At 40.7% G+C, this 144,179-nt stretch overlaps 3 protein-coding genes across 17 annotated transcripts in view; all 3 read left to right on the top strand.

The window, feature by feature from the left end:
• Positions 1-6,771, top strand: part of hivep3b (HIVEP zinc finger 3b) — a 131,615-nt gene extending 124,844 nt beyond the window's left edge. For all 5 annotated transcript variants that reach the window (XM_061951869.1, XM_061951862.1, XM_061951855.1 and 2 more), the window contains one exon: positions 5,519-6,771. In XM_061951869.1, coding sequence (XP_061807853.1) covers positions 5,519-6,010 — 492 coding nt within the window. In that variant the 3' untranslated portion in view covers positions 6,011-6,771. The remainder of the gene's footprint in view (positions 1-5,518) is intronic.
• A 29,087-nt stretch (positions 6,772-35,858) lies between these two features.
• On the top strand, positions 35,859-102,800 carry phactr4b (phosphatase and actin regulator 4b). 10 transcript variants are annotated; one of them, XM_072912989.1, is made up of 16 exons: positions 35,859-35,878; positions 53,976-54,081; positions 54,294-54,338; positions 69,304-69,477; positions 70,373-70,453; positions 76,002-76,508; positions 85,320-85,658; positions 86,368-86,499; positions 87,392-87,920; positions 88,043-88,356; positions 90,041-90,233; positions 90,404-90,459; positions 94,033-94,094; positions 94,178-94,315; positions 101,131-101,207; positions 101,279-102,800. In XM_072912989.1, exons 3-16 carry the CDS (start codon positions 54,326-54,328, stop codon positions 101,292-101,294), a joined length of 2,631 nt encoding a protein of 876 aa, XP_072769090.1. In that variant the 5' UTR covers positions 35,859-35,878; positions 53,976-54,081; positions 54,294-54,325; the 3' UTR covers positions 101,295-102,800. The 10 variants fall into 10 exon arrangements, with proteins under 10 accessions (XP_072769090.1, XP_072769088.1, XP_072769089.1 ...); XM_072912987.1 differs by having other exon boundaries at positions 35,873-36,004; XM_072912988.1 differs by lacking the exon at positions 35,859-35,878 and adding an exon at positions 36,059-36,280.
• Positions 102,801-104,387: 1,587 nt separating this feature from the next.
• On the top strand, positions 104,388-113,561 carry rcc1 (regulator of chromosome condensation 1). Of its 2 annotated transcripts, none has more exons than XM_061951804.1 (10): positions 104,388-104,527; positions 105,121-105,217; positions 105,330-105,517; positions 108,778-108,957; positions 110,071-110,167; positions 110,250-110,372; positions 110,454-110,594; positions 112,474-112,593; positions 112,674-112,826; positions 112,929-113,561. In XM_061951804.1, the coding sequence occupies exons 1-10, from the start codon at positions 104,486-104,488 to the stop codon at positions 113,102-113,104; spliced, it is 1,317 nt and encodes a 438-aa protein (XP_061807788.1). In that variant the 5' UTR covers positions 104,388-104,485; the 3' UTR covers positions 113,105-113,561. The 2 variants fall into 2 exon arrangements, with proteins under 2 accessions (XP_061807788.1, XP_061807796.1); XM_061951812.2 differs by lacking the exon at positions 104,388-104,527 and adding an exon at positions 104,571-104,772.
• Positions 113,562-144,179: the final 30,618 nt, after the last annotated feature.

The raw sequence follows: 144,179 nt of genomic DNA, 5'->3' as shown, positions 1-144,179 counted from the left end.
TCTGCCTATAAAGCACTTAAGAAAACATCCAAACACCTCCATTAAAGTTGTATATACATGATGTAAGTATATATGTAATGTAGTGACGGGCACATTGTAATAACATTCAATATTTACGTATTTTGATCATTTTCAGCAAACGCGGTGCATTAATTTCATCACGTTTGTTTTTTCCTTCATCACTGATTATTACTCACTGCAGACATAATAAAACATCACTTATTGTACAATGTCTGCTGTCACTAGGATGCCGACTGCTAGGATGTTCATATATTCCCATTTAGATGAAGAATGACTCATAATCCTCGCGGAAAAAGGGGAGTGGACCCAAGCGTCTTTTCGTGTTGTTCTTGCCGTTTCTGTGTCTAAATTAGCTGTCAAAATGTCCCAACTTGTGGGAATACCTACTCAGACTTTTTCTGTCCAGGTGATTTATTCTCTACAATAAACTTCCACAAGCAAGACCGCAAGGAAGCAGCAGACAACTGGATGATGTAAACATAGGGACACACGGAAGTGATTACGTCGCCGCTATAAATAGTTTGTCTGCGTTAGCGCTTATAATAACAAAATCACTAATACTTAGTTAATATTCAAGTCATGACATGCAAATGGAGGATTGTTGGCGCTTTTTGAATGGTTATTTATTGGATTTTATGAGCGAAATAGTGGAGCTCCCATTTGAGCCGCTGTAAGTGGACTTTTATTTACATTTATTTAATATTTAGAACGCATTTAAAAAAAAATCCGTCGTCATGTCTTTCTTAATGATTATGAACGATAGGCAAAATTCCCAAAAAGTGCAGTTCCCCTTTAAGCCTTCAGCAAGACAAAAAAAGGTGGAATAAAGTATTATTGTTATCTAATTGTGGCGTTGTGCATCATGTACAACATGCAGTGACAGGGACAGCTTTTTTTATGCAGAGTCTCAATCGATCAGCGAGTGTGCAGGTGTACCTAATGTTGAGACCAGGTGAAACTATATATTTTGTTCATGAACTTGATTTCCGACTGTGTCTTGAAGAAAAATAGCAGTGACGTTTTCAAGATTTATATTTACACAAAGTACATTTAAAATAAATTAATTCAGATATATTTGGAGAGGGTGGGGTGTGGTTTCATTTGCAATCTGGGAAAGCATTCACAAATGAACATCTTGCAGACAGATTAAAAAACGGATTATAAAAGCAACTGTGGAGCAAAACCTGTACCACAGCATATGCAATACATAGGTTTCTATGTTGAGTTTAGTGGCAAGCTACTTGTTCTGCAGCTACAACATCATACTATTTATGGAATTCATGCAGCACAGCCACACTGTAAATGCTAACCAAATTAGGGTGCGGTGCACACAACCAAACTGTCAGAAAGGCATTTGTTTGTTTGAATGACTGCTGCACAAATCAATTCATGGATAAACAGCTCCAAAGTGACTCTCACTGTTTAAGGATGTGCAGTATTTACTGTTTTGTGAACAGTAAACGACCACTATTGCTTTTTTTCCCCTTTTTTTTTTAACAAAAAATAAACATTGCAAACGTCAGCATAAGAAAGTAAATCAGAATGATGTCCTCCGCAGTGTAAAGTAAGATAAGATAATCATTTTCAGTACCACTGAATCTACTGTACCAACTACCTGAGTCCGTGTCAAAACTTATTGATTTCACTTCCGATCCTATACAGATTTTGGAGCCCTGAGTATTGGCCAATACTGGTACTAATCCGTTACGAGTTCAGCAGGAATCATAGAACATACTTTTATTATTTTGTAATGTGGAATGTTAGAAAAAGGTTTGATCAATGGAAATTTTTCAGAACAATGGTGGGTATATCAACACTAACCTTATTACTTTGTGTTTTGGTGACATCTAGTGGTCACGATAATTTATTCAATTAAAGTCAGGCAGTAGTTTGAATGATGCGGACCCTTTTGTTACTGGATACTTTCTAATAGGCTTGAGCCTTGGATGTGTAACTAATATGTAACTGTAATTATTTGATACTTGTTTATATTGACAAATGCTGCATTGTTGTCCAATTAAAAACACTTATTATGTATGTCTAGCTTGTGTGCTTAGCTAGCTCCTAGTAGCCTATCAATGGTGGCTGCTAGTGTTTCAAGTAGAGGAAGCTTATTTTCAGCTACTCTCCAAACACGAGTACAAGATATAAAGATGCTAGATTTAACAAAGAAAACATCACTTAGGGGATTATAAAATTATCCATATTAATACGGAACAACAGAATGAAACTTGAAAAATGCTCTGGCAGTGGTTTATATTTCAAGATCGCTGATTCGCTCATTTTGCTGTCAATCAAGAAGGGATTCAGCCTCAGACAGATCATCCAATCATCATGCAGAAGCTCAGCGTCCAAGCCAGACAAGGCCACGCCCACTTCTCGTTCACTTCCAGAGACGCTCCCCGTCCGTGGGCGGGACATAGCCCAGCATTTATCCAATGATTGTCTAGTTTGGCTGCAGAGGAACAACACACTCTATGCTCCCCCGTTGAAATCAATGGACGCTCCGCTTCAACACAGTTCAATGCACTGTGGCGCTACCACAATGAACGAGGAAAGTTGGAGAAAGTAGCTGATTCTGATTTTTTTATATTTTAGGGGAAGCTGAGCTTCCCTTGCAGTCAAATTGCCACTGTAGCCTATGGCCCTCCCATGATTACCTTTTGTAAATAACTTGACTAAAATACGAGAAAAGACCAAATTTGTGTGCTTATTGGAGGACATTTAGATGTTAACTGGCTGTCCAGCTTCGCACAAGTAAACACGCAGCAGGACTGCTTGTATCGGACATCTTACTTGCAAGCCGATACTTGCATTGTTTTTGCTGATATCAGACTGTTGTCAATATCGGATTGGGACACCCGTTGATTTTAGGCAGTTCTTCCATAACCGTGACGGCGTGGCGAAGTTGGTAAAGTGGCCGTGCCAGCAATCGGAGGGTTGCTGGTTACTGGGGTTCAATCCCCACCTTCTACCATCCTAGCCACGTCCGTTGTGTCCTTGGGCAAGACACTTCACCCCTTGCTCCTGATGGCTGCTGGTTAGCCCCTTGCATGGCAGCTCCCACCATCAGTGTGTGAATGTGTGTGTGAATGGGTGAATGTGGAAATAGCGTCAAAGCGCTTTGAGTACTTTGAAGGTAGAAAAGCGCTATACAAGTATAACCCATTTATCATTTATTTATTTATAACTTATTGTGGTTTGATTTGTGTACAGGCCTTGCCCTGACAAATATGACTGAAAATTAATAAATACATTTATCACAAAATAAGGGATTATCACGGGTTTGACGCATCACAGCATATCATAGCAATTTAGCAGATGCCATACAAATATGACGCCCTTAGGTAGTCTAAGAGATGACGTCAGATAAATCTTGATTGGAGGATTTGGACTGTTGCAGCCGAAAATGCTTCAATTTGCTGCATCTTTTTCAGGAAATTCTTTGTAATGCTTACCACAAAAATCACAGGATTTCAACAAACATTTTAAAACAAATACTGTATTGATGTTTTACTGCTTTTATACCACTCAGACTTACAAGTAGACACTAGATGGCAGTAAACAAAAAATACATACATAGAACTCATTGTCAAATTATTGTACTGCTTTCATTTTTCATCACTACAAATAGTAATTTGTATTCACAGAAAGAAACGCCACCAAAGGCTTCCTTATTGTCTGCCCTGTCGTTCACAGGTTGTAGACTGGAGATCGACCCATATTGTTTTGTTCAGGGCCGATACCAATACCGATTATTAGTAGTCAAATAGGCTGATAACCGATATTTGGAGTTGACATTAATTTGCAGTAAAAGTTATTTAAACATGAATAATATATGTCAGTGAACAGATGGACAAGGTTTTACGGTGGTTTTTTTCAACATTACTTTTCAGGAAATGTTGGGCCAGTCGGGATATAATGTTTCATGAGGCGATAATGTTGTGGTTCATTTAGCAGCAAACAACATCTTTCATTACATGTATCTAAGAGGAGCATCAACGTTTGCATTTCAAAATATGAGAAATCTCCTGAAAATTGGTAAAAATATGGGATTTCTCTACACCACAATAACTTGCAAGCTAATCAACGTTATAGCAGGTTGTGGATGTAATAATACTTTGTAAGGTTTCATTGTGAGAAACCCTGGTTGAAGTTTATGTGGAACATGTATACAGTTTCAATATGACATCCCAAATTATGAAATGAGCACTACTTATTACTACTTACTCTGTTTATCACTATTTTTAATGCTAAATACTGGTATCATGTGTGTACATGTTTGTATCTCCTGTTGTAGTTATAATAAAAAATATCGTCCGATAGACATACAGTAGTAAGTTTGGACACACCTCCTCATTCAATGTGTTTTCTTTATTTTCAGGACTACTTACATTGTAGATTGTCACTGAAGGCATCAACACTATGAATGAACACATGTGGAGTAAAAAAAGGTGAAATAACTGAAAACATGTTTTATGTTCTATTTTCTTCAAAATAGCCACCCTTTGCTCTGACTACTGCTTTGCACACTCTTGGCATTCTCTCGATGAGCTTCAAGCACACCTGTGAAGTGAAAACCATTTCAGGTGGCTACCTCTTGAAGCTCATCGAGAGAATGCCAAGAGTGTTCGAAAAAGTAATCAGCGCAAAGGGTGGCTATTTTGAAGAAACTAGAATATGAAACATGTTTTCAGTTATTTCACCGTTTTTTTGTTAAGTACATAACGCCACGTGTTCATTTATAGTTTTGATGCCTTCAGTGACAATCTACAATGTAAATAGTCATAAAAATAAAGAAAATGCATTGAATGAGAAGGTGTGTCCAAACCTTTGGCCTGTGCTGTATATCAAAATGGCAAATATCGGCGCTGATAATCGTTCCCTCCCTATTGTAGACGTGTGTGTTTTACGCTTGAAAGTATTAATCCATCTTAAACATTATATATTGAGAGCATGTGTGAACTCTTAAAAGCGATCTATAGCAGTCATTTTTGTTGGCATATGAGAGCCCATGAGAGATCATCATCACACTTCAACATTTCTACCATGTAAACGCTCGGTCAGCATTGCTAATGAAAAAGTCTTCTCAAATGCTTTGGAGTGGTTTGAATGAGCATCGCAACAATCCGTGTTTACAAACTTGTACGAAAGAACTCTTGTCTGCTCAGAGGCCTAGTGGTTAGAGTGTCCGCCCTGAGATCGGTAGGTCGTGAGTTCAAACCCCGGCCGAGTCATGCCAAAGACTATAAAAATGGGACCCATTACCTCCCTGCTTGGCACTCAGCATCAAGGGTTGGAATTGGGGGTTAAATCACCAAAAATGATTGCCGGGCGCGGCCACTGCTGCTGCTCACTGCTCCCCTCACCTCCCAGGGACTGATCAAGGGTGATGGGTCAAATGCAGGGAATAATTTGTGTGTGACTGTCATTTGTACTTTAACTTGAACTTTGTCTGGCATCAGTCACAATAATGAACGATGCGCTCCCCCCGCAGGACAAAGGCGGTACTGCAGGAACAGGACAACCCCTCCTGTTTCCGCCTGCCTTCCGCCTCTCCACATGCGAGGCCTACGTCGGCCACCCAGCGGCTGCAGTGGACAACATCTTCAGCCATCTTCCAATGCACTCCCAGCAGGCCAAGGTCCCTTATCTGATGATTCCTATCGGGGGGATCCAAATGGTACAAGCCAGGCCACGCTCCAACCCTTCCACCCCCTCGTCCCCCATGTCTCCTTCCACGGAGGGGCCCTCACCTGCCAGGTTTGACTCATACTGGGGCGGGACCCCAGGACCTCAAGGGAGTCGGGCTCCGGGAGGCGAGCGCTCAGAAAGCAGCCAATCAGGACAGCGCGGCGCAAACGTGCCGACTTCGAAACTGGAACGGACGGACTCAAAGCAATATGGCAGCTCGCGAAGCTCCGCCCACGAGGGGGAGGAGCCACCTTGCGGAAGTGAGCAGGTGGCTCGAAGAGACCAGAGCACCTAATAACGTCTTATTTGCTTTCTTTTTTTATACCGTTTTCAATACAATTGTTAACTTAAATGTTTGGCAATATTCAGGTTTGTCATAAAAAAATGCACTTTTTTTTCTTTGTGAACATTTCTGTAAATGTATATATGAAAATGATATATGAATATAAAGTTCCTGTATCTGTATCGATACTGGTAATCTTACTGTCTGTTGGAATATGTGTAAAGGTAATATAAACATTTGTAAATGACCAAAATATTACATCTTTAAAAAAAAATCTTTTTTTTCCCAGTATTATACTCCAATTGTAGTTGTGCCTTTTCTGTCCAGGTTTGTGTTTTGAGCTGTACAGTACAGATAGAACATGAGAAGGCTGTGAAATTTTATATTTGTGTCGATTTATATTCGGTGTTTTCGTTCTTAATACTGTCGCTTTAATTCCAGGGTAACCAAGAGTCAGATGGATGATTTATTGAAGGAGCAGCAGAAAGCCGTCACAGGGAATGCACTGAAGTTCTATTTTTTAATCGTATGAGACTCTGGATGAGGTTTCTCTCCACAAGGACGAGCGCTCCTTATTTATTGTTGACAACCTTTCATTTTTTTACTCTTTGTTTCTTTTCTTACATTTTTCATGATGTTCTTGCGATTTGAATCGGTGGATAAAGATGAGGGATCGACCGGTGCCAATGGATCAAGTGCCCTGCAAATTTCACACACAGCCAAATTTGCAGTCATTGGGAAAAATTAAAAAAATATCTATATATTGCACCAAACGGTCCTGAGGTTGTGATTTTCCATGCAGTGTGTTTAAAATAGATATACACAGTAGGGCTGTGCAGTATGTACGATATGAATGATATCGATTTGGTCGACGATAGAGCTTTTGATATCGTTATATGCATGTTGGTGACACATGTCCTCGACAAAATGTAGCGTCCTCGCTAGCGGCTCGTTCCACTACAGTGCGAGTCCTTAATCCTCACTTTTATGGTGGCATATAAACTGTTTCCTACAAGTATCATTATCACTGGAGGACTAGCACATTCTACACTACGAACTGCAGGAGGATATAAGATGCCGAATCGATGCCAATATTGACAGTATAGTATCAGTATAAGGTCGATACTACAGTGCTGAGTGATATTTTTATGATCACAGCATATTTTTGTTATTGTTTATAAAAACCCAGAAAATAAGTCATTGGACACTTTAAGGAATAAAAAGAGAGTCAATAGTAGATTTTAATTGACGTTATTTTGCTCAATATATTGTTTGTAAAGAAAGAAAATACATTAATTTAAATATTTAATTGATTCAGTTGCAAAGCTATCCTTTATTTTGTTTAATTATAATTGTGATCAAAAATGTAATCATTTAATGATCCTTAAAAAATTGAAGAATCAGTATTGGCATGGCCGATAATGCCCCTGTAACTACTTGGTATCGGATCAATACCCAAATTTGTAGTATCGCCCAAAAACTAATGTAAAGTATCCAAACAACAGAATAATAAATGCTTGTTATATTTTAGTTCAAACCCCGGCCGAGTCATACCAAAGACTATAAAAATGGGACCCATTACCTCCCTGCTTGGCACTCAGCATCAAGGGTTGGAATTGGGGGTTAAATCACCAAAAATGATTCCCGGGCGTGGCACCGCTGCTGCTCACTGCTCCCCTCACCTCCCAGGGGGTGAACAAGGGGATGGGTCAAATGCAGAGGACAAATTTCACCACACCTAGTGTATGTGTGACAATCATTGGTACTTTAACTTTAACTTAACAGAACTGTATATAGAACCATGCTGCAACAATATTAACAGTAAATTAGCAAGTTGATTAATAATATCCATCCATTTACTACCGCTTATTCCCTTTGGGGTCGCGGGGGGCGCTTTGACAAAATAATACAACTGAAAATGACGCAATATGTTACTGCATACGTCAGCAGCGAAATTGGGAGCCTTTGTAACCTGTTTTGAAATGTTATCTTCCAATATAAAAGCCCCTGATGTAATAATAATGACATAACTAATCGTCACCCTTTATCATACTGTAGTTAGTTTTTCTGGAAAGTATCGATGTTTTAATTGTGTTCTATTTTTCAATGTTTGTATTCTGTATACAATATTTACAGATGTTGATTTTCATTAATTGATTGAATATTTTTTCAAGGTTTTCATTTTTGCAAATATAGTTCCGTATTTCTTGGGTTGATGACTGCATTAGAATTAAGATGATAATGTTTCACTAAATGAAATAATAAACGTGTTTCTAGTGTATAATCACACTGTAAAACCGAGCGCGACCACTAGATGTCGTCGTTCAGTCACGTACTTGATGCGGCTGGTGGTGGGGGGGTCGTCCTCTAGAAAGGAACACAAAAGGTTGTCATAAATTAAGGTTACAGGAACATGGTTTCATACGTCCGAAGGAATTCGTTTATTTATATTTTAAGTCCGAAACATTTCGTTACGCTCGCATGTTTTGTACGAACGGCGTTTGGAAGATCTGGAAAACGCTGACTTTACTTCCGTCTTTCGACGACAATGGCGGAAAGCAAGGTTGTGTTTTCGGACACCAAGGCACGCAATATTAAATCACCTCTCCAGGTAAGTGTACATTTACTGTAGCCAGAGGAGAATATTTACTAAACTACCTTCAAATAATTCAAAATGAAATGTACACCGGGAAGACTAAAATTACACTTTTGGATAAGGCGAGTAGCTGTTGCGCATGCGCGTGGTTTTATCCTCTGAGAATCAGAAAAATTAAAAATGCTGCTATATTATTAATTAATTATTATAATAATTAATAATTTGCACGTTAAGTAATTTTTTTCTCGTGTAAAAAAAAATCACAATTATTTCAATTATTAGATGTATTAATATAATATATAATACCAATATCCAATATTAATAATATATGTAAGCATATCCTAATCTGCAATAAACCAGTCCAAAGTAGAAAAAGAAAAATTACAAATCAAGAAAGAAACATTGTGTGTGTCCAAAAAGGAGCAAAAACTTATACTGTCCCGTGTCATCACTCAGATACATCAATACAAACATAATCAACTGATACTTTACAGTATTAAGTATATTAATATTATTGTTGCTATTAATTTTATCCAGATATTCTCACAATAATAAACCCACTCATCATTTCATCAAATGTAAGTTGTATAAATACCCTTAAGATATTTTACTTTTCCTCCTCTTTGTTGTACCAATTATTTTTTATTTTGTTTTACATTGAATTATGTTATTTGTTTGATTTCCTCATCTAATTCATTCCATTGAGCCACTCCACAAACCAATATGCACATAATTTCTTTTTTGTTGTTTTGACGGGAAGAACAATACAAAAACAATGTACAAGAGTTTATAGCTCTTCTTACCAATTTTGTAATGTTTGATAGTTACTTTTAACAACATTGGACATGAAAAAACATACACAACCATCACTTGAACTTTTCTTAGTTTTGACCTTTTCACTCATAATATGAATCATGTGCAAAAAGCAAATTCTCTTCTTGATTACACGTGTGCAAGAAATACAGTAAGTATTTTATAGTTCAATGGATAAAACCCAACAAATCGCGTATGACTGGAAAGCTCAGGATGTCCTCTCCACGAGGGATGTGCGGATCGATCGGCCACCGATCAGTATCGGACGGCTTTCGTGAAAAAGTACGTGATCACCATTGCACACTAATGCATTTTATTGCCCACCACAAACACCAATTCCCTTTGGCGGATATTGTATTTATTTTAAGTCTCCCAGCTGACAAGTGGCAAGCAGCTAATTATACGTCTCCATACACAGTGTGGAGCCGCTCCTCTAAGCTAGTAATGATCACCTCTATCACTTTAAACAAACTACATTTATTTGTATCTTAGTAACAATTTACTGGAGGACAAGGCTGAACATATTACACAGAGAGGAAGAGAATAAGGAATGAGTTTACTAATATTGTGTTGACATTCCATAAATGCATTGAAACATGTACAGTTAATATTTGTGATTGGTATCAGCCAATCTCACTCATGGACAATCAGTATCGGAATCAGCAGCAACAACCCTGATTGTAACATTCCTCCTCTCCACAGAAACATATTTTAGTAGTTTTGCATTTGAAATAAGGCTGTGAAAAAACGTCTCCCTTCCAGAAGACAAATGAGGATATTAGTTTGTGCTTCTTAAAGCAACTAAAACAAGTGTTTACCATACATTCAATATTTGAGGCACTCTTTTTGAAGCAAACTACATTTTTTGTCTCATTGGACACTTTGAGACTCTACCATGAAAGAAGCAAGAAAAAAAACCACATTTATTTTGCTTTTGTCTCTCCCACAGTGTCCGTAAACATAATAACATGACCAATTACGCAAATTAGAATGTGGTTGTATCTACTAATGTCCACCACCACAAATACATTACAATGTTGTGGCAAACATAATTAAACATTGCATATGCAAATAATTGAGTTCCAGCCAACCCACTGTCACTGTTTACGTGTCCACAGGAACTTCAAGGAGAGAGTTACGTAATGAAACTGCGGCCCAGTTGCTTGACTCCTGCTGTGACTTGACCCTCCATAGCGGGCTTTACGAAACCACAAGGTAACATTCCTTACTTCTTTTTTTATCCATACTGTTGCATATCCAAAGAGCTGGCGAATTGAAGGGATGCATGTGGAGAGCAGCACATCTGCGCTCCTGAGGGAACTGAACTTGTGACCTCTGAGGCAAGAATGTGTTGTCAAATGTGTGCAGTCATGATGCTATGTGGCCATGTCACACATTCTTTTTTAAGAGGAAAATGTTCTCCTCTGTCCAACAAAAGTCAGATTAGTTACATCCAGCACATATAGTTACATTCAAAAGAAGTATTTGGACAGTGACAGAGCGGTCAGTGTACAGTATTTTATAGTCAATATTATTTTGTTTCATGAATGGGAATTGAAACAAACAAAAAAAGATGGGTTTAACTGAATATGGATTGAAAATGATTTGCAAATCATTGTATTCCGTTTATATTTACATCTAACACAATTTCCCAACTCATATGGAAACGGGGTTTGTATATCGCATTTTCAACCCATATTCAGTTGAATATGCTACAAAGACAACACATTTGATGTTCAAACTGATAAACTTTTTTTTTTTTTGCAAATAATCATTAACTTTAGCATTTGATGCCAGCAACACGTGACAAAGAAGTTGGGAAAGGTGGCAATAAATACTGATAAAGTTGAGGAATGCTCATCAAACACTTATTTGGAACATCCCACAGGTGAACAGGCAAATTGGGAACAGGTGGGTGCCATGATTGGGTATAAAAGTAGATTCCATGAAATGCTCAGTCATTCACAAACAAGGATGGGGCGAGGGTCACCACTTTGTCAACAAAAGCGTGAGCAAATTGTTGAACAGTTTAAGAAAAACCTTTCTCAACCAGCTATTGCAAGGAATTTAGGGATTTCACCATCTACGGTCCATAATATCATCAAAGGGTTCAGAGAATCTGGAGAAATCACTGCATGTAAGCAGCTAAGCCCGTGACCTTCGATCCCTCAGGCTATACTGCATCAACAAGCGACAGTGTGTAAAGGATATCACCACATGGTCTCAGGAACACTTCAGAAACCCACTATCAGTAACTACAGTTGGTCGCTACATCTGTAAGTGCAAGTTAAAACTCTCCTATGCAAGGCGAAAACCGTTTATCAACAACACCCAGAAACGCCGTCGGCTTCGCTGGGCCTGAGCTCATCTAAGATGGACTGATACAAAGTGGAAAAGTGTTCTGTGGTCTGACGAGTCCACATTTCAAATTGTTTTTGGAAACTGTGGACGTCGTGTCCTCCGGACCAAAGAGGAAAAGAACCATCCGGATTGTTATAGGCGCAAAGTTGAAAAGCCAGCATCTGTGATGGTATGGGGGTGTATTAGTGCCCAAGACATGGGTAACTTACACATCTGTGAAGCGCCATTAATGCTGAAAGGTACATAGAGGTTTTGGAGCAACATATGTTGCCATCCAAGCAACGTTACCATGGACGCCCCTGCTTATTTCAGCAAGACAATGCCAAGCCACGTGTTACATCAACGTGGCTTCATAGTAAAAGAGTGCGGGTACTAGACTGGCCTGCCTGTAGTCCAGACCTGTCTCCCATTGAAAATGTGTGGCGCATTATGAAGCCTAAAATACCACAACGGAGACCCCCGGACTGTTGAACAACTTAAGCTGTACATCAAGCAAGAATGGGAAAGAATTCCACTTGAGAAGCTTAAAAAATGTGTCTCCTCAGTTCCCAAACGTTTACTGAGTGTTGTTAAAAGGAAAGGCCATGTAACACAGTGGTGAACATGCCCTTTCCCAACTACTCTGGCACGTGTTGCAGCCATGAAATTCTAAGTTAATGATTATTTGCAAAAAAAAAAAAACATCAAATATCTTGTCTTTGTAGTGCATTCAATTGATTATGGGTTAAAAAGGATTTGCAAATCATTGTATTCCGTTTATATTTATTACATCTAACACAATTTCCCAACTCATATGGAAACGGGGTTTGTATATATATATATATATATATATATATATATATATATATATATATATAAAATAAATACTTAAATTTCAGTGAATTCTAGCTATAAATATACTCCTCCCCCCTTTACCCCGCCCCCCATCCCACCCCGACGGCCCCCCTAAAATCTCTCGAATTTGGAAGTCTCAAGGTTGGCAAGTATGGGTGCGAGTGGTAATACGAGAGAAAGAAGGTGCAAATCTGGTAACAAATGAAGGAAGAATTACTTCCCAAGAAAAACAGCAGGGGGTCCATCGTCTGGCGGTGGTTTGGCTTCAAGCAGGAATATTTTGAACAGACAACCGTAATATGTCAAGTGTGGGGCAAAAGCATTGCTACGAAAAGTAGCATTACTGCTAATATGTAGCATCATTTGAAAAGTCACCTGCTAGAGAATGAAGAGTGCTTGAAACACCGCATGTCAACATTTCCGTTCGGTGCCACACCAACAAAATGCCGAGGCAACCATTTCCACATCAACACCGTATGAAAAAAATAGTCAACAACAGAAGGAGATAACGTCCGCAGGAACCTGCCACATAGCGAAGGACATACACTATTTGATTTCCAATTATGCAGCTAATTTTTATTTGAAAGTTATTTAAATATCTTGTGTTACATCATGCACAAAAGTGCACTTTATTTGTTTTAAACTATTGTAGTGGCGTTCTGTACAAAAAGTGCTCTTTAATTTAGTGTTGTTTTGATAAGTCATCTTAGTGACATCATGCACTAAAGTGCACTAATAGCTTGTTTTAAAATGTCTTTGACAATCTTGCACTTTCTGTTTTGAAATGACATGAATGTTTGTGCCACTGCTTAATAACTGTTTAATAAATACAGTTTTGGTAAATTGACTTATTTGTGATTTCCCTCTTGGCATGAAAGTTTGAAATGAGCATATATTAATGCAGTATGAACAAGAATGTTTTAATGTAGACACATAAAATCATCATACTGGTGTGATTATATGCTTCAAGTGTTCATGCAAGGCTAAGGCAAAATATCGAGATATATATCGTGTATCGTGACATGGCCTAAAAATATCGAGATATTAAAAAAAGGCCATATCGCCCAGCCTTACATGTATGCACTTTGTGTGTGCGTTTTGACACACTCAACATCATGCGCCTCAGCTCTCTAGTCATCGCCACACAGCGGCACTTAGATGAAAGAACGGTACCGGTACTTTTCAAATACAGTATAGTACCGATTTCAATCAATTAGTATGAGATAGGCTCCAGCACCCCACCCGCGACCCCACCCCCGAAAGGCACAAGTGGTAGAAAATGGATGGATGGATGACTACTGCTCTTTTACCCCAATGATACTAAACTGATGGTGAAGAGGAGAAATGTGTCACTCATGCTCATGATACTCATATGTATCAGGACAAAGCATCAAATGTGTAATGAATCACCGCCAGTTTACACACATTTTGGTAGCCCATTAATGGCTCCATGGAAGGGAACTGTGGGCGGAGCCTTTATTGTGACATCACACGGAGAGGTATAAGACAGTGCCACAAACAAAACAGCAGCATAGTGACAACAATGACCACACAGCTCAGTGCAGCTCTGGACAATATGTCGTCTCACGTCACTATTTTACTTCTCGTCACAATTTTGGCTTCTCTGCAAGGTGGTGAGTGCACTTTTATAATCTTATTTAATTGCTCTATTCAGGCTATGGGGGATGTACAGTACATGTACACGAGCGGTTCACCTGGCCTGCATACACCTCACAAGTGGGTCACTTACTGTGTCATAGGCATAGGTCAGAGATATACTTTTATTTGTGTTTTATATGTGCTGGTTACTAAGCATTACCTGGAACTCACAAACGGCATGTACAGTAAGGTGCGTCTTCTTGCTATACTGCTGTATACACACTGTGTGCATACAATATAAGCATGTTTTGGCAGGTTCAGGTACACAGGGACCATTTATCAAACAAGTATCTTTGTCACTTACTTTGAACAAGTTTTGCAAAAATGTGCATTATTTCCTTGGTAATAGCAGATGGAATGTTTGCAATATGATGGACAAGTTGAAGGGTTACCCTCGGGGGGAAAGAAAGCTGACTTTTTCTGTACTTATAGTACCGGTACATCTTTGCTCGATTATTTGCCATCATTTTAGTGGTGTTATTCCACTATATATACATGATTTTTCCTAAAAGGGATTTTTTTTTATGTTAAATTTTAAATGTCAATGTTCAAGTCTTTCTCAGGTGTACAGTATACTGGCAATACACATATTCCACAATACCCTAAAGCCGAACAGGACATGAAAAGTCCTTCATTTTTCAAAGGGCACAAAAACATTTGATTTATGTATTTTTTTGCTCAAATCTCTTAGTCAATTTCAGTCGTAAAGAAAAATACCAAACATGTACAGGTTTTTTTTTCATCAAAGATGTCAAAATTGTCAATTTGCGTACATTTGCATAACATGAGTTATTGTACTTTTTTAAAAGGGTCAAAAAATACATAAGTGATATTTTTTTTCAGGACTGAATTATTTATTTTTGTAGAAATTGTAGAAAACAAATTGTAAAAAAAAAAAAAAGAATCAAAATATTTGTAGGTCCTTCAAAAAATAGAGGACTTTTATGCCCTGTTTGATTTTAAATCAAAATAAATATCCCCAGATGGTTGATTACTTTTATGACCTGTGGGAGCATATCATGGAATCAACCTGCATAAATTATTGTTGTACATTTTTTTTTCCTTTTGTAACTTTTTTTTTATTACATTATCATTACTTTTATTTTTATTTTCTCATTATGATCCTAACAAATACCAAAACATGAATGCTTCCAAACATTCTACATTTTGTTGTCTGTCAAGTGTGCAATAACAGTATATTTTGCACATCATAGTCATATTTTCCTACAAATTTTTACATTCTATAAATTCCGTAGTTTCTTAATTTAGCATCAATGTAGTAAAAATGGTGCGTTCATGAGCATGAATATCAATATTTGATATATTTCCTGTATGTATGTACAGTATATGTGACTTTCGTAGGTGACCAATAATCACCCTGTAAAGAAAGGCCCCAGTTTTGCATTGGATTTTTTATAAATGTGTAGCTTCCTGCCACTAACAGGCTCGGGGGTCCCGCTTATGAAGAACCAGGAAGTGCATGCTAGCAATGACGTCCCACTACTGAGGATGAGGAGCAAACGCTGTGCATGCAGCAGCATGCTGGACTCTGAGTGCCATTACTTCTGCCACCTGGACATCATCTGGGTCAACACAGCCAGGTGAATATTTCAATAATTTCATATTCAACATTATTACTGTATATGAAACTGACTTATTATTATCTGTATTTTTGCAGTAAGACAACCCTTTATGGCCTCGGTGGTGCTTTATCACGACGACGAAGATCTGCAGGCAGGTGCGCTTGTGAATACCTAATGGATCTAACCTGTGCCAGCTTCTGCCATCACAGGTGAGTACGTGCCTTATCGGACCAATCAGATGATATCCAACATGAATTAATGGCCTCTGTGCGGTTTAGGAGCTCGCTTTTGGGGATGTTTGCAAAAGTAAACACACTTTACTATGTAAAAGACAAGGAGTGGTGCTTTCAATTATCATCCTTTGTTGCTATATTAATAGCCAGTGTTATTTTGCACGCTACTCGCCCTCCAGGCAGAGATCATCAACATAAAACCGCTGAGGTCACACAGGTTTCTACCGAAGTTGACTCAGCGAGTAGGAAGCGTGTCAAGTAAACACGGGTTTGGAGCAAATGTGTCAAGCCATGTTAGAGAAATAACATCACAGACTTGAAATGATAGTATGCGAGTACCTTGAAGGTAGAAAAGCGCTATACAAGTATAACCCATGTACCATTTACTTTTACCATTATTGAAAACTCTTGACCGTGATGAGTGGAGGGTTTTGGGGGGCACGAACACCGCCATACTTTTTCACATTCTTCAAAGGGCTGGCCCCTTTGTTATATCTGAGAACAGACATTGGCCGTGTCGTCACCCGACTTTGTTTCCATCAACTGATACTTTTCTCTCTACAAAACTACTAAGGACAGCCTGTAAGCACCACATTACCCTTGATTGTTTGCCTTACAGTAGCACTGTGGTGCGTTCAATGACACATGGACTCGAAGGCTCTCGTTGACCTTGATTGTACTATTACCGTATGCTGCAACTTTATTTGGCTCTACAGTTGCTTATTTAGCTGCCGTACCAAAAAAATAATCTAAAACCGAGACAGTGTATGAAAACTAAGATATATTTTTGGTGAATATTTTTGTCTAAAACTAAATTATATAAGGAAAACTAAGGTATCACTGTATAGGAATAGTCAACCCTTGTCTAATAAGACTAAATAAAACTACCATCACGATTACATGTGCCTGTGTTGAGTCTTTTCACAATAAAATTCTGAACAAAGCTGTTGTTAATACAAACAATCTTTTTTCAATAACAATGTCTGCGTATTGTTGCTGTGGTATTGTGCTGAGTAACTAGGACCAAGACTTGAACGCCACTGTCGCAATATGTTGTATTTCTGTTTCTATGGTTATCATCCCACTTTTCGCCTTTGTCATCATTGGTAGCATTATGTGACGAAAAAAACATAGCAAAGCAAAAACACTTGAGGCCCTGAACGTTTTTAGGAGGGAAGGGTAAACTATTGTATGGTTTCAGCCTTTCATCCACACAGCAACAGCGTTTTAGGTGGCCTGAAATGATCGTTTTTTAAAAACGTGCATTCTGAACATGAAGTCTGATAATGCAGCGTTGTCGTTATTGTGTGGATAAACAAACTACTACTTTTTGATAACGATGACGTCGCCGTGCCGTCATGTGACCAGGAAAAAAAGAGAAGGCATGCAGCTCTGCTAACAACGATGAACAACAAAGCTGTTTGCACTGTAATTATTGCAACAAAACCTCAGTATCTCTGAGCAAGACATGCAGCACAGATGCATACACAATTATTAATACACACGTCATTATTTTAAATACTACCACCATGTCAAGCTTTTTCGTTCTTATCCCTGGTGGTGTATTGGTACATGATTCTGCCTTTCATGGCAGAGAGCATGGGTTGCGTGAGGAAGGGAATCCTGTGTAAGAAATTTAGCAAAGGTCATTCATTCTCCTAAGGAGACAATTTAACCTATTCGGCATCTTAAGGTGAGCTTTCCTGTAGTAGCATAACTAATTCCCAAGTAAATTGCTAGTTTAAAATAAAAGCCTTATTTTGTTTACCCCCACACACAGATCCGGGTAGCAGTTCCAAAACGGACTGAGAAGGAAACTTAAGGCTCATCAGAGAGAAGACGTGCCAAACATCCACCACACAGCTCAAAGAAAAAACAACGCTCCTTAGATGGCGAGGCAGAAAACAAGCTGGCAGATACGTCCATGCAGGAAGGCGGATGGATCACGTTCTGGAAACGTGTGAAAGGTGCAAAAAGACCGAGGTCTGCGGACACACCGCGCAAAGAAAACGCTTTGCCTCCAGTGTCAAAGTGTCGCCGCAATCCTTCCGCTGGTGTAAAGAGAATGGACAGAATTTAATAATTGGGAAAAGCAGAGAACAGAAATTCCTTTCCTGTTCAGGGGACTGGTAAAATGATGAAATATGTTGTAACAACACCGCAGAAACAAAAGACACAGCTAGTCATTATATCGCCACAGTTTGAGGAAGGCCCTTTTAATATTTATGTTCTTTTCTAGACACACTCCAAAATCTTGTCCAAAGTTTTCTCAGAAAAGTGGAAGTTGCTATAGCTGCAAAAGAGGGACACTCATCCTGTTATGTCCTGAAAAGGCCTCCCAATACATCTGTCCATATAATGTATGAGTATGCAGCATATATGACACAAACCTCGTAGCATGCTCCATCTATTTTGTTGACCCAAATAAACTGACACCCTAAAACATTTTGTGGTTGCTTGTTTGTTTTCAACTTTGACCTATCCTGTTTGCTTTAGGAAAATGTACTGCGTCAATGAGCAAAAATCACCAACAGGGTCCCATAGGACTTCACGGGGGAGTAGCAAACACATCTGTGACTTCAAAAGGAGGCCCGGGATGGATGAATGATCCAGGAATGCACGAATGAATCAATAATACGTTGACTTGCTATTCAGAGCCGGTGTTGTCACAAGGATCCCTGGAAAGAATGCAGTGTTTTTTGACATCGCTTAAGGGCTTGAAAGGGAGGTACAAAACCGCCTGTCCCCCCCGCGTTTCCCTGCAATGGCTTACCGTACGTGCACGCGTGAACGTGCAAGCGGAGGAGCCGCAGGAAAATGAACGGTGATTCACGTAATTAGGCCAACGAGAATTAACCTGCTTTTGCCGTTACTGAAGGTGTTGGCTAATGGCCCACACAAAAGCTGTTGCGGCTTCTTTGCACAACTTTCTGACATGTCTTTGACTTTTAAGTTGGACTGACAACCCATCTTGCTCTTTTCTATAAACATTCCCTAGAATGCGTCCGCAGGACAAACGATGCAACTGCGAAGAACGGTTGGGAGATACTGTATTTTAGGTAGCGCTTTTATTAGCATTACTACTTTACCTTGCACATTCTTCAGGTTTATCCTGTTCACGGTACCGGGCAGCTGGAGCCTATCCGAGCTGACTTCAGACAAAAGTTGGACGACATCCTGGACAGGTTGCCTGGACACATTTAGAGAGAGACAACTTTGTGGGGACCTGGTCAGAAGTCAGGTGACTCAATATTTACAGTGCAGCCACTAGAGTCTAGTGGCTGCACTGTAAATCTAGTGACTAGACTGTCCCTCTTTGTAATGTCATCTTTTAATGTTATGCCATTAATTACAAAACATTACTGCAATAATAAGGCTTATTTATTTATTAGTATTTATTTTGACGAGGGCTGCAACGATCAATCAATTTGGAAAAAAACATGGATTTGACTGTCCATCCATCCATTTTCTACCGCTTATCCCTTTTGGGGTCGCGGGGGGTGCTGGATCCCGGAACTTTAAATATGGGTTCCACACGGTCGTGGCAATAGAGCGCACATAAGAGCGGGTGTGTGTATGTGCTGTGGTCTGTGTGGTGGGGAACAGCAGAGAGATTAAAAAAAAAAAAAAAGGAATGATAGCGAGCAGAAAAATAGTTCTTTAACTATTTTCCTTAAAATACTTATTGAGGCTATAAAGCAAGGGTCTTCCACATTTTGGATAGAAGGAGCAGGGATGCCCTACTTGTACGTATATCTTATCTGAAATTATGATTGTATTTTACATTAAATTGGTACATTACATTCTTATTGTGCAATACTAACGATATTTACATAATAACAGTATTGTGACAATACTAGCTAGCTGGCAACTAGTACATAGGCCTACATTGCCAGCTGGTAACTAGCCTGGTAATCGCAAACTGGCTACTAGAGTGCTAACTGCTAGCCAGCCACTAGTGCGTTAATCTCTAGCTGGCGACTAATGCACCAATTGCTAGCTGACAACTAAAGTGATAATCCCAAATTGGCAACTAGAGTGCTAATCACTATCTAACAACTAATCACCAGCAACAACTAGCGCGCCAATCGCTAGCTGCCAACTAACTTGCCGATCGCTAGCTGACAACTACAGCGCTAGTCGCTAGCTGAGAACTTTAGTACTAATTGCTAGCTATCTTAAATGCTAACATGAATACAATACTAAAATAATGTATTCACGCTATATGGTATTATGTATTAACATTCAACTACATGACAGTGTGTTGGCTCAATGTTCATGTCTATTTAAAAACATTTGTTGGGGTAAATATTAAAAAAATATTCCCAAATTAGACTACCTCTGTAGATCCCCTGGGGGTCACGGACCCCCTTTTAAAGGCCTCTGCTAAAAAGTTGTTGTTTTTTACTTGAAACAAAGTTCTAAGTGTTACTGATACATTACTTGATTACTAAAATAATCTATAGCTGCAGCCCTAATTTTGACTGCACAGGCTCCTTTACCGTAATTGTGGGTGTTTACCTGAGAAGCGTAGCAGGTTGTTTTACGGTCAGTGATCAGATCATTATATATGTCAGTGGAAAGATAGGTGAGGAGACTCAGACTGTTGTGCCTCATGGTAATTTCAAAATAAAGTTTTAAACAATTAAGTGGTGTACATCAGAATGCCCCCAAACGCCACCCTGGGGAGGTGTTTGGGGCACGTCCGACCGGTAGGATACCAGGACATGGTGGGGAGACTATGTCGTCCAGGTGGCCTGGGAACGCCTCGGGATACCCTGGGAAGAGCTGCACTAAGCAACTGGGGAGAGGGAAGTCTGGGCTTCTCTGCGTAGGTTGCTGCCCCCGCGACCCGACTTCGAATAAGCGGAAGAAGATGGATGGATGGATAAATGATGTACATTCAAGTAAAACATTTAAAAATGTTCATGAATAACATTTTGACAAAATAACAGCAATCGTGTCAGAATAATGGGGTCTTCATTTAAAATTGGGTTTAAATCAAGTAATTTATTGTGATTATTCAACATGTAAAAGTGCGATTAATTTGATTAGAAATGAAATTGTTTGATAGCACTAGTTTTAATGTAATGTTTAAATAAACAAGGCTTGGAATGATATACAATGTTATACTGTTATACTTCATAGTCTCCATTTCCTGCAACCGTCTCCTGATGGATTCAGCTCATTTCTTCATAATTATGCAACTACGTGGCTTAGCATGTCTCGTTACGACCACAGTGCTCAATGTTTTTTTTTGGTTTGTTTGATTTTTTACATTTTTTGCAGCACCTTACTCTTTTATCTGCCTCAAACACAAATAAATAGAGCTAAATAACAGCAGTAGGAAAGCTGCAATGTCACAAAAACTTATTATCCCCCCAAATCACCTATATCCAGATTCTCACCAAAATATAATAGTTCCTTCTTTTACCCATGCACCAGGTTTTGGTGTAATTTTGTATCTGTAAAAAGTAAACACACTTTTTCACAGTGATGTATATTGCTTCACCTTGCCTTGCAGCATAGCCACTGAATTACAAAGGAAGGTTCTATCGATCTATGTTAAAAACTTGCTTATAAACAAAACTTCCTGTCATGATCTGTTGTTTACGTTCCAGGTTGTTCCGTGCTTGTCTGTGTCATGATCAGCACCTGTGTCTTGTTCTGACCTTTGTGTTTACTCCAATCAGCTCTCTCCTTACTCGCGTGTCTTTGTCCAATTGTGTTGTCTCATTAGTATTTATGTCTTAAAGTCTCATTTGTTATTTCTAGTGAGTCATGCGCCAATTGGCGCCGGACATTGTTTTCATGCTGATAGCTTTTCGCCTGTTTTTGTGTGTCTTCAACAACATTTTGGACTTTATATTTTGTACTTTTGCATCTTGGGGTGGCAGGGGTTTTCGGCAGCACTCCACACCTCCACTCGCCCATGACACTTACCCTCCTTAGATGAGATAATAAAATAATACAAGGAGGTGATAAACTGTCTTCTCACATATATTAGTCATAATAACCTGATGATTAAAATCTTAACTGGTGTGACACAGTTGCGACAAAAAGTTGGATAAACTTGTCAGAAAACAACAACGGCTTTATTTGAAGAACTCTGTCCATGGTGCTGCAGCAGGACAAATGACTGCCAAAAAACATGTTTTTGACATTTGTGTACATTATATATTTGTGTATTCTTTAAAATGGTATATTGTTACCAGTGACAACAAAGGGAATGTGTAATACAACCCATATAAGCAGGAATTAACTGTAAAACAGTACAACTTAATTTGACATATGGCTACTCAATACTAAACAATACTAACTACACAAATAGGGCTGGGCGATAGAACGATGTCAATATATATCACGGTAGACACGTAAGAAGAAGAAACCAGGAGTTGCGAAGCACAGTTGGTTGCCTGAACAAAGGTACTCGATCTCTGGTAACCTAGGAACGCAGGAAGTGATCACGGATCAGTGGGAGTGACACGCTAACAGCCAATCAGGTAACAGTATCAACTATCAAGTTTAGTTGGGCCATCTTGTTGTCTCGCAGTTGATTCTCTGCATGGAGTGAGAAGAAAAACTAAACCTGACTGCTGCAGAGAGTGAAGAAATTGTCGATAAAACAGGAAAAGTCACCTCATCAATAAGGCAGTTTTTTGGATTTTTTAAAACGGACCATAGTCAGACTAATGTGGTCTGTAAATTATGCAAGGCGCTTGTCCCCACTAAGACCGGTAATACCACACCACATTAGCTGTGCTCACCATTTAGAGAAAAGATAAAAGCTGTAACTTCCTGGCAGTAAATGCAGAAAATAGTTATTCTCCGGTTTCTTTATGTTTACATTTTTACACTTTGCACTATTTTGTTACACTTTATGAAGCATTGCTTACATATTCCTTATTTTTGCAACTCAGAAGTTATTGTTCGGTGTTTAATTTTGTTTACAGTGATTGAGCGTTTTCCATGGTTGTGTTGATATTTCCTTTCCTTTCTGCCCTGATAGCTGGGGGGATTATAATCAGAGGACGGTTGTCAGGCTTGGACGGAGGAAGGGACTCAGATGCAGAGAGGTGATTCCAAATAAAGCTTTTATTTTGAAATACTCTTTAAGCCTCCAGAGCCGAGTAAATTCAATTACTATGAATTACAAAAATACTATAGACAAAATGTTCCAAAAGGGAAAAACCGAAAATCACTCCAAAAAAAAGGAGGAATACAAAAATAAGGACGATATAATTAGCACCGTATCTGTTATCAAAAACTTTAACAAAAAACGCTCCAAACAGGAGGAAGAAAATAAAGACTATAAAACTTAACTACTCTAATCAATGTAAACAAAAAATCACTCAACAAACTTTGAGGAAAAAATCTTTAAGGAAAAATAATAACTCACCACTGCGGTAGAAAAAGGTAGGATAACAAAAGTCGCTCTGAGGGAGGAAAAAAGTCAATTCAAAATTACAGCGTGGGATATTCTGGGAGCAAGGACGTAGACGTGAGACAAGGCAAGGCATGGACATGAACAGGGACATGGAACGCAAGACAGGCACGAAAGCTCGAGACAATCTGGCACAGAACAAGGGGAGGCTTGGGCTTATAAAGAACATGAGGGTAATGGGAAACAGGTGGAAACAATCAAGGGTCAGGAATGACGTCAGACTGGTGACACAAGAGGAAGGACCCGTGATCTGAAACAAGAGGAGTTGCTTTTCAAGATAAAACATGTAAATCACAAGACAGAAAAAACCAAGACAAGACTTCCCTCACCGCGGTGTGACAGTACCCCTCCCTTTAGGGCCGACACCTGACGGCCCAGATTGTCCGGGATGGTTTCTATTGAAATCCTTAATGAGGGTGGAGTCCACGATATGCCGAGAAGGCACCCACTGTCTCTCCTCTGGTCCGTACCCTTCCCAGTCCACCAGGTACTGTCTTCCCCGGCCCCTGCTGCGAACTGCTAACAACTTCTTTACTTTGTAAACAGGACCGCCCTCAATCATCTCGGGTGGTGGAGGGGGCGTGGTGGCTGGAACCAGCGGGCTTACTTTGACGGGTTTCACTCGGCTGACGTGGAAGGTTGGGTATACACGCAGGGATCGGGGCAGACGGAGTCGTACAGCGGAGGGTCCGATGACTTTGGTGATAGAGTATGGACCTATGAATCGTGGTGCAAGTTTCTTGGATGGTACTTTGAGTCGCATGTCTTTGGTCGAGAGCCATACTCTATGCCCTGGCTGATATGCAGGAGCGGGTTTCCTTTTACGATCCGCTGTCTTCTTCATCCGGTCTCTTTGTCGGATCAGCACCTGACGAGCTGCTGCCCAGATGCGTCGGCAGCGTCGGACCAGGGCATGCGCCGAGGGGACCGATACTTCCGGCTCATTGTCTGGAAAGACTGGAGGTTGGAAACCATAAGCGGTTTTAAACGGAGAGAACCCTGTGGCAGATGTAGGTAGTGCATTGTGAGCATACTCAACCCAGACCAGGTGTTTACTCCATGTAGAGGGATTCTGGGACACCAGGCACCGGAGGTTGGTTTCCAGTATCTGGTTGAGGCGTTCGGTCTGGCCGTTGGACTCCGGGTGATAGCCTGAGGTCAGGCTGGCCTTAGCTCCGATGAGTCTGCAGAAATCCCTCCAAAACCGTGATACAAACTGGGGCCCCCGGTCAGAGACAATGTCTTTCGGGAAGCCGTGAATCTTGAAAACATTGTCCATCATGATTTCTGCCGTCTCCTTGGCGGAGGGCAACTTAGGCAAAGCAATGAATCTCACCATTTTGGTGAAACGGTCCATCACAGTTAAGATAGTGGTGTTACCTTGAGAGACCGGGAGCCCCGTGACGAAGCCCATGGAGTGGAGATGTCGGACCACGGTCTGGAGGGAATAGGTAGGGGCTGCAACAAACCCATACGGGACCCGGATGATGTCTTGTTCCGAGCGCAGACCGAACATGCCTCCACATACTCCCGAACCTCCGGTTCCATGGATGGCCACCAAAATCGCCGAGAGATGGCGAACATCGTTCTCCGCACTCCCGGGTGGCATGAAAGCGGGGAGGTGTGAGCCCAATGGATCACCTGTGAGCGCAACCCAGTCGGAACAAACAAGCGATTACCTGGGCACCCACTAGGTGACAGGGTTCCACCATTTGCCTGCTTCACCTCATCTTCTATTTGCCAAGGAACCACTCCAACCACACGGGACAGTGGAAGGATAGTTTCTGGTTCCTTGGCAACAAGCTCGGGGTCGAAGCGTCGAGACAGGATGTCTGGCTTGACGTTTTGAGACCCCGGCCTGTAAGAGAGAGAGAAAGAGAAACGGTTAAAAAAAAGTGCCCACCTGGCCTGGCGAGAGTTGAGTCTTTTAGCCTTCTTTATGTATTCTAGATTTTTATGGTCTGTCCAGACAATGAACGGAAGATCGGCCCCCTCAAGCCAGTGTCTCCATTCTTCAAGGGCGAGTTTGACCGCCAACAACTCACGGTTGCCGACATCATAGTTCTTCTCTGCCTTGGACAGACGTTTAGATAGGAAGGCACAGGGATGCATCTTGCCATCCTTCTCAGATCGTTGTGATAAGACGGCTCCGACTCCTTCGTTGGAGGCGTCCACCTCCACCACAAATTGGCGTTGCGGGTCTGGCATGGTGAGAATAGGAGCCGAAGTGAAACGCTGTTTTAGGTTCTGGAATGCCTTTTCAGCTTCTGGAGTCCATTGGAATTGTACCTGAGTGGAAGTGAGAGCATGGAGAGGGGCCGCTATAGTGCTAAAACCTCTAATAAACCTCCTGTATAAATGAGCAAATCCTAGGAACTGCTGAACCCTTTTGCGGCTATCAGGAGTGGGCCAGTCGGTAACTGCGCTAATCTTAGCCGGATCCATCTGGACCTTTCCCGGAGCTACTATAAAACCCAAGAAGGAGATAGTATTAACATGAAATTCACTCTTTTCAGCTTTGACATATAGTTGATTTTCTAGTAGTCTTTTAAGGACCCTAGTCACGTGCACTTGGTGGGTATCAATGTCTGGTGAATAAATTAAAATGTCATCTAGGTATACATACACAAATTGATCAAGGAAGTCTCTGAGTACATCATTTATCATAGTTTGAAAAACAGCGGGTGCATTGGTGAGTCCGAATGGCATGACCAGATATTCATAATGTCCACTGGGAGTATTAAATCCAGTTTTCCACTCATCCCCCTCCCTTATACGAATCAGGTGATAGGCATTACGTAGATCAAGTTTGGTGAATACCTTAGCTTGTTGGATTTGGTCAAATACTGATGTCATGAGAGGAAGAGGGTACCGGTTTTTTATGGTGATGTCGTTGAGTGGACTGTAATCGATGCACGGTCTCAAGGATCCATCCTTTTTGCCCACAAAGAAGAAACCGGCACCCGCTGGTGATGAGGAAGGACGGATCAGCCCCGCTTTTAATGAGGGTGTGAGGTATTCCTTCATGGCCGTCCTCTCTGGACCGGAAACAGAATACAGACGACCTTTGGGTATGTTGGATCCTGAGATCAAGTCAATGGCGCAGTCGTATGGACGGTGTGGAGGAAGAGACATGGCTTTGGTTTTGCTGAAGACTTCTTGTAGCTGGTGGTAGCATGGGGGTACGGATTTCAAGTCCGGGTACTCCGATTCTGTGGTGGGGTTTGCAGAGAACAGGTTGAGTTGCGCTACACTTTTTTTGTGTGTAGCGCCTAAAAAACAGTCATTAATACAGTCCTTTCCCCATGCTTTAATTTCACCTGTCCTCCAGTCTATCTGGGGGTTGTGTTGAAAAAGCCAAGGTAGTCCCAAAATCAAAGTGTGTGAGGCGGCTTTGAATAGATATAAGCGAATCTTTTCTTCATGGTCTTTAATATTTATGCGGCTGAGTTCTGTGGCATGAGTAATTACAAACAGTTCCTTCCCATCAAGAGCTTTAGCTCTAATTGGTCGAGCTAATGGTTCAGCTTTGATCCCTAATTTTGCAGCCAAAAACCAGTCCATCAAACTCTCGTCTGCCCCTGAGTCAATGAGCGCCCCAATGTTTGTGACTGTGTGATGTTTTACCTGAATCCTGGTGAGGGTACGCTTATTAGGAGTAGAAGTAGTTGGTAGACTCACTCCTATGGGTCGTTTAATTGGACAGGTGGCGACGAGGTGACCCGGTTCCCCGCAGTAGAAACACCTTCCTTCTAGCTGTCGTCTTTGGCGTTCCTCCTGTGTCAGCCGCGCTCTCCCCAGCTGCATGGGATCCTCACCTTCCATCAGGGGGCTGGAACGACTCGACCCAGGTGGAGTGGTGTAGAAATCCGGTCCGTGTTGCGTCTGGTAATGTGCCGCTCCTCCCGTGGTGGAGGTTCGTGCGCTCCGATGTCGTCTGAGCTGCGTGAGTCTGTTGTCGGTACGGACGGCGAGCGCAATAAGCTCGTCCAACCCAGCAGGTAAGTCTAGTGGGACAAGTAGATCTTGAATAGAACGGCCAGTCCTTTCAAAAAAGTGTCATAAAGAGCAGCGGAGTTCCACCCGCTCTCTGCCGATAGCGTGCGGAATCGGATGGCATAATCACAAACCGAGTCTCGACCTTGCTTCAGTCTGCTCAGCTCCTGTGCCTTCTCTCGGTTGTCGGTGACAGGATCAAATGTCATTCGTAGTGCAGTCTGGAAATCCGTGAGTGAGTTGCATACCGCTGAACCTCGGCCCCATTCGGCGGAAGCCCAGGCCTTGGCTCTACCCGTCAAGTGAGACATCATAAAAGCAATCTTCGCTCTCTCAGTGGGGAAGGCGTGAGGATTAAATTCGAAATGAATTGAACAGTCTATCATAAATGATTTGCTTTGTCCTGTTTCACCAGAATATGATGCTGGAGGTGCCAATTTACTTCCGGCTCCGGCGAATGACGTAGGCGGTGGTTGGACAGGTACGGGTGCCGATGCGGCGGATTGCGGAATCCGCATGGCCATCTCCTGCAGATGGGTGGTTAGTCGGGCCATATGCTCGGCCATAGCCGTCTGGAAACCCTCTTGGCGTGAGAGGCGTGTTTCCTGATCCTGTATGGCGGCGGAAAAATGTCCTTTCTCTGCTGAGTCCATACTGGCCAGATTGTAATGTCAGGCTTGGACGGAGGAAGGGACTCAGATGCAGAGAGGTGATTCCAAATAAAGCTTTTATTTTGAAATACTCTTTAAGCCTCCAGAGCCGAGTAAATTCAATTACTATGAATTACAAAAATACTATAGACAAAATGTTCCAAAAGGGAAAAACCGAAAATCACTCCAAAAAAAAGGAGGAATACAAAAATAAGGACGATATAATTAGCACCCTCCTCTCTAAGCTGCCACCTTAACATGGTATATATTTTGTTTGTATTGCGCTAAATAAACTAAATCAGCTTTAGTTTAAATGTTGTGGGGGAAAAAAACGACATTATTGTTATGTTATATTACATTAAAATTCATAAAAGTGAGAACAAATATAAAATAACATTAAGGATGCAGATATGGATTATTTTAGCAATAGAGTATTCTATCAATTAGTGTGCTTAAACAAACGGATAAAACACACTTTTTAAATGTAATTTTTCTCCTCTCTGAGCTGCCACCTTACCGTGGTAGAGGAGTTTGCGTGTCCCAATGATCCTAGGAGCTATGTTGTCCGGGGGCTTTATGCCCCCTGGTAGGGTCTCCCAAGACAAACTGGTCCTAGGTGAGGGATCAGACAAAGAGCAGCTCGAAGACCTCCATGAATAATAAAAAACAAGGACCCAGATTTCCCTCGCCCGGACGCGGGTCACCGGGGCCCCCCTCTGGAGCCAGGCCCAGAGGTGGGGCACGATGGCGAGCGCCTGGTGGCCGGGCCTGTCCCCATGGGGCCCGGCCGGGCACAGCCCGAAGAGGCAACGTGGGTCCCCCCTCCAATGGGCTCACCACCCATAGCAGGGGTCATAGAGGTCGGGTGCGATGTGAGCTGGGCGGCAGCCGAAGGCAGGGCACTTGGCGGTCCGATCCTCGGCTACAGAAGCTAGCTCTTGGGACGTGGAACGTCACCTCGCTGGGGGGGAAGGAGCCTGAGCTAGTGCGCGAAGTGGAGAAGTTCCGGCTAGATATAGTCGGACTCACTTCGACGCACAGCAAGGGCTCTGGAACCAGTTCTCTCGAGAGGGGCTGGACTCTCTTCCACTCTGGCGTTGCCGGCAGTGAGAGGCGACGGGCTGGGGTGGCAATTCTTGTTTCCCCCCGGCTCAGAGCCTGTACGTTGGAGTTCAACCCGGTGGACGAGAGGGTAGCTTCCCTCCGCCTTCGGGTGGGGGAACGGGTCCTGACTGTGGTTTGCGCTTACGCGCCAAACCGCAGTTCAGAGTACCCACCCTTTTTGGATTCACTCGAGGGAGTACTTGAGAGTGCTCCCCCGGGTGATTCCCTCGTGCTACTGGGGGACTTCAATACTCATGTTGGCAACGACAGTGAAACCTGGAGAGGCGTGATTGGGAAGAATGGCTGCCCGGATCTGAACCCGAGCGGTGTTTTGTTATTGGACTTTTGTGCCCGACACAGATTGTCCATAACGAACACCATGTTCAAACATAAGGGTGTCCGTATGTGCACTTGGCACCAGGACACCCTAGGTCGCAGTTCCATGATCGACTTTGTAGTTGTGTCATCGGATTTGCGGCCTCATGTTTTGGACACTCGGGTGAAGAGAGGGGCGGAGCTTTCTACCGATCACCACCTGGTGGTGAGTTGGCTGCGATGGTGGGGGAGGATGCCGGACAGACCTGGCAGGCCCAAACGCATTGTGAGGGTTTGCTGGGAACGTCTGGCAGAGTCTCCTGTCAGAGAGAGTTTCAATTCCCACCTCCGGAACGACTTTGAACATGTCACGAGGGAGGTGCTGGACATTGAGTCCGAATGGACCATGTTCCGCGCCTCTATTGTCGAGGCGGTTGATTGGAGCTGTGGCCGCAAGGTAGTTGGTGCTTGTCGTGGCGGTAATCCTAGAACCCGTTGGTGGACACCAGCGGTGAGGGATGCCGTCAAGCTGAAGAAGGAGTCCTATCGGGTTCTTTTGGCTCATAGGACTCCTGAGGCAGCGGACAGGTACCGACAGGCCTAGCAGTCTGCGACTTCAGCGGTCGCAGAGGCAAAAACTCGGACATGGGAGGAGTTCGGGGAAGCCATGGAAAACGACTTCCGGACGGCTTCGAAGCAATTCTGGACCACCATCCGCCGCCTCAGGAAGGGGAAGCAGTGCAGTGTCAACACCGTGTATGGTGGGGATGGTGCTCTGCTGACCTCGACTGCGGATGTTGTGGATCGGTGGAGAGAATACTTCGAAGACCTCCTCAATCCTACCAGCACGTCTTCCTATGAGGAAGCAGGGCCTGTGGAATCTGAGGTGGGCTCTCCTATTTCTGGGGCTGAGGTTGCCGAGGTAGTTAAAAAGCTCCTCGGTGGCAAGGCCCCGGGGGTGGATGAGATCCGCCCGGAGTTCCTTAAGGCTCTGGATGTTGTGGGGCTGTCTTGGTTGACAAGACTCTGCAACATCGCGTGGACATCGGGGGCGGTACCTCTGGATTGGCAGACCGGGGTGGTGATTCCTCTCTTTAAGAAGGAGAACCGGAGGGTGTGTTCCAACTATCGTGGGATCACACTCCTCAGCCTTCCCGGTAAAGTCTATTCAGGTGTACTGGAGAGGAGGCTACGCCGGATAATCGAACCTCGGATTCAGGAGGAACAGTGTGGTTTTCGTCCTGGTCGTGGAACTGTGGACCAGCTCTATACTCTCGGCAGGGTCCTTGAGGGTGCATGGGAGTTTGCCCAATCAGTCTACATGTGCTTTGTGGACTTGGAGAAGGCATTCGACCGTGTACCCCGGGAAGTCCTGTGGGGAGTGCTCAGAGAGTATGGGGTAACGGACTGTCTTATTGTGGCAGTTCGCTCCCTGTATAATCAGTGTCAGAGCTTGGTCCGCATTGCCGGCAGTAAGTCGGACACGTTTCCAGTGAGGGTTGGACTCCACCAAGGCTGCCCTTTGTCACCGATTCTGTTCATAACCTTTATGGACAGAATTTCTAGGCGCAGTCAGGGCGTTGAGGGTATCTGGTTTGGTGGCTGCAGGATTAGGTCTCTGCTATTTGCAGATGATGTGGTCCTGATGGCTTCCTCCGGCCAAGATCTTCAGCTCTCACTGGATCGGTTCGCAGCCGAGTGTGAAGCGACTGGGATGGGAATCAGCACCTCCAAGTCCGAGTCCATGGTTCTCGCCCGGAAAAGGGTGGAGTGCCATCTCCGGGTTGGGGAGGAGATCTTGCCCCAAGTGGAGGAGTTCAAGTACCTCGGAGTCTTGTTCACGAGTGGGGGAAGAGTGGATCGTGAGATCGACAGGCGGATCTGTGCGGCGTCTTCAGTAATGCGGACACTGTATCGATCCGTTGTAGTGAAGAAGGAGCTGAGCCGGAAGGCAAAGCTCTCGATTTACCGGTCGATCTACGTTCCCATCCTCACCTATGGTCATGAGCTTTGGGTCATGACCGAAAGGACAAGATCACGGGTACAAGCGGCCGAAATGAGTTTCCTCCGCCGAGTGGCGGGGCTCTCCCTTAGAGATAGGGTGAGAAGCTCTGTCATTCGGGGGGAGCTCAAAGTAAAGCCGCTGCTCCTCCACATCGAGAGGAGCCAGATGAGGTGGTTCGGGCATCTGGTCAGGATGCCACCCGAACGCCTCCCTAGGAAGGTGTTTCGGGCACGTCCGACCGGTAGGAGGCCGCGGGGAAGACCCAGGACACGCTGGGAAGACTATCTCTCCCGGCTGGCCTGGGAACGCCTCGGGATCCCCCGGGAGGAGCTGGACGAAGTGGCTGGGGAGAGGGAAGTCTGGGCTTCCCTGCTTAAGGTGCTGCCCCCGCGACCCGACCTCGGATAAGCGGAAGAAGATGGATAGATGGATGGATGGATAATTAGCACCGTATCTGTTATCAAAAACTTTAACAAAAAACGCTCCAAACAGGAGGAAGAAAATAAAGACTATAAAACTTAACTACTCTAATCAATGTAAACAAAAAATCACTCAACAAACTTTGAGGAAAAAATCTTTAAGGAAAAATAATAACTCACCACTGCGGTAGAAAAAGGTAGGATAACAAAAGTCGCTCTGAGGGAGGAAAAAAGTCAATTCAAAATTACAGCGTGGGATATTCTGGGAGCAAGGACGTAGACGTGAGACAAGGCAAGGCATGGACATGAACAGGGACATGGAACGCAAGACAGGCACGAAAGCTCGAGACAATCTGGCACAGAACAAGGGGAGGCTTGGGCTTATAAAGAACATGAGGGTAATGGGAAACAGGTGGAAACAATCAAGGGTCAGGAATGACGTCAGACTGGTGACACAAGAGGAAGGACCCGTGATCTGAAACAAGAGGAGTTGCTTTTCAAAATAAAACATGTAAATCACAAGACAGAAAAAACCAAGACAAGACTTCCCTCACCGCGGTGTGACAACGGTTACATTTGAAATAAATGTTTTTATATTTATTATGTTTTTCTTCTGGTACTAATTTTTGATAGGTCATAAAAATATAAATAATCGATAATGACAGATATAAAAAAACTTATATTGCAATCCAGTTTCGGCCATTTCGCCCAGCCTAATATACAAATAGTTTATGATCAATCCATTTTCTATACCACTCGACCTCATTAGGGTCACGGGCGGTACAATCAGAGGGCACATATAGACAAATAAACACTACTTGTTTGATATCACTTACACAATGACATTTATTAGGGGTTAATTTAGGAATGGCACACTTTTAACACATACAGATATAATCAAAATCAGCCGAGTTGTACTTTAGTGGCTTCAAACTAATACACATAGCGCAAGCATGTCCATCTGTCTGCTTTACTTGCGCCATACGGAATTTTGATATCATTATGCAATGGCTAAAACTGTCACTTTCACACGTAATGAAAATCGAATAGTTGACTAGTGGTAACTGCAATGTCTAGTACATTAGGTACAGTGTGTACCAAGTCAAAGTATGTACTGTTTGAATGATGCCTGCAATAATATCAGTCAGGCTGGGTTTAACCCTGGGAAAATGTATCACCTTGGACAGTGTTACTTTTACTAAGCACTTATTTTACATTACAGTGCCTCAACTCTTAACTCAAAACGCTTGTAAAAGGAACATGTTCCCTCCTTTTGGCAGAATACGAACACCTTAGAAATCACTAGCTTTGGCGTTGGGTCCGTTTGAAGGAGATAAACTCATTGAATACACCCTATGTTTTTATCCATGCACTCTAACACATACTGTATATGTCATTATTATTAATTGTGTCATAAGGTACAGAAATAAATAGAGAGCGTGGAGGAGTGTGTGCTAAGCTCACACATTAAGTTAAGTTTCACTTTCAATTCCTAGGTTTCAGATACAATTCATTGTCGGACAAAAAGCCTAGGAAGACGGGCAGGTTGGACAGACTGCTTCAACCTCTTGTTAGCTTGACACTCTCTCTCTAGGCCTTGCGCTTAGTCCTATTTTGTTGAAAAAATTGTTAAACTTCAGTTCTAGTCACCTCTCATCATTAAAGACAGTCTTAAAACTAAAGAATCTGGGAAGGCTCTACCCTCCTTAAAGGGAGAATCCTAATACTTGTATCTCAAATCAATGTCACCCATTAAAATGAACTGAAATCAATTGAATTGGTGCTTGCCCACCCAAAACAGCACACTTGTAACATGTAGCATGCCTTTTAAAAAGAAAAACTAAATTTTAGACCAGAAATATTGTATAAAAACAGTACAATATGTATTACTAACAACTACAGTAGTTTTATTAAGTACTGTAATAATAATGTACAACATTTACCTTGAAAAGTGGACTTCTACTTAGTCTTCTTTAAGCTGATTCTTTCGTCAACGACACCATCAGCAGCTTCTTCATATTTTCATCGATAAATGTCTGCCATTTAGATATTATTTTAACATTCTTGGCTGGCTTTAGACTCATTCTACTTCAGTGCGGTGCAGGATAGCAGGGATACCGTCGAATTGCTTTGCTAAGTTAGCAACATGCTCAGTCATGTTTTTGATGATTTCTTTCTTTAATTCAATGAATATCATCCACTTCTTCTCAGCACTGCCCTTTACATTTTTCTTCATGCCCATGTTTGAAAACAAAGTTATGTCAATCTCTAGATATTAGCTAATGCTGGCAATAAGACCAGATGTATTTGGTTACATCTTACGGGGTTCACTACGACATTTGCTGCGCCAACTAACGGTTGGGATGCTTGTAACTCAAATTTTTGTTTGTGACTTAAAGCCTAATAATGAGCCAAGAGACAGCTCATATCTAAAAACAGTCTTAAGTTGAGGCCCTACTGTACATGCAAATAAAAATACATTATCTATCTATGACAGTGGTTCTTAACCTGGGTTCGATCGAACCCTAGGGGTTCGGTGAGTCGGGCTCAGGGGTTCGACGGAGGTCAAGACACACTCGACTCATCGTGTAAATAAAAACTTCTCCCTATCGGCGTATTAAGGATACGGCAACAGCAGAAGTCACACTGATTTGCAGGTGTTCAATTTGTTGTGAGTGTATGCACTGTGTTGGTTTTGTTCTTTGAACAAGGTGATGTTCATGCACGGTTCATTCTGTGCACCGGTATAAAAACATGGTAACACTTTAGTATGGGAAACATATTCACCATTAATTAGTTGCTTATTAACATGCAAATTAGTAACATATTGGCTCTTAACTAGTCATTATTAAGTAGTTATTAATGCCTTATTCGGCATGGCCTCATTATAACCCTAACCCTCTAACCCTGGCCCTAACCCTCTAACCCTAACCAAATAACTCTAAATTGAGTCGTTGTTACTTAGAATATGTTCCCCTAGTGTCCAAAAAACTCAATATTAAGTCTTTGTTACTTATGTTCCCCATACTAAAGTGTTACCAAAAACATATAACTTTGTCTTGAATTTGAAAAAAAACATTTTATTTTTCACTAAAGGGTTCGGTGAATGCGCATATGAAACTGGTGGGGTTCGGTACCTCCAACAAGGTTAAGAACCACTGATCTATGATGATACATGTGTTAATATTTAACATATATATTAACAAATAAGTAGTGGCATGATGCGGGGACGACTTGTCCAGGGAGTTTATTTGTTACAATAATGGTTTATCAAAACTACACTACATGGGATATAATAATAAATAACTGAACAACTGTAAGTAATACAGTAATGGAGAAAGAATGGTTAAAATGTGCATATTTGCTATGACGGCAGTTGCCCAATAGATGGCAAACTCAAGCCAGAAGAGCTCTGATGTTTAGGCAAAACCTCAACATTTATTTTTATCTTAAGCGGAATGTACTCTAGAAATGTCAAATACTTTTAAAATGCACATCTAGCAGGTCACATAAGCTATAGCGAGCAATACTTTCAAGCATTATAATACGACGCGGGGTCGTTATATAGCTTCTCTGAAACAATTGCTAACTATAAACATTATTACGTGTTAGTCCTGTGTCGGAATAGATTTACTTATTGACGGCGTTTTGTCGAGAAAAAAGTCGACATTTGGAGGAAGTTTCTTAGCTAGGTAGCTGGCTAATAATCCCCCGCCTTCTTTCCTACCCTGATCGCCGCACCGCAATGCTTTGTGGGTAATGAAGTCTTAAGTATGCGCAGGAGCTCGTTCCACAACGTCCACAGAGGAGGCACAGGCCTCCATCGAGGACTACCGGTACCACCATGCCCAGCTCGGGATGACTTCCGGTAATTGCGCAAAAAGCTTGGACTTTGAGGTTTCCACTGTTGGAAGTGGGTGAAAGTGTTCGTGGGAGATATTTTCACGTTGGATGAGTGTTTTTTTTTTTTTTATATAGTCAAGGGCGGAGAACGGTGAGTCAGAAAGGAGGAATGTGAGTGAATTGTGCTATGCGGAGTTTGTTTGTTTGGAGCGAGGAGAATAAACGAAGTTGGCTGATCCGCAATGAGACAACATTGACATGATCAGTGCTGTATTGTGCGTGCATGTGCAAAAACGTCCCTCCACTTGTCGTGAGAAGCACTTAAATATGTTTTATGGATTACCTGCCTGTAGGAATTAGGATCCATTTTGCACCTATTCCTTGCACACGACCTCCTCACACAACAAAGGATACGCGGAGACCTGTGGTATGTAGATGATTCTCTCTGGATGTACCTTAAACACGCCTTATAACTGGATACCTTAGATTTGAAGCTGTTTCGACTGATCGATATTGCATATTGATGACATGTTTTAGCCGTAGGGCCTGTGAACGGGTATGCTACACTACGTCAGACCAGGTCGATTTTTTTTAAAATATGGAATTATGCGCCAAATTACTGATTCGGAATAACAGAGTGTGTGTTTAAAACACACTTGACAGTTGAAGTACACAAGACGAGTCATGTAGCCTTCTGGCGTGTAAGGTGTTGGGGGGAAATCATTTTATTGTGAAAAGAAATGGGCGGATGTTGTCGTTCTTTCCCCTTGAGACCGGGTGACTATTATCTATAGTCCCTCCTGGCGCGAGGACACCTTCGAGGCTGAAAGACTGGATACCGGAAGTATTACTACGAACATTATTCCTCCTATACACCCGGAATTTAGCCTGCTGCCGCCCCCGAGTCTCGACTCGCTTTACGCCGCGTCATCCATCCAGGTAATGTGTACCTTGAAACAGGACTAAAACGCTTAAGTGATCGACAGGGGATCATATCGTTACAGTTGTAAAGTAGCACGCCATGTAGCGCTGATTCGCTGTTGGAGGACCTGATTAAGGAATGGCTGTTGTGGGTGCCATGTGGAATATTAGTCATTTCACAACATAGTTACTGACAAAATAAGCATTTTAAGTTGTTTCTGTGTGTACAAGTTGTATCGATTGTCTCTGGTTTGTGAACCTTTATGTTAGCCACTCCCAGGGACGTCACTTGGATTAAAAGGAACGGGGGGCATGGTCCCGAGGGGTGCGTACACTATTTTTTTGTTCAGGTTTAAACGGACTTAAGTACATTTTTTTTTGCTTGTAGAGTTCGTTTGGTCAAGTGTGAAAGCAGTCCAAGACTTTTAAGGTCTGGGCTAAACCGGGGGGACTGAAACCCGCCTGAGAGATGGGTCTCGATCTGCCTGCCAGCAGACTGTATTCTGTAGTGAGGCATGTGTGTACGCCAACATTCCGAAACACTGTATATGATGTCATTAAATGCCAGCGTTGCATAGCAACACCCAACGTAAGGCTGAGCGAAAATCAGAAGATATGATATCCATCCATCCATTTCCTACCGCTTGTCCCTTTCCGGTTGTCCCTTTTCGGGGTCGTGAGTGGTGTTAAATAGAAGTCCAGTCCTGTGCATTATAGGGATGTAACAATTTACAGTGTTAGTGATAAACCCTAGTAAAACTCCCAATGTCACTATTTACCGATAGTTATGATGTGCAATCGATCAGCCTCGGACAATTTTCGTGAAATACACCTGATTGGTCATTGCGATTAATGCCTTTTAATGCTAATCACAAATATCAAATATATTTTCTGGGTGACGATTTATGAAGTGGCGACTTGTCCAGGGTGTATCCTGTGTGTCTATCTATCCATCTATCTATCCAATCCACGTTATTTAGATAGCACATTTAAACAACAAAAATATTTCCAAAGTCCATCCATCTACCGCTTGTCCTTTTCGGAGTTGCGGGGAGGGGGTGCTGGAGCCTATCTCAGCTGCATTCGGGCGGAAGGCAGGGTACACCCTGGACAAGTCGCCACCTCATCGCAGGGCCAACACAGATAGACAGACAACATTCACACTCACATTCACACACTAGGGCCAATTTAGTGTTGCCTATCCCCAGGTGCATGTCTTTGGAGGTGGGAGTAAGCGGGGGTACCCGGAGGGAACCCACACAGTCACGGGGAGAACATGCAAACTCCACACAGAAAGATTCCGAGCCCAGGATCGAACTCGGAACCTTCATATTGTGAGGCACATGCACTGCAAAGTGCTGCACAAAAATATTAAAACAAGATTCAAATACTATCCTTAGCTCCACCAATGACTGAATGAAAACAAATAAATAAATATAAAACAAATTTAAAAACAATATAAAAATAAATATGATTAAAAAGGATTTTAAAGGGTAAAACCAATTAAAACAATAAATATAAATAACAATTTAAAAACACAGAGAACCACACAACTCACGTAGTGTTAAAAGCCGGAGAATAAAAGTGGGTCTTAAGACGTGACTTAAAACACTCCACTGTGGGAGCAGTTCGAACATGGAGGGGAAAAGTGTTGCAGAGCTTAGGGTCGACCACAGAGAAGGCCCTGTCTCCCCTGGTTTTAAGTCTCGTCTTGGGCACCACGAGCTGGAGTACATACATATGTACATATGTATGTATGTATGTATGTATATATGTATGCATGACCATACATATGTGTATATGCATGCAGGCATGCATGCATATACACATACTGTATGTATGGTCATGTACTATAATCATAAGGGGGCTTAGGAACTGTAGGGTATTCCATAGGGACGCTAAAATAGACCTAACAACGTGCATAGCCACTCTCCTAAAGCAACATTTCCTCCGGTTCAATCAGCCTCAGCCCTAATAGCTCCTGAAGTCAATTTGAGAAAATGCCTGCTGGAGCTGGAGCTCTTTCCATACACTACCAATTGGCTGCCACTCTTTAATGGGCCCTTAAGAGTCAGCCTACTTGATTGATTTGGTCACAGCTAATATTAAGCTGAGGTGCCAAAAAAAAAAAAAGTATCTTTTTCTCTGTCTCCACCCTGCGTCAACTGACTGGTAGATATATGTAGTTGTGAATAGTTTAATTAAAGCTGCGCTATATGGATGGGGTCTACTTGGCCATTAGACCTACAGGAAAATAAAACGATCCATATATATATGTATATATATATATATATATATATATATATATATATATATATATATATATGTATATATATATATATATATATATATATATATATATATATATATATATATATATATATAAACAGCCACTCATTTGTGAGGTAATCTACCTCAAATTAGGGCCTGGCTCACTACTTGTTATTTCGCCTTCATCCAAAATGTTTTGTATGAAATTGTTCCACAAAACTCCTCAAACCACATCTTTTCCACCATTCCACTGGATGCTTGAACAGAAAAAGGCATAAACTATTCCCACTAACCTGTAAGTATATTGCGATTAAGCCTGTTTCGCAGGTTTCCCTGCTCATCAGGGGATTTTATTATAAAATCCCCTGAAGAGCAAGGAAACCAGGTGGAATTATTTCCCATTCTTGCTTGATGTAGAGCTTAAGTTGTTCAATAGTCCGGGGTGTCCTTGTGGTATTTTAGGCTTCATATTGCGCCACACATTTTCAATGGGAGACAGGTCTGGAATACAGGGAGGGCAGTCTAGTACCCGCACTCATGAAAAAGACGTTGCTTGGATGGCAACATATGTTGCTCCAAAACCTGTATGTACCTTTCAGCATTAATAGTGCCTTCACAGATTCGTAAGTTACTCATGCTTTGGGCACTAGTACACCCCCATACCATCTCATATGGTGGATTTTGAACTTTGCGCCTATAACAGTCCGGCTGGTTCTTTTCTTCTTTTGTCCGGAGAACACGGCGTCCACAGTTTCCAAAAACAATTTGAAATGTGAACTCGTAAGACCACAGAACACTTTTCCACTTTGCATTAATCCATCTTAGATGAGCTCGGGCCCAGCAAAGCCGGCGGCGTTTCTGGCTGTTGTTGATAAATGGCTTTCGGTTTGCATAGTAGAGTTTTAACTTGCACTTACACATCTAGCGACAAACTGTAGTTACTGACAGTGGTTTTCTTAAGTGTTCCTGAGCCCATGTGGTGATATCCTTTACACACTGATGTCACTTGTTGATGCAGTACCGCCTGAGGGATTGAAGGTCACGGGTCTTGCCGCTTACGTGCAGTGTTTTCTCCAGATTCTTTGAACCTTTTGATGATAATTTTGTCCTTAAACTGTTCGACAATTTGCTCACGCATTTGTTGACAAAGTGGTGACCCTCGCCCCATCCTTGTTTGTGAATGACTGAGCATTTCATGGAAGCTGCTTTTATACCCAATTATGGCACCCACCTGTTCCCAATTAGCCTGTTCACCCGTGGGATGTTCCAAATAAGTGTTTGATGAGCATTCCTCAACTTTTTCAGTCTTTTTTGCCACCATGTTGCAGGCATCAAATTCCAAATGAGCTAATATTTGCAAAAAATAACGTTTCTCAGTCCGAACATTAAGTATCTTGTCTTTGCAGTGTATTCAATTGAATATAGGTTGAAAAGGGTTTGCAAATCATTGAATTCTGTTTTTATTTACGAATTACACAACGTACCAACTTCACTGGTTTTGGGTTTTGTATATACATATACAAAAGCAAATCCTTTTCAACTTATATTCAGTTGAATATATGCAAAGACAAGATATTTAATGTTCGAACTGAGAAACAATTTTTTTTTGCCAATAATCATTAACTTAGAATTTAATGGCAGCAACACATTGCAAAAAAGTTGGCACAGGGGCATTTTTACCACTGCGTTACATGGCCTTTCCTTTTAACAACACACATTTAATCTACAATTACACAGGAATTCAAATACACAACAACATTGAAATTACATGATGATAAGCAATTTAAAGTACAAGCACAATACATAGAGAGTATGCAAGTTACAAATCAGTGGGCGGTCAGGCTACAGTATTTTAGCAGCTTCATTTAAAGTGCAGATGTTGGCCCTGTAATGAGGTGGCGACTTGTCCAGGGTGTACCCCGCCTTCCGCCCGAATGCAGCTGAGATAGGCTCCAGCACACCCCACGACCCCGAAAGGGACAAGCAGTAGAAAAGGGATGGATGGATGTATATATAGTGTAGCAGTTTTTATCAAAGTCCACATAACACATTATACAGTGCTGTAGCCATTAGATGGTACCCATAAGGGTATCATTCAATAGCCATATACCCCATTGGTACTGCATACGTAAACAAGATTGCAATGTTACACGATTAGACTGGTACTCTGGTGGCCATCAAACTATATACCCCATTGGTACTGCATACGTAAACAAGATTGCAATGTTACACGATTAGACTGGTACTCTGGTGGCTATGAAACTGCTCCCGCTAGGGTGTCATCTGATGGTCAACTACCTGCCTGGTTTTGTTAATGTGAGCAGGACTGGTGGTCTGTGAGCAGGACTGGTGGTCTGTGAGCAGGACTGGTGGTCTGTGAGCAGGACTGGTGGTCTCTAAGCCAGTCTTTGACTGTATGTGAGAAACTGTGAAAACTTGAGTTGTTCTTTAGATTGTCTGGGAGCCCATTCCATTATTTGACGACTTGGTGGAAGAGGATGATTGGGAGCAGGCCAACTTTCTTTTTGGAACATTACAGTCACCCCTGGATACAGACCTTAACACTCTTCTTAACACTCTGTTGGATGATTTGTCACCCTGTTATGTAATCTTAACATGTATTGGAGAAACCGTCACCTATCCCATAACTCTGAAGAGGTTTTGGGGCACCTCAGACGATCTGTTGACCACCTCTCTCCATACCTCTCTGTCCTCAGCAGTTCTTACTGCCTCACTGAGTTTCAAGTAAGTCTATTCTCTGAGGTTATCTTCCCATCTTTTCTACCTTGTACGGTGCCTTGCAGGATGGTCTTTGCGAGGCCTGAGGATCTGGTGTTGTGTCCTTACCACCTTAGTTTCCACTTTATGACATTGGTGAGCAGGTCATCATGTGGGCCGATGGATTACCGGTAGCTGATCTTTTGCTGGACTTCCTTGTTTGTGACATGTTGAGTGTAAGAGATACCCATGAGTCTTCTGTAGCATCTCATCTCCATGCTCTGCTCTTCTGCAGCTCTGCTGTAAGGGTCAGAGTTTCTCAGGCGTATAGAAAGATTGTGATTACAAGTGAGCGCTGGAGTCTCACCTCTGATGGCAGACTGATGTTTTTGTCTTTCCATATGGACTTGAGTTTTGCCAGGGCAGCAGTTGTTTGAGCAATCATGGCAAGGACTTACCGTTGTGATCCTTCATCTGACACGATTGCGCCAATGTACTTGAAGTGTCTAGTGCCTGTCCATTGACTTTGATGTCTGAGCAGATGCCACTGTTGTTGTTGGTCGTCATTTTGTTTTTTTCAGAATGGATTTCCATTCCATAGGCTCGGGAAGTGGTATTAGGCCTTTCAACGAGGCTGGCAAGTTATTTTTCTTCTCCAGCTAGCCCAACGATGTCATCCACAAAACTTAAGTTGGTAATTGGTCTGCCTCTTATGCTGGCAGTTCCCTCATGATTCGCCAGGACATCCGTCATGATACGCTCCAGAAAGATGTTAAAGAGAATGGGAAAGAGAAGGCATCCTTGGCGCATTCCAATCGTTGTCCTAAACCAGACTCCGATTGCTCCGTTATAGAGAGTTGCGCTGGTAGCTTTGTTGTCCAGATGTTGAATGGTTCTGACAAGGTTAGGACTGATGTTATATTTCATCTTGAACGCCCACAGCGCAGCATGCCATACCCGGTGAAAGGCTATTTTAAAGTCTACGAACATGTGGTAAAGATGTTGTTGATGCTGCAGGTATATTTCACAAATGATTCTTAAATTGAATATCTGTTCTGTGGTCCACCGCCTTGCCTTAAATCCAGCCTGTTCTTCAGCTATGATCAGTTCAGCTTGAGGTTTTCACCTATTTAGTTTTATTTTCAGTAGGACTTTGCTGGGATGGCTAATAAGATTGACGGTGCGGTAGTTTTGGCACAGATGGAGATTTCCTTTTTTCAGAACTGTGATGAGTGATTGAGTCCATGATGAAGGCCACTCACTACTCTGCCAGATTTTGTTGCACAGGATGGTGAGGGTGTCGATCATGGCTGCTCCCCCTGCTTGTACAAGCTCTGCTACGATGTTGTCCACTCGGGCTGTTTTTCCTTTTTTTAGTGCCTTGACTGTTGTCTCAACTTCTTCACTGAGAATGAGAAGCTTATCTCCGTGGCGCGCGAATGCAGCTGAGATAGGCTCCAGCACCCCCTGCGACCCCAAAAGGGACACGGTAGAAAATGGATGGATGAATTTGGGTCTCCACTTTTCGTGTTTTTGTAGCGCTCAGAGCAGTATTCTGTCCATCAGTCTAGGATCGTCTGTTCTTCCGCTAGGCATTCTCCGATCTTGCTCTGGATTGCAGGGCCTTTGATCTGTTTTGTGCTTGTTAGCTCCTTAACAGTTTGGTATGCCTTCTTGGTGTTGTTGGTATTCTGGCTGCTCTCTATTTCTTGGCACTTTCCCTCAATACAGTTCTGGTTTGATGAATGCATGCTTTTCTTAATGTTGTTATTGATTACTCTATAAGCATCAGATCATTCAGGTGGGTTCTTACTCTTCTTCAGGGCTCTTCGCTTGTCACACTAACCTAGCAGTTCATTAGTGACACAAGGTTTCTTCTTTGAGTGTAGTTTGCCAAGGATCTCGGTGGCTTTTTCAGTTACGACTGTTCAACGTGGTGGTCATGCTATTGACATCAGTTTCTTCTGCACCTAGGATGAGCAGTGATGCAAACTTCCGTCCTATCCTTGCTCTGAAGACTTCTGCCACCTCAGGGTCTTGCAGTTTATCCAGATCAAACTTTATTCTAGTGCACTTGGAGCTTTTGATTTTCTTCAAGCGTCGGCGAAAAGACATCTGGACGAGGACATTCCGTCTCAATGACCATTTTTGGAAAGCTGCGTGTCCTACCGGTAATAACGCTTGAGCGGAAGCGCTTCTTGACCAAAATTTAATCAAATGGTTATGGTACTCTCCGTCGTCTAGAGGCCTTATGGAGAAACACTGAATTAAAAAAAAGTTGAGCAAAAAGGTGACAATTAAAATTTTGGCCTCCTGGTGAAAGTGGGCCACCAGTCCCTACGGTGCATGTTCCTTTCTAGGGCGGTGACGCTCAACTGACCTTGATAGGAAACCGACATCCTCATCCATTCTTTGCCAAGTGGGCTTCAGACTATAGATTAGATGAGACAGATGCAGCACTATTCTCCAAAACTTTGCTTGAACTGCAGTGACTTTGTCTGGGTCGAAATCAGGTGTTCACTACTGCCGTGTGTGTTATTTGCCCCAACGTCAAACACTATTCAGCAGAGTCCTGGGAGTGCAGTTAATGATTTTCCTCCGCTGGCCTTTGTGCCCAAATCCAGAGCCTGAGAGTGTAGAAGCATACTGCTATTTAAGGATTGGCACAACCCAGCCAGCTGCTGCCATTTCCTCTCCTGTTGTAATTGAATTAGCGCAAGTAAAGTGTAGCGGCGTGGGTGTGTGCACGCCACACATGGTTTTACAGTCACGGCTTTAAGGATTTGTTTGTCGTCACGGATACGTTTGCATGCCTGATGGTTGAGTGTGTTTTTTGTGTGGTGTAGAAGCTGGACAGAAAAGAAAATCCCCTGCTGGTGTCATCCATGCTGTTAATGAAGAGCCTGTTGGGTGACACAGTAGATTGTCTGCCTCCTTAAAGGCCTACTGAAACCCACTACTACCGACCACGCAGTCTGATAGTTTATACATCAATGATGAAATCTTAACATTGCAACACATGCCAATACGGCCGGGTTAGCTTACTAAAGTGCAATTTTAAATTTCGCGCGAAATATCCTGCTGAAAACGTCTCGGTATGATGACGCCGGCACGTGACGTCACGGATTGTAGAGGAAATTTTGGGACAGCATGGTGGCCAGCTATTAAGTCGTCTGTTTTCATTGCAAAATTCCACAGTATTCTGGACATCAGTGTTGGTGAATCTTTTGCAATTTGTTCAATGGACAATGAAGACAGCAAAGAAGAAAGCTGTAGGTGGGAAGCGGTGTAATGCGGGCGGCTGCAGCAACACAAACACAGCCGGTGTTTCATTGTTTACATTCCCGAAAGATGACAGTCAAGCTTTGCCATTGGCCTGTGGAGAACTGGGACAACAGAGACTCTTACCAGGAGGACTTTGAGTTGGATGCGCAGACGCGGTACCGTGAGTACGCATGCAGCTGCGGCTTCCAAACATTTGATCGTTTGCCCGTACGTGCGTGCCGCTATGTGCATGTCACGTACGTAACTTTGGGGACTTTGGGGAGGTGAACGGTACTTTGGGCTGTGGGATTGAGTGTGTTGTGCAGGTGTTTGAGTTGTATTGGCGGGTTATATGGACGGGAGGGGGGAGGTGTTTGTTATGCAGGATTAATTTGTGGCATATTAAATATAAGCCTGGTTGTGTTGTGGCTAATAGAGTCTTGTGTTTATTTACTGTTTTAGTCATTCCCAGCTGAATATCAGGTCCCACCCGCCTCTCACAGCATCTTCCCTATCTGAATCGCTCCCACTGCCCTCTAGTCCTTCACTCTCATTTTCCTCATCCACAAATCTTTCATCCTTGCTCAAATTAATGGGGAAATCGTTGCTTTCTCGGTCCGAATCGCTCTCGCTGCTGGTGGCCATGATTGTAAACAATGTGCAGATGTGAGGAGCTCCACAACCTGTGACGTCACGCTACTCGTCTGCTACTTCCGGTAGAGGCAAGGCTTTTTTATCAGCGACCAAAAGTTGCGAACTTTATCGTCGATGTTCTCTACTAAATCCTTTCAGCAAAAATATGGCAATATCGCGAAATGATCAAGTATGACACACAGAATGGACCTGCTATCCCCGTTTAAATAAGAAAATCGCATTTCAGTAGGCCTTTAAAGACAGGTTTATTGTGTTGATAAAGTCAGTTGTTCCAATGAATCGCTAAAGATGTCAGCAAAAGTCACTTTTCAGCAGCAGTGAACAAAAGGCTATAACGTACACTTGAAGTTTTTATATGGTATCATTATTAGGGGTGTAACGGTACGTGTATTTGTATTGAACCGTTTTGGTACGGGGGTTTCGGTAGGTTCGGAGGTGTACCGAACGAGTTTCCACACGAATATATTAAGTAGCCGCCTCCGCTTTCTTCTGCCTCTGTCTCTGTCAGTCCTCTACACAGCATCCAGCATTGTCCCACCCACACAACCATCTGATTGGTTACAAACAGAGCGGTAACAGCCAATCAGCAGTGCGTATTCAGAGCGGTAACAGCCAATCAGCAGTGCGTATTCAGAGCGCATGTAGTCAGTGCTTAGCGTTAAGCAGGTAAGTATCAGGCAGCGGACTCTCCCCAAATTATAATAAACACCTCCCAGTCAACTATTAGTAACATCACTATGTGCCCGTTGACCTTCTAGAAATATTAAAGGCAGTTCAGCTCGCTCGCAGTCCTGGCTTGAGGTGAAGGCTAATTCGCTTTTAGCGTAACGTTAGCTCATTTTGCGGTGTGTGTGTGTGTGTGTGTGTGTTACGGACAGCAAAGCCCTGTCTGTCATTTCACTTTACCTTTTTTCTGTGTTGATTGAGCTGTGTTGAAGCAGCAAAAAAGGACATTATGTTAAATGAAGAGTTTCTATCTCTGATAGTTGATATAATAATGTAACTGCATCATTAAGCCTACATGAACTCCATGGTGTTCAGGGATGAATAGTTTCTCCTATTGCTATTGTACCATTTTTTCAGCTATAGTTACATTAATCATTAGAAATGCAGCAGCCTAGTTTTGAATGGCAAGGTCCCTGCTATCACATGTTGATAAAAATATAACATTTACATAATAAAAATCAACTACAGGCTTCCCAAATGCTGTAATAAATTAAGCATGATGAGTTGACTTGAAACTGTTTAATGTTGCACTTTTTATATGGAGAAGAAAAGTCAACAACATGAGGCAGTTTAATGTTGATTAACGTGGGTAGAATTATTATAGTGTTCCCAATGTTAAAAGGATAAAGCCATTGTTTACAAATTTGGTAAATAAATAGCCACAAAATGTATATGTTGTTGTTTTCTTACTGTACCGAAAATGAACCGAACCGTGACCCCTAAACCGAGGTACGTACCGAATCGAAATTTTTGTGTACCGTTACACCCCTAATCATTATGTATTATTATGGCAGAAAGTGATTAAGGTGAGTATATTTTCAGATGAAAATACTTCTTGTTGGTGTTTTATAAAGTTATTAGAGGGCTAACATGTTGAGGGAAGTAGGCCACCAACATCCTATTTTCATGACCACCATTCTATTGAGGCCGTGTGTGTGTGTGTGTGTGTGTGTGTGTGTGTGTGTGTGTGTGTGTGTGTGTGTGTGTGTGTGTGTGTGTGTGTGTGTGTGTGTGTGTGTGTGTGTGTGTGTGTGCGTGTGTGAAGCTGTGTTTTTTGCTCATTAGACATATTTACACAACTTATGTGGCCTACTTTGACGTTCACATGTCATGCATACTTTACATTTGCAGCTAAAGTGGCAGAAAATGCCCTTGTGTGTTTTGATTAGGGCTGGATAAAATAATGGATTTGATCGATTATGGATCAATATTTTTTACGTTTTGCAACATTAGTTCTAGGGATGTAATGATATAAAAAATCATATCATGGTTATTGTGACGAAAATTATTACGGTTATCATTATTGCTGTATTGTTAAACGTGTTCAAAAAGTACAGACACTGAAATCTTGAGAATTTTTGAAATAACGAAAATAAATTGAGCCACTGTTAGAAGGACCACTATTTTGCATGTTTTGAGTTTCTGATGCTTCAATGATGTGAGTGTTCTGGCGGGCTTTGTGGTGTCCGACTCTGTTCAGTGGTCCTTGAACGCACCGTAAAAACACCTTTGTGTCATATATCTTTGAGTATACAGTTTATCAATCACTCTGTGCTGAGAGAGCACAGCTTTTAGGTTCAAAGTCCACAATTGAATAGCTTTGTTGCTCAGACAGTAATGTGCGTAGACACGTGTAGATTGGGGTATGTTGTGTCTTAATGGGGAAAGACGTTGATGTGTTTTGTATTCATGTTTGCATTTAAGCTAGTAAGGTAGCGCCAGACCATTTGTGAATTAATCAAAGTGGGTCTATTAATCAGGATTTTTCAATAATTTTAATTTAAAAACGGTAATATTAACCGTCAAGTGTTTTGCCGCAGTTATCAATACCATTTATCGTTACATCCCTAATATATTCCCATGGCATAATCTCAAAATCGAATTGATTTGGGAAATTGGACATGATACTCATACCTTTTTTGACAATTCTGCAGCTATTGAATATTTTAGTAATTGGGAATTCCACTGAAAATTCCTTTAATTTAATGTGTAATCAGACAAAATTTGTTTTTGTTCGGTTAAATAGCAATTATAAATACACAAGAGAAAATAAAACATTTGACTTAATGAGTGAGCAATTTGTTTCAATTTAAAGTAACTAAGGCTAAATGACATATTACATACAGTACGTTCATGGCTGTACTGGAACACTAAATTACACCAACTGACGAGAAATAAGAAAAAAACATTTTTTTTTAAAAAGTTTTTGCCGTGTTTAAACTAAAATAAAGGTAACTATTTCAGTATAGCACATTAGACAGCATTGTTACTTGATATTTTATCCATCAACCAAACGTGAGACACACTATACAGACAATACACATTATAGTCTGCTAAAAATGACCAGCGTCTTATCAGTGAACTAAAGAAAATGTTCCATCTTTTTAACTCAAAGCGCTGTTTTGATATCAGAATCAGACTTTTTGGCCAAGTATGTTTAACACACATTTTTGCTGTGTTTTTTGTTTATTTTACAGTCGAACCTCAATTTCTGAACTTACTTGGTTCTTGAACATGGTCCTTGAATAGAAATGTTTGTATAGTGAAGCAGAGAAACAATAAGAAACAATGTAAATATGAATAATGGGTTCCAGCCTCGACAAAAGTTAATATTTTAGTGAAGGTTTGTACACTTTGAACACAATATAAAGTGCTATACAGTACTGTATATCAAACATAACAAGGGGGTGATTTATCAACCTTCTATGTATTAAAAATGTCAAAACAACAACAACAACAAGATGCTGTACTCTGCTCTGCCAAGACACGCACACACACTGAAGCCATTATGGTGCTCTCTCACAAACAAAATCACAGAAATCCTTAAATTCAACAACCATATTGCTGTTACAATAATTAACATTTAAACTAGTAAAATGCATACACATTAACAACAGCAGACAACTGACCAGAAAGTAGCAGACAGAGGTAGGGGAAAAGGAGAGGGAGAGGGAAGCCATACGTGTCTGCGTGTTTGTGCTTTGGAAGAGCAAGGGGCCGGTCTGGAACAAGAGAACAGATAGTGTCTTCTCCTCCGCTGTGATATAATTGTGTTCTGGCATATATTCCCAGAAAAGACACATCACAATTAAAACTTAATTTGGTTACTTACTGTGATGTGCTTTGGTCATGCTTGTGAGTGCCTTGAATGTACTCCTTGTAAATAGTATTTTTTTTTTTACTCAACAGCGGTTCCCTCCTCTTTTCCATGCTGGTCAGTTGAGTCTTTGGGACTCTTACTGAATTAACAATGTTTTGCCCTGCTTTCTTGCCTGCAGTCACCTAAATAAAGCGTTCGTCCACAGAGACATGGTTCGCACACAGAGGCAAATTTAACTTAATCTAAAAGTGTGTAAATCTAAAAGTTTGCATTTAGTGAATTATATATTCTGTAATTATATGATTTTATACTAAGGGCATATATATATATATATATACATACAGTATAAGGGGGTATAACAATTAATCAATACAAACAGATAACCGATTTTAACTTAGAGATATGAATACAACGTTTGGCGAGCCTCGGATTGATCTATATGTAATATGGATTTGTCGATGTCTGGTTGTCGATCTGTTAGAACATATGGCTGCTCAAATCTTGTGAGACTTCCGTGATGATGTAATACGAGAGTACTGTTGTTGTTTGCGACTGACAACGATCAAGCAACATGGCAGACAGTAATTCTGATTGACTTCCCGAATTTACCAATCACAGACCAATCCATAAATTCTTTCTGTGCCTAAATCTAGCCAACCGCGGAAGGCACCACGCATTATAAACCAATCAGAATCAACTTCAGGCGTCTTTATTTTTCGCACACACCTCAGCGCAGTCTTGTCATCTTAGCGACTTTCTTGTTAAATCTAGTATCTTTACAACTCCTCTTAGTGACTTTCTTTCTCAAAAGTGACTACTGACAAATCCAGCAACTTTTTGGGATGTTTGGAGACATGAAAGCATGTATGTAGTCAAGACGCACGCCATTGTCTGGAGCGTTGTCAGCATGTCTGCGATGTGAACGTAACAGATATACCCGTGGACAGCGATGTGCAAATATTAAGAGGGCAGTGGCGGCTTTTAAGAAGAGAAAGTTCAACTGGAGCCAAGTACCCCTGGCTGCCACCCGCGAATTGGGGCGTGCCTCCACGTTCACCCACGCCCACATTGAGCCATGCCCCTTTTAGGCGGAAACTATGAACGCTAATTCAGCACCAAACGGCTAATTATTTTTTCAAAAAACTATTTGGAAAAAATATATATATATATTCATATACAGATGTAAAGATACAGATATGTTTGGGTGGTACATTTATGCATATATTTAATATATAGTTTCTTATTTGGTAGGTGTATTCGTGTGTCTTAATCAGCCGTGTTGGTTCACAGCGTGTTTTGGTAGTTGTGAATGTCCTGGTGATGAGGCCGGCAAGTAAAGACGAGTAAACCACAGATTGTATTTAAAAGGGAGTAAATACAAAAGTCCATATCGGTTTCTCCGTTGTGGGCGTGGCTCAATGTGAGCGTCGGTCAACGTTGAGACACGCTCTGATCCGTGGTAGCTGGATGATAGAGAGGTTTCGTCAAAAAAAAAAAAGAATCGACTTAAACCAAAAATTTAAATGCACTAAATCTTTGTTCTGTACATCATTGCCCAGTTGACATTATATTGTCATCTTCATCTTTATGCCATTTCCTCAAGGTGACAGAAAAACATAACACAACTTGTCATATCATATGATTCTACCATGTTGGCAAAATACAAACACACAAAACATATAAAAATATAACACATAAAACATATTTAATTATAATTTAATTTAACCAGCAAAACCATTTTGTCAAACATTTATTTTGAGTCATTGTCATTGTTAATAAATGTGCTATATAAATAAAGTGGATTGGATTAATTCAATGCATCACACTTTACATGGTTAAGATACAGCTGTTTGTAATTATACATTTGGCCAGCAGGTGGAGTCTTGTGCCGAAGCAGGCATTGAAGCTTCGAGAAATTGTCGAACCATTTGGCTCAAGTGGTTCAATGCTTCATGAGGCTTCATTTGACCATCACTAATACAGAGCATAACCTATTTCAAAAGTAAAATATTGTTATTTCCTTTATTGTCTGTCACAAATTCTGCAAAATAGCACATTAATACAAAAAAAAAACCTTGCTTGCCTCTCTTTTGCAAACTGATTTACTTCTTCTACGCCCTGCACAAATTTTTCTTCAGCGGTCTAATGTGGGGGCAATTGGGCATGGCTCTATGTGGGCGTGGGTCAACATTGAGGCACGCCTCGATCCGCGGGCGGCAGCCAGGGGCAGCAAGAAGCAAGTATGACGTCATGCTTGCTAGAGCTCTCCTCTTTTGTCAGGGACATTGATGGACATAATTTAAGAGTCTGTAGACACAACTACATTTTATAATAACACCAAAAGAAGATTAGATTTTTTTTATTAAAACAAAAAGTCTTGAGACAACTGGACAATTCTCAAAGTACATTGTACAATGAACAAAAACAATTGAAAATATGGCAAAATGATATAAAAGGATATCTTAATATAAATTAATAACCGGTTTGTTTTTAAATTTATGCATACATTTTTTTTCCTTTTTATCCAATCCAATCGACTTTATTTATACAGCACATTTTAGAAAACAAAAATTTCACAAAGTGCTGCAAAGAAGTTAAAACACATTTAGAAGCAGGATAAAATTAAGGAGCGTCAATTGTAAAAAACATTAGTGAAAAAACATTTTTTAAAGAAAATCATATCATCATAGCAAATTAGGCAAATTATTCGATGATGTCATGGTGACCACGCTCATACCCACACCCCTGACCTCACCCCACCGCCACACGTATCTTGGCAGTCTAGGGGAAACCCTGCAATGAGTACCGGTATAAAACAAATTTGAAAGTTAACATCTGAACTTTTTGCATGTGTTTTCGGCCATCTTGAATCTAACATGTGATGTGGTATACTCCACATCCTCCATTACTAATTGGAAGTATAATGTCCTTGTAAGTGGAAACGAAGATCTTGTATAGAAAAATGTGGTAATATGGTCTACACGATAAATAGACACGTTTTAATTACTGTCATAAATAACCGCAAGAGTATGTTTTTTTCTCCGCCGCCACCGGTGTTGTGAAGTAAATTATATTTATGTAGCGCTTTTCTCTAGAGACTCAAAGCGCTTTACAAAGTGAAACCCATTGTCTTCATCTTTAAGCTACATTTAAACCAGTGTGGGTGGCAGTAGGAGCAGGTGGGTAAAGTGTCTTGCCCAAGCATACAACGACAGTGACTAGGATTGCAGAGGAACCTGGAACCCCCAAGTTGCTGACACGGCCACTCTAGTGACCGAGCCGCGCCGCCCCATAACCATGTTCTATCAAATGTTGCTGCTTCCTTGAAAAAAGCTGCATTATGCACGGACACTGGGACTTCACATGTAGGTGTGAAAATACTAAAAAAGTAACTATTTGAGAAATCAGGCTAATTTAGTACATGGAAACATAGTCAGTGTTATGGACAGGAGCAAACATGCAGCAGGCAGTCTATAAAACTGTAGGGAACATTGCAAACAATTTTATAATGTCTTGCTGTTTTGTTGACTGGGACGCTGATTCGTCATTTATTTAATTGCAAACTTTGTTAGTGTTCCCAATAACATAAACACTATTTACAATGGGTTGTCATCTCATTAAATTGATCGCAGGTTGTGAAGTGACAGAAGCTGTGTTGTCAGTGAGGCACAAAGCTTGTGTATTGGATGTGTGAGGTATCACTCCTATTTATTTTTGTTGGCCAAACAGTTGCACTGAACCACATGGTGTTGTTGGAGAAGAAAAAACTTGTTCACTAGACTTCAGCTGCATTGACCAAACTGCTTTGTTTTAAATTGATATTAAAAAGGTTAACAGCATGTTTCTTTTACATTGTGTGGGACTTTTTACATGTCAGAAAGTTATTACTTTAAAAACAGTTCACATGACATAGCTCTTTGTGAATGTTTTGCACTGTATAGTTACTTCCTATATGACATATTTCTGCTGAAACTTTTTATAAATCTGTCCATTAACCAATACAGTATGTGTACCCCCATGTTTAACTTACTGTTACGCACTTAGACGTTTGCACAACACGCTGCTCTTCGTGTCACTTTGGACTTGCACTAACAGGACTAACAGCTAACAATTCTGCTAAAAATTAGAGTCTGGAGAAACCTTTCCACTGAGTGCCAACATTTCTTGCCGGTGTTCTGGCTAAACCTGCTCCCTATTGAAAAAACTGACATGTTAATATTAATAATGAAAAAAACCAAATATTGTCTTTATTAACATGGATTCCGTCCCCGCCACCAACATGGTTTTACCTAACATAATGAACAATCATGATTAGTAATCGTAATTTCAATATTGATAAAGATAATCGTGATCATCATTTTGGCCATAATTGTGCAGCCGTAGTCGGTAGTCTCTAAAGCAAATCACTTTAAATGTTTCATCTTCACTCTCTGGCAAGCTTTTAATGTCTTTTCTTGTCTTTGTCAAGGAGGATGAGATGGGCGGGGCTGCTGTCTTCACTATGCTGAAAATCTGAGGAAAGAAATTGCTGCTGAGGAAATCTGCCACCCCACTCACTCATGACTTTCAACTGCGTAGGTTTACATTTTTTTACAATTGTCATCTTTCAATTATGATGTGCCGTACAACAATTATAGCTGAAATTATGTTTTGTTAAACACTGTGTTCAAACTTGAGTGACATTCTGATATACGGTATTTAATGAATTCTAAGCTAAAGTTAGACAAAGTTCCGCTAGGATTGAAATGACTTGTTTAACTGAAGGTGTGTCAATGTTGTTTTTCAGGAACCGTTGGTTGGTGTGCCACAAACTCTGTGATGGAAAATCGTGGTGAGTACTAAGTTAGAAGATGTGGTTTGTTAAGTGCCGTTTTAATGTTGCGGAAAGAGCTACAGAGCCACTCATCTTGCTGTATATTCACTGTGTTTATGAGCGCTGTCTCGCTTGTGGACACTTTATGAGCCACTCAAGACTAACCCACGCATCCTTTGAGCCTCAGCATCTGATTGGGGGTCAGTTTTTCCTCCTGCTCTGTGATAGGCTGTTGTCAAGCGTGTGCACGCAGCATTGCTGTAGAGCTGTGGGGTTTCATTTTACAGAGATGTCTTGCTATGGTTATTGTTTGATTCAAATTAATTAAGCTTAAGGATTTTTTTCTCGACCATTGACCTTTGCAAGACAGGACATGCTATTTAAATGCAGTCTTTCCTCATGTAATGGCCAGAGCCTTTATTTTTATAAATTCATGTTTGTAGTAATAGTAATTTGTTGTATTTGTTTTAGTTTTTCCATGATAGTAATAATTATGGAATTAAAAAAACATATCACAGTCTGTCCAGGAATTCACGATGTTGCGGCTGCGCAAATTTAACTAATTCCTGCGAATTATGCGCGGCCTCGCAGCTTTGTATAATGCCGGCAACTTTCCTGCATATTTTGGCCAATCAGCTGCATTTTCACCAATCAAATTAGTCTCTGTTATCCAATCAAAACGTATGTTTGTTTCCTGGATAGACAAAGCACGAACGGCAATGTGTCACGTTGTGTTCCATTTACCTCGGAAGTTGGAAGTCAGAGCTGGGAATGACATTTCAGCCGTCAAAAATCAAGATGGCCACATTATCCAAAGCTATTCTTGCTTATATATACGTCCAACATTCTATACTGCTAAAAATGTTTGACAAAAAAATAGTCAGAAAAGCTTATAATGGCTATTACAGGAGCTTTTATTATTGTTTACACCAGGAGTGTCAAACTCATTTTCATTGAGGGCCACATAACAGTTATGGCTGCCTTCAAAAAGCCACTCGTAACAGTAAATGTATGAATATAAACGTATAATCGCCCCATTACATTATTACACAATTGCCTACGCATTTAATTATTGGATTTTTGTACATACAATCTGATGGATAACTTAACTTGCTTTGAAATCATAAGTCAAGGTGACAAGCAGATATTTAAGGATACAATTGTATTGTTACAAACAAATTGTAATACTGTATATTATAATTAGGGGTGCTCATAAAAATAGATGTACATCCAAATTGTGGTTGTTATTTATTTGCATTCTAAATTAATTAAAAATGTGAAAAAATGTATCAAAAAAATATTTATTTTAAGAATACATTTTTCAAAAGACCTTTTTAGGCCCTCTATTTGCTTACTCGCTTTGGTATACATCATAGGTCAGCAACCAACATAAGGTTGTGTAACCTGTTTTGGAAAGGTTTTATTCTTAATTATAATAAACAATACAATGCAAGAATCGGGTTGAATCAAGAATCGTGTTGAATCCAGGATCGATTCTGTGTGGAGCCTAAAGATTTCCGCGTCTAGGTGTGTAACGATTAATTTTGACAACCATTTGATTCGATATTTGTAGTTTCCGATACGATTTATGGCCGATCTAATTTTTTTTTAGAACGATTCGTTTCGAAACAATTCAGGGAGTTGAAATTATTAATTCAGTAACTATTAAGCAAAAAAAATCAAGCAGTGTGACTGTAAAATAAATCCTCGCTTTCTATTTCCAAAGCCTCCTTTATCCATCTCTTCTTTTTATTTGTTTACGATTAAGTGACTTTTCCTTGGCTGCCAGGTGCGTGTTGTGTGTCACACTTCATGTTGTTGTGTTGCGGAAGTCGGTGCGTCGCCTAACTTGCTCCGCTGTCACTTCCAGTGTGGTGGTCGTGTCTTTTGTAGCTTAAAGTTGTGGTACGGCTTTAAATTATTGTGTTGTGTGAACTTGTCATTTGTATTTGTTATGGCTTTGGCAATCGTGCTGTAGCTGCTGCATATTTCACTACGTCCGGCTTGTAATCTGCAGTATATGATTTCCTTTTCGGTGCCATTTTAGTTCAGCCCTTCTCAGTTTTTATAAGTTACCGCCAATGTTGAAATAATCAATTTTAAAAGCTACGGATGTAGCAGCAGTTAGCATCCCATGACCCACAATGCACTTCTGCCATGAGGCACAATGCACTTCTGCCATGACCCGCCCCCGCCGAATTCTTATTGGTTGACGTGTGTGACGATTGCTGACGTGTGTGTGACGATTGCGGACATTTGCTTCGTCTCTTACGCGAATGAGATGAATAATATTATTTGATATTTTACGGTAATGTGTTAATAATTTCACACATAAGTCGCTCTGGAGTATATGTCGCACCCCCGGCCAAACTATGAAAAAAACTGCGATTTATAATCCGAAAAATACAGTACATAATTCCCGTCATTTGTGTGATCAAACTAAAAGGCTTTAAGATTGTTTAGTTAATTCCACTAAGTTTTGCCCACAATGAGAGATGTCCTGCCCAATGCTATTAACACCATTTTATTATTGTGGTAGGTCATTGGAAACACATGCATATGTATCTGTACTCGACTACAATGCCAAATTGCTTCAGCTTGCCAAGTCTGGCCCAGTAGGCAATCCAGGTCAGGCTAACAGGTTCTAAGGCTCATGCGGATTGGCTCAGTTCTTTCTGGAATCTGGCCCGGTGTGGAGCCTGTATGTGGGGCACAGGAAGAGAAAAGGAATATTGTTAAAAACATAAACCACTTTGCCATCTTTAGAACTAGTCGAGATGCAGGCAAACACTAAGAAAACTTAATCCAGGCATAATTACACAGTTTAGTGCTCTGTAGTCCTCTGGGGGCACACTTGGACAAGTTTCTCTGAAGACTCTCAAACCTCCAAAGAAATCAAAGCACTGATTCTTGGGGGTCCACTGCACACACTCCCCCTCGTGAGGTGGTCTCTTTTTGGGCCGTTTCTTTAGTAAACATTTCAAGTAAAGCAAGCTAGTGCTGTTCAAAACTGTCACGGGATACTTGGAGAACTGCAGTAAATGTTGTTGGAGTTAATGAGAGGGTGAGCAGCATGTTAAACACACTCTGTTGCTTTTGAACAAGCATGCTAGAAAAACAGCATATGTGACCAACATTTGTCATCTTAATGAACAACGTTTATTATAAGGACTGATCCTATATAAATTCCAAACTCTTAAGTGCTCACTTTCTTTTCAAGTTACCTTTTTATGTAGGTAAATGGTTACTCATGTATGAACATTTCAAATATCTTTCTTTGGTTTTCCTTGCCAAAGTTGCAAGACTAAATAGTGACACAAACTATGTTACAGCACCAAACTGATCTTTTGTTGTTTGTGATGCATAAATTGCCCTACATACCATCGTATACATGCGCACACACACACGCTCATACACACACACACACACACACACACACACACACACACACACACACACACACTAAAGCATAACTTAGCTTTCCCAGGAATGGTTGGCATCTTTCACTGAGGGTTGACCTGTGCTATGAGCCAAGAAGGGAGGGTCAGTCAGAGAGAGGGAGTCCAGCTCCTGCAGGGAGGGGAGGACTTAAGGAGATTGAAAGAGGGGAGGGGTGAGGGGAGTACTGAAAGGAATTGAGGAAGGGTAGACAACAGGATTGCTGAAAACAAGATAGAACTTGACACAGCAGAGACTGGAGGGCTTTGTTGAACGGTGAGGAAGGCAGGTGCAGCCTTGCATTTATCCAGACTGGGCACGTTTGAGGGTGCAGAACAGGTAGAAGCCCCGCAGGGGGCTAGATCATGGGACAGAGTTTCAGAGTAGAGACCCCAGCTCAGGATTCAGAACAACACAACAATGGCGGTGAGTGTCGGCACTCACTCTTGTACGCTTGAGTGTATTTTCTAAAAGTAAATATGTCCAATACAATTTAATTGACTACTTTTTAGAATATTTTGATCCGTCATTGAGCACAGACAGAGAGTCCACAATTAGTTACGGTACTAGTTTTTTTCAACACATACTGCATAGTCTCTCTCTCCTCTCTTTCCCCTCTAAGTTTCCCATTTACTTTACCACCACAAGGAATGTTAAATCACTGGGATCACGTGGAGGAATGTCAGCTGTGTTTTCACGTACACATGCATACGTGTTGCACACTAATTTTCATTGGTTATATATGATATTTAGTCAAGAAAATTTGATATTAAAACATTTTAATGGGGAATAAACTTGCATATAGAAATCATAAACAACAATAATAATATAATCATGTGTGGTTTTAGATTTTAGAGAAAATAAGTTATATTTGAATGTTGTGTAAGACTTCCTTTTGAGTGCATAATCTTCCCCTGCCAATGATTTAGTTATTAAATCCCTGTAATTGTTCATGGTGTGTTGCTCCTGGTGTTAGTTAGTCTTTTATATAATTGATCAGAAAGGATTGGCTAAGAGTTTTTTTTTTTTTTTTTTCAAACAACAATCTGATCACATGCTCACCTGACAGAGGTTGTCAAGACTCATGGAATTAAAAGGTCAGAGGAAAATCATAGCCAATGTGGCACATGTTTACAGGGCCCGTAGGTGGGGCCTCCTATAGTCGCACACCCCCATGTTTCCTGACTCCAATGCCTTATCTTTCAGCTTCAGATTACACAGCACGACTACCAGAATTCCTGTCTTGTTTTGCAACGACATGTTTTACACAAGCGGGCTGTTGTTAATGTGTGATCAGGTAGTGCTAATGGTTCACCGCTGTCACTGTTTTGGACTTAGTAAAACAGTGTGAGCAAGAACTGTACAGTGCACAAATGCACTGTTATGAAATGTGAGGGGAAGGAGGTTGTCTTTGTTTTAAGTCACAGAATCAGGGTGGAGTGCTGTTTCCTCTCTGTGTTTCCAGGCTGGCCCCTTCACTCCTGTACTTTTTTGTGCGATTTTTCCCCTTCACGCCCATTTCCAGTCCCACGGTCACTCATAGATAGACTTAAAAACTTTCATTATGAGGCCGAGTTTTCTTTATCTGTGATGAATAATTTGGGGTTGATCCACTGGGCTCTTGAATCAAAAATTTCATATGGATGTACTTTTTATGTGTGTATTTTAGTGCGATAATTTCATCAAGTTAAAGTGCCTGTCTTCAAAGGATTTATCAGTCATCTTTCTCAAATGGATGCCTACTTCCCTGGCTGAGCAGTCGTCACCTCTGCAGAGCTAGTTCTATGTGTGCTGGCCTGGCACAGCCTGCTTTTATCCTGCTTGACTGGCTTCAGCTGAGCCACTGTGACACAGGCTCTTTTGACACTGCAGTCAACCGTGTGACAAACATTTGAAACGCAGGGCGACTGCAATGCTTTATCGGGATGTTATGGCAGCTGGTCCGAGTCCTCCCGAGTTGTACTACGCCAATATACGCTGGATTTCCTCAGTGTCGACGTGTTCCTTGAACCTCATCCAGCTCTGATTTTAATTTAAACAGTTTCCTGCTTCCAGCCTTGGTGAAATTTTTTGTCTATGCTGATTCAAGTGTTGGAGTATTACTAATTATGTTGCATTTGAGATTGCTGGAAGTATTCTGCTGCTTTCCCATGGCATGCTGTTTTAAAAGCCGCCACCATGGAAGCTGGACACTGAACAGCCACCTGCCAGGTAAAATTATTTTATTACCAATGTGTTTGATCTTTTAAGATATAGGGACCCAAACATTTAAAGATACATTAGTTATATATTTGTTGTGCTTGGGATGTGTTACAGACAACGAGGGCTCTCTGTGAATATCAACTTTACGGCTAAAAGGTTAACCTCTTGGAAGAGTTAGAATTTGTAATTGTGCCCTTGTGTTTGCTCAATCTTTGACTAAGTAATCTGCTTCAGCAATGTAGGCTTACATTGTTTGAATCAAGCTGCAAGATATTAATGCCACCAAGACATCCTGTATGATAGGACCAGAAATGTTTGTACAGTGACAAAGTTTTTTTTCACAAGGATTTCGAATACAACCAAGATTGTTGTGTAGGCTTTCAAATATTTTACAAGATATATACAGGTATATTCTTCCATTTAAGAATCAATTAAATTTTTTGAAGATTACCTCACAATTATTTGGACAATTAGCACAATTGTAAATTATATGTATTCATTGTCTATACTGCTTGTTGTAATTAGGGTCATGGGGTAGCTGTAGCCTGTCAGAGCTGACTTTGGGCAAGAGGCTCAATTACAGGGTACATACATACAGGTACATACAAACAGCTACTGTAGGACTACAACGCTTGATCGTTTAATTTGATTAGAGAAAAGCTTCAATTTATTTTATGTTGCTTTGATTAATTGTTAAATGAGTGCAACTAATAAAAATCCGCCCGACAACAGTATTGACGACACCGACAGGTTCTCACTGGGACTGCACTCTCTCGTAGTTGTTTCTTGCATTTGAGTAAGAGAGCACAGCATAGTCTACCAAGTCAAATTCTTGTTAAACATACTTGGGCAATAAATCTGATTCTGATTCTGTAAATCGCTCACATTCACGCAACACAATTTGTATGTGGTGTAAATTTACCAACAAACAAGAAAAGGATGTAGTAATTTCTACACTTGATGACACTTCAAAGAGAAGACAGGATGTCGGTTGACTTGTTCTCTATATTACAAAGATGTCAGGTTAACAAGATCTCGTTAGTACATTCAATGGCTTTCGTGTATCATGATAACAATATTTTCAACAATATATTTTCTTTCATCAACTTCGCGACCCCGAAGGGAATAAGCGGTAGAAAATGGATGGATGGAACTTCCTGCCTTCATTCCTGCAGGATCATGGGATTGTAGTACTTTTGGCCCAAACAATAACACCTCTACATTCACCATCTATAGTCTTATAAATGAGTACACAAATTAATATTAACAGCTCAACATTATTTATATGAATTCACAATTAAAATTCTCTGTGAAACAATATACAGTACTGGATCCAACAAAGGAGAAGAGGGGTGCATTTGTCTTTTTTCCCTGATTTGTGTGCTCTTAACACAGCATATAACTTAGTCTTATTATATTTATTCTACTACTACTACTATTGTACTTTTAGGGCTGCAACTAACAACTATTTTGATAGTTGATGACTAGTCGACTATCTTAACGATTCTTTGGCGAGTTGGATTATAAAGTGTACACATTTAATGGCTCTAATTTTTCCATCGACTTTTAAATGCAATTTGTTATTTTAGGCATGTGCTTGCGAACAACAAACATGACAGTCGTAATGTTGTGATGAGGGCTTTGTTACCCCCAGGGCTGCACTTTTGCCACCTCTAAGCTAAGATTTATATTACTATTTGCTTTGTCACCTACTGTACACATGTGAGATATAGTTATTCTCTAAATACTGTATACTAAACTGTTAAGCAAATCTTGACCTGCGTTTAATTCACAAAAGTTAAGTAATTTTTTCTGAATGCGGCCTTTAGTGGAAAAAGTTTGGACACCCTTCTAAGCATGCTTGGCTTGAAGACAAAGTAAAGGCAGCAAGACCCACAAACAAGCAGCAGGTGAAAAAGTCTGCAGAAGATTTTAAGCCAAGTAAATTACAATGCGTGTGCTTTTTTGCATGCATTTCTGCTTTTGCTAATAGAGATATACTCTGCTCTGCAGGTATACTCTGGCTTGATATTGCATGTTTTTGTGAAACCTCTCAACTTATAGCTGAACCTTTTCATTTCATTTACACCTCAACTTTTTTTTACTAATTCATTGTGGTATTGTAGAAAGGTGGAAAAAACCCAAAACACTGTCATTGTCCATATAGTTTTGGACACAATTTTATGCATTGGACCAGATGTTTTGTATAAGAGCATGTTCTCTTAGCAAAAGTAAACATTATCCTGGTTGAAGCAGCAGCTGCGCCCATTCACAGCACCGACATTTAAACTCTCAGCATAGAGTGGCCGTACCAGCAACTTGAGGGTTCCAGGTTCGATCCCCGCTTCTGCCATCATAGTCACTGCTGTTGTGTCCTTGGGCAAGACACTTTACCCACCTGCTCCCAGTGCCGCCCACACTGGTTTAAATGTAACTTAGATATTGGGTTTCGCTATGTAAAAGCGCTTTGAGTCACTAGAGAAAAGCGCTATATAAATATAATTCACTTCACTTCTGTCATTTGTCTTGCACTCATTAGGCCTATCAATCACCAGTGCAGAGTTTTTAATCATGACTGTACACTTGCAACTGTTTTTTCTTAAGGGTTTGTTGCATATAATATGATTGACAGTCATTTGTGGTCCATGAGCTCATCCATGTGCAGGCCTTGTTTCTCTTTTGAGGGAGTGCGAACTGGAAGTCTGATAAGGTACAAGTCTCCGCCAAGCCAAGGAATGTTCGTGAACTCTGGCAGAACGCCAGCATCAGACCTTTCTTGTTAACTGTGGATATGCTGAGTGTCTACGTACAATGTAATCTCTCAGCATCTTCCTGCCAAAGCACACTCAGTGCTTGAGAACTCTGAGCTAAAGATAATAACAGTATTCAATGAGAATACTGTAGCCCACCTAGTTTGAAGCGACAGATTTGCTTGGTTATTAATATACAGTAATAGGAACATGATGTACTGTCAGAATATTGATGCTTTTGGTAAAGCTGTGTTTATCATGCCCCTTCGGTTTATTTTAGATATCCAAGCTTTGTGAAATGAACATGTATTTATTATCTTGCAAGGAGTTAAAACAATATGAGCATCCTCTCACCCTTAGATATTCATGCTTAACAGTGCACAATTTCTTCTTCATCGTATAAAAATCTAACTTTTGTGTTGTGATAACAATAGTATGGTGTTTAACAGTAGATGTTGTTTCTCACCATGGTTCCACTTCCCATTTTATTTGACCATTACTTTTCCTACAATTACTTTGGCTGTTGGAGGAACCTTTCTATGTCCAATATGTTAAAATCAGTGATCACCAACCCTTTTGAGCCCAAGATTCCTAGTCTCTGCTGTGAACCGAGGCAAGATTAAGCATCTTGTCACGATAAGAGCAATGGTGGTTGAGGAGAGAAGGGGAGTGTTCATGCTGCAGTAAGTTGTTGCTGCAGCGCAATTATTTTTTCAGATATCAATGTCATGCAAAGCGTGTTTGCGCAGTAAGCCGGTGTGTGGCGTGCTTCGGCACATCAGTTCGGGAGCATTGTCTGGTTTTTGACGACTGAGCTCGAGGCTGGGGCCGGCATGGTGCATGACTGGACTCCCTGAAGAGCGGCAAGTCTTGCTGACATGTTCAGGGGTTAATAGGTGCCTGTTGGCTGGTCTGTCGGTCACTCTCCGGTAGGGAAGGGCAGTGATGTGATAATGTAAACATTTTCTTATTATTTGTGGAATCTACCATTAGAGTCCCAAAGCTTGACTGGTCGATCACAATTGACGGGTTGGCAACCCCTGGTCTTAATAAAAGTATCAGCTTTACTTGCTAAGAAAATGTTTTGCTAGATTTGCTGAAGTTCTGTCAATTGTGACTGGTCGATCACAATTGACGGGTTGGCAAAAAGTATCAGCTTTACTTGCTAAGAAAATGTTTTGCTGGATTTGCTGAAGTTCTGCACGATATTCCGACATCCTACGTGATGTCGTCATACATGACATTAGGCCTTTTTCCACTTTAACTTCTTGGAACCATTCTTTTTTATTATTGTTTTGTCCAGGCAAATCATATTGTTGATGTAGATGTCCATATTTGCTGTACAGATTTACTTTACAAAATAAGTGTGGGATACTTCTTTTGTTGCCTTATTTGTATTTGGCTTTACTAAATGGATTTACCTTATGTAATGTTTTGCGTAGCCGGACCGGAGCAGGATTGGGATAGAAAGAAGAAGAAAAAGGAAATTGTGGGGACAAGTGGGGGATAAGACAGAGAGACAACAACAACAACAACAACAACAACAACAACATAACTACATCAGCAAATACGATATGTACAAATATGATGCGATAACAAAGAAGTAAATATTAATAACATAGAAATGACAATGAACATTATTGCACTACAAATGGAGCAATACAAATACCAAAATAAATAGCACTATTGATAATGAACAATAATAATAATAATAATTACCACTAACAAGACAATTGTTTCAAATGCAACAATACATAAATGTAATGAAAACTTGAATTGCAGATAAATGGAGGTGAAGAAAGAGAAGCGAACTATATTAACCTTGTAGATTGTTATAGTATAACTAAGTTAAGCTTTATCAGTCTGCTTTGTTTCACTCAGTTTCCCCTAGAGGGACAACATTAATATATGTTTTATGATACATGATTATATGCATGTGTGCGTGTGTAACAATAATAAATAAACAAATCCATACATAAGCCGGCAAAGCAGCGATGCTGTCCACCGAGAACCAGCCGATCCATTCCCCCCTCCTCTCACAGGTCTGGCCGCGTGACCCCCCCAAGGACAACCCACGACAAGTCCACACTCAGACGTCGGCACCACATTGGGCGTGAAAGCCGGCGTGGCAGAGTGCGGGGGCAGGCCCGGGCCAAGACCCAACAAGCCAACCAACACGACTATAAACGAAGACGGCAAGTCCGCCAGTCCCGACAACCACTACACGCCCGAGCTGCCACAAACCACAACAGTGGCCACCCCCTCGCACCGGACCCAGTAGCCACGGGCGCCTGCACCACAAAAAAACGGCAGCAAAAACAACGGTTGCAATATCCCCGACAACCAGCACCACCCAATCAAATTAAAACGACCGGAAAAACCACGACCAAAACAACACTCCGAAAAGACCATGGAAACCAGCAAGCGCCAGTCCGGCAGTCAGCCCAAATGCCAACACCCAAACATGAGACAACACCACCCCCCCACCAAGAAACTCCACCCCCCAATCCAAACCTGTACAAACACACAACCGAGCCACAGCACCCACGCCAAAGAAGAGGGCCGCTCTTCCCCCGCATCAAGCCACCAACACAAATCCCACAGCGTGAAGCAGGAAGAGACGGGCACGGACCCTGCCGAACGGGGTTTCTGGAACTATAGGTTCCTGTAGAAGTGTGTGGTTTGTGTTTCTACCGCATTTCACAGTTCAGGGTAGCTTATACTAACCAGTCTGATGATGTATGGAGGAGTGGTTTTGTATATTTCTACATTAATAGGAATTAAATACAAACCAATAAGATACAAATCAATATGATGATTTAAAAACAAAGTGTACTCAATTGTTCATAAAAAGACAGGCTTTTGTCCTCAGTGTCCAACAGTCAGAAAGTCGTCCCCTCAGTAAATGATGAAGTCATGACTATCAGGCGATTCCTTATAGCCCATTTCAGCTGTAAATTACAATATACAGTGGAACCTTGATCTACGAACGCCTCTATTTGCAACCTTTTCAGTTAAAGAACGTTTAGATTGAGCTAAATATGCCTCTGTGGGTCAACCATGTCTCGGTGCACGATTCATCTATTCATTCATATTTTTTTTTCTTGTGACTCGCTAAAAGCCTTAGGGCGCTGCCATTTCAATGACATTACTTCCTGCATATGCGTTACAACCATTTTGGAGAGGCGGGCCCCCTAAATCACATCCTGCTTATGTTCTGTACACCGTCATTTTGAAGAGACGGACCCACCTTTTTCTCTGTTTACATTATGCCAGCATTACCTGGTCGCATTTTGTCTGCTTCACCGCGTGTTTCTTTTCTCACCATTCACAAAGCTCTGTCTGTTTTGTTACTCAACATGGGTCCATAAAAAGCCAACAAAGCCTGGAAAGGAGGAGAGAATCACTCTCGACTTAAAAACAATTTGCAAGTAGTAGGCCTACGGTGCACAGATTTCAGATTTGGCTCGCAAGTACGGAAGGAACAAATCCACTATTGAAACCATAATTTAAAAATGGGACATTTTATATGGTTGCAGACTTTGCAAAAGGGGTTAAGTATCTTCGAAATGACAGAAAGAAAACACAGGACCAAATAGAAAAGCTGCTTCTCGTTTGGATTAATGAGAAACGGCTAGCGGGTAATAGCATTTCCGAGGCTATCATCTGCGAAAAAGCTTGCCATTTATATGGCAATCTGATGGCCAGAGGTGACCATCTTGGAACGAGCATGTGAGAAAAATTTAAGGTGAGCCATGGCTGGTTCGAAATTCAAAAAGAGGTCGAGTAGCCACAAGGTGGTGCACCATGGCGAGGCTGCTAGCTGCGGGAAAAAAATCTGCCGCAGAGGAGTTTGTCAGGCACTATGAAGATTTTATCGCCCAAGGCGGCTTTGTCCCGCAGCAAGTGTTTAACTTTGACGAGACTGGGCTTTTTTGGGAAAAGATGTCTATGCGGACCTACATTACAGCTAAGGGTAAGGCATTACTGGGACACAAGCAGATGAAAGATCACATCCCTTTGCTAGTTTGTGCTAATGCTTTCATGGACTGCAATGTTAAGCCGCTACTTGTGTACCATTCAGAAACTCCCAGAATGTTAAAAAAAAATTCACTTTGAGCATTATGTGGAAGAAGGCATGGGTGACAAGGCTGATCTTCATGGAATGGATAAACAGTGTGTTGGGCTCCCAAATAAATAAAAAATGTGTTGAACGAACACTTGCCACTCAAGACAGTGTTCCTAATGTACAATGCACCTGTCCATCCCCCCGGCAAGGAAGATGCTCTGCTGGAGAAGTTCTCGTTCATTACCGTAAAGTTTTTGCTGCTCAACGCCACTCCTCTCATTTAGCCCATGGACGAGCTGGTTATTACCAACTTGAAAAAACTGACAAAGACAAAGGCCTTATTCCAGCGATGTTTTGAAATCACATCAGACACACAGCTAACCCGTCAAGATTTTTGAAAGGATCGTTTTAACATCCTGACTTGTTGGGGATTTATTGACTAGGCGTGGAATGGTGTGACACGAAGGACTCTTAACACTGCCTGGAGGAAGCTGTGGCCTGCATCTGTTGCGTAGAGGGACACCACCGAAGTCGAACATGCGCCTGCTGCATCATTTGTGGAGGAATGTTTATCCCTCGGTAGTACGATGGGGCTTGAAATGGAGGAGTTGGTGGAGGAACAGAACACCGAGCTGACAACAAAGGAGCTTCTCTGTCTTCATGAGGAGCAACACAAAGAAACAGTGGAGGAGCTTTCATTGGGGGCAGAAGAGGAGACCACAGTGGATAGCCCGTCAGCTAATATTAAATAAATGTGCGGTTGGTGGGAGAACATTCAGGGTGTTGTGTTGAGCACATTTCCGTACAAGGCAGTGGCCAACCCTCAACCTTTTTTAATGACAACATTAGGACGCACAACAGACAGATTTTAAAGCGGCGCCAAAAGCAAGGCACACTGGACAAATTTCTGGTGCAGCGAGGAACATGTGAGGCCCAGTGGCCCCGAATGGAACCAACACCAAGAGGAAAAGAGAAGAGGGAACACCAGAAGAAGAGGACTATCTTTTGGAACTGTAAGGCAGCCCACACTCCCCCACTCCTTATCCCCTCCTTTCTCAACCTACACTCTTGTCTGTCTTGTGTTTACATTCTTCTATTGTTGCTTGCTGTATGCCGAAAATAGAACAAAACAAGTTTTAAAAAAATTGTAGCAACAAGGTCGTGTGTACGCTTGTTGACATTTCAGCTGTCTGTTTTTGTTGTTTGAATAATAGATTTTTGAGCTTATGTTTGTTTGATAAATATGTACAGTATATATACTGTACATTATAGTCTCTTCAAAGTGAGACTATAATGTATATAGAACCAATTATTTGCCTTTACATAGATTCTTATGGGGAATTCTGCTTTACAATACAAACGTTTCGGTTGGTGAACCATGTTCAGGAACCAATTCATTTCTTAAATCGATGTTCCACTGTATAAAGAATACATATCTCTTTATATCATGGTGATGACACAAAAACATCGGATTTAGCGTTCACTCGGATTGAGGCTAATATCTACATAAATGGACCTTCGCTGACTTTTTACAACATGTAATGTAACAAAGTAAAAAGTGAACATTTGATGTGATATAACTTTGTTCCACTCTTGTACTGCCTCTGTTATTTCACATTTATCCAACAAAGTCTCAGAATACTAAGCAGCTGAGGTTGCCACTTTGGGTCCAGCTGAATACTTCATGCTTATCTGTAAATAATTTTAAAAGAGTCTGTCCACTTCTCGTAGCTTTGTGTATTGAAATGAAGTTTTCAAAAAAAATATAAATGTTGTTAAACTGCATAGAGTATAAAGACTACGGCTGAGTATAAACACTGCCAGATAGTTTCACTGGTCACTGTTCTTTAGCACAAATATGCCCTTACAAAAGTTCATGTTTTCCTCTTTCTCTCTGTTGTCAAGTATGTTGTAATATAAATATACAAGAAATAAGACATAAACAAGTTGTCCTCGTATACTGTAATGGCGGTCGTGTGTTCGAAAAATATATTTTTTAGGAACGTCCCAAACTGTGTTCAACCAATCAGTGGTCAATCGTACAGCGCCCCCCCCCCCCCAAGTTCCTGGAACTATTTGAAAGTCCCATCTCGCTACTCGGAATTAAAAATAGTTCCTGTGGAACTAAATCTACCTGAGTAGTTTTTGGTGGAAAAACAGGGGGAACTCTATTTACCAGGGTAAAGGGGTAAGTTCTGGAAAAAGTTCCTGCATTGGAAAAGGGCCTATAAAGTTTGTTTTTTTATGTCACATTAGAGACATATCTTTTGACCAAAACTGTGGTCCCTCCCAATTATACAATTTGAGAGTCATCTAGCATCAGAGGTTTCACTCCAAATGCTAATGTGTGTCATCAATTTTAAGATGAACTAAAGCAGACTAGTTTGTCATGATCAGCTTGCAAGATTAAACAACTGGGACACAAAATGTTAGTTTGGTGTTCTTTTCCTCTTAACAGGATTATAAGGAAATGTCTTGTGTTCTACAAGTGCCAACTTGTATAACCCGCATGCTTTAATTTCAGATGATGAAGAAGACGAGCAGCACCACAGCACGATGGTGGCAGAGGCGAGCAGCACGGGAGAAAGCACCCCTCCCCCAAAACGCAAGGGAAAGTTTTCCAGTCTTGGCAACATTTTCAAACCGTGGAAATGGCGAAAGAAGAAAAGCAGCGAGAAGTTCAAAGAAGCATCAGAAGGTTTGATTTGTGAATTTGTTGTTTATGGAAAGCTTTTTCTTTTCACTGTTCTGTATAAACAGCACTGACACCGATTGGGAGGATGTAGTTGTACCTTCAATATTTTACTTTTGGAGGTCGTATCAAAGCTGTGTAACAAAGGCAGAGTCATACCATTTACCAGGAATGTGGGGATATTGGTGTGACATTTCACACTTATTAATCCTTGTTAACTTTTTTAAAGCAATTGTCGCTGTTCAACATATATTTTATATGTCACACCGGACGCTGTTGCTGATGTCGTCACGCATCTAATTATCTGATTGCCGGATGCTGTGTGGCTGGTTTTAAGTGCACACAGTTGTGAAAATATAATATAGCTAGGTTCAGTGTAAATCGCATAGGTGTTGTGTTCTCTGGTCTGGACCTCAGCATACAGATTAAGGGGTGCGATGTGCAGGCAAGAAGTCAGTTTAATGAGGAAAAACACATTTTGCAAAACAAATCTAGTGGAGCATGGAGGTGCAGAGAAGACAAATGTTGAGGTACAAAGATCCAGCACTGGCAAGGAAAACGGGTGTGATGAAAGGATACAACAGGAAGTGAAGGTGCAGCAAAACAAGTAACCTAACTGAAAGAACAACCAAGATAGGAGCACCATGACAGGAAATAATACAAAACACAAGAAAATATCAAACCAAGTCGAAACTGTCTTGTGTGATCATGACAGAAGGCTCGTCTGATTTTCTGCTATGGCTCTGATGTGGCTTGTAGTGTACCTTGAACAATGACAGGCACGAGTATGATACCTTCTTGTTTCGGGGCCTTGTAACTATCATCATTAAATTATGTAACATAGTCACATTTCTCAATGTGTTACCATTTAATGGTGCATATATTTTTGTCTTAATGGCAGAACTGGAGAGAAGAATGTCGACGAGGCGTACCCGTCAGGAGCTAATAGAACGGGGATTGCTGAAGGAGGTTCCGGACAATGGTACAAGTCTCTCTGTGATTCTTCTGATCTTTGCACAGCAGCGTCTTTATCTGCCCTTTCTAAAGTAGCAGTTCTGATGCTGTTGCACCCACGCGGTTGGCAAAGTGAAGTCATCAGTACATTATGGCAGGAACACTGTAGTCACATCTAGCACTGTAATGGGAAGAAAAGTGACCGACTAGGCCTTGAAAAGAGTAAAATATTAGTCCTTTTAAGTCTAGATGATATTTTTGTTTGTTGCACATATTCCTGACGCCACCCCCTGGTGTCAGTGACTTATTTAGAAAATGTCAACTGTCCTTTTACCTTGCATGTTGATCCATCCATCCATCCATCTTCTTCCGCTTATCCGAGGTCGGGTCGCGGGGGCAGCAGCTTAAGCAGGGAAGCCCAGACTTCCCTCTCCCCAGCCACTTCGTCCAGCTCCTCCCGGGGGATGCCGAGGCGTTCCCAGGCCAGCCGGGAGAGATAGTCTTCCCAGCGTGTCCTGGGTCTTCCCCGTGGCCTCCTACCGGTCGGACGTGCCCGAAACACCTTCCTAGGGAGGCGTTCGGGTGGCATCCTGACCAGATGCCCGAACCACCTCATCTGGCTCCTCTCGATGTGGAGGAGCAGCGGCTTTACTTTGAGCTCCCCCCGAATGACAGAGCTTCTCACCCTATCTCTAAGGGAGAGCCCCGCCACTCGGCGGAGGAAACTCATTTCGGCCGCTTGTACCCGTGATCTTGTCCTTTCGGTCATGACCCAAAGCTCATGACCATAGGTGAGGATGGGAACGTAGATCGACCGGTAAATCGAGAGCTTTGCCTTCCGGCTCAGCTCCTTCTTCACTACAACGGATCGATACAGTGTCCGCATTACTGAAGACGCCGCACCGATCCGCCTGTCGATCTCACGATCCACTCTTCCCCCACTCGTGAACAAGACTCCGAGATACTTGAACTCCTCCACTTGGGGCAAGATCTCCTCCCCAACCCGGAGATGGCACTCCACCCTTTTCCGGGCGAGAACCATGGACTCGGACTTGGAGGTGCTGATTCCCATCCCAGTCGCTTCACACTCGGCTGCGAACCGATCCAGTGAGAGCTGAAGATCTTGGCCGGAGGAAGCCATCAGGACCACAACATCTGCAAATAGCAGAGACCTAATCCTGCAGCCACCAAACCAGATACCCTCAACGCCCTGACTGCGCCTAGAAATTCTGTCCATAAAGGTTATGAACAGAATCGGTGACAAAGGGCAGCCTTGGCGGAGTCCAACCCTCACTGGAAACGTGTCCGACTTACTGCCAGCAATGCGGACCAAGCTCTGACACTGATTATACAGGGAGCGAACTGCCACAATAAGACAGTCCGTTACCCCATACTCTCTGAGCACTCCCCACAGGACTTCCCGGGGTACACGGTCGAATGCCTTCTCCAAGTCCACAAAGCACATGTAGACTGGTTGGGCAAACTCCCATGCACCCTCAAGGACCCTGCCGAGAGTATAGAGCTGGTCCACAGTTCCACGACCAGGACGAAAACCACACTGTTCCTCCTGAATCCGAGGTTCGACTATCCGGCGTAGCCTCCTCTCCAGTACACCTGAATAGACTTTACCGGGAAGGCTGAGGAGTGTGATCCCACGATAGTTGGAACACACCCTCCGGTTCCCCTTCTTAAAGAGAGGAACCACCACCCCGGTCTGCCAATCCAGAGGTACCGCCCCCGATGTCCACGCGATGTTGCAGAGTCTTGTCAACCAAGACAGCCCCACAACATCCAGAGCCTTAAGGAACTCCGGGCGGATCTCATCCACCCCCGGGGCCTTGCCACCGAGGAGCTTTTTAACTACCTCGGCAACCTCAGCCCCAGAAATAGGAGAGCCCACCTCAGATTCCACAGGCCCTGCTTCCTCATAGGAAGACGTGCTGGTAGGATTGAGGAGGTCTTCGAAGTATTCTCTCCACCGATCCACAACATCCGCAGTCGAGGTCAGCAGAGCACCATCCCCACCATACACGGTGTTGACACTGCACTGCTTCCCCTTCCTGAGGCGGCGGATGGTGGTCCAGAATTGCTTCGAAGCCGTCCGGAAGTCGTTTTCCATGGCTTCCCCGAACTCTTCCCATGTCCGAGTTTTTGCCTCTGCGACCGCTGAAGTCGCAGACCGCTTGGCCTGTCGGTACCTGTCCGCTGCCTCAGGAGTCCTATGAGCCAAAAGAACCCGATAGGACTCCTTCTTCAGCTTGACGGCATCCCTCACCGCCGGTGTCCACCAACGGGTTCTAGGATTACCGCCACGACAAGCACCAACTACCTTGCGGCCACAGCTCCAATCAGCCGCCTCGACAATAGAGGCGCGGAACATGGTCCATTCGGACTCAATGTCCAGCACCTCCCTCGTGACATGTTCAAAGTCGTTCCGGAGGTGGGAATTGAAACTCTCTCTGACAGGAGACTCTGCCAGACGTTCCCAGCAAACCCTCACAATGCGTTTGGGCCTGCCAGGTCTGTCCAGCATCCTCCCCCACCATAGCAGCCAACTCACCACCAGGTGGTGATCGGTAGAAAGCTCCGCCCCTCTCTTCACCCGAGTGTCCAAAACATGAGGCCGCAAATCCGATGACACAACTACAAAGTCGATCATGGAACTGCGGCCTAGGGTGTCCTGGTGCCAAGTGCACATATGGACATCCTTATGTTTGAACATGGTGTTCGTTATGGACAATCTGTGTCGGGCACAAAAGTCCAATAACAAAACACCGCTCGGGTTCAGATCCGGGCAGCCATTCTTCCCAATCACACCTCTCCAGGTTTCACTGTCGTTGCCAACATGAGCATTGAAGTCCCCCAGTAGCACGAGGGAATCACCCGGGGGAGCACTCTCAAGTACTCCCTCGAGTGAATCCAAAAAGGGTGGGTACTCTGAACTGCGGCTTGGCGCGTAAGCGCAAACCACAGTCAGGACCCGTTCCCCCACCCGAAGGCGGAGGGAAGCTACCCTCTCGTCCACCGGGTTGAACTCCAACGTACAGGCTCTGAGCCGGGGGGAAACAAGAATTGCCACCCCAGCCCGTCGCCTCTCACTGCCGGCAACGCCAGAGTGGAAGAGAGTCCAGCCCCTCTCGAGAGAACTGGTTCCAGAGCCCTTGCTGTGCGTCGAAGTGAGTCCGACTATATCTAGCCGGAACTTCTCCACTTCGTGCACTAGCTCAGGCTCCTTCCCCCCCAGCGAGGTGACGTTCCACGTCCCAAGAGCTAGCTTCTGTAGCCGAGGATCGGACCGCCAAGTGCCCTGCCTTCGGCTGCCGCCCAGCTCACATCGCACCCGACCTCTATGACCCCTGCTATGGGTGGTGAGCCCATTGGAGGGGGGACCCACGTTGCCTCTTCGGGCATGTTGATTTACTTTTAAATGCGTAGAGCTGAAGTAAAGTGGAACATATGGTTCCCTGCTGAAACATAGCTTTGAAAGGGGTGTGTGCAATCATAATGCAGTGGGGGTTTGTTGCAGAAGCTCATTTGTTAAACTCACAGCTGCACCTTCAGCATACCAACACATACACACACACGCACACACACACACACACACACACACTAATCCTTGTCCACACTATGTTTTTCATGACTGTGGGGATAAACTGCAACCATTGATTATTGTCAGTATCAAATAAACAATTTATCTCATTCATGTGATGCAGGGGAAAGTATTACACTTAGGGACACAGCCCACAAATATGTTCTAGGCTTAGTAAATTAAATGTTTGTGAACCACAAATCAATAAATATTTGCTAATTAAATGGCCAAAAAGTAAACAATGAAGCTTCTAATAATTAATTATAGTGAGTTTAGGCTCTGTATGGACACTTGACTACCGTATTTTTCGGATTATAAGTCACAGTTTTTTTTCATAGTTTGGCCGGGGGTGCGACATATACCGTATTTTTCGGACTATAAGTCGCAGTTTTTTTTCATACTTTGGCCGGGCTCCAGTGCGACTTATATGTTTTTTTCCTTTTTAATCATGCATTTTCGGCAGGTGCGACTTATACTCCGGTGCGACTTATACTCCGAAAAATACGGTACTCCAGAGCGACTTATGTGTGAAATTATTAACACATTACCGTAAAATATCAAATAATATTATTTATCTCATTCGCGTAAGAGACGAAGCAAATGTCTGCAATCGTCACACACGCGTCAACCAATAAGAATTCGGCGGGGGAGGGTCATGGCAGAAGTGCATTGTGCGTCATGGGATGCTAATTGCTACTGCTACACAGCACACTGCTACACAGCACACTGCTACAACATTGGCGGTAACTTATAAAAACTGAGAAGGGCTGAACAAAAATGGCACCGAAAAGGAAATCATATACTGCAGATTACAAGCCAGACGTAGTGAAATATGCAGCAGAAAACGGCGATCGAGCAGCAGAAAGAAAGGACGCTAGCGGCGCATACCAGAAGCGACAACGAGGAAGAAGATTTCATCGGATTTAGCGATCAGGAGTGACAGATTGTTTGGTAAACGTATAGCATGTTTTATATGTTATAGTTATTTGAAGGACTCTTTCCATAATATGTTACATTAACATACCAGGCACGTTCTCAGTTGGTTATTTATGCGTCATATAACGTACACTTATTCAGCCTGTTGTTCACTATTCTTTATTTATTTTAAATTGCCTTTCAAATGTCTATTCTTGGTGTTGGATTTTATCAAATAAATTTCCCCCAAAAATGCGACTTATACTCGAGTGCGACGTATATATGTTTTTTTCCTTCTTTATTATGCTTTTTCGGCCGGTGTGACGTATACTCTGGAGCGATTTAGAATCCGAAAAATATGGTAAATGTCTGCATCAATAGAATTTTTTTTGGAATGATTTATAATACTTTTTTTTTTTTTTTTAAACTCTGTTAAGCAGTCTTTGAACACACGGTGAAACATCTATTTCTCGTATTCCTCTGAGTAAAGAACGATCACTCAAGGTTCAATGTGCACAACTGAATAGCTTTATATACATTTAGATCAGGGTGTGTCATTTCTTAATGGGGAAAACGTTAACACCTCTTATGTTAATGTTGCTATCTAAGATGGTGAGCTGGCACCAGTCAGTCTTAGAGTTTATCAAAATGCAGCTATCAATCACGGTTTTTCGATCATTTTAATTTAAAACGGTAATACTAACCGTCAGGAGTTTTACCACAGTTATCATTAATACTGATAATCGTTGCGTTCCTCACCAGTGTCTTTGTGCCTAATCTGAAAAACTCAAGGAATCCTGTTGGTGTAACTCAACTTTCTGTAGTTGACGTCATGTTGTGCTTCGTAATGCCTAAATATTTTTAGATGAATTAATCAGCACCACTACTGGTTGCAACTAAGTAGCTCACCCCATTGTTGCCTCAATCAATGCCACACACACAATCAATTCTTAGCAATTGAAAATGTATTAACTATTGCCATGCCAATACTTAATTTAGGCATGCAGTGAAAGAAATGCTATGCTTTTCCAAAAAAGTCAAATAAAACAATAATTATCATTTTTTACTTGAGATGCAGATGGAGCAGCCCAAAACCTGAAACAGCCGTACGTGAAGAATGGTCACACTCTGCCTGTAAGTGGAGGAGCAGGGCAAAGTTCTGGAAGGAGCAACCAGGGCCGAATCCCTTCCGATTCAGACTATAGGATAAACCCTACATGGCTCCCCCAAACGGACGACCATAGGGGCCGATCTCCTTCAGATGGAGGTCGTCGGAGAGTTCAGGCCTCTAGGGGTTCTGGACCGCCGCCGGAAGAAGCACAGAGAGGAAGCGGTGTGATGGGCCCTCGTGTACATGTGGAGAACGAGTGGAAGCCTAACATGGCCCGGCACGGTCAGGTTTACAATCAGATTGACGAGGGCCGAAGCGGGGACCAGCTTCACCTTGAAAATGGACAGAGGAGATCTGGGCTCCAGAAAGCTCCATCAGAGGATGGCAGGAGGAGTCGGCCGACTGACGTGGACTGGAAGCCTACACTGCCTCGACATGCATCTGCTGAAGAGGGAAGGGCTCGTAGAGGTGAGTCCCTGTGTGCATCATTTACCTTTCGTAACTTTACATTGGAAGTGTGCTAGATACTCAATGGCCTCCTTCATTAGATCTTACAGGGTGCTAGCGTGTTTCACTGCTCTCCGGTTTCCCTGTCAGGTGCGGTCCTCCCAGATATAGACAAGTTTTTGACAGCTCCCAGGGGCCCTGCTCCAGCTTCTTATTCAGGAACAATGGGAAATAGCGTGTCCTCTCATCCCCTCTCCTAATTAATGTGGCACAATCATTATACCCATCATTGTCCTTTAACGCTCACAATCTTAAGACATTTAACACTGGAATAACTGATAAAGATGCAAAGTTGATTGCTTTTAAAAGCCACATTACTCTTTGTGAAACAATGGTGTTAAGTACTCTTTTTAGATTTAGGTTGTCATAGTCTGATGCAGGACCTTGTGCAGTGGACGCACTGTGCTTCTGATTGACTAGGTAGAATAGCATCAAGGATAGCTCATCTTGAACTATGCAAGTTTTTTATGTACAGTAATTCGGACATAAACCAAAGTAGGAGGAATAGAGGAGCTATGCTAACCGCAGCCCTAAGTTAGCTTGCATGTGAAGTAGTGATACAAAAAATGAATAAATGCTTTGTACACCTCAACATAAGTCTAACTGGAACCACATTAAAGCAGAAGCTAATTATCTAAAAAGAGGAAATTACAAAGTATACCGGTAGATTAATAATAAGTCAGGACAGTGTCCCTGTGGGTCCTTATAAAAAAAAAAATTAAAAAAAATTCTACTTATAAATTACTTTCTTGTGGTCTACATAACTTGTAATGGTGATTCTTTGGTCACAATTATGCATCTTCAAGCTGCTTTCTGACCGTCTCTTCAGGATGTGCCATTTTGTGGGCGGTCTTATTTACACAAAAACAGCTACCAATAGGTAAAACAAAAGGTTTTGCATAATAGGGTCCCTTTTAAATACAAGGCCATAACATAGTTTGGAATGTCTGGAATTTTCAAAAGGTAGGTATTAAATTTGATATCGGACCGAGCCAGTAAAATGTCTTCAAGATCTGTTGTTGTGTATTTTTTAAACACTATTCTATTAGTTGTAGCATAACAAAATAAAATGTAAACAAAAGATGGCAGGGGACAGCTCAAAATGTAATCCAAAGGATCCCTTAGTTGCACCTGTGTTCTTTGCTGTTCCTCTTAATGTGCCGTTCAAAAGACTGGCTCATTCATTGTACTACGTACTTTTTAGAAGTCAACTGCTGGTAACTCGTTTCTATCATTGAAGCAATCACTGGCAGCAGTTAGATCTGATCAAAATATTTAAAATGTACACAAAATATTCTGGAATACTGTGAACAATTTAATTTGACTTGTATCTTCATTGTAAGCATTCCATAAGGTGGTGTCATAGCTTCATGCTTTGACAAAATAACATCACTATTTGGAATTTCCCTTCATCTAAAAAACGTGTGTGGCACAATATAAACTACACTGGCTCTGGATAACTTCCAGGTTGATAAAGTGATAAAAATAAAATGTTCATAAAATATATACAGTAATTAAAACTAGAATAACAAATAAAACATGTCTTTTTTTGCAATGAAGCTAACTGACATGGGTTTTACAGCCACAAAACACTGAGACAAATTAATGAGCTAAAAATAGCCCCTTCCTTAACATTATGTCATACACCAATTATAGTTCCATCAGCCAGCAAATAAAACAGCTTTTGGTTATTTGGTTATTAAGTACTTTATTTGCAATGACCAATCAGTGTGCTATTTTCCTGCCTGGTATTTATCTTCTATTTTATTTTTTTTTTAAACTTTGATGGTCCAATTTTCCTAGGATACAATTGGAATGTAAGAAGGCCATTTAAGGTGTAGGTGGGAGCTGCAGGCCCCAAACAAGATTGGTTTATTTAAGCAGCTTGCATGTCTAACATTTGATTAATGCACCCTGTTGTTCCCTAAATGTGTGCATGCATAGCAAGTTAAACCTGTTAAATAAAAATCTTTTATATTAGTTGTCATTTTTGTCCAGATATACAGTAACCTTAATTTTTCGATTTAGAGGTGTTTTGAAAGCTCTTGAAAAATGTGTAAATACCCTGCAAAAAAGAGAATGATATCCACAGAGTTCGACAACAATGTCAGCCATAGATATGAATGGGTAGATAGTAGGCACCTCTTTGACTGGGGCCAAAGTTTCTGTGTATTCTGTTTCTGTGGTTTTAAAAGGAATGGAAATTTAAACAACAACAATGCCTTCCTACCAAGTAAGGACTTTAATTTATTGTATTACTTAGTAGGCTGCTAAAAGCAAGACACTTCACCCTTGCTCCTGATGGGTCCTGGTTAGCGCCGTGCATGGCAGCTCCCGCCGTCAGTGTGTGAATGTGTGTGTGTGAATGGGTGAATGTGGAAATAGTGTCAAAGCGCTTTGAGTTCCTTAAAAAGGTAGAAAAGCGCTATACAAGTACAACCGATTTACCATTTACCATTTACCATTCTTTCCATCACATGAGTAAGGCTCTGCCAGTCCGCGCCGACGCAGACACACAAACCCCTCCCTTCAGCCCTCAGTAAACCAGTGTTGACAAATATAAAAACGAGACTAATGGTTGTCAGAGCCAAAATCCAATCATATTTAATTTTGTCATGTTAATGGGTGGGATAAGTTCAGAATATATCCAATCACAGTTTTTTAATACCGTACAATATGACAGAGGGTGGGAGTTAGCGAAGAAGGAGGCCTATCAGATGTGTTTCCTTCGGAAATGAGGAAGTTCAAGTTGAATGTCTCACAGGCAGCGCTAAAACATGTGAGGCCGCAAAAAAGTTGAAAATCAGTAATCAGGTCGGAGGGTGAATGATCAATTACTAATGCCAATGTGAAAAGGGATTTGAGTCGGAGTGAGGAAAGCAGTGACTTTGATGAGGAACGATTTCGCAGGAAGAGGTTTTGGAGTAGCTCATCAATTAGCAGTGAGAAAGAGAATTGTGCGAAATAAGACCGATGGTGAGGCAGAGTTCATAGTAATACTAAAATTCAAGAGAGGACCAGGTGCAATTATTCAGTTCCTCTGTGGAAACATAGGTGATGCAAAGAGGGCTAATGTATATTACAATGATGACCCAATAATAGTGTGTAAGAGTGAGAGGCAAAGAGAAAAGGCATTTTAACTTAAGTCTTTGTAAAAAAATAAGTTACCGAGGGCAGAAAGATAACATCTAGGAGACCAACAAAAGTGAGGATTTGGACTAAATGAAGGAGATAATTAAAGGAGGGAAAGTATTCAACATGAGGCGATTCATAGCATGGAGAGGTGAAAAAGTAGATAGCCTGTCAATATTAGTGGAATTTCAAAAGGAAATTATTCCTCAATTTGTATTTACAGGGTACATGAGGTATAAAGTAAGTTGTTTGTACCACCGCCTCTGCGGTGTTACAATTGCCAGAAGTATGATCATATAGCGGCTTATTGTAAAGGGGAACAAACATGTGGAAGGTGTGGGGGAGGCCATGAACATGGCAAGTGTGGAGCAGGGTTGCAGGAGAAGTGTGTAAATTGTGGCGGAGCACACAGTGTTGGCTATACAGATTGTGAGGCAAGAAAAAAAGCAGATGTAATACACAAAATAAGAACGGGCAATAAACTATCATATGCAGAGGCAGTTAAAAAGTGCAAGGAGATAAAGCTGTGGAAAGAGTAGACATGTGTTGTCGAATCCAGGAGGACTCGCTAATTGTTAAAAAAAAAATCATGTTTCATGGCTGAAGTGATCAACTGTACATTTCAAGCTAAACATAAGTCTGAAAAAACAGCAATTGTGGTGAAAAGTGCACCTCAATATTTGGATATAAAAGGCAAAAACCGTGGAGGGGAGGGAGAGTAGGAGATAGGTGTTAAATCTCAAACCTAAGAATAAACAAACTTGAATGAAAAGTGTGAGTGTGTCAAGTGGTCTAGAGGTGAAAAGCAAGTCATTTCAGAGAAAAACGGTAAATTTGGGAAAAACAGGAGCATTCATTTGTTGCAGGTGGGTGGCGGAAATGAACTAGCTCAGTCTGCAACCACCGCAAAACAACAACGAATAAGAAGAAGAAGCGGCAAAACAAAAAATGGGATAAAGTGAAGAGGACACATTTTATTTTTGACGCTATATGATGCCATCAGTAGGCGAGTCATCGATTGTGAAATCTACAGACTATAAGTTAAAGCTTTGTGTATTTGCTGCATAAAGTGTTCTGTCAAAACAGTCAGTTGCTATTCTTGTTTAAACAGTGATTAAAACGAGTACGCAAGCTGCCGATATTTGCGTCAATGTAAAGTTCCTCACGCTGCAAGTGTTTACATGCTTACTGGTCAGACACACAATGAAATAATTATAATTTTAAAGAAAAGAGGGAACTGTTGACTCCCTGTTTGTTAGTTGGTACAGTAAAAACACAACTTGAAAAGAAGCATTACTATGTCTAGACTGTAGGCAGTACTGTTAAGTTTTTCTGTCTAAATTAGAGGAGATCACATGATCCAGCTGACCTGATGATAAACTAGTTTGAGAAGAATGTTTGTGTATTATTCATAAGACAACTGTACTTTTCAGTTTGGTCAATATTGACTATAGTGTGTGAAGTCCTACTGTAGGTTACATTCAGTTTAAGAATTAGGCCATCAAGTTAAGATAAATGTGATGGTTGATAAAATGTGGATGAAGGACACTTTATTTTACTTATTGTACTATTATTTTTTAGTTTTCCTCCTAACAGATTCACCTTACTGTGGTTAAGAGCTACCAGCAGGAGCTTAGTCTTCAGGTGGTACACCCAAGTTGTACAGGTGTGAAGTTAGAGGCCTGACAAAGTGCAATCAATCCTCTTCTCCAGGTTAGAGTTGGACACGCGCAGTGCCCGATTTACTAAACGTTTGCGTGTACTAAAACATGTGCCAACTTGATAGCACATGCAGAGCTGATCTACTAAACTTGTGCAAAGTGGATTGAGACTGTTAAGTGAGCAGAGTAAGGCCTGCCATCCATTTTGTTTCCCTGTCTTTATTAATATGCAAAATATACACTGATCATCAAAACGCCCACAATACTGGGAGGAGATAATGCAAATATACCGGTAATTATTTAGAGCGTGCAATGTGATTCATCAACATTCATCACTGTTTTGCGAGCACTATTATGTGTTTTATTTAGTCATTGTGCAAACTGACACTTTCACACACGACTGCAGGATCAGTGCTGTACAGACACACAATGGACAGATGACCATCCTCCATCATTCATGTACGTTTCAACATATTTGGATGGTCAGAAATAATACACATTAGACACATCGTCTATTCATCAACATCATTTTAAAGCTGCTAGAGGACTCAAGGAGCTGATTAAAATAAATTAAATTGATGCGTTTTGGTGTCCATTTGTATTTTTTTGAATGACTTTCGGAGTTTTCACAAAGATTATATATATATATATATATATATATATATATATATATATATATATATATATATATATATTCTATGAAAAAAACTTTTTGAAGTATGCATTTTTGCGTATTGAGCGGTGTAAGTGCAGCCTCTCTCCCATGCACCATCAGTGGTTAAAAAAAAAAAGTGCCAATGTAGATGCCCTGCACGACTGCTTCTAAAATACCCATAAAAAGTGGTAGATGTCTCCTGCATGTTTGAAAACATAACAAAATGTCACAGCTAGGAGAATGATTACATGAATGTGCAGTAAATGACAGTGTCTCCGTTGTGATGCCCATATACAGTAGTACAGTACACGCAAAATCTTCATTTAAATAAAGCGGTCCGCACATCTTTATAATTGTACACACAGTCTTAGTAAATCACACTCAACACACCCACTAATAGTAAATGCTAGTTTATAGGTTGCAGTGCGTGGTTTTTGGATCTTAATAAATTAAGTTCTTACTGTAGCTAACAACCAAATTCCATTAAGAAGGCAATGTTACTACTGTATTAGCACAGAAAAATAGTGCCGGAGCATGATGGAGCAGCGTGTATACATTTATAATCAAATTGTAACCCCTGGATCAAAATTGAATGGTGAGGTGCCTAAAGATTTCCACCTCTGCCAGTTATGTAGGCGCACAATGAGCTGATCACCCCATGCTGAGTCTTCACGGCGTGATGTTTGCATAATTTTTTGCCTTTTATATCCCTCCAGCCAGGGTGGAGACTTTCTGAGACTCTGTCTCCTGAATTTTATGTGTAGACAATAAATCAGCATATTAAATATAGTGTACAGTAATATTGACACCAAAACACAAAATGTTTTTTTTAAATACGTTAATTATTTTAACAATATTAATGTGTAACATACTTTAGTTAAACATGTCTCATAATTATGCACTGGTATTGAAAATAATCCACTCCATTTCACAAGCAAAACAGTCTGGTGCATTCTTCTGGGGTTTACACGTTTAAACTTGTATGAAAAGATGCACAAAACAGGCTCATTGCAGTCATTATTGCAGCAATACAACACATTCCCTACTGCAGCTTTCTTGCTAAATACATTTGTACTTTAAATTTAGCATTTTTTTGGTCGATATTATTTAATGCAAATTGGTCTTATGAACAAATCTTTTTGTTAAATGTAGAGGTAGTAATAGGATGAGGACTTTATCCATTTATATGGTTCCTTGGTTACAAACAGCTGTCTAAGGGCAATCATAACTACAATGTTGCCCGTAATCTAGGTAGGGTATCTTTCTATTATTTATTGGAGAATGTTAATGTATTGGTTGAACACTGCATCCATTCTAGATTTTAGGAGGACGTTGGGGATGGGAATTGATCAAATATTTCCGGTTCTGATTCCACTTTTGATTCTGCCTAACAATTTGGTTCCTTAATGGTTCTTTTATCGATTCTTATTTGGGGAAAAAAGAGAACAGAAATGTGGATTAGCATCAATTTGGTTTGGTTTGTTTCATTTGGAGGTAACATGACCTTACAAAGCCAACAGTGAGCACTTAGGAGGCACATAGCGTATAAAAAAAATAACGTATGAGGAACAAAATATTCTTGTGTAAAATTTGACAAAATAAAACACATTTGGAAAATATGCAAAAATGTAACATTTAGTAACATTTTCAAAACTTTTAAGCATCTTTTGTCATCTCCAAAGAAAAAAACTGGTGAAACTCAAAATACTAGAATGGTTTGTTTAGTTTTTCAAGGTGAAACTATCATATACGGTACATAACACGCAACTCAAGACATTCAAGCCTGCTTTTGATATGAAGTTGATGTTTATGGTTTACAGCTTATGAATACCTTGAATTGAAAATCTCAGAAAATGTGGGGTCTTTAAAAAAGCTATGATCATCGAAACTATAATAAAACCTTGACATATCTCACTTTGCATGTAATGAGTTAATATTATGTATTAGTTTGACATTTGAAATTGATGTATGGACTTTTACACAATATTCACATTTTTGGAGTTTCAACTATATAATGGCAATGACTTAGTGAAAATGTGGTTTCAGGAAAACATTGAACTTTTCTCCAACTATAATTGAACGTTGACTTCTGGAAAATCAGAAGCAGTGTGGCAAATTGCTACAAGGTTTTGACCCCAAACTTAGTCACTGTTTGTCTGTCCTGCATGTTCTTTCCCTGCCATTGTAAAAGGAGACGCTATAGTGCCGGACATGAACTAGAGCTAGTACTTACTGCCCGCCTGGGAGCCAGTCAGAATCTGTTTCTCGTCTTGCTCATCTAAATGAGAAGACATTACCGGTAATTTCAATTTAACAAATAATACTGCTATTATGATAGGCGGTAAGTAATACCTGTTGTATATATGGCAGATGATGTACCAGCGTTACTGCAGCTGGGATGAGATTGACGCGGTTCAAAAACGCAACTTTAATTTAAAGTTCTTGCATGCTGTATGTTCAAATGTTACAGCATATTGCTCGTATGACATCTTTTTGATGCAATAGAAATCTTGCAAATATTACAAGTAGCGCCGTTGCAATCCTTTCTTGTAAAATGTAATTTTAAAGCGTTTGTTCTGCCCAGGTGCTGCCATTTTGCTGTCTGAGGTCACAAAGAATGTTGCACAATGACATAATTCCCATCCGTGGCGTCGTTAAGGAAATCGTTTGAAAAATTGGCTAGTGATTACAAGGAATTGATACATTGGGAACCGGTTCTGAACAAGAACCAGTTTTCGATTCCCATCCCTAAAGGACGTGCTATCAGGCAAAATCAGAACCAATTCCAGTTGACACCCACTTCAACCAGTCTTCTCTCTCTTTGAGGATCTGATGCTTAACATCACATCTGTATAGACTGTAAATATGAATAAATAAAGACTGTAAATATGAAGGAATAATCGGACATTTCAGAGTTGCAACCAAGGAAAGGTGTAGAGGTTTCAAAAGATTGTGGGATTCGTCAGATATACAGTAATCATGCTGGGAAGGCTGTGGATTGTGTGGTGTGTTGGTAATTGCAGTCACTTACGCTGTTTATCGCGTCGCCACTGATCCATAGATAATGCAATTCTCAATCAAGTGCTATCACGGTGCATATTTGGAGTGGTGAACTGGCAGCAAATAGCTTACTGTTGTTGTTGTCCTCAAATGCAACATCTATAGCCAGCCATGTTTAGATAGAATTCAAAATAAAATTCTCTAATGGGGAAAAAGACAAAAAGATGTGGTTCTGTTTTTAATAGTAATTGATTATTTTTTTCTGTTCTTATACAATATAGTTCAACTGTTCTGATCATTTCCCATGGTGTCTTGTTTTCATAGAGTCAGACAGCAATTTTGTCCCTGACCCTGAAGACACTCTTCGTGAACCTCTGCCACCCAAACAGTCCGTCATGCCTCCAAAGTGGCTGATAAGCTCCACGGCTGAACCTGGTAGCGAGGGGCCATCTCGCACCCCGTCCAACCATTCATCCGCCCAGTACCAGGCGGCCTCTTCCTCCTCGGGTGTCGCATCGAAGCCTACAAGGATTGTCTCCTCCTCAGGCACGAGCAGTCAGCAGTCCTCGTCGGCCGGGTCGTCGTCATCAACCACTCAGGCCGCCAAGCAGCCGCCTTTACCTCCGCCCAAGCCGGTGAACAGGGGCAACCCTGGCATGCTGGGTAAGCTTTGCTTAGTTGCACAGTTGATATATACGGTACTGTGCGCTGCAATTTACAAATGTGTTTCATTAATCACATTTATGAATAAATAAGCTCAGTCGGCTAATGTAAGAATCTATAAGAAAAAGTGTCCTTAACGAGCCTTTCTAAACAGTTTGAGCATCATTAATCGAGCTAATTATAACAGTCGGACTATTGTAGCAACTATTTTCTTCTCCGTCATTTGACACTTTGAAGACAACAGGGACTCTTGTGACTGTGAGCCTCAGTTCACACGGCTGCAGTTCACTGGCTGTTGTGTTTTTCTGTTTCATTTGGGATTGCTGCCTAATTCCCATTTGAGTGGGACTATGTACTTTGTTTGATTCATTCTTATGAGGCTTATTATCGCTGATGATTCAACATTTGGTTGTGTGCATGTGTGAGTGTGCATAACTTCCAGGCATGATGTTGACATTACCGGTTATACTTTACACTGTATTTGTGATGACTGACACTGGGACAAATAGAAACCCATCTTTCTCATGTTTTAACCCACCTATTGAGAAAGGCCATTAAAGTATTTTGTAGAGGCACTGTCAGTATTATTGAGAATGTTTTAAATGAAGTTGACAGTGTGTAAACACCCCTGAACACTGCATAAAGCCCGCAGCCATGTACCTGCAGCTATTAAACACTCCAGCTGAGGGCCTCCGTCTCCCCCTGTTAGTCTCCGCCCTGCAGGGGGGAGAGAATGCACAACTTCCGCTCTACTGGTCCTGCTGGAAGCGAGAGTGCGAGTATGATGTCTATCTGTCCCTGCCTGTCTACCTGTGCCGGCGGGCTGGAGGCCTGCGCTCAGGTAAAAAGAAGGCACTCTGGTGTCTGAAACCAGGGTGCCCTGTGTCTGAAGTACCACTCCCCATTTTCAGAGTCTGCATTTTTCACCATGTAGTGTCCTTTCTGGCTGTTCACGTATGTCCCCTCCCTCCCCGATAGGCCTTGGTTGCGTCACTTTCAATGTGATCTACACAGGTTGCATGCCCATAATAGGTAGATAATGAGTGTGCTTTGTGTATTTAAGCAATTGAGCATATTTCAACTTGATACTTTAATTTGGCATGCCAAATAGAGTACACTTTTAGCGGGTCGATGGCCTGCAATTAATCAATGGAATTTTAAGGAAGTGACCCGCTCAACTCTGCTGGAATGTGATGGACAAGAATGAATGCACTATAATGGTTGTAACAGAATGATTAAGAGTTTATTTGTCTACTGCATGCTTATGGTTTGGCAGCACTCATCACGGCGATGACTTCACAAAGATGTGACTTTAAAGCGTTCAGAAATAACGTATAAACATGTGCATGCCACTTATGAGCCTAAAATTGTCCACTAGGTTGCGATGCACAGGTTTAAAGTCTGGCTTTCTTGCGCATGCAAGGCTGTTTGTGTCTCCTTTGTCTCTGACCCGGGGCACATGTTGCACACTTGCGTGTTAGTTCAATGTGTGCATCCATGTTGACACAGCCACGTGACGTCATTCTCTGTATGCACTCATGCTCAGTCAGGCATGTAATTCCAGTTGTTAATTTGGACAGTGTTCTGTCAGACCGGATCTCTTGACTGTACAGCGGGAGTAGCATGTGCTTTCATTTCACATTAGCAAAGAAAGATAGAAAACAAAGTCTGTGATGCTCACTAAGGAGTTTTAAATGTTGACTTTACATTATGGACTTTGCCTCTGTCTGCAGGAGACGTCACACAAGGCACGGGAGCCGCCAGTCTGGTCCCAGCCAAGCCCTCCCCACCAATGCCCCCAAAGAGAACCACACCAGTCACCAAACGCAACACGGAGGATCCTGCTGCTTCAGGCCATCCCGTCATCTCCCCCCAGCCTCTTCTTGAGGAGCAGAGCTCTGAGACCTTTCAGCTGCCTTCTCCTACTCCTCCCTCCCCGCCGCTGCCATCACACATACCTCCCTCTCCGCCCCGCCAACACATGCACCCCCACCACCTTCACCATCAGCACTCGTACCCGCACCCGCTGCCCCAACCCATACCAATTTTGTTTGACCCACCAAGCCCTACCGTTGAGTCTCCCCAGCGCCCTGCTCCGGTTCCACTGCATATCATGATCCAGCGAGCTCTCTCTAGCCCTGGCCCATTTCAACCCAAACCAGACGGGTCGCAGCGTGCGCACACATTACTCTTTGAAACGCCTCCTGATTACCAAGCAGATCGAGGTCGCCCCCTTCCTATCAGCATCCAACCACTAAAACTGTGAGTTAAGAGCGACTGGTCAATCGTAAAGCAAGTACCCTAACGAGACTGTCTTGTCATATTTCCATTGCTTGTTAATGTTCAAAATAAAAACTAATTGAAACTTTTTGCATTCCCATGAGGTCTGAGGACGATTACTCCGAAGAGGACGAGGATGACGATGAGGAAGAGGTGGAGTACGACGGCGAGATCCCCCAGCCAGAGCTCGGACCACGGAGTCGCCGGGGCATGGTCGGTGACATCGGAATGTGTGTCATTCCTGGTAGAGAGGCTGATGAGGAGGAGGAAGATGACGACGACGAGGAAGACGACGAAGAGGAAGATGACGACGACGACGACGAGCATGGACTGCACCGAGAGGATAGCGATTCAGATGGTCCTGTGCTTTATAAAGAGGATGGCTCTGATGAGGAAGAGGAGGAAGAACCCCCATTGAGTAAGCATCAAACTATCCAGATTAAAAATTGCTTGCTTTTGAATGTATGTTCTGTTAACGCAGAACTAAAAAAAAAAAAAAAAGAAAAAGAAAACATCCCAATCGTTATGCATATTACTGCCACCTCCAGGACTACAGTTGAATATTATCAACCTTCACTGTTACTGTTCTAGATTCCTTGATAGCAGGGATGTACAAAGGGTGACATTTGTAGTCTGCAGCCTGATTTGTATTAGCCCCCAGATAACATTCTATACTGGGAGGGCAAACCTTTTCCACCAAGTGCAGCATACTGAAAAATACAAGGAGGCTGGGGCCACGTCGATACATTAAAGATGCAAAAATCAATGAAATGTAAACCGGCATATGCTAAGCTATTTGAAAATGAAATAGTTGTCCTAGCTTTTGAATATTTTATAGGTGAAGAAGCAAATAGTTGTTATTGTTACACAATATATCTTATACACCTAATGAATTTATGTGATTTTCAGAACATGTTGAAGGTCGATAAACTATTTATTGGCTAAGATTGGACGTTGGACACCCCTTTTCGATACATACAATTTAACATGAAAAAGGGAAACATTATTTTAATAAGATATCTCACTATCAATAATAATTTTTGAAGTATATTTAACAACTTAGTATTGACTTACACTGGAGTAGCTTTAGTGTTTTTGATTTTTTTTTAAATGGTACATAAAATACAGAAAAGGGAATTACAGTATATTGAAATGACCCCTACATTCTTAAAATTGTTTTTTATGCGGCTCTGTGCAGGAAAAAGTTTGGACACACTTCCTTATAGAATAGTATTAGAAAATAAAAACGTTAAACTACATAATAACCAAGCATAATATTTAAAAAAAAAAATTTAGGCTCCAACTAAAGTAATCGTATTATTTTGATGACCAGACACAGTTAGCAGGATTACACTAACAAGAAAGGTGAAAAACACTTAAAAAGCACAAAAAGTAGCATAGTAGCTAAACGTGGCACTGTGCTAATTGAATGATCAGTGATCACTAAAGAACGATCAGCCTGCCCACTATGGATGTGCTGCCAGACACAAAATGGCTGAGCTGCATGCACACAGTGGGTGGATCAAACGTTTTTACACCAAAACACATTTTCATTTGACCTGTGGTTTGTACATTGGAAAGTTCCTACAATGAGGGGTTTGTAAATCAAAGTTTTAGTTTTGGTGCTTTGCAGTCTGCTAAAGCAGACATTGAAGTATTGCTAAAACAACATATAGTGGGATCAGACTTTTGTTAAGTACAGTATATGCAAATATAAACATATCACAATAGAATGGGCTGGTCAAAGACTGAATGTTGTCTGCAATCCTGAAGAAAGGTGCTTGCACATAACTGCCCACTCTGTGGTGTATGTTCGGTGCTACCAGTCTGTCTGTCGTGTGTATTTGGTGTTGACATGTTATTGCGACTTACAGCATACCCAGAGCGTGTTCATGGCAACAACTGACCATATACCGTACTGTATATGTGTTTCCACAGGGTTCTTTTTGCCACCTTTCACTATGTTTAATTCATAATCAGTAATATGAGACACTTCTTGTATAGAATTGTTAAGAAATAGACTCAAGAGAAAGACCATATAGAACTAGATGAAAGTAGAGAGTAAAATGTCATAGGTGTCTTGTTGCTTGTCCATTATCCAGGTGCTCTGGCCAGTAGGGTGAAGAGGAAAGACACTCTGGCATTGAGCAGTCGTTCCTCTGCGCCCGACAGGGACAGATTTTCGCAGGAGAGGAGTGGCAGAGATGACCAACCACCAGGACAGACCGGCCTCACCTGGCAGAGCAGGGAGCAATGGGAGACAATCCGCACACAGATTGGTACTGCACTCACAAGGTAAAAAGAAATACATAATAACAGTTCTGCTTTTGTATATTAAGAAACGACAAGAGTGAGTGTACGTCTCCTCATGAAATGTTGAAAAGATCTTTGTTGTACTTGTGGTTTGAATAACAAAGTGATTCACTTGTTTAAAAATAGAATCTATTCGCTTTTGTTCCCTTTAGACGTCTTAGCCAGCGACCTACCGCTGAGGAGCTGGAGCAAAGAAACATCCTTCAACGTGAGTATCAACTTTTCCTGGTTGAACTTTTGTATCAGTAACATAAAACAGTTGTGTTACAACTGAAGGACATACATTTTTTTTTTTGTTACTTTCAGTCTTCTTTTACTCTATGACCTCACTCACTGTACATTCACGCATTGTCTGTAATGATGCACTACCAAGTTTGAAAATGATTATTGCATACGGTGCAATGTCAGTGGAAGAGGAATAGGGATGGGTACCAAATTCACTACTACTTACTACTACTCACTAGTACTCAGTACTTTTAAAGGTACCGACTGAATTCCATGTGTACTGCTGAGTACCAATTCACGTAAAATCAAACGGTACCAATTTTCGTTACCTAGGTTGCACCCGGTTGTAGACTTTGCACCAAAACAAGCACTTGGTGGGTAAACGGGTGTATTCATTGCTGACTTCCTCTTAGGTAATGTTGCAATTTTGGGATGCTTTGATCAGGGTTTTATGCTGCCGATTCTGATACGAACATCACCGATCCCATGAATGTATCACTGTAAATTTTTCATTGCATTTATGGTAAGAGCCTATTCATACTTAATAATTTCAACACAATATTTAAACTAGTACATTATACTCTTTTATTACATACAATTGTTTGAGCAAAACAATGTCAACAGTACACAATAATATAGACAAAATCAAACACTTGTATATACTACTCATTTAAATCATTTCTGTTTTGCCTTTAAAATCCTCCTGTGTCCAGGGAATTATTCCCTGAGGTTGTACACATTTACTAAAATATGGAAAACATTTTTTCGTTCAAAAAAAAATATATAACTACCTAATCACTCTAGTATTGATCATATATTGATACTACCCACTATAGACACCACTAATTTAGCTAGCCTAATGGTTAGCTTAGCTATTAGCTTGCCAGCTCATGTTTTAGCTTTTTATATTCATACTTATTAAGATACTAAGAAATGCAGTTTATTTGCAATAATGGAGGTAATTACTCTTAACTTTGTAAACTGACATGTTTTTACATCAAATTATGCTCTCAATTTCATTGAAAAAAAATCAGTTTAAAGTTCTGTGGAAAAAATTCAGTGCTGAAAGATTCAGTGTCGAAAAATTCCATCCATCCATCCATCCATCCATCTTCTTCCGCTTATCCGAGGTCGGGTCGCGGGGGCAGCAGCCTAAGCAGGGAAGCCCAGACTTTCCTCTCCCCAGCCACTTCGTCCAGGTCCTCCCGGGGGATGCCGAAGGGTTCCCAGGCCAGCCGGGAGACATAGTCTTCCCAACGTGTCCTGGGTCTTCCCCGTGGCCTCCTACCGGTCGGACGTGCCCTAAACACCTTCCGAGGGAGGCGATCGGGTGGCATCCTGACCAGATGCCCAAACCACCTCATCTGGCTCCTCTCGATGTGGAGGAGCAGCGGCTTTACTTTGAGCTCCCCCCGGATGACAGAGCTTCTCACCCTATCTCTAAGGGAGAGCCCTGCCACCCGGCGGAGGAAACTCATTTCGGCCGCTTGTACCCGTGATCTTGTCCTTTCGGTCATAACCCAAAGCTCATGACCATAGGTGAGGATGGGAACGTAGATCAACCGGTAAATTGAGAGCTTTGCCTTCCGGCTCAGCTCCTTCTTCACCACAACGGATCGATACAGCGTCCGCATTACTGAAGATGCCGCACCGATCCGCCTGTCAATCTCACGATCCACTCTTCCTTCACTCGTGAACAAGACTCCGAGGTACTTGAACTCCTCCACTTGGGGCAGGGTCTCCTCCCCAACCCGAAGATGGCATTCCACCCTTTTCCGGGCAAGAACCATGGACTCGGACTTGGAGGTGCTAATTCTCATCCCAGTCGCTTCACACTCGGCTGCGAACCGATCCAGCGAGAGCTGAAGATCACTTCCGGTAAATTAAGACTGAAGCAATCAATCCTGTCTCAGAACCAGCCAATGATGTGTCAAGTCACGTGACACGGGTCTTGCAAAACAGCATTAAAAAGGCAGTTAACTGTGGTACCTTGGCATAATACAACATAATAAACACTTCAACCCGGCCTGTTGGATGTTTTCAAACTAAATAAATGATTGGTTAAAATATGCACTTTTGAGTGACATTGTTGCACTGGTTCATGCAGATGAGGCACACGGCATAGTGGGCGGGACAGCAACGAGCCTGAGACCTCGCAAACGCGAGCGTCAGACGGAGGAAGAATTCTACAGCAAAGTTCTGGAGAACAGTGATATTATATGGAATAAGTGGATGTTTTTTACCCTTTGCGTTAATGTTTTGCCATGTTTGTTGCATCTTTGTTGTTCTTGCTCGATTATAAAAGATGTCGATTAAGGAGGTGGTTGGCAGTATAGGAGCAACATTCATATATTCTCAGTATTCAGTGTTTTATTGTTTAGTTAATATTGTAAAAACATCCACTTATTCAATATATGACTGTTCTGCAGAACTTTGCTGTAGAAATCAGTCTTCATCTAACACTTGTTGCTGCCCCGCCCACTCTGCCCCGTGCCTTGTCTGTATGAAGCAGCGCAGCAATGTCACACATAAGCGCAAATTTTAACCTTTGGAATCATTTCTATAATTTGAAAACATCCAGCAGGCCGCTTTGAAATCTTTATTATGTTGTATTATGCCCAGGTAGTCCAGTTAACTGCCTTTTTTATGCTGTTTTGCAAGACCACTTGTCATGTGACCTCAAACTTGACACCTTATTGGCTGATTCTGAGATCGAATCGATTGCTTCAGCCTTAATTTGCCAAAAGTGAGTCTGGCTTTTTAACGCAGCGAATTTTTCGACACAAAATTTTTTAGGACTGAATTTTTATACGCAGATTTTTAAAACAATGATTTTAGTTTTTACTGAAATTGTCAATATAATTTGAGGTAAAAAAAAATTAAGTTAGCTAAATTCAGTGTAAAAAAAGTTTTCGTAATAAAGACACAAATTAACCTCTATAGAAAGTGCTCAAAATTAAGGTTCCATTTTTCAAGGTAGCTCAAAGCTAATATATATAGGATGTGCCATATAAATGCTACTGACTCCTATTGGCGAATTTACATGGCGATTTCAACAACTTCAAATTTGGTCATCAAAACTACAAGTAAGATGCATGTTACCATCAAACAACTGGTGTGTAATAAGTACACTACAGGCAAACATTTTGTAGGGCTTAACCAAAGAAAAGACCAGCACATTGAACTTAATGGCAACGATTACTCACTGCAAACAGTATAACAACTGAATAGCACAGTTGTTATTCGTTCTGTGTTAAATATAATTTTGTTTTTAATTAACATTAAATCAACATTTATTACCACATGAACACACAAAAATACAGAAAAGTGTTACTGTGGAGAATCGATACTGATTCCCAGATATTGGGAATTGATACCATATTGGTTCAAATGTGAAAGGTGCCCATCCCTAGAGAGGCAGAGGTTTAAAATCTGGGTCACAGAATACATTTAATTTTAGAAGCCACATTTTTCTTCTTTGTCTGCACATCAAGCCTTATTTCAATACAGTGTCTAAATAAAGCTCTTTTGTTGTTCTCATCCTGTCTTGTTCCAGCCAAAAATCCGGCTGACAGACAAGCAGAAGTTAGAGAGATTAAGCGACGACTGACTAGAAAGGTGTGTACTGTACAACTGACATAATGAGTCATACTGTGTTCTAGCTGATATTGCACTACCTAACGAACTTGTATTTTATGTAGCTGAGTCAAAGACCCACAGTTGCAGAGCTGCATGCCAGAAAAATTTTGCGATTCCACGAATATGTGGAAGTCACCGATGCCCAAGACTATGATCGCAGAGCAGATAAGCCGTGGACCAAACTGACCCCTGCTGATAAGGTAATTAGTCTGTGTATGATTTTTTTAAAGGGGGACATATGATGATTTAAATGTACATTTAAAACACGCCCCTGTGGTCTAGATCAGGGGTTTTGAACCTTTTTGACGTTGGGGCCAAACTTTTCCACTACTGAGGGGGTCCACTCAAATTTTAACACTGAATTAGTAACTTACTCTTGATTTTAATCATACTAAAAAATTGTATTTAACCTGCATACAGTTTAACAGGATAAACCTTGTCAAATGACTTGAATCTCTTCCGTAGAGAGAGAGAGAGAGAGAGAGAGAGAGAGAGAGAGAGAGAGAGAGAGAGAGAGAGAGAGAGAGAGAGAGAGAGAGAGAGAGAGAGAGAGAGAGAGAGAGAGAGAGAGAGAGAGAGAGAGAGAGAGAGAGAGAGAGAGAGAGAGAGAGAGAGAGAGAGAGAGAGAGAGAGAGAGAGAGAGAGAGAGAGAGAGAGAGAGAGAGAGAGAGAGAGAGAGATGTTAGAGCTGGAGCCGTATTTTCCGCACCATAAGCCGCCCTGGGTTATAAGCCGCGCCTTCAATGAATGGCATATTTCAAAACTTTGTCCACCTATAAGCCGCCCCGTGTTATAAGCCGCATCTAACTGCGCTAAAGGGAATGTCAAAAAAACAGTCAGATAGGTCAGTCAAACTTTAATAATATATTAAAAACCAGCGTTCTAACAACTCTGTTCACTCCCAAAATGTACGGTAATGTGCAAATGTGCAATCAATAAGCATCAATAACTTAATGTTGCTCGAACGTTAATGTCACAACACACAAAATAAACATAACGCTCACTTTCTGAAGTTATTCTTCATTCATAAATCCCTCGAATTCTTCTCCTTCGGTGTCCGAATTAAAAAGTTGGGCGAATACGGGATCCAAAATGGCCGGCTCCGTCTCGTCGCAGTTCTGTGAATCCTGCCTTCCGGAAAGCTCGGACCACAGTTGTGACCGAAATATCCGCCCAGGCATTTACGATCCACTGGCAGATGTTGGCGTATGTCGTCCGGCGCTGTTTCCCTGTCTTAGTGAAGGTGTGTTCGCCTTCGGTCATCCATTGTTCCCACGCCGTTCGCAGTCGTGCTTTAAATGCCCTGTTGACACCAATATCGAGCGGTTGGAGTTCTTTGGTTAAATATTGCCTTAAGTTTAAATTCTGCGTTATACGCGTGTCGCTTAGTAGGAGCCATTTTGTGGTCTTTACAGATGTAAACACACAAATGAAATGAAACGCAATATCCGGGGGCTTCTTCTTCTATGGGGGCGGGTGGTTGCTTACAGTAGAAGAAGAAGCGCTTCCTCTTCTATGGGGGCGGGTGCTTACCTTGGCGGTTGCTTACCATAGAAGAAGAAGCGCTTCCTCTTCTACGGGGAAAAAAGATGGCGGCTGTTTACCGTAGTTGCGAGACCGAAACTTTATGAAAATAAATATTTATATTAATCCATATATAAGGCGCACCGGGTTATAAGACGCACTGTCAGCTTTTGTGAAAATTTGTGGTTTTTAGGTGCGGCTTATAGTGCGGAAAATACGGTAATCTTTTTGAAACAACAGTCGCTTTTAATGTTCACATTGCTTCAAAACCGAAAGGGAAGACATTTACAAAGGTGGGCTTTGGCCGTGCAACCCGGCAGAGAACTGGCAAACTTGCAACACTATTTGGTCGTTCCGGACATTGTACAAGACAAAGCCATGTATTTGAAAATAAACAAAACTGTTAAATAACTATTGTAACGACCTACTGGTGTTAATGCGTATGTGCATGTGCGATCATTTAGAGCAGGAATGTCAAACTCAAATACAGAGTGGTCCAAAATTTAAAACTGAACAAAGCCGCGGGCCAAGGTTGAACAAATTAACCTTTAACTACAAGCTATCGTCACGTCCGCTTTTCATCCATTCTAACATCGTTCAGACCCAGTCACAAGATATTTGCGGCTTCTGTACGCACACACGAGCGAATGCAACGCATACTTCATCAACAGCGATACAGGTTACACTGAGGGTGCTAGTATAAAAAACTTTAACACTGTTAGAAATATACCCCACACTGTGAATCCACACCAAACAAGAATGACAAACACATTTCGGGAGAACATCCGCATCGTAACACAACATAAACACAACAGAACAAATACCCAGAATCCTTTGCAGCACTAACTCTTCCGGGACACTACAAAATACACCCCCGCTACCACCAAACCCCCCCCCCCCCCCACACACACACACACCTTGTAGCGTCCAGGAAGAGTTAGTGCTGCAAAGGGTTCTGGTTTGGTGTGGATTCACAGTGTGGCGTATATTTCTAACAGTGTTAAAGTCTTTTATTCGGCTACCCTCAGTGTAACCTGTATCGCTGTTGATGAAGTATGCGTTGCATTCTAATGTGTGTGCGTGCAGAAGCCGCACATGTTATGTGACTGGGCCAGCCCCAGCGCTGGCTGGCTGGCTGGCTGGCTGGCGTTTGGAAGACTCCCGGGAGGATCGGCGGGCCAGCTTTAGTGTTAATTTGATATCGCCTCAAGGGCCAAGTGAAATTACACGGTGGGCCAAATTTGGCCCGCGGGCCAGAGTTTGACACCCATGATTTAGAGCTCACATCTTCGTGAATATGATTAAAGGAGAATGAGGAAGTGTGTGTGTGTGTGTGTGTGTGTGTGTGTGTGTGTGTGTGTGTGTGTGTGTGTGTGTGTGTGTAAGAAAACGTGTGTGCGTGAGAAAAATGTTTTGGGATTGAACCTGTTGGCAAAATATTGGAAATAAAAGTGAAAAATAGTGTCATACTGTGTGACAACTTCTGGGCACAACAACACAAAATGCTAAAACAGACTTGCAGTAATTATTTTCATTGCATGTCGAGATATTAAGTATATAATATCAGTTTGCATGCAAATGATCAATCAGTGTTGCTTTATTTCATAAAATAGTGTGTGCATTTCAAGCACAAAGTCTGCTCTTCTGTGCTCAGGGACTCTTCTCAGCAAAAGCTGACCAATCTCAGCTCTGCAGTATGCGTCGCCACTGACGCAAATCTAGGATTTTGGGAGGTGCAGGTCAGGGTTTGCGGGAGGGTATGCAGGGGTTGGAGCAAGACGGCGTTGTTTACACAGATTACGTGACGCGAAAGTATAAACCAGACTTTAAGTCACGCTGTTTACAAAAAGAAGTACTAACCAAATATACTGCAAAAGAAGGGACTTATAAAAACTGCTAAAAATATAATACAATAATTTGCAGTGCTAGAGTGATTCCATCCATCCATCTTCTTCCGCTTATCCGAGGTCGGGTCGCGGGGGCAGCAGCCTAAGCAGGGAAGCCCAGACTTCCCTCTCCCCAGCCACTTCGTCCAGCTCCTCCCGGGGGATCCCGAGGCGTTCCCAGGCCAGCCGGGAGACATAGTCTTCCCAACGTGTCCTGGGTCTTCCCCGTGGCCTCCTACCGGTCGGACGTGCCCTATACACCTCCCGAGGGAGGCGACCGGGTGGCATCCTGACCAGATGCCCGAACCACCTCATCTGGCTCCTCTCGATGTGGAGGAGCAGCGGCTTTACTTTGAGCTCCCCCCGGATGACAGAGCTTCTCACCCTATCTCTAAGGGAGAGCCCTGCCACCCGGCGGAGGAAACTCATTTCGGCCGCTTGTACCCGTGATCCTGTCCTTTTGGTCATAACCCAAAGCTCATGACCATAGGTGAGGATGGGAACGTAGATCGACCGGTAAATTGAGAGCTTTGCCTTCCGGCTCAGCTCCTTCTTCACCACAACGGATCGATACAGCGCCCGCATTACTGAAGATGCCGCACCGATCCGCCTGTCGACCTCACGATCCACTCTTCCTTCACTCGTGAACAAGACTCCGAGGTACTTGAACTCCTCCACTTGGGGCAGGGTCTCCTCCCCAACCCGGAGATGGCACTCCACCCTTTTTCGGGCGAGAACCGTGGACTCGGACTTGGAGGTGCTGATTCTCATCCCAGTCGCTTCACACTCTGCTGCGAACCGATCCAGAGAGAGCTGAAGATCCTGGCCAGATGAAGCCATCAGGACCACATCATCTGCAAAAAGCAGAGACCTAATCCTGCAGCCACCAAACCGGATCCCCTCAACGCCTTGACTGCGCCTAGAAATTCTGTCCATAAAAGTTATGAACAGAATAAAAGTTATGAACAGAATCGGTGACAAAGGGCAGTCGTTCCCAGCAAACCCTCACAATGCATTTGGGCCTGCCAGGTCTGTCCGGCAGCCTTGGCGGAGTCCAACCCTCACTGGAAACGTGTCCGACTTACTGCCGGCAATGCGGACCAAGCTCTGACACTGATCATACAGGGAGCGGACCGCCAAAATCAGACAGTCCGATACCCCATACTCTCTGAGCACTCCCCACAGGACTTCCCGAGGGACACGGTCGAATGCCTTCTCCAAGTCCACAAAGCACATGTAAACTGGTTGGGCAAACTCCCATGCACCCTCAAGGACCCTGCCGAGAGTATAGAGCTGGTCCACAGTTCCACGACCAGGACGAAAACCACACTGTTCCTCCTGAATCCGAGGTTCGACTATCCGGCGTAGCCTCCTCTCCAGTACACCTGAATAGACCTTACCGGGAAGGCTGAGGAGTGTGATCCCACGATAGTTAGAACACACCCTCCGGTTCTCCTTCTTAAAGAGAGGAACTACCACCCCGGTCTGCCAATCCAGAGGCACCGCCCCCGATGTCCACGCGATGCTGCAGAGTCTTGTCAACCAAGACAGCCCCACAGCATCCAGAGCCTTAAGGAACTCCGGGCGGGTCTCATCCACCCCCGGGGCCCTGACCCAGAGGAGCTTTTTAACTACCTCAGCAACCTCAGCCCCAGAAATAGAAGAGTCCACCACAGATTACCCAGGCACTGCTTCCTCATAGGAAGACGTGTTGGTGGGATTGAGGAGGTCTTCGAAGTATTCTCTCCACCGATCCACAACATCCGCAGTCGAGGTCAGCAGAACACCAACCTCACCATACACGGTGTGGATAGTGCACTGCTTCCCCTTCCTGAGGCGGCGGATGGTGGTCCAGAATCGCTTCGAAGCCGTCCGGAAGTCGTTTTCCATGGCTTCCCCGAACTCCTCCCATGTCCGAGTTTTTGCCTCCGCAACCGCTGAAGCCGCACACCGCTTGGCCTGACGGTACCTGTCCGCTGCCTCAGGAGTCCTATGAGCCAAAAGAACCCGATAGGACTCCTTCTTCAGCTTGACGGCATCCCTCACCGCCGGTGTCCACCAACGGGTTCTAGGATTACCGCCACGACAGGCACCAACTACCTTGCGGCCACAGCTCCAATCAGCTGCCTCGACAATAGAGGCGCGGAACATGGTCCACTCGGACTCAATGTCCAGCACCTCCCTCGTGACATGTTCAAAGTTCTTCCGGAGGTGGGAATTGAAACTCTCTCTGACAGGAGACTCTGCCAGACGTTCCCAGCAAACCCTCACAATGCGTTTGGGCCTGCCAGGTCTGTCCGGCATCCTCCCCCACCATCGCAGCCAACTCACCACCAGGTGGTGATCGGTTGAAAGCTCCGCCCCTCTCTTCACCCCGAGTGTCCAAAACATGAGGCCGCAAATCCGATGACACAACTACAAAGTCGATCATGGAACTGCGGCCTAGGGTGTCCTGGTGCCAAGTGCACATATGGACACCCTTATGTTTGAACATGGTGTTCATTATGGACAATCTGTGACGGGCACAAAAGTCCAATAACAAAACACCACTCGGGTTCAGATCCGGGCGGCCATTCTTCCCAATCACGCCTCTCCAGGTTTCACTGTCGCTGCCAACATGAGCATTGAAGTCCCCCAGTAGAACGCTAGAGTAAATGAATTCAAACTAAATGTATATTTCTTAAACTGTCAGTAAAATTTAAGTTAAAAAATGAAAATACAGCTTCACTACTTTAGTCATAATTTTTGCGCTTAAGAAACTTCTCTCTAACTTTAGCTCCTTACTTCTTGTTTGTTTAATAGTGTCAAAAAAAAAGTATTACAACTGAGTACTTCTGCGGCCCAAACGGACCACAGCTGAGGAAAAAAAATGTTTTGCCGGCCCTCTCGGGGGTGCTATCAGCCCAACAATGAGCCCACGGGTCTGTGGTTAAAAAACAACGGTATTGGATAGGCTTTGGTGTACATTTTGCCACATGGTCACTTTTTATAACCCATTTTTTGAGTCTGTCTGCAAGATGTTCGTTTGTGGAGCCGTTCCCAGATTGTGAATGAAACCAATACATCAAATATACACAGTATATCTTAAAGACGAATGTCACCGCTATTTTTTTTTTTTCCCAAACTCTGTTGGAAAAAAACTTCATTAATATATGGATTCACCAAGTTACAACATTAGGTACACCTGCACTCTCCGATCAGTACAAGAGCTGCTTAAAAAGCTGTTTATAGCAGCTTTTATTTCACTGCATGTCACATGTCGGTGGTATATGAGCATGCCAAGATTAGATAATATAACACTTTATCTTACTTTTTTGTGTCCTTCCTCATTGCTTGAGAGCTTGACTTAACGTTCAAATAAGATTGTCTACCTTGCTGTGATGTCAGAAATCTTGCAGGCAGGTGTGCAAGCTCACGCCAAAATGCGTTAACTTTACAATTTGACACTTTGACATTGTTTAACACATGTATCCAACTCTGCAACAACATTTATTAGTCAGAAAAGACGACAATCATCATAGGTTGCGTTTAAAAAGCTCCCCTATTTTCTGTTCTATATGTACACTACCATTTAATGTAATCAAGTATGTTTATTTGTCTTGCAGGCAGCAATCCGTAAAGAGCTTAATGACTATAAAAAAACTCAAATGGAGGTTCATGAAGACAGCAAGATCTACACAAGGTATACCTTAATCTTAATTGATGGAGTGGGAGGAAGTTTGTTTACAACTCATAAGTCTAATTTCCTTCTAGGTTTCACCGGCCTTAACATCTTCCATCTTCACCTGGTATATGAAGCACTTAAGGTCTCCTTGGCAAGCACCTGCTTGCCCTTTCTCATTTCCTGAATGTACTTTATATCTGATCAGGGACAGCCTGGAACTGACAAAAATGCTTCTCGCGTCTCTTACAACATCTTCACGGCATTGCTTCAGCGAACGGAATTGGTGGTGGTTGGAGATGACACAGATACAGTATTAATCCCAGATAACAGGGATGATACGGAAACTTGTGCCAACCAAATGGTGACTTTTGCAGAGGACCTACAAGTGCAGGGTTGCTACTCCCTCTGCTATAATGCAGCGGCCCTCATGGACTTGGATCTAGTTAATATCTTTATTGCGGCCTCATTCTGTGTTGCCTTTTTCTTCTCTACTGTATATGGAAACGCTAATTCATTTGTTTTGTTAATGTGAGAACATAAAATAATAATAGTACAGAAAAATTATAATTTCTAGAACTCCACACAATAATATTGGAGATGACACATGGCGATGATAGCCAGTTTGGACTGGAGGATGAAGACTGGGATATTCTGTTTTAGGATTGGACATCTCTGGGATATTGTGTGTTTTTATATTAACTGTACAGATTGCTATTATAATACCTTAGAATGAAGCTCGCAAAGATCTAATTACAAAGTATTGTGTAATGCACAAGATATTTTATATTATAATTTTGATCACAACAGTAGTGACAGCTTTTTGTTTTTTTCTTTTCTTTTCTTTGGCTTGCCTGTATTTATCGTTGTGATGTGAGGTGGCCATTAAGCGTGAGTCTAGAAATAGAAAAAGTGCAGGTCAGGTCTCTATCGGTGAGTTTGTTTGCCAATGTACCCAATGCCTAGAAAAGACAGGATATTGGTATTCATATCAACTATTTCTGAAATCTACTGCATGAGCCAACACAGATCCGACTGTCATTGGATCTGGTTAACCTCTCTTCATTTATACTTTTCTAAGAGTTTTTCTACATCCCTTTAATCTCACACACAGTGCTTCTCTGTAGCCTTTCTGTTGTAGGGTCCATGCTAGTTACGTCTACTATGAGTTCAATGTAAGCTGCTGTGAGTAGATCAGGGATTTATCACAAAAAAAACCTGAAAATGTATGAACGGTCAACAGGGGATCATTTTGGCTGGAATTTATTTTTGGGAAACTGCAACTGTTTTATTTTGTAGTGTTGTCTGGCCAGTAGCTTACAGGGTTCTCTTTGCTGTGTACAGGTGGATATAGGTTAAACCAATGCTTGTGTATATCTTGTCTTTCTTTCATTTGAAAAGAAATTTTAAATAAAGTATTATAGTTTGCTATTTTTTTAAGCACAAAATCTTAGTTTATGATTAAATGCTACAAGAAAGGGAATGTCAATGTGTACCCTTTCTGTAAAACTAGGTTCCATTTTAGTTGAATGAAGATTTATGGACTGATAGTTATTTTGCTTTTAATTGTACATAGTAACATCTGGATCTAATTAAAAATCGTACAGCCTGAAACTTCTGTTCAATGATTTAACATGTGCTCTGCTATTAAATCATTCTCTCTTTGTTGGCGTTCAAAGGGCAATGTCTGCAGGAACTTCATTTGTAAATTGGAAACTGGGGATCCAGTGACACCTGGTGTCAAGTTGCCAAACTCATCTGCTCAGCTCAATCTGCTGAATGTTCAAGTATGAATGCTCGTGGAAATAAAAACATCGTTACATTGATATTAACATTCGGAGTATCTAAAATCAATCCAGCTCCTGTCAATCCAAATCATCCATCCATCCCATCCATTTTCTACCGCTTATTCCCTTCGGGGTAGCGGGGGGCGCTGTAGCCTATCTAAATCTAATGTAAATTGGCAATACACAATACAGTAATACCTCGATTTTCATACGCCCCAGTAAAGTGAAAGGTTTTGACCAAATTTTTGTTTTCATACAATGTCACGTTTTTTGTACAATTACACACGTTGGTGATTCAGTCTCTGCAGTACGAATGAAAATAACCTACCAAAGAGCCAAATAAAGTTGAAGCATACAGTGATGACTCGGAGTCTCAGGACTTTGTGTTTCCAGAGTGTCACTGAAGGCAACACAAATCTATCCAAGGGGACCCATTTTGCCCTCTACATACAACGGCTCATAAGACAGGAAAAATTCATGGCCTCACAGATAAACGGAAATTATAGAAAAACTTCCAAAATGCTCATTTCGTGCATTTGTCATAAGAAAATCACATTGAAAGCTAACAAGCCGCATGCGGCTCTGGAGCCATGGGTTGCCAAACAACGGTAATATCCCAGCGAGGCACAAGACATTGATACAATGTTGATTATTTTCAACTTGTTTAAGTCGGGGTCCACGTTAATCAATTCATGCCTGGTCACGTCACAATTCACGTCACAGCCTGGCATTGAATAAATGTCAAAAATCATGTTGTTTCAACGTTGTATTTGTCGTGTAAAATGTAGAAATCAGTGACACACACACACACACACACACACACACACACACACACGGCTGTCCACTTCACTAGTGTTAACTTTACTGAACAAACTGCGCATGCTCCAAACATACATACATACATACACAACTACGGATTCACTACATAAAATATTGGTTGGGAAATTACCAAAATTCAATGGTCAAATCATTGTCAGAACTCAACATTGATTAACATTGTCAAAAAGCGTGTTGTTTCAATGTTAGGTTTGAGTTGCTCAACATCAGGATCTAATTCATCGAGTTCTCAACGTTGTTCTATGTCTTGAGCCTGCTGATCATCCATCAAAATATTGTGGGGTGAAAAGTATTCAAGAGTAAGTGGTTTACCTACAAATGAAAACATATGCCTATACATTTTTAATACACATTAAAAAAAAACTATTTTAAAAGCAAGATTTATTTTTATGGTTACGTTTTTTGTTACAACATGATGGATGTAAACTACAAAAGCGTAATTCATCAAGAAGACACGTACACTTGAGTAATACATATTGCTGCACTGAATTGCATATGATATAAATTAGATATAAAGGTAAGACTTTTGCCGTGAAATCAATATTTCTGCTTCGCTCGCGCTGCACAGCTTAAAGGGGGCTACTGTTCCTTTAAGAATCATCCAAATCACAGTTGTTATCGCGAGAGTACTAGACCGGTTTTCCCACCGACCAGGAAGTGAATACGTGCGTGTGCATGCTCGTTTCAAGCCAGCCTACAAACTTGTTCCCGTCACAGGTTGGTCAACTAAACTAAACTGTCTTCCGGAAACATGAATGATTAGTAAACAGTCAATTAACTCCCATGCTTTGGTGGTAAATGACCTGACTGGCATGCTGGCGGAGCTAACTATGCTAGTTGTGACTTGGACGTGCACGTGTTAGTGTCCCCTTACTTGCTATCCTACTCGTTTTGGCGGTAATTTGGATCTACTACTGTTCAAAACAATACGACTTTGTTCAGTTAGTTACATACTTGTTTTGGTGAGTAATTCGCAGCACGAACACCGGGCTACACATCCGCACTGCCAATGGAAGCTAACTTTCAGGTGGCTTTTAGAACTCTTTAAATACTAAAGCAACATTTTGGCACTTCAGCGCTTTCCCTCATAGTCAAAACGTCCTTATTATGTGTGTTAACGTTGAAGAACACGTTGTTTCATTGAACTGCAAGCATTAAATGTGTGTCGGGGTGCTAAAGTAGCTGGAAGGGTGCCAGCCTCCTGACAACTGTCATACAATGCCTCCTTTATTGAACCACACACTCTCTTCACAATGGCTTCCTCCAATACATGTCTTTAACCCATCCTTGATACATCTCTCCTTGTGTAGTATTTAAGAGTTGCTGACATGCCAGCTATAAAGTCTACTACCAAGAGGAAATCAGATGTTATTGTGGAAGAGGTGAAAGAGCCGAAGAAAGTAAGAGGTTAGTATGAATGAAAGCAATTCACTGCAGCACAGCTATAAGCACTTTATTCCCAGATGGTAATTGTGCTGACCTGTGAATGAATGTGCATGTGTGCGTGCGTGTTAACCAGTTTACCACAGGAGTCATGGAACCGAGGCGGGTCAAGTTCTTGTTTTGGGCCAAGGTGATGTTGGACAATTGGGTTTGGGAGAGGACATAATTGAGAGGAAGAAGCCAGCCCTCTTGTCCCTACCTGAGAAGATAGTACAGGTGATAGCTGGAGGCATGCACACAGTGTGCCTCAGCGAAACAGGTCTGGTAAGTACATACCTCACACGTTTACTTAAAAATAGAGTACATCTCTGGTAGGGCTGCACAATTAATCATGAATTTGGCTGCCATGATTAAGTTATCAACAGCGATATTAACATTTTAAAAAGCAAGCTCTGCTGCATATTAAATCAAGCACTTTTACAGCCGTGCGGTAGAAGACCAACAGCGGTTCGCGCCCACACCTGAGGCCATTGTGTATTGCCAACACCAGTGAGATGCGCTTGCAATTGCAATTCATGCCCCCCCCTCCATCGGTATATGCGTATGTGTATGAATCTAGGGAATTCGGAAATGTAATTGAACTACGTTTGTCTTGATACCAATGTACCTTGTAGCAAAATGTATTTAGATACTTTTTAAAATAAAGGGGACCACAAAAAAGTCATTATCGGCTTTTTTTTTTACCAGAAATTCTTATGATACATTGGACATACAACTTTATTGCGATCAAAGCACAATTTTGGCATTGAATAATAGGGATCTAACAGTATCAACATTTCATGGTACGATATTATCACAGTATTAAGGCTACAGTACAATATTATTGTTATATGTCCAAAAAAACCCAATAATAGATAGATAGTACTTTATTGATTCCTTCAGGAGAGTTCCCTCAGGAAAATTAAAATTGACATAGTGTGCAAAATGAATTGGCAGGAATGTTCAGGATAAGCACACTTACTGTAAATAAATGCTAAATAATAATGGTAAAATGTTCTACATACTACACACAGGTATTTTTAAGTGCAAAGAATTGTGCAGGGACATACATTGTTTCAAGTAATATTTAAAACAAAAAGCGTACAGTTGCGTGTCTTGTAAAGTTTCAAAGTAAACATCTAGTGTAAAAAAAAAAAATGCTCACTTCAGTAACTTTTACTTAATGAGAAGCAGTGTCCTCCACAGAAGACATGGCTATATCAGTTTGGAAAATGCAGTTCCTCAGAAATGTTGACTCACAATTTAACTTTTAATTATGTAAATACCTCACAAACTGATGTTTGGCCTTGCGGGCTTCAAATATTTTTTTCTGCATGACAGTAGCAACTTGACCAGGGTGTAACCTGCTTTCCGCCCAAGCACGGCTTGATAGGCTCCAGCCTCCCCCGCAACATTAAGAGAAACAAGCGGTGAAAAATAGATGGATGTTTGGAGAATTCATCAAGTTGTTCCTCAGTTTACTCCTAGTTCCCACGATTGCAGTTTTTTTGGTGAATTCCCTCCGTGCGCTGCGATGTGACCGCTGACTGTGTCGCCTTGGAAATGCTCCAGGTGAAAGTGGTGTGCTTTGCTTTGCAGAATGCAGACTTTTCTTACATCCGCCAAAGTTTGTTTGTCTGTTTGTTGGCAACATAACTCAAAAAGTTCTGGATAGATTTTTAGGAAATGTCCGAATACAACAATTCTTCTCATTTACTATGGGCACACTTCACTTCCTGCTTACGGCGTTCCACGCCTCCACCTTGCTTTTTCTGCGCTGCGCAGAGGATTCTGGGAGATGTAGTTATTTTCAGACCCGGCCAACGCTAAAGCACCAAGAAAAAAATACACACCAAGTTTTTTGTTTGATAGTACCGTCAGGGGTCACAGTATTATTGTGAAGACTTTGAAACCGAAATACCACGGTATCCACAATGCCTTTACACCGCTATTAAGTAACAGTGAATATACTTGACAACTTCTCTTTTAGTAATATGTAAACAAACGGGTTACAAAGGCTCCTAATTTGGCTGCTGACGTATGCAGTGACATACTGTGTCGTTTTTGATTGTATTATTTTGTCAAAATTATGAGGGACAAGCAGTAGACGAGGGATGGATGATTAATTTACCAGTTAATTTACTGTTAATATCTGATTACTTTGTGTTAATATTTTCTATCTACACTTCTGTTAAAATGTAATAAATGCATATTCTTCTGTTGTTTGGATACTTTACATTAGTTTTGGGTGATGCTACTCTTTTTTTTGTATAAATTCAAAACCAAGTAGTTACAGGATCATACATTGGTCATAATTAAAGTCCTCCTGTATCCAGGGACATATTTCCTCAGATTATAAAAAAAAAAAAAAAAGAAAGATTTTGCGATGTAAAAAATATTAATCTAATCATTGTAATATCGACTATATACGGCTCTTGTCCTTTGTATCGTAACTGTCGATATTTTTATAGATCCACCCATTTGTTTACATTCAGCTGTTAGTGGTTAGCTATCGTATCCTCCTACAGTGTGTAGTGAAGCACGTGTAGCTATTCCTCTTCCTGCATGAATGATACTTGTAAGAAACTACGTTTTTTTTTGTTGCAATGAAGGCAAATACTGTCGAGGGACGTTGGCCTCCGAACTAACTTTGTTTTAAAGCACTGCTTGCAGAGCGGCGCTTCAGTGTTTATAGCTTCACCTTTATCGTTAGTTTTAAGCCAAAATATATAAATTCTCCTTATTCTGTCGCTGTTTCTGTTTGTAAGTGCTCTCTGTGTGTGATATGCGCCATTGCGCATATTACCAGCAATGTCACCATGGCGCGCATTCATATCTTTGGAAAAAAAGAGTACCTGTATTTTTCAAAAGCATTATACTACCTATTTTAATTAAGTACTACCGGTATACAGTGCAACCCAAAATTTAACATTTAAGTACTCTTTCATGGGAATACAATTGTTTCACTAAATAACTTGTTTTTGTATTTTGTCATTTAATATACATGTTTCACACTACAAACAATCAAATGTATGGTTAGGTCAAGCAGGGGTGTCCAATTGATGACGTGCAAGCTCTACGCTAAACGTGCCGGTTTTTTTTTACATGGCTTGGAGAAAAAATACAAAAATTGGATAAATAGAGCCTAAAGCATCATGTAATTAGAAAATAGATTACATTTTAATACGAATAAGTTAAAGTTAAAGTTAAAGTACCAATGATTGTCACACACACACACTAGGTGTGGCGAGATTATTCTCTGCATTTGATAATGAATAATGAATAAAAAAGCAAATGTTTGTCTTTAGATTTATGGATAATATTTATTTAGTCCTTTTATAATCAAACCACTTCATTGCAATTTACAAGATGTCGTCACTTCTACTTGCCAAAAGTAGCTTGCTGATCTGTGAGAAACAATGTTTTACCTAACATAATGAATAATTGATAATCATGGTTTCATTAAGATACCGGTAAGTAATTATTGTGCAGCCCTAATGTCTAGCAATATTTACAATTGAGTCCTTTGGAACTTTTTTCTTAAGGTCTACACTTTTGGCTGTAACGATGAAGGGGCTCTTGGTCGGGAAACCAAAGAGGAAGGGTCTGAGATGATCCCAGGGAGGGTGGAACTTGACGAGAAGGTGGTCCAGGTGTCTGCAGGGGACAGCCACACAGCCGCACTAACAACGGAGGGAGAAGTATACTTGTGGGGATCCTTCAGGGTTAGTACTCTGCTTATTACTCCTTCACTTAGATGAACAAAACAAAGTATTATTTAGAAATATATCTATACATTTATTTGGAATATTTCCACATGATACCCTTTTTCCTAAATCATGATTTACAGCAAACATGATTCCAGTGTTTCCAGTTTACAATTTGTTGTTGTTGTCCACTTGGTATGAATTTATTCTTTTCAGCCATGTTAATTTTCTCTTAAGACAATTGTATAGCTTTCAACTTAAATGAGTTAATTGGTTGCAGCTCAGTAACATGCACCTATTAGTGATGTGTTTACAATGCTTCTAGGTCATTTAGCATGGTTTGATTTGCTTATCTGGCTTTGTCCATTTCTATCCTCCCTAATGTGTAAATATGAGAACATCTGGCGTCTAATCAGTTTTACCGTATATTGTCAATTAAAGGAAACAAGAACCAGGCAATTCTGTTTCAAAAACGTGAAAATTATTTTTACATTAAATAGGTGTTATATTTGTCTTAACTAATGCATACAACACAATGCAACATTAAGTAATATCAAATGAGAAAAATAAGAAAAAAAGTATGTACATTGTTTTTCCTCCTTATCTTTTTTGTCTCACATTTTTTAATTTAACTATTACATTACTGAGATAAATTTACATATCTCATAACAGTATTTGAAAAACTGGCATGTAGAGTTTTAACCCTAGTTTAATCTTTCAGGGCTACTTTCATCCCTCATCCCTCAAGTTTTGATATTTGTCCCCCTGTAATTTTATTTAGTCATTGAAGTCTCATTAACACTCAGTGGCACACTGGTAATTACATCTCTATTATCTCTGCCTACCTTGAGCTTTCTCTTTATTAAAACTAGAGCAGATTTCCCCTAAGAAACCTCATTCTCTATTGTTTGAAAAAAACACACAACTGACAAACAGTTTAATGAACATGAATATGTGCTTTTATATCAACCAGTCTGTGATAAAATGGTGGTCGGGGGAGATGCTCACCGTATTGTTTTGTTGTCAGGCATTTTGGGACCCAATAAAATGTGCTGTATTTATTGCAATGTTGACATTCTCAGGTGAGGGGAAGGTTTGCCTCTAATGCTGATCTTTCACCCACCAACCCAGGACAACAATGGTGTTATTGGACTTTTGGATCCATTAAAGCCATCTGTTCTTCCACTTAAACTACCCATGATAGAAACTGTTGTGAAAGTTGCATCAGGTAGGGCTTAAACACATGACCTCACCATCTTTTTATTATAAGAGCAAAGTGATCTGTTTAAAGGTCAGTGATGTTTTAACAGGTAACGACCATCTCGTTATGGTGACCATGGACGGAAAGCTTTACACATCCGGTGCAGCGGAACAAGGGCAACTAGGAAGGGTGCCTGAACAATTCTCAATCAGGGGAGGCAGGAGAGGCCTTGGTAAGTATAGAAACCCCCAAAGATGATGTAAAGTGTTTAACTATTGTCTCTGTACTAGCTAAAGAGTTCCTGTGATTTCAGGTCGTCTATTAATTCCTCAGATGGTGAGAGTTAAGGGGAAAATTCATTTCATTGACGCCTTCTGTGGGGCGTACGCCACATTTGCTGTGTCAAAAGAAGAACAAGTGTATGGATTTGGTCTCTCCAACTATCAACAGTTGGGTAAGTGTTCCACCGTTTGTACTTTTTTTTGTCTTGACTGTCAAGTTGTCATTTTGAATTAGTGAGGTGAATTCATTTTTCCTAAGCTCCATCTATCAAAACAATTTTGAGCAACCTTTCATAACTGTCAAGTGTAAAAAGTGTAAAAACGTAACCACTGTGAAAAAAACTAATAAAAAAAAAAAGTGAATCCACTCACACAGATAGCAGAACATACTAAAATTGTTTTCACGTCATTACAATTGAAATATGTCAAGGTAAAAAAGCCTTATACTCTAAACTAGGGATCTCCAAAGTGCCGCCACATCTTACTGTTTTTTAATTCCTCACTGAACTGGACACTTCTGTTGTCTTGTACTTTTGGTTTATTTCGTAGCCTGTTTTGGTATAAATGCTGCCCCTGGCGGTTACCTCCAATTAGTGTCCATTAGGCTTTGAGTGTGTGGTGTGGAGAAGCAGACTGCAGACCACATAATAACATTCTGTCCCATATACCGCCATCCTAATGGGAATCGTGGTCTGGCATCTGTAGACGAGAGCTTGGTCAGTTGGCTATCAAACACTTGCTCAGCTGTATAGTGGTTACACCTCCTATAATTAACATCTTTATCCAAACAAAGAAGAAGAAGCTTTGCTATGTGGTGACAAAGCAAATTAGTCCATCCATCCATTTTCTACCGCTTGTCCCTCCCGGTGTCGCAGCGGGGCTGGAGCCTGTCCCAACTGCACTTGAGCGGAAGGCAGGTAAAAAAGTCGCCTCCTCATCGTGTAATATATATTAATATATCTCATTAATAATGTAAAAACTACTTTTAGATTATTCCAATAAAAATGTGTAGAAAAATTGCCCCCTGGGCCACATTTTGTGCTAGAGGTGGGAAAATTATCAACTCTTCGATGCATCAAGATTGGAACGTGGACGATTCTGAATCGATGGACATATGTCCTGATATCAATTTATGTATGTATGTTGAATAAAGTAATACAAAATTAGAATTTATGCAGACACACACGGAGGAGCTAGCTATGCTAGCTGTGGCGTTAAGCTAGTTTGAATGTGAACTAATGAAACAAAAAATAAATAAATCCTTGGTACAATTTAACAGAAGTCTAACTGGGAACCTTTTTACAGCTGATAGTAACCAGCTAAGAAGAGGAAATTGGCAAGTATATTAATAAATCAGGAAAGAGACTAATATCTACTAAGTGCAACAACACTTTCAGGTATAGATATGAATGGGTAGATGGTAGATACGACACTCCACTTTGAGCTGGAAGTCTGCGGCGACTGGGGGCAAAGTGTCTGGACATTCTGTGGTTTTAGAAGGCATGAAAATGAAAACAAGACGGATGCCTGCTCGCCAACTAGGAATGTTTATTTATTTTATCATTTAGCAGGCTATTTTTGCTAAAGTTCTTTATTGGCTGAAGTGCTGCATTAATAGCTCCCACCTTGGACGCTTGTTTTCAATCTCTACTGAACAATGCCGACACACTCACGTCTAATCTGCTTGGTTTTCACTGGAAGATGAAGTGTTCCCAAGCAAAAGATATTAACGATGGAAGAGAGTCTCCAAATTCTGACATCTCCTTAGAACTATCAATAGCCTTGATTCCTGCTAAACAAAAGCTTTGCAGTGGAATTTGTTTACGGTGTAGATAATTGAGGCAAGGTACTTTTCTTGTCTGTCTCTATATTCTGTACCAACTGGGAATGTGTACCAAACAGAAGGTTTCGTAAAGAAAAATTCCGTTGCGAATACATGTACCAATACAATACTATTGTCGAAGCAAACGAGAGAGACAATCTGAAATATAATGAAACTCTATTATTCTTTCACAACTCTTGTCAAAACTCGTATATACTGTATGCATTCAGGCACCAAAAGCACAAAGATATGTTTTGTCCCCGTCAAACTGACTTCCTTCAAAAATTCTACCACGACCTGGATTGACTTTTCTGGAGGACAACATCACACTGTCTGCCTCGATTCAGAAGGTAAACTGCTAGTATTGCATTTGTCCATAACTTGTTTATGTCCTTAGTTTGGGGCTAATTAAAAAAAAATATATATATAGGACAGGTGTATAGCCTGGGCAGAGCGGAGTATGGCCGCCTTGGTCTCGGTGAAGGCGCTGAAGAGCAAAGTGAACCCACACCAGTGACTGGGATTGAATCAGCCAGAGGTGTGACATGTGGCGCATCAGTCAGCTTTGCGGTCACCAAAAAGGGTGAGGAAGTACAACTTTACAGCATAAATGAAGGATACTAGCTTTGGAACTGATTTGTATACGTTGCTTGCAAGCACCTGATGTAGACTGTGCTGACTGCAGGGGCTGTGTATGCGTGGGGAATGGGCACCAACCTACAACTTGGAACGGGAAAAGAAGAAGACGAGTGGAGCCCAGTGAAGATGACTGGCAAGCAGCTTGAGAATTGCACAGTACTGATGGCGTCCAGTGGAGGGCAGCACACAGTTCTTTTGGTCAAAGGCACAGAGGAAAGCTGATGTTCCTCTCAGGCATGTAATAATACTTCAGACTGTTTCTTGTGCCTACAGTGGGATGACAGTCTTAATGGGACTTTCTATGCTCAGTTAAGTGCAGGAGAATCACAGCTGAGAGAAAGTGGTAAGCTTCAACCCTATCAGCTAAAATTCCCTCTTTTGCTGACGTGGCTAAGTGATAGACATTTTCACTATATCATCACAAATAGGAGACTATTTTTTAAAAAACTGAGCAAAACATTCGACTGTCGGCATGTACTGTAAATACATTTTTATTAATTTCACAGTCTTTTAAAAAATGTTTTGATTGCATAGATGCTGATTCAAACAAGATATTTACACCCATTGAGTTCAATTAGTCAAACTACCGAGGGCACCGATATTTTCACTGTATTCGGGGAACTACATCCTGTATTTTGCTACTGTTGTCATCTGATAATAAATTTTAGATTTTACTTTATTTCAGATACAGTGCTTTTTTTTTTTTTTTTGCAGTTAATTTATGTAATTTTGTTGCTGAGGCTAGACTTCCTGGCAAAACTCTCCCTTTTAATACTAATACCTCTGAGGCCCTCCCTGGCTCTTAGAGCTGTGAAATACTAATATGATTTTACCTGTTGGACTTCCACTAGGAAGGTGTTGTATCTCAGACACCTGCATCATTTCCAGTGTTGCGCTAAATCCGCTTGCCTGCCATAACATAGGTTGTCCTTATATTGTAATGGACCAGAGACCACACATATGCCTGACCTGTTTACTCTATTAGGACTGACAGGCCCTATCCTCGAGCCAACTCACCAGCAGATGGTCAGTTGACTCTTGCACAGATGCACGATTGATGTAAACAAAATAGTCAGAGATTGATGTCTGGGCCAAATTGCTCTGTTGCTAAGAGCTCAAGAACTACCTTCTACTCTTCATGATTGTCTTGCAGACATTAATGTCCAATAACTCAACTAAACAATGCCAGTGGAGCTCCAAATAGGTCAGAATATGCCTGCCATTACTGCCCATGTCACCAGAGAATAGCACTAAGTACAAAACCAGTGAAGTTGGCATGTTGTGTAAAACGTAAATAAAAACAGAATACAATGATTTATAAATTATTTTCAACTTGTATTCAATTGAATAGACTGCAAAGACAAGATATTTAATGTTCGAACTCAGAAACAATTTTTTTTTTTTGCAAATAATCATTACCGGTAACTTAGAATTTAACAGCAGCAACGCATTGCAAAAAAGTTGGCACAGGGGCATTTTTACCACTGTGTTACATGGCCTTTCCTTTTAACAACATTCAGTTAATGTTTGGGAACTGAGGAGACCAATTTTTGAATTTTTTTTTCTTTAGGTGAAATTAATTCCCATTCTTGCTTGATGTAAAGCTTAAGTTGTTCAACAGTCCGGGGTCTCCGTTGTGGTATTTTACGCTTCATAATGCGCCACACATATTAAATGGGAGACAGGTCTGGACTACAGGCAGGCCAGTCTAGTACCCCCACTTTTTAACTACGAAGCCACGCTGTTGTAACACGTGCAGAATGTGGCTTGGCATTGTCTTGCTGAATTAAGCAGGGGCGTCCATGAAGAAAACGTTGCTTGGATGGCAACATATGTCGCTCCAAAACCTGTGTACCTTTCAGCATTAATGGTGCCTTCACAGATGTGTAGGTTACCCATGTCTTGGGCACTAATACACCCCCATACCATCACAGATGCTGGCTTTTGAACTTTGCACCTATAACAGTCTGGATGGTTCTTTTCCTCTTTGGTCCGGAGGACACGATGTCCACAGTTTCCAAAAACAATTTGAAATGTGGACTTGTCAGACCACAGAACACTTTTACTCTTTGCATTAGTTCATCATATATGAGCTTGGACCCAGCGAAGCCGGCGGCGTTTTTGTAAATGGCTTTGGCTTTGCATAGTAGAGTTTTAACTTGCACTTACAGATGTAGCGACAAACTATAGTTACTGACAGTGGTTTTCTGAAGTGTTGCTTGTTGATGCAGTACCGCCTGAGGGATCCAAGGTCACAGGCACTGCGGCTCACGTGCAGTGATTTCTCCAGATTCTCTGAACCTTTTGATGATATTACAGATTTTAGATGGTGAAATCCCTATATTCTTTGCAATAGCTCGTTGAGAAATGTTGTTCTTAAACAATTGGACAATTTGCTCACGCTTTTGCTCACAAAGTGGTGACCCTCGCCGCATCCTTGTTTGTGAATGACTGAGCATTTCATGGAAGCTGCTTTTACGCCCAATCATGGCACCCACCTGTTCCCAAATAGCCTGTTCACCTGTGGGATGTTCCAAATAAGTGTTTGATGAGCATTCCTCAACTTTCTCAGTCTTTTTTTGCCACTTGTGCCAGCTTTTTTTAAACATGTTGCAGGCATCAAATTCCAAATCATGTAATACTTGCAAAAAATAACAAAGTTTACCAGTTTGAACGTTAAATATCTTGTCTTTGCAGTCTATTCAATTGAATATAGGTTGAAAAAAGGATTTGCAAATCATTGTATTCTGTTTTTATAATTACGATTTGCACAACGTGCCAACTTCACTGGTTTTGGGGTTTGTATATTGCAATTTTTTAAAAGAACTTGTCTTTTAATATATTTGCTAAATGAGAGAGGGAGAGAAAAAAACTTTTCACATTGTTATATACATTATATTTATATAGTGCTTTTCTCTAGAGACTCAGATCACTTTACATAGTAAAACCCATTATTTCCATTTAAGCTACATTTAGGGGAGCAGGTGTGTAAAGTGTCGTGCCCATGGACACAACGGTAGTGACTAGGATGGCGGGGATCGAACCTGGAACTCTCAAGATGCTGGCACAGTCACTCTACCAACAGAGTCACACGCTGTAGAATTTTGAGAACAAAAATCATTTGTTCCATTTTGGAATACGGCTGTAACAATGTGAAAAAAGTGAAGCACATTAAATCCTTTCTGGATGCATTGTACATGACTTTTTGTTAAATCTTGCAAACAGGCTCATTCAGATCAATGCTGCAAAACAAGCACAGTTATATGTATTTTCTTGTGTGTGTGCACGGCACATCTTATTTTACTGTGCTGCACATTTCACAGCTGAGTGATCTTGTGGATAATTCTTGCAGTGTTGCAGTTTCCGCAGAGAGGGAACAACAGGAGAATTAACTTCTCGCTCATTATCTGTGTTCCTAATCTGCACATGAGAACAGAACATTGTGTATTTAGTTAGCTGCTAAATGCACACCACTTCTGGATGTTAACAATTCTGTGGGTGTGTCCAATGAAGCCATTAGTTAGTAACACCGTACATGCAGCGGAAATAATTGTCCATTTGAGTTTGGCTCTATGGACTCAAATTGGATTAATGTAAATCAAAAGCACTTAGTATGCAAATAATGGCACAAGATCAGAGCTGTGCAAGGTTTAACTTGTTTGTGTTTTTATTTATCTGAAATAGATGACTTCTGAAGTGTGTGTGTGTGTGTATATATATATTTATATATATTTGTGTGTATATATGTAAATGTGTATATGTATGTATAGATATGTATGTGTATGTATATGTATATATGTGTATATCTATATATACATATATATGTGTATTTACATATACATGTATATACGTGTGTGTGTGTGTGTATATAATATATACACACACATATATATATATATATATATATATAAGTATATGTATATGTGTGTGTGTATATATATATATATATATGTATATATATATATACATATATATATGTGTATATATATGTATATGTATATATGTATGTATATATATATATATATATATATATATATATATATATATATATCTTAATAAGGTTATCCAAAAAATAGTGCTCGATACCGTAGTAGAACGCAATATATGTATGTGTGGGAAAAAAATCACAAGACTACTTCATCTCTACAGGCCTGTTTCATGAGGGGGTTCCCTCAATCATCAGGAGATTTTAATGGGAGCATTCACATACCATGGTTTATATAGGGCGCAGAGTGGGTGGGTACAGGCTGGTGTAGGGGCGTGGTGATTGGCTCATGTGTTACCTAGGAGGTGTTTCCGTCTGTGGCGGCATGCTGATACAATTTCGCTGCGCTTGTTGAGGGATGACAGGTCTGGACGGTATATGATAAACAGTTTCTCTTTCAAGCATAGGTTGCATCTTTTATTACCACTATTGTAAGGTGTGCTGGATGCAAGAATTTGCCATGTTATTGAATATTCAACATTATTGTCTTTGAGGTCCCAAATGTGTTTGCTGAGTTCTGTGGTATTCCGCAGGTTTTGGTTCCTGAAAGAAGCCTTGTGATTGTTCCATCTGGTTTTAAACTCTCCCTCGGTTAATCCTACATATGTGTCGGATGTGTTAATGTCCTTGCGTGTTACCTTAGATTGGTAGACAACTGATGTTTGTAAGCACCCCCCGTTGAGAGGGCAATCAGGTTTCTTGCGGCAGTTGCAGCCTTTGTTGGTTTTAGGGTCGCTCTGTCTGGGGGCCGACGGCTCATTTGCAATTGTTTTGTTGTGGTTTGAGATAATTTGTCGTATATTGTTCATACAGCTGTAGCTCAATTTAATGTTGTTCTTGTTGAATACTTTTCTTAGGCTGTTACCTTTGGGAAAGTGTTTGTCAATCAGAGAGGAATTTGTGGCCAATGTTAGTTGAGACGTTTTTGCTGTATGGGGGGTTGTACCAGATGATGTTTCGTTTTCTGTTCTTTTTTGGTTGGTTTCCTGGACAGAGTCAACACAAAAATCAAGGACAAAACACCACTCAACCAATGGAGAAATACAGCAGCAGTAATCAAATGGTTCAACAACATCCAAGACAAACAACAGCACAACTTTATCTCCTTCGATATCGAAGAATTTTACCCTTCCATCACGCAAGACCTACTGACTCAAGCACTAGACTTCGCCTCAGACTACGTCTCAATCACAGGCAACGAAAGAAACATCATCATCCACGCAAAAAACTCCATTCTCATCCACAACAGTACACCATGGCAAAAAAAGAACAATGCAACATTTGACGTCACTATGGGAAGTTTTGACGGAGCAGAAACGTGTGAACTCGTTGGGAGTTTCCTCCTCTCCCAGCTCGCTAGCCTCAACCTGAACCTTGGTATTTACCGTGATGACGGACTGGCAGTGTGTCGCGCCTCGCCAAGGAGCAGCGAGAATACCAAGAAGCGCATATGCCAAATTTTCAAAGAGAACGGCCTACGGATCACGATTGAAGCCAACAAGCAAACCGTCAACTTCCTCGACGTCACTTTCAACCTGAGAAATAACAGCTACCAACCATTCACGAAATCCAACACAACACTCCAATACGTGCACCATGACAGCAACCACCCTCCCACCACCACGAAAAGAATACCTACCGGAATTAATAAAAGGCTATCGATGCTGTCATCTAGCAAAGCTGAATTTGACCAAGCAACCCCCCCGTACCAAAAGCCCTTGATGAAAGCGGATACAATTTCACCCTCACCTATGAACCCATGCCAGAAAACCAACCAAAAAAGAACAGAAAACGAAACAACATCATCTGGTACAACCCCCCATACAGCAAAAACGTCTCAACTAACATTGGCCACAAATTCCTCACTCTGATTGACAAACACTTTCCCAAAGGCAACAGCCTAAGAAAAGTATTCAACAAGAACAACATTAAATTGAGCTACAGCTGTATGAACAATATACGACAAATTATCTCAAACCACAACAAAACAATTGCAAATGAGCCGTCGGCCCCCAGACAGAGCGACCCCAAAACCAACAAAGGCTGCAACTGCCGCAAGAAACCTGATTGCCCTCTCAACGGGGGGTGCTTACAAACATCAGTTGTCTACCAATCTAAGGTAACACGCAAGGACATTAACACATCCGACACATATGTAGGATTAACCGAGGGAGAGTTTAAAACCAGATGGAACAATCACAAGGCTTCTTTCAGGAACCAAAACCTGCGGAATACCACAGAACTCAGCAAACACATTTGGGACCTCAAAGACAATAATGTTGAATATTCAATAACATGGCAAATTCTTGCATCCAGCACACCTTACAATAGTGGTAATAAAAGATGCAACCTATGCTTGAAAGAGAAACTGTTTATCATATACCGTCCAGACCTGTCATCCCTCAACAAGCGCAGCGAAATTGTATCAGCATGCCGCCACAGACGGAAACACCTCCTAGGTAACACATGAGCCAATCACCACGCCCCTACACCAGCCTGTACCCACCCACTCTGCGCCCTATATAAACCATGGTATGTGAATGCTCCCATTAAAATCTCCTGATGATTGAGGGAACCCCCTCATGAAACAGGCCTGTAGAGATGAAGTAGTCTTGTGATTTTTTTCCCACACATACATATATATATATATATATGTGTGTATATATATATGTATATGCATATATATATATATATATATATATAAATATGCATATATACAGGTAAAAGCCAGTAAATTAGAATATTTTGAAAAACTTGATTTATTTCAGTAATTGCATTCAAAAGGTGTAACTTGTACATTATATTTATTCATTGCACACAGACTGATGCATTCAAATGTTTATTTCATTAAATTTTGATGATTTGAAGTGGCAACAAATGAAAATCCAAAAGTCCGTGTGTCACAAAATTAGAATATTACTTAAGGCTAATACAAAAAAGGGATTTTTAGAAATGTTGGCCAACTGAAAAGTATGAAAATGAAAAATATGAGCATGTACAATACTCAATACTTGGTTGGAGCTCCTTTTGCCTCAATTACTGCGTTAATGCGGCGTGGCATGGAGTCGATGAGTTTCTGGCACTGCTCAGGTGTTATGAGAGCCCAGGTTGCTCTGATAGTGGCCTTCAACTCTTCTGCGTTTTTGGGTCTGGCATTCTGCATCTTCCTTTTCACAATACCCCACAGATTTTCTATGGGGCTAAGGTCAGGGGAGTTGGCGGGCCAATTTAGAACAGAAATACCATGGTCCGTAAACCAGGCACGGGTAGATTTTGCGCTGTGTGCAGGCGCCAAGTCCTGTTGGAACTTGAAATCTCCATCTCCATAGAGCAGGTCAGCAGCAGGAAGCATGAAGTGCTCTAAAACTTGCTGGTAGACGGCTGCGTTGACCCTGGATCTCAGGAAACAGAGTGGACCGACACCAACAGATGACATGGCACCCCAAACCATCACCCAACAATGCAAATTTTGCATTTCCTTTGGAAATCGAGGTCCCAGAGTCTGGAGGAAGACAGGAGAGGCACAGGATCCACGTTGCCTGAAGTCTAGTGTAAAGTTTCCACCATCAGTGATGGTTTGGGGTGCCATGTCATCTGCTGGTGTCGGTCCACTCTGTTTCCTGAGATCCAGGGTCAACGCAGCCGTCTACCAGCAAATTTTAGAGCACTTCATGCTTCCTGCTGCTGACCTGATCTATGGAGATGGAGATTTCAAGTTCCAACAGGACTTGGCGCCTGCACACAGCGCAAAATCTATCCGTGCCTGGTTTACGGACCATGGTATTTCTGTTCTAAATTGGCCCGCCAACTCCCCTGACCTTAGCCCCATAGAAAATCTGTGGGGTATTGTGAAAAGGAAGATGCAGAATGCCAGACCCAAAAACGCAGAAGAGTTGAAGGCCACTATCAGAGCAACCTGGGCTCTCATAACACCTGAGCAGTGCCAGAAACTCATCGACTCCATGCCACGCCGCATTAACGCAGTAATTGAGGCAAAAGGAGCTCCAACCAAGTATTGAGTATTGTACATGCTCATATTTTTCATTTTCATACTTTTCAGTTGGCCAACATTTCTAAAAATCCCTTTTTTGTATTAGCCTTAAGTAATATTCTAATTTTGTGACACGCGGAATTTTGGATTTTCATTTGTTGCCACTTCAAATCATCAGAATTTAATGAAATAAATATTTGAATGCATCAGTCTGTGTGCAATGAATAAATATAATGTACAAGTTACACCTTTTGAATGCAATTACTGAAATAAATCAAGTTTTTCAAAATATACTAATTTACTGGCTTTTACCTGTGTGTGTATGTGCATGTGTGTATATATATATATATATATATATATATATATATATATATATGTATGTGCATGTATATATGTACATATATATATATGCATGTATATATGTATGTGCATGTGTATATATATATATATATATATGCATGTGTGTGTATATATATATATATATATATATATATATATATATATATATATGCCGTATATTACCAAATAAACGCCCTTGTGCAAATAACCGCCCATGTCCTAATAGCCGCCCGGGGTCTGACCCCATTTTGTGAAATAAACGCCTATGTCCAAATAGCCGCCCATGGGCTGTTATTTGCATAATTTAGATTAAAATCATATTGACTTCATTAAACCCAATTTATAAGATAAAAGGAAAAGCAAAGGTGCAATAATTCTGGTCATTACGGTAACAGCAGACGTTACGTGGGGATTCTGGGTAATCAACATATTGCAATGGGTGACCGCATATAGCGTAACACACACTCGACAACAACAAACCCACGAGGAAAAGTTTCAACATGGCAAGCAACAGCAGCAGTGAGTTGAATGAACAGGATACCGGTACACCACAACTGATGGACGGGAATACTTTAAGGGGGAAGAACAGAAAGTTTGACTTAAAGTTCAAGCTAGCGGTTGTGAAGTATGCGAAGCAGAATTCTGGTTTGGCAGCGGCCAGGCAGTTTAACGTTGACCCAAAACGTGTACGAGAATGGAACCAAAAAAAGGGAGAAATACAATCTCAGTCGGCAATCGATGGAAAACGGGCTCGCTTATCTGGTGGAAGTAGGAAGAAAGTGAGCGACGAGCTTGATGCTAATTTGTGTCAGTGGATACATCACGTTCGTGGACTGAACCACCGTGTGTCCCGCAAAATGATCCGCATTAAGGCAAAGGAGTTGTATGCCACCGCGAGTGACACAAGAGACACCGGGGTGGTGTTTGGTGCAACGAGTGTACTTGGTACCATAATTTTATTTTTCCTGTATGCTGCTTTATTTAAAACTTGGAGTACTGTAGCCTTAATTTTATTTAAGTGACAGTATTATTGTTCTGTTTTGATGGTGGGTTTTATACTTGAGTACTTGGTACCATAATTTTATTTTTCCCGGTAGGCTGCTTTATTTAAAAAGTGTATTTATTTTTAGTATTTGTATTCTATGTGACAATTGTTGCACTACTGTCATGTTGAGGCATTGTTGATCTCTTGTCTTTTGATAGTCTTGTTTTTTTGTTTGTATGTTTACATTAGCTTTTACATTTAAAGTTTTTAGTACGAAAAAAAATACTGGACACTAACCATTGTAACCAAATAATGGCCTGGTGCAGGCTGGTCCAAAAATAAATAAAAGCCTTGTGCAAATAACCGCCCATGTCCTAATAGCCGCCCGGGGTCTGACCCCATTTTGTGAAATAAACGCCCGGGCTACTATTTGGTAATATACGGTATGCATATATATATATATATATATATATATATATATATATATACATATATATATATATATATATATATATATATATATATATATATGCATATATTTATGTGTATATATATGTGTATATGTATGTATGTATATATATATTTATATGTATATATATATTTATATATATGTATATATTTATATGTATGTATAAATATTTATATATATATATGTATATATATATTTATCTATATGTATATATATTTATATATATACATATATAAATATATATACACATATATATATATATATATAAACATACATATTTATATATATGTATACATGCATATTTATATATATGTATATTTATTTATATATATGTATGTATATTTATATATATGTATGTATATTTATATATATGTATATATATATATATATGTATATTTATATATATGTATATATATATATATATTTATATGTGTATATATATATATTTATATAAATGTGTATATGTATATATATATATATTTATATATATATGTATATATTTTTATATATGTATATATATATTTATATACATGTGTATATATATATATATATACATATATTTATGTATATATTTTTATATATGTATATATATATTTATATACATGTGTGTATATATATATATACATATATTTATATATATGTGTATATATATATTTATATGTGTATATATATATTTATATATATGTATATATATACTGTATGTATATACATTTGTATATATGTATGTATATTTATATATATGTGTATATATGTATATATATATATGTGTATATATATTTATATATATGTTTATATATATATATATGTGTGTATATATATATATATATATATATATATATATATTTATATATATGTTTATATATATATATTTATATGTATGTGTGTGTGTGTGTGTATATATATATATATTTATATATATACACATATATTTATATATATATATATATGTGTATATATATTTATATATATGTATGTATATATACATTTATATATACATGTACATATTGGTATATATGTATGTGTATGTATATATATATATATATATATATATATATATATATATATATATATATACATATTTGTATATATATATATATTTTTGTTTATATATATATATATTATATATTTAAATATGTATATATATATTTATATATGTGTATATATTTATATATATATATATATATATATTAATATAAATGTGTGTGTAATTATATATATTTATATATATATGTATATATATATTTATATATATATGTCTTAATAAGGTTATCCAAAAAATAGTGCTCGATACCGTAGTAGAGCGCAATATATGTATGTGTGGGGAAAAAAAATCACAAGACTATTTCATCTCTACAGGCCTGTTTCATGAGGGGGGTACCCTCAATCGTCAGGAGATTAATCTCCTGACGATTGAGGGTACCCCCCTCATGAAACAGGCCTGTAGAGATGAAATAGTCTTGTGAACGATTGAGGGTACCCCCCTCATGAAACAGGCCTGTAGAGATGAAATAGTCTTGTGATTTTTTTTCCCCACACATACATATATTTATATATATATGTATATACATATTTATATATATATGTGTATATATATTTATATATATATTTATTTATATATATGTGTATATATATATATATATATATTATTTATATGTATATATATATATTTATGTGTATATATATGTATGTGTATATATGTATATATGTGTATATATATATTATTTATATGTATATATATATATATATTTATTATTTATATGTATACATATTATTTATATGTATATATTTATATATTATATGTATATATATATTATATATATATGTATATATTATATATATGTATATATATAAATGATAAATGGGTTATACTTGTATAGCGCTTTTCTACCTTCAAGGTACTCAAAGCGCTTTGACAGTATTTCCACATTCACCCATTCACACACTGATGGCGGGAGCTGCCATGCAAGGCGCTAACCAGCAGCCATCAGGAGCAAGGGGTGAATATATGTATATATATATATCATATATGTATATATATATTATGTATATATATATCATATATATATACATATATATATATATACATATATATATATATATATATATATATATATATTATGTATATGTGTATATATATATATATATATATTATATATGTATTATATATGTATACATATATGTATATACATATTATACATATATGTATTATAAATGTATATATTTGTTTATGTATATATATATATATATATATGTATATATTTATTTGTATATGTATATGAGTGTAATTTTTTTTTCAAACATTTGTTTTGAATGCAAAGTGTCAGGACGTGTACTATGGTGTGTTTGTTTTCCCGAGATGCAAGTAAAGTTGGATGTGGCATGGCGTGAAGGTAAATACATATTTATAGTTAACACTAAAAAAAGGAATCAAACAAAAGTTGCGCACAAGGGCGGAAGTACAAAACTTGGCTGTAAAAACAAAAGACTAGCACAAAGGCAATTAACTAAGAACACGAAACAAAAACACTTATTGTGGCATGGCATGAAGCATGAACTATAGTGGACATGAATATCATGGGAGCAGTAGCATGGATGGATAGACAGGATATGTCGAGAGTGATGTCGCCAGGAAGACAGCCTGGCAACTGGGAGCTTAAATAATAGTGACATGAGACAGCCTGGCAACTGGGAGCTTAAATAATAGTGACATGATTAGTGACAGCAGGTGCGTAACGCAAAATGTGAAAACGTGAGACAGGTGTGTGACATGAGGATGTGAACCAGGTGAAACTAATGGTTGCTATGGTGACAAAACAAACAAAAGTGCACTAAAAGTCCAAAAACAAAACCGAACGTGACTAAAACAAAACATGATCACACAGACATGACACAAAGTATGTAACATTTGCCCCCTGCATTCTTTCATTATTCAGTATGCAGCCCTCTGTGGAAAAAGTTTAGACACCCCTGTCATGTTTAAAGACCAGACCATCTTAGGTTTTTTTTTTTTTATACTTTGATAACTTTTCAGGACATTAAAATATACCACAATTAACTGCCTTCATTAATATCCTCCGTGACATATTGTATTGTCTACCACCATGCATGCCATAATTGGCTAAATGTATTAAGCCTCTTTGTTAGGCTTTTCCCAAATATTTTATACTTGGCAATGTCTTTTTGTGCTAATTCAAAAAGTAATATTCAATGTGTTGATGGAAATGAAATAAGAACTGGCATCTTTGACTAAGCATTCAAACCTAAATAAAAGCCCTTAGAAACATAAGCACAAAGGAGCACATTCACTCAAGTATACATGCCAGTAGTTTCTCATTCACATTAAGTATTGTAGAAAAGAGATTTCATAATGCTGGCTGCCGCTAATCTTCCACCCTCATTTGACTAATCACATTGGAGTCTCAGGCACCTGCACCATCACTCTCATATAACCCGGAAAATACAATTACCGCAACTGCCGTGCAAATGCATTCAGTGATGTAACGCTGTTTTGACTTGCGTGCTTTATTCTGTGCATCTTTTAATAAGCCCGTGTGGTCCTTGCAAGTGTGACGTGTTATTAGCCACCCTGCTGTGTTTGGAGGCACATTGAAATCCCCAATGATGCTGTGTGTCTTTCTCTAACCCAGCTACATATTTCAAGTTCATTGATCGTGAGAGCAGTTTGTCATCTTAATGGAAAAAATAACCTGTTGTCCTCAGCGGTTCGTACTCTGTCCAAAAACAACGAACCAAACCCAAAAAACACTCCACAAGCATGTGTGATTGAAATACAATTCCAGTCTCTGTCACAGAAGAAAATTAATCCCGTCACCTCATGGGTCCTCTCAACATGCTGCTGGTAAACACAGCGTACTCTATTGTCAAAGGGATGTAGTGATTTGCAAATCTATATTCAATTTAATAGACTGCAAAGACAAGATACTTAATGTTCAAACTGGAAAACTTAAAATAATAATAGTAGCTCATTTGGAATTTGATGCCTGCAATATGTTTCAAAAAAGCTGGCACGAGTGGCAAAAAAGACTGAGAAAGTTGAGGAATGCTCATCAAACATTTATTTGGAACATCCCACAGGTGAACAGGCTAATTGGGAACAGGTGGGTGCCATGACTGAGTATAAAAGCAGCTTCCATGAAATGCTCAGTCATTCACAAACAAGGATGGGGCGAGGGTCACCACTTTGTCAACAAATGTGTGAGCAAATTGTCGAACAGTTTAAGAACAACATTTCTCAACCAGCTACTGCAAGGAATTTAGGGATTTCACCATCTACGGTCTGTAATATCATCAAAAGTTTCAGAGAATCTGGAGAAATCACTGCAGTTAAACGGTGACATTACGGACCTTGGATCCCTCGGACGGTACTACATCAAAAAGCGACATCAGTGTGTAAAGGATATCACCACATGGGCTCAAGAACACTACCGAAAACCACTGTCAGTAACTACAGTTCGTCACTACATCTGTAAGTGCAAGTTAAAACTCTACTATGCAAAGCCAAAGCCATTTATCAACAACACCCAGAAACGCTGGCAGCTTCGCTGGGCCTGAGCTCATCTAAGAGGGACTGATGCAAAGTGGAAAAGTGTTCTGCGGTCTGACGAGTTTACATTTCAAATAGTTTTTGGAAACTGTAGACGTTGTGTCCTCCGGACCAAAAAGGAAAAGAACCATTCGAATTGTTCTAGGCGCAAAGTTCAAAAGCCAGCATCTGTGATGGTATGGGGGTGTATTAGTGCCCAATGCATGGGTAACTTACACATCTGTGAAGGCGCCATTAATGCTGAAAGGTACATACAGGTTTTGGAGCAACATATGTTGCCATCCAAGCAACGTCTTCTTCATGGACGCCCCTGCTTATTTCAGCAAGACAATGCCAAGCCACATTCTGCACGTGTTACAACAGCGTGGCTTCGTAGTAAAAGTGCGGGTACCAGACTGGCCTGCCTGTAGTCCAGACCTGTCTCCCAATAAAAATGTGTGGCGCATTATGAAGCCTAAAATACCACAACGGAGACCCCGGACTGTTGAACAACTTAAGCTGTACATCGAGCAAGAATGGGAAAGAATTCCACCTGAAAAGCTTAAAAAATTGGTCTCCTCAGTTCCCAAAAGTTTACTGAGTGTTGTTAAAATGAAAGGCCATGTAACATAGTGGTGAACATGCCCCTGTGCCAACTGTTTTGCAATGTGTTGCTGCCATTAAATTCAAAGTTGTTGATTATTTGCAAAAAAATATATATTTCTTAGTTCAAACATTAAATATCTTGTCTTTGCAGTCTATTCAATTGAATATAAGTTGAAAAGGATTTGCAAATCAATGTATTCTGTTTTTATTTACGAATTACACAACGTGCCAACTTCACTGGTTTGGGGTTTTGTACAACAAGTCACTATTCGATTCCGATTCTTGGCGTTGAGATTTAGAATTAATTTTCGATTTAACACAATTCTCACAATATAGTGTGTAGTTTACAAATGAGAGTAGCACCTTTTCAAAACATGTTACTAAAGCTCCTCTTGACTGCTGACATATGATGTAAGTGTGGAGATGGCCCTAAAAAATGTATATATATAAAAAAAGTGCTCTTATTTATTTTAGTAAAGTTAAAATTAAAGTTAAAGTACCAATGATTGTCACACACACACACACTAGGTGTGGCGAAATTATTCTCTGCATTTGACCCATCACCCTTGATCACCCCCTGGGAGGTGAGGGGAGCAGTGGGCAGCAGCGGTGGCCGCGCCCGGGAATCATTTTTGGTGATTTAACCCCCAATTCCAACCCTTGATGCTGAGTGACAAGCAGGGAGGTAATGGGTCCCATTTTTATAGTCTTTGGTATGACTCGGCCGGGGTTTGAACCCACAACCTACCGATCTCAGTAGATTTGAAATCAGAATAAGAAAGAATTAGGATGTGAATCATTTTAAAATTTGATCTCAAAATGGTTCTGTCATTGTCAAACATTGGAATATGGCACTGCCTTCTGGAATGTTTAAAAATGAAAACAAAAATGTATAGTTGTCAATATATCGGAACAATTCTCACCAATTGAGTGTAAATTTGAACTCTTCTCTTCCACATTTTATCTGCTACCAGTGGATGTTTCTTTGATGAAAAAGATTTATTTACAAAACGACTTCTAATATTGAGCCGGTCTTTTGAATGGCTCTTTGAAAGACCAATAAATTCCATCTCTAGAATGCAGAAATATGATACTCACTTCATCAAATGTATGTGCATGCTAACAGTACGTGTAGTTAGCATTAAAAAAAAAACAGGCGAGAATGTTTTCACTTTCGCTTTCAGTTGTGAAGTGTGAAGTGAATTATATTTATATTGCGCTTTTCTCTAGTGACTCAAAGCGCTTTACATAGTGAAACCCAATATCTAAGTTATATTTAAACCAGTGTGGGTGGCACTGGGAGCAGGTGGGTAAAGTGTCTTGCCCAAGGACACAACAGCAGTGACTAGGATGGCGGAAGCGGGGATCGAACCTGCAACAGTTGAGTTCTTGCTGCCACTAATAACCTCGTATGACACCATGCGCTTGAGTACTAGGCGGCATTAACCAGACCTGCCGTCAAGTTTCAAATTGGCCGACCATTATAAGAAATTCAACCGGAAAAGGTCATCACAGGAAGTTACATTATGGGTCTATCATGGGGTCGTTGTTTCTGGTCAAATTCATTTCAGTGTAACACCAAACAACGTACTAACACAACACCAGGGATTCATAAATATGAAATACAGTTTTGTCCTGATCCAGAATCCTCTAGACATGAAGTAACACCCATAACGTCACTTTTGCACTGTTAGAATAATTATGTATATATTATCACACAACTTTTATGCTTAAGGGCCATTGCTATAATTATTGTCAATTGTGCTGAATTGGTATTTTTCTTTGTCTGTGCAAAGCTGGCAATCCAAAAGATTGCAAGCCAGTCTCGTATCAGTGTCTGTGTCCTGGAACGGCCTGCTGACTGCCAAGGCCGAACAACGCCGTGACGCAGACAGAGCAGAGACAAGGCGATATCACCACTGTCAACACATTTGCATTTTTTGTATAATCGTGTCTGGGGCTGCTGATTACCTCACCTCCTTTAGCAGCAGCTTCAGTGATGTAACCAGGGACCTCCCAAATAAATAGAGGAAGCACGTGGGCTGGACTTTAGAGCGAAGTTTGGATCTGTAACTAGAGTACAGCCCAAATAACGTCTTTCCTCAATTGAGCAAAATTTAACTCTGTCTCTGCATGATTCCTTGCTTCTGGTCTGTTTTAATAGATGTCATCAGTGTTTGAACCTGACATGCACTCCTTCAATGAAATATAGTAATGCTGCCTAAGGTTTTGTTTGTGGCCCCATTTTGGTCTTTGACATGACACAAATACACACACTCAGTGTGTTAACATGCACTGAAAGTACAATCAGTCACTTAAGTTGTGTGAAATTCTCTTTTCAAAACACATGAAAAAACAAAAAGGTTTTTGCATGCAGCTTGTAACATCTCCAAGATTATCAACAGACAAAACTTTTACGTTTTTTCTTCTGATTATCTGATTCATGTAGGATTATCCTTAGTGGATAATAATAAAACATTATAATAATTTGTATTATTGCAACTACTTGGGGTTAACCCTCTCGTTTTGTTTCAAGCTTTCGTCAAGGTTCCTTGAACGCACCGCAGTTATGTGCTGTGGGATGCAAAAGTAAAACTTAAACAACACCGTCCGATGTTTCCACAAATATATTCATCATATTTGTATCTTTTTAACTTCACCACATCCAGATTCCCAAATGTTGCTGCTGTGCGTGACTACATGAAGGTGAGCTTTGATGATGTCATGACGTCTGCGTTGACTTAACAGTGAAGTGTTTCATGCTGGATTTGTGGCCACCAGAAGGAATGAACCATTTTGCATTGTAGCAAGGTACTGTTAAACATTCCTAGTTTGATTCTATCAACCTTATTATTGAGTTTTGACACCAAAATTGATTTTATCCAAACTTTTATGACATCGTATTTTATAACTGACTGACTGAGCCAATCAATGGCCACGATACTGAATAGCGTGCTCTGATTGGTTTAGTTTCATCTATTATTGATCATTTTAGTTATTTTGGACATGTTTTATGCTTAAATGCTTAATTTAGGCCCAAAAATCTGTTATAGTCTAGCCACAAACTTTGAGGCGTGCCGTGGCTGAGGACGACTGTATTATAGCAATATAGTCACATATTTTATTAAATGTTAATAAAATGTCATGTTGAGACATGTATTGGATATTCTGATTGTCAGCGTTTTCCCCATCCCTGCTGTTCCAGACTAATAAAAGTGTATTAAGTGACACACGTGTGAAGTGTTGCCATGGTGTGTGAAGTGTTCGACGTGCTCTTCTGCGAGTGTGTGCACAGGAAAGCAAATCATGCATTATTAGCAAATGAATATGTGTCCACTTATTGAGCTTCTCTCACCCCTGTCGCCTGTGGACCACACTCGTAATTACAGCAGATTGCTTTGATAGATTGGGCTCCTCGTCCAAGTGGGCTGAGGGCTTCTTGTCGAAACACTCAGCAGCCCGCCGGCAGCTGCACACAGGTCTGTGTGTGGAAACACTTTGATGTTTTCATGCTAAACTACATGTTGTTCGTTGGGATCTTCTTTAATGTCTCCACTGACTGATCAATTGCTCACATGTGACTTACAGATTGATAAAGTGCATTTGTGACCCATATAGCACGTCACACTGAGAACCCCCTTTTTTATCAGTACCATACTTGCCAACCTTGAGACCTCCAATTTCGGGAGGTGGGGGGTGGGGGGCGTGGTCGGGGTGGGGCGGGGGCGTGGCTAAGAGGGGAGGAGTATATTTACAGCTAGAATTCACCAAGTCAAGTATTTCATATATATATATATATATATATATATATATATATATATATATATATATATATATATATATATATATATATATATATATATATATATTTATTTAAGAAATACTTGACTTTCAGTGAATTCTAGCTATATATATATATATATATATATATATATTTATTGTATTATATATATATATATATATATGAATAAAAGAAATACTTGAATTTCAGTGTTCATTTATTTACACATATACACACACATAACACTCATCTACTCATTGTTGAGTTAAGGGTTGAATTGTCCATCCTTGTTCTATTCTCTGTCACTATTTTTCTAACCATGCTGAACACCCTTTCGCCGGTACCCAGAAAGGTTTCGAGTACCACCAAAAAAACGGAATCTCTGAAGACAGTATAAAAATCTGTGTTAAAGGTGTACAATTACTGTTTGTATAATAAGCATGTTATTGTTTACAAATGAGGGTTAAGAGTTCAGTACTAAAAAAAAAAAAAAGAATGTGGCTTAAGTACAGTTTTTTAATTGAGCTGCTGCATTTTTTGGTTGGGTTGTTTATTTATTTTCAGTAACTTCTACATTTCTAAAAGGGGAGTAATGTAATAGAGTGATCTATGTTTGTCTGTTGCCATCTCCTGGTGAATGTTGGCTATAGCGTACTGGGGTTACTTTTTGGTTGGCCAACGATTTACGTGGTGTTGCGCACCTGACGTCAAGTGTGTGAGTCTGTTCTGAAGTCTACAGTAAAGAGACGTACTTCATCACCTCGCCTGGTTATTGCCTCCAACTCAATATATTACAACAACATTGCTGTTTACGGCAGACGAACTGCTTTACGGTAGAATAAAACATGACTGCTGTTGTTGTGTGTTGTTACCGCGCTGGGAGGACGTTAATGAAACTGCCTAACAATAAACCCATATAAGAAACCAAGAACTCGCCCTCCATCATTCTACAGTTATAACGTGTTTGGGCAGGCATGCTGTTTATACTGTGGGAAAGCGGACGTGAATACAGGCTGTCGACACGTCACTCAGGTCCCCATGGAGCTGGAGGGGGCGTGGCTTCCAGCTCCGCCTGAATTTCGGGAGATTTTCAGGAAAAATTTGTCCCGGGAGGTTTTCGGGAGAGACGCTGAATTTCGGGAGTCTCCCGGAAAATCCGGGAGCGTTGGCAAGTATGATCAGTACACATGGTAGTGGTAAAGTCCATTTGCAGCCATAGCTGCCCTACAGGGTAGACCAGGGGCCGGCAACCCGCGGCTCTTTAGTGCCGCCCTCGTGGCTCCCTGGAGCATTTAAAAAAAAAAATTGAAAATGGAAAAAAATACGTTTTTTGTTGTAGTATGTTTGTATTTGGTGAACATCGTTTTGTCCTACTAATTTCAACGTTTCTTGAACTCACCATAGTGTGGACCGTGACGCAACATTTTGTTTACATGTAAAATATTCCACTCCTCCGTTTTATACTGTGCGTGAATGCACAAAGATGTGCTTAGTTGATGTTATTTACTTGTGTGGAGTGCTAATCAGGCATTGTTGGAGCCTATCTATATTATTTATTAATTGTTAATTGTTTTGATAATGAAATCAATTAATGCCAATGATGATGTTGATCAATTATTGGATTTCATTGTGATTGACTGATTGTTTTCAGCTGCTCACGCTCCTACTGGTGAGCCACTTCCTCCTCCTATAATTAAGAAGACAGGACAGCTGGGTGCGCTTTGTCTGTCTATCATGTTGAAGGGGTGAGGAGTGAAACAGTTTGTTTACCGCTAAATAAGTTATTTTGATTATGTTGAAGTCAACCACGGAGAATACGTTTTGTTTGTGAAATTAAATTATGATCATTTGGAATCTCGACATATCTCCGCGAGTGCTTATTAAGGAATTTACTGAGTCAAACACCTCCTCGGGACTACTCTGCATGACTTTATTTTTATTTTTTTTTCGAAATTTTTGGAACGCAAGAGTAGCCGTAACAAGTAAACACACTTCACTGAAGACCCGAAGGATCAAGCACGATCGCTCTGCACCGAGGACAGAAAGCAGCAGACGGGCGGTGAGTAAATCAGCTGATGACGTCATGAATGAATGAATGAACGCGCCGCTGCGCTGTATGGAATCATTCGAACGCTATGGAAAGGAAAGTTGCAGATTGTGGATGTGAAATGCAATTAAACAGGATGTTGGAAGGACATTTAACAATGAAATAAGTGGACATTAAATTGAGCTGTGTGATTATCTGGAATGATGTCTGGCACACCCAGCTGAGGCTGACGACATACTGAGAACGCGCATTGCTTCGCGCAGAGGCAGACTGGGCTTTGGTTGATTGATTGAGACTTTTATTAGTAGGTTGCACAGTGAAGTACATATTCCGTACAATTGACCACTAAATGGTAACACCCGAATAAGTTTTTCAACTTGTTTAAGTCGGGGTCCACTTAAATTGATTCATGATACAGATATATACTATCAGATATACACTATCATTATAATGAAGTCATCACACAAGATAATCACATTGAATTATTTACATTATTTACAATCCGGGGTGTGGAGGGGGGGGGGGTTAGGTTTGGTTGGGTTGTTATCATCAGTCATCAACAATTGAGAACAGAGAAATGGATATTGGAACAGTGTAGGTCTGACTTGGTAGGATATGGACAGCAAGTAGTAGAGAGAGAGAGAGAGAGAGAGCATAAGAAAAAGTATCTGCATTTGATTGTTTACATTTGATTATTAACAATCCGGGGAGGGTGTTAGTTTAGGGTTGTAGCTGCCTGGAGGTGAACTTTTATTGCGGTTTTGAAGGAGGATAGAGATGCACTTTCTTTTATACCTGTTGGGAGCACATTCCACATTGATGTGGCATAGAAAGAGAATGAGTTAAGACCTTTGTTAGATCGGAATCTGGGTTTAACGTGGTTAGTGGAGCTCCCCCTGGTGTTGTGGTTATGGCGGTCATTTACATTAAGGAAGTAGTTTGACATGTACTTCGGTATCAGGGAGGTGTAGCGGATTTTATAGACTAGGCTCAGTGCAAGTTGTTTTACTCTGTCCTCCACCCTGAGCCAACCCACTTTGGAGAAGTGAGTAGGAGTGAGGTGGGATCTGGGGTGGAGGTCTAGAAGTAATCTGACTAGCTTGTTCTGGGATGTTTGGAGTTTAGATTTGAGGGTTTTGAAGGTGCTAGGGTACCAGGAGGTGCATGTGTAATCGAAAAAGGGTTGAACGAGAGTTCCCACCAGAATCCTCATGGTGCTTTTGTTGACCAGAGAGGAGATTCTATAGAGAAATCTCGTTCGTTGGTTGACCTTTTCGATTACCTTGGTTGCCATTTTATCACAGGAAAGATTAGCCTCTAGAATGGAACCTAGGTAGGTGACCTCATCCTTCCTGGTGATAACAATGTCACCCACTTTTATAGTGAAGTCATTGACTTTCTTAAGGTTGATGTGGGACCCAAATAGGATGGATTCTGTTTTACCCAAGTGTATGGATAGCTTGTTGTCAGCGAGCCAGGTGCAAGTTCTACAGAGTTCAGCACTGAGGATTTTCTCCACCTGTGACTTGTCCTTGTCTGATACCAGCAGGGCCGAGTCATCCGCAAACAAGAACAATTCACAGTCGCATGCCGATGACAAGTCGTTTATGTAAATTAGGAACAGTAAAGGCCCCAATACACTGCCTTGGGGGACTCCACAGTTTACTGAGAGGGGGGGGGGCACGGTGCCGTTCACCTCTACCACCTGCTCCCTCCCCTCCAAGTAAGATTGCATCCAGCTCGATGAGGTTTTGTTAAATCCGATTGCTCTGAGCTTATCCAACAGTATAACGTGGTTAACGGTGTCAAAGGCCTTCTGAAGATCCAGCATGACCATGCCGCAGTATTTGCCCGCGTCCAGAAGGCATGTGTCAGTGGAGTGGTTAGTTCTGAAGCCGGATTGGAATTTGTACATGAGTTTATTAGTGGCAAGGTAACTATCGACCTGTTCATAAACTACTTTTTCCATTACTTTCAAAATGGAACTGAGAATAGAAACAGGTCGGTAGTTGCCAGGTTCCAATTTGCTTCCTTTTTTAAAGAGGGGAGTTACTCTTGCTATCTTAAAATCTTTTGGTACTTGGCCTTGTGTAATTGATAGGTTTATTATGTGTGTGATGATCGGGGCAGTGATGGAGGCAGAGTCCCTGAGGAATCTGGAGGGAATATTATCAAGGGTGGAGCGCGCTCAATTTTTTAAACACCTCATCAGCTGTGACCATTTCTAATTTGAAATCATTGTTGGATACTCCTAGCTTTCTGTAGAAGGCTTTAATGTGTTCTACACACGGGCGAGTGCACGAGGAGGCTAAATGGACTAAAGACTTTGATGGCTGATGTTAGAAATTCTGATAAAGTCAATGATGAATTTGAAGTGTTTAAAGGAGCTGTGGATGAATTTAAAAATGCTCAAAAATCTGTGCAAGAATTCTTATTAGAAGAGGAAAAGGAAAATGATTATTATGACTGGTATGAACCCAGAATAATAAATTAGAATTATTTCATGAAAGACGTTGAAACATGGAAAAGAGAAATTGCACAATCAAAAGTTGGACCACTGGACAGCATATCAAATGTATTTCACAAATCAAAGTCTGCCACTGAATCAAAAGCCTCCAGATGGTCCTCAGTATCCTCAGAATTAAAAATGGCCAAAGCTGAAAAGGCTGCTACAATGGCTCGAGCTGCTGCACTGAAGGAAAAACACACCTTGCAACTGGAGGAAACAAAGCTTAAAGCAAAGATGGAGCAAATGGAGTTGGAAGCAGACCTCGCAGCATCAACTGCTAAAATACAAATCCTTCAAAGTGATTTAATTCATGAAAGCCATGACGTGGCTCAGGAACCTCCGGGTGATGGCATGACTGAGTATTATGATTCTCACCATGAAAGAGAAACTATGGAGAGCAATGTGGACTTTATAGAGTTCAGGAAGAAAAGATTGACCGGTTTTGGGCCATGCTAGGGAGAGATGGAAGATTCCAGACTCTAGTGCATTTGATGAAAGCACTTTTGTGCGTGTCACACAGCAATGCATCACCAGAGAGGGTGTTCAGCATGGTTAGAAAAATAGTGACAGAGAATAGAACAAGGATGGACAATTCAACCCTTAACTCAACAATGAGTAGATGAGTGTTATGTGTGTGTATATGTGTAAATAAATGAACACTGAAATTCAAGTATTTATTTTATTTATATATACATATAATAAAATAAATATACATATAGCTAGAATTCACTGAAAGTCAAATATTTATTTTATATATATATATATATATATATATATATATATATATAGCTTGGTGAATTCTAGCTGTAAATATACTCCTCCCCTCTTAACCACCCCCCCACCCCCCACTTCCCGAAATCGGAGGTCTCAAGGTTGGCAAGTATGTCCAGGATGTACACCACCTTCCGCACGAATGCAGCTGAGATAGGCTCCAGCACCCCCGCGACCCCAAACGGGACAAGCGGTAGGAAATGGATGGATGGATGGAAGGGATTTTGCCCTCTTACAATGACAATAACAAAAAAACATGTTTTTCATGACCTATGTGCTAGTATTGTATGTCTGGCCACGCCGTCCCCAAAGGGTAGACTGACGGAAACGTAGCTGCCATTTTGCGCAAACATCCTCTCCTGTGAAAGTATTATACTATCAAATGTGTATCTCAATCTGTGTGTCTGTAATCATATCTGCTTGTCAATGTTCTAATCTGTGTGTCTTTTTTTTAAGCAAAATCAACTTTTCTTATCTGTTGGTACCCTTTTGTTTTTGTGTACTTGGGATCCCCGTAAGTCCTGAAAATGTTAAATCAAACCATAGAAGAGATATTTATAAAACAATCTTTATTTATTATTTATTAGCCTTTATTTAACCAGGTAAAATCCCATTGATATCAAAGATCTCTTTTCCAAGGGAGACCTGGCCAAGAGGGCAGCAGCAAGGTTACATTAAAAACAGTAAACAATACATAAAACATCACATTTACAACATTAAAACTTGCTCACATGACACATGTGCATACAGACAAGATAGACTGTAATCCTTTCACAGAAGCTTTAAACTCATTCAACGTAACTAGGGTTTGAAGTTTAATGTTCGATTGTAGGTTATTCCAAGCCTTCGGTGCTGAAAACCTAAATGCTTTCTTGCCCAGTTCAGTTTTTACTTTGGGGACGACAAATTGCAGAACATTCATTGCACGAAGATTGTGACTTCCTTGTTTCTTTGTTAAAAGACAAGACAGATAAGATGGAGTGATACCCAGAATGGTTTTGTAGATGAAAACATACCAATGATTGAGGCGTCGAGCACATAAAGATGTCCAGTTAACCATTGAGTATAACACACAATGGTGAGTAAGGGGAGCGCAGTTGGTGATGAATCTCAGTGCCTTGTGGTACACACTATCCAGCTTGTGGAGACAACCAGCAGCAGCATTCATGTACAACACATCTCCATAGTCAATAACAGGTAAAAAGGTTGTTTCCACCAATTTCTGTTTCACAGTAAAAGAAAAGCAAGACTTGTTTCTATAATAAAATCCCAGTAAAAGTTTCAGTTTTTTTTTTACAACATACTGAATGTGCACCTTAAAACTCAAGTGGTCATCAATTAAAAATCCTAAATATTTAAAAGCAGATACTAACATAATTTGTTGCCCATTTCTTGTTAAAATGTTCACACACAGTGCTGATCTTACAGTTTTTGATGTGGTAAAGAGCATACACTTTGTTTTCTCTGCATTTAAAACCAGTTGAAGATAGCAAAATTGTTCTTGTACTCTGTCAAATGCATGTTGTAGATATTTAAAAGCCTCAGCAAGAGTGGGTGCTGTGCAGTATATGACAGTATCATCAGCATAGAAATGGAAAGTTGAGTTCGGAATATTCTGTCCAAGATTATTTATGTAAATAGTGAATAATAAGGGGCCCAACACAGAACTTTGAGGGACACCCTTTTTCACTTGCAGTACGTCCGAGGAGGAACCTTCTATCTGAACAGCCTGAGTTCTACTTGTGAGGTATTTTGCAAACCATCCAACTGCTTGCTGAGAAAAACCAATAGCTGAAAGACGTTTGATTAAAATGACATGATCAACAGTATCAAATGCCTTTGAAAAGTCAATAAAGAGGGACAGACAGCACTGCTTCTTGTCAAGAATCTTGTCTTATTTCAAACTAGCTCCAAATGAGACAGTTGGAATTTGAGACTTAAGTGGCGTATTTTGCCATGGTTACTTTAGTGGACATCTCCATATATGGCAGAGGTTTACCTGAGGAGCTTTGCACGATGCCGCCATTTTTATTCAGCTGTAGTCAATAAGTTCCTTCTTTTTCTCTGCCCCCTTGCTATGTGGCAGACTGGCTTGTACAAACCCCGTTTCCATATGGGTTGGGAAATTGTGTTAGATGTAAATATAAACGGAATACAATGATTTGCAAATCATTTTCAACCCATATTCAGTTGAATATGCTACAAAGACAACTTATTTGATGTTCAAACTGATAAACATTTTTTTTTTGCAAATAATCATTAACTTTAGAATTTGATGCCAGCAACACGTGACAAAGAAGTTGGGAAAGGTGGCAATAAATACTGATAAAGTTCTCCAAAGCATTCACACATGGTTTTCTACACCAAAATTAATCTGTTTATTAAATTTTTTCAACTTCTTCTTCTTCTCCATATTTTGGCGCACTCTATGTCAGAAAAATTGTATTTAAATTATCAAAAAACTTTCCGTTCTGAGTTCTCAATGAACAGACAAGAAGCGGTCTTTGTTGCACCAAGCCAAACGCTTGGAAGATTCCGCTGTGGACGATGGAATGAGACGGGAGGGGTCATCCATTGTCCTCGAATACCTGCCCAAGCTGAATCCAGGACGAACCCAAGCCTGAGGGATCTTCTTCTTTTGTCTTCAATGTGACCGACAACAATGACTGTTTACATACTCCCCATTCCTGCTGAGACAGGTGTTGTTGCGTAAACATTGAAATCTCTAAATAAAAGAGGAGACGGAAACCTTCTTCGTCAGAGCGTGGTGCAGGACTGTGCAGAGAGTGTAGCGGCCATGTCTTTCCTCAATATTGAGTCCAAATTGAATTCTGTCTCTGTTTGATTCTTTGCCTTTTGTCCTGTGTAATAGATGTCCTGTGTTTGAACGTGACACTCTACCTTCTACATTTTTCACCCAATTCAAACCGTTCCAACTTCAAACTGTCCAGCCTATGGGGAATCGCGGGCTGTCCTTTGACAAATTCCAAAAACTCCCAGAATTCCAAGTTTTCCGGGACATTTTTCCCCATTTAAAATGAATTGGCCGTTTTTCAAACTTCCACCATTTCCACATTTTTCAACCGGTTAAAACCATTCCACCTTCAACATATTTCACTCAGGCTGGACATTCAAACTATCATTCCAAGTTTTTTCAAACCCTTTTTTGACCCTTTATTCTGGCGACTACTTCTTTCACATTTTTCAACCCACTTCAACCGTTCGACCGTCCAAACATTGGTCTTAATCAGGACAAAAAACAAAGTTGTTTTTTCAAACTGGAAATATTCCCGGTTTTCCCGAAATTCCAGGAATTTCTTAATACCATTTCTCAATTACAAATGTTACTACTTCAACATTTCCTGACCGATTCGAAAATTCCAACACCAACTCATTCAGACAATTCAAGTTTTTTACCATTTTCAAAAAAATTCCCACTTTTCCCGAAATTCACAAATTTTTGGGAAATTCCCATTGAAATCAATGGGACATTCTTCAAAATTCCACAACTCCCACATTTTTCATCTGATTTAAACTGTTCCAACTTCAAAATATTCAGCCTGTTTGGAAATTGTGTGCTCTACTTCAACAATTCTAAAAAAAAAAATCCAGGATATCAGTTCAACGTCAGCATTGGAGCATTCACACGCAATTCCTTCAGGAATTGCCTCATCTAGTTTCTTGTGTTTTTTTATTGAACAAACTTGACATCGGGGAGAAAGAGGAACAAAATAACTTTCAACTTGTAGGAACGTTTGTAGGGCATCTGTGTGCTGAAGAACGGATAAGTATAACTATTTTGCAGTTCCTTTACTTAGCCAAGGTCTTTAAACCAGTACGCGGTTTAATTTTTATGAATTTTTACAAACTTTAATTTCAATAAACAAAGCTACAATTAGTGGACTGACTCTTTTAAAGGTATTTACAGAGGAATATCAAGTATTCAGCCGGACTTCGATATAGCGAGGCAAACCTCTCACTGGACCTCGTAGTTTGAAGAGAAATGTGAAATGAAATACGGGTAGGATGAAGGTAAATTACATCAAATATTCACTATTTACTTGGTTACATGCTGTAAAAGTAGTTAAAGACTGTGCTCCAATGTGGCTCCAATTTGTCTCCAATGTGGCCCCAATGTCACTTGCATGCGCAGTTCGATGAAGTGTAAACAAAGGAAGTTGACTGGAAGTTGATCTGTCGAAATATGCTACCTCTTATAGATGAAGAGTTGACTTTTAATTGGCACGACAAGTAAGTGATTATTTTATTTGATATCAACATCTGTGCTTTGAAACGTAAGGTATCTTTTGATGCAGCAGTAGCAGCACTGGGGGGTGAATGTCACCCCCCAGTGAGGTGACATTCACATCCCAAGAGGCTTTTTTAGACAAAGCGTCTCATTTCGCCTGGGCACCGGATTATGTGTTAGTGTAAAACAAATGCAGGAGGAGGAAAAAGATCATTGTAAAAAGGAAAGTATCGTGCTCAACCAAAGATGACGTAAAAGTAGCAACCGGTCGTATTTCCTTTTACACTGCAGTCACATTTGAAAAGATCAGATTCCAGTCGGAATCGGAGTACCTCCTGATGTGGCCCAAATCTGATGCAAAAATATCAGATTTTAAGCACATCGGAATGTTTGAACCGGCAAAAAACTATCCGATATGTGTCACTTCAGAACAAAAAAATCAGATTTGGTGTGCAGTGTAAAAGTAGTCAGTCACTATGTTTCCATGTACTAAATTTGTCTGATGTCTAAAAAATAGTTTGGTTTTCTGTATTGTTACACCTACATGTGAAGTCCAAGTGTCCATGCACTACCTCTAATGCAACTATTGGTCAGACGCCGTTTGCCACCCGTACACTGGGGGGGGGGCGCTTATTTCCTTTAAGCGGCTACATTGTATTGCTTTTCCGGATGGTCTATGACGTCATAGTAGACATCTGCGGCTCCTTCTGAGTCACAAGAGCTTTGCTCTGTTGTACATGATGTCCACTGTAATATTGGCACAGTTTACAAATATTACGTCTCTCATGATCTCTCATGATTGCGCTACGAACATGACGCTACTACCAAAAATGTTTTGGAGCAGATGCAGAGAGAGTTTTTTCAAAGGAATTTTTGCAATGACAATCATGGAGTTAATTTATAAGGCTCTGTGGATTGATGGAAAGAGATTTAAATCCGAAAGAAAATTTAGTGCGTTCCCCGACCGATACTGTTCCAGATGAGGTTGCTATTGTACTGGACTATCTTGCCATTTGTGTGGAATACAGAGTTATTGTTCATCAGTTGGGAGTGCACAAATGCAGCATGAAGTGGTTTGTGTAGGCTTTCTTCTCTGCCTTGTAATATACTTGCTTCATTCTCTTGCGTCTCATTCGTGTTTTGTTCGGGAGTACGACTTAAGTACTGGCATTCTTCATTACCTGGGCGACCTTGTTAAATAAATCTTTCTTTTTTTCTCCCATCGATGCACTTCCAAATGTTCTGTTTTTTAAATTGGGAGGCAAATAAACAGTCTGTTCTTCATTACAATGGTTTATTATGTTTTTATTGACGGGTGTCTGCTCCCGGTTGTATACGGCACATTGAGACTGGAGCATGTGCGATACAAAGTGTCCCCTCTGCAGCCCACAACAACATACGAGATCTAGTTTTCAATTGCATAATCAAGGTGAGTTAGTCAACTTAAACATTTTAGATGAAATAGACATATCATGGAATGATATTTGGAAAAATGCCAATAAGCCCTTCAGAAGAATTAAAGATAAGCTGAGTCAATTTAAGATTTTGAATAGATTGTATTTTACATCTCTCCGATGAGGTGGCGACTTGTCCAGGGTGTACCCCGCCTTCCGCCCGATTGTCGCTGAGATAGGCTCCAGCGACCGCGGAGGGAATAAGCAGTAGAAAATGGATGGATGGATGGTATTTTACATCTTCTCAGCTGTTCAAAATTGGTGTAGTAGATAGCAAGTTATGTATGGAGTGTCGGGCAGCCGAGGGAACTTTTGTTCATTTATTGTGGGAATGTCAGAGAATAAAAGAGTTATGGTTGAAAACAACAAAAGATGCAAACACATCCCTAAATATAAATATCCCAATGACACTGCAAACGTATATTCTTGGTGATCTGCATCAATTTAGTGTCATCAAGGAGTAAAAATGCATTTCTTTCAAGAAGCATCGTAACAAAAAGGGTAATACTAAAAAAATGGATAGATGTTGATAGTCCAACTCATACTGCCTGGTATACACAAGCTATGGAGATGATATCAGTAGAAAAACTGCATTTAGTTTAGATAATAATGAGTCATTTTTAGAATATAGGATTCATTATTTAAATTTGTTTTAACTATTAAATGAACCTAAAGTATGACTTATTTTATCTTTGTGAAAATATTGGACACAGTGTGTTGTCAAGCTTATGAGATGTGATGCAAGTTTAAGCCACTGTGACACTATTGTTATTTTTTTAATATGTTTTTATTTTTTATAAATGGCTGTGATGATGTCAATGAGGGATTTCTAATCACTGCTGTGTTGGAATTCTTATTAATATTGATACTGTTGTTGATATTATTCATTTTTGTTTGACTACTTTTGGATTGTTTTGTGTCATGTTTGTGTGTCCTCTCAATTGCTCTGTTGATTGCTATTCTGAATGTTGCTGGGCCGGGTTTGGTTTTGGAATTGTATTATTGTATTATTGTGTTTTATTTTGTTGGATTCATTAATTGATTACAAAAATATATAAAGGTGTGTTAGCCCCGACTTTTTAAAAACCCCACACAATCGGATTTTGTGTTTCCATGGGTTGTAGGAGGCTTATTCAGACTTGAACTATTTGAGAAATCAGACAAATTTAGTTCATGGACACGTACTGACTGGCATACCATTTGTGTAGAAGTCTCAACTCGAGTGAACTGAATGCTAATACTAAGAGGCTAACGCTAAATATGATGCGTTTATGCTGTTGCCATGAGATGAAAACTGACATTTATTATTTATATATTGTTATTTACAATGGATCATAAGGATTCACCTGACAATCATGAATTTATCTTTACTGAGCGGATAACTTTCTGACTGTTGGAGACTAATGACAAAAGCCTGTCTTTATGTACAATTTGGTACACTTTGGTTTTAAATCATGTTGTTTTGTATATTATTGATTTGTATCCCATTTACTTATTCATCCATCTTCTTCCACCTATCCAAAGTCGAGTTGCAGGGGCAGCAGCCTAAGCAGAGAAGCCCAGACTCC

The sequence above is a fragment of the Nerophis lumbriciformis genome, linkage group LG04 (assembly GCF_033978685.3).
Source record: "Nerophis lumbriciformis linkage group LG04, RoL_Nlum_v2.1, whole genome shotgun sequence".
In the NCBI taxonomy this organism is placed as follows: Eukaryota; Metazoa; Chordata; class Actinopteri; order Syngnathiformes; family Syngnathidae; genus Nerophis; species Nerophis lumbriciformis.
This window is presented reverse-complemented; position numbering and strand designations above follow the sequence as displayed.

Coding starts and splice junctions, on each gene's coding strand:
- phactr4b (XM_072912983.1), top strand. CDS start 59,867: ATGTTGCATTTGAGATTGCTGGAAGTATTCTGCTGCTTTCCCATGGCA. Junction 59,970..69,303: donor ACTGAACAGCCACCTGCCAG/GTAAAATTATTT, acceptor CTTTAATTTCAG/ATGATGAAGAAGACGAGCAG. Junction 70,454..76,001: donor GAAGGAGGTTCCGGACAATG/GTACAAGTCTCT, acceptor TTTTTACTTGAG/ATGCAGATGGAGCAGCCCAA.
- rcc1 (XM_061951804.1), top strand. CDS start 104,486: ATGCTCGTTTCAAGCCAGCCTACAAACTTGTTCCCGTCACAG. Junction 105,518..108,777: donor GCCTCAGCGAAACAGGTCTG/GTAAGTACATAC, acceptor TTTTTTCTTAAG/GTCTACACTTTTGGCTGTAA. Junction 112,827..112,928: donor CTTTGCGGTCACCAAAAAGG/GTGAGGAAGTAC, acceptor TGCTGACTGCAG/GGGCTGTGTATGCGTGGGGA.